The 135395-nt window shown below is 36.2% G+C and overlaps 2 protein-coding genes and 1 pseudogene across 2 annotated transcripts; 1 reads left to right on the top strand and 2 right to left on the bottom strand.

The window, feature by feature from the left end:
- The first annotated feature begins 3267 nt into the window (after positions 1–3267).
- On the top strand, positions 3268–10665 carry Ermn (ermin). The gene is made up of 3 exons (XM_004835924.4): positions 3268–3708; positions 4335–4427; positions 7366–10665. Exons 1-3 carry the CDS (start codon positions 3468–3470, stop codon positions 7872–7874), a joined length of 843 nt encoding a protein of 280 aa, XP_004835981.1. The 5' UTR covers positions 3268–3467; the 3' UTR covers positions 7875–10665.
- A 4847-nt stretch (positions 10666–15512) lies between these two features.
- On the bottom strand, positions 15513–56371 carry Galnt5 (polypeptide N-acetylgalactosaminyltransferase 5). Its single transcript, XM_004835925.3, has 10 exons — positions 54776–56371; positions 41269–41435; positions 39485–39604; positions 32671–32806; positions 31744–31863; positions 29137–29254; positions 27797–28120; positions 23132–23212; positions 20416–20577; positions 15513–16609 (listed from the first exon to the last, which is right to left on the bottom strand). The coding sequence occupies exons 1-10, from the start codon at positions 56224–56226 to the stop codon at positions 16469–16471; spliced, it is 2820 nt and encodes a 939-aa protein (XP_004835982.1). The 5' UTR covers positions 56227–56371; the 3' UTR covers positions 15513–16468.
- Positions 56372–129541: 73170 nt separating this feature from the next.
- Positions 129542–130123, bottom strand: LOC101717696 (coiled-coil domain-containing protein 126 pseudogene; annotated as a pseudogene).
- Between the last annotated feature and the right edge of the window lie 5272 nt (positions 130124–135395).

The raw sequence follows: 135395 nt of genomic DNA, 5'->3' as shown, positions 1-135395 counted from the left end.
GACAACCCACAATGTGGGAAAAAATCTTCACCTGCTTTTCCTCAGACAAAGGTCTACTATCTAGAATCTATAAAGAACTTAAAAAGATCAGACTTCCCAAATTTAAAGACCCAATCCAAAAATGGGCATCTGAAATGAACAGACATTTCTCAGACAAGGAAGTAGAAATAGCAAGTAAATGTATGAAAAAGTGTTCAACATCACTGGTCATTTGAGAGATGCAAATGAAAACAACGCTGAGATTCCACCTCATCCCAGAAAGAATGGCTGCTATCATGAAATCAACTAATAACAAATGCTGGCAGGGCTATGGGGAAAGAGGAGCCCTGCTTCACTGCTGTTGGGAGTGTAGACTGGTGCAAGCACTGTGGAAATCAGTATGGAGATACCTCAAAGAACTAGGACTGGAAGTCCCATTTGACCCCGCTATTCCACTGCTGGGGATCTTCCCCAAAGAATTAAAAGAATCATACCACAGTGATATATGTGCACCCATGTTCATAGCAGCACATTTTGTGATAACTAAAATTTGAAAACAGCCCAAATGCCCATCAGCTGGAGACTGGATAAAGAGAATGTGTTTTTTGTTATAAAGTGGAGTACTACTCAGCCATAAAAAACGAGAAATTAGAGACATTTATTGCTAAGTGGTTGCACATTGAGGCGATACTCTTAAGTGAAATAAATAGGACACACATGTATAAGAATCTCACAGTCTCATAAGTCTCTGTTTCTTCTAAACCGTGGTCCTAGTTCCTGCATTTCCCTATCAGCTCTCACTCAACACATCTCATCTGCAGACTTGCTAGTTAAATGTCTTGGAAGGACATCCTCTCGATACTGTCCTCAGCAACTGCCTGACTCTTGCGAAGGTCTTGATGCGGCTCAGGCCCTCTGCTGTTTTCTTATGGCTACAGTTGTCTCTGAAGCCAGCATGATAAAGTCTGCGTCCCTATGTGATTTGGTTCAAGGAAACTTGGGTGCCCAGCGGTGGGATGGCATTTGGTATGCTGCAAACTCTTTATCAGTAATCTCTCTAGCCATGTGTAATCCTTCATGCTTCATTTCTCTAGCCTGTATGTGAAATAGGGATAAAAATAGCACCTACCTCAAAGGGCTTTGAAGATTTTCCATTTTTGTGTTTCTATGTGTGGAGCTCAGTAGTGTCAAATGAGTTAAGAAATTAAAAACAATCAATCAAAAAATTCATGTGCTAGAGTGAGAAGAGCTTCGGACTAGAAAGTGAGCTCTAGGATCTATTAGACATGTTTTGGGGCCAGGATGACACCATTGTGCCACATGCTTGTCATTCCTGATAGAGACCTTAGTAAGCTAGCCCTAGACACAATTTTAAATGTGGTAGATTTACAATTACTCCTTAATCACTACTCTTCCCTTCCTATAGGTAAGTCCAAAATGTGGGCCGGGGATTTAGCTCAGTGGCACCTAGCCTGCCTTGCAAGCACAAGGTCCCTGAGTTCGATCCCTGGTAAAAAAAAAAAAAAAGTAAGAAAAGTCCAAAATCTATTCTCTTGGTGGTAAAATATATACATTTATTTAAATATACATATGCAAAAATTTTAAATTGAGAACCTAGTTTGTTCAAGGCAGATGCTGCATGCTGGGAAACAGATAAAGAAGCTAAGATGGCCACTGGCCAAATGAAGTTTGGATTCTGGTTGATAAAAGAGATATCACACAGATAATTGTGTATTTACTTGTTTAATTACAACTGTGAAGAATACTTTGAGGAAAAAATAATGTGTACCAGGACTCACATCCTAATCCTGTGGGTCAGGGATACTGAAGTGAAAGAAATGATATGCAAGCCAGAGAAATGAGGACTTGGAGGACCTGGTTTAGCCAAGGGCTTGGCCTCGAGGAAGGGAAAGGGCATCACAGACTGAGGCAGCAGCATGCACAAGGGCTTTGGGTTCATTTTGTACCTGTTGGATCCCAAAAAGAATAAGAATTAATATCTTCTTTTAAAACTAAAGGGTAATCATTAGCAGACACTTTAACTAATCAGCTGCTTGGTCGAGGGCAGACTGTATTGGTGTTGTGGCATTATCCCAACACCCTGTAATATCAGTATAAAACATGGAGAATATTTCTGATGGAGGCATCATAAAATTTCATGGAGAAAATTAAACTACAGTTTTATGGACTAGTTTGGGCTTTAGGAGACATAAATAAACTAGGGGAAAACATAGATGAAATAAACGTGACTAAATTTCATAAAGTGTGATAATGCCTTTTCTTATATTCAAGATTAATACTAACATCTTACATTTAGTGAGCATTTACCATATGTCAATCACTGATCTAAACACTTTACATGTTTTATTTCATTATCTTGACAACACATTTCTGAAGTGACTATCATCACTTTCCCTCTTTTGTGGATGGACTAGTTAAGATTCAGAAAATTTGAGAGCCATGTCCAAGGTCACATGGCAGCTAAGTGGTAGGACTCAGTCAAACTGAGATCCCATCTAATGCTACAGAGCTCCTAGCTAATTAGCTATATTGCTGCTTTACCATCCTCCCATAACAGTAGATAAAAGAACATATTTTATTGATGTTTCAAACTGCAATTTGTTGATTACTGTTAAAGTTGATCATTTTTATATGTTTGTTTAAAAACCTATATTTTCTTCGTACGTTATTTGTTCATAAGCAACTTTATAAAGTAGTGGGGGCAATTCTGAAAAAAATAAAGCTATAAATTTTTGGTACTCACAAATCAGTAGAATTAGTTTTTTTTTTTTAAGGTCCCTTCCCAGACCTCTGGAAAATACACCATGAAATCTGCTGCCAGAATCATTTAAAAATAAAGTTATCCTGTCTTTTATAAGCTGTTTTTATTCTTAAATAAAAAAATGATGCAATTGTCCCATACAAAATAAGTGAGGTTTTACTTGAACAAAAATCTGTTTGGAACTGTTAAGCTGGTTACATAGAACTAATATGCCTCAAGGTGGTCATTCTCTCTGGATTAAAGCTATCGAACAATTGTGGCTCCTGTTACAAGGAAAATTACAATGGACCATTATGAAAAGGAACAAAAATCTCTGTTCCCAGAGGGGGACTGACAAGCTGAAAGTCCCCCTCTACAAGCCAACACAAAAGCCTGATTGCCTCAGATTGTTTGTTTATGTAAATCAAAAGGGTAACTTTAATTCTGTAAGTGGGACTGCCCAGCACCAAGGGAGGAGGTGATTGGCTGAATTCTTGCTCATGAACTTGAGGCAAATCTGACAAATCCTGTTGCATTTATCCTCAACTCTGTCTGGACATGGTTAGGAAATAAATCTGGTTATTATGTACCAGAGTGAATAGTCTGCATTTTTAGAGTAATAGTTGGAACTACAGGACTCAAAGGCAAGAGAAGTCATCTTACCAAGGATCTTCTCACTCAGTTTTCCCAAAGTTCTCTCTCTCCAGATCGGACCCCAGTGTACATCATGACAGATATTCCCAAAACATTTAGTGGGGCTGAGTACAATGGGGATAGCCCACTGGAAAATGATCAACAAACTATCACAAAGATTAATGATGACACAACTGATGTGGATGAGACCCCACCATACCACAGGGCTGAGCCCAGTCGTGAAGGTTCACCCACCAAAGGAACCCAGGAAGAAAGTGGAAAATCACAAGGAAACATGCTCCTCACCTCGTCCATGGATGAGAAGTCCTTGAAAGGTAGTGTATTTCCTTTTCTCTGCGCTTTGCTTGTTTTGATTTATGAACACATTTGAAACTTTATCTTTTATCCTTTCTTCTTCTTGGATAAGCCGTTATGACAAGAATAAATGGGATGCCCAAGAAATGTAGCTCTTTATTCTGCTTGGGCTGCATCACATAAGGACTAAGCCTTTGCCTCTGGCAAATCCAGCCTTGTCTGTTTGATAGGTGTGTGATCCTAGAAAATTTTCCTTAAGCCCGAGGGGATTTTTTTATTAGAAAAAAGGAGAATAACAGTAACTACATTTGTGGGATGATGGGAAGAATTATTAAATGTTGATTAAATATTAAGTATAGTTGATTATTATTATAAACATCCCCATTAGTATTTGAAAAAAGAGAATTCAGAATCCCTTGCATATACCTGAAGATGTCTGTATCCACAGTTCTATACTCTATATAAATATTAAGGGAAGATAATCAATAAAGACATTATTCATTAAATAAACTGAATAAAGGAATCAAAATTCAAATAGTAATTTTAATCACAATTAAAATTAATCTCCCTAGAGTCTAAATTGACAAATTTTTAATCCTTGACCTATGTATATTTTAAATGTTGTGATACTTATATTTTTTCCCAGAAAACCCAGAAGAGAACCTCTTTATTGTTCATAAGGCTATCGCAGATCTTTCTCTTCCAGAAACAAGAGCTGATGAAATGACATTCAGAGAAGGTAACAGGAACTATAGCTTTCTACACAGAAATTGTTTGACTGTGTATGAAGACAGTCTGTATGAAATGTTGTGTGAGTGTGGTGTGTTGGGAAAGCAATCTAGGCAATAGCTTCAAAATCTCAAAGCTGTTATAGGCAGATAAGAGAATCTTGACTTATCTGCTGGTTCCCACCTCAGAAAACATTCCAGATGGCTCACAACTGAAATGGAATGAGTTGGTATAGCTGATTGGCATACCAATGTAATATCTGTCTTTTATTAAGTTAGCCCACTAAATCAACCTTTCTTTTTTGATTTGGTGTCTCTAAATCTGTGTCAGTCACCTTGTTAAATGTAAATGCTTTAAAACCAGATTTAGCCTGAAAGTCTACTATTAGCCCACAGTTTAGAATAATTCTATAAACAGATTTACTCTATAGGAAACTTCTAGGCTCCTGATATAAATACAAAATGGTTAACTATTTCTTGTCAAAGAAAGATCCCCCAATGATGAAGTAAATTTTAATTTTGTTCTTTAAGGAAATGGGAGAATAAAAAAAGACATTGAGATGGCTGTATTAAATTTCAAAAAAACTCAGTAAACAGACAAAAAAAATCCTGTAGACATTTCTTCTAAGAAGACACTATATCCAAGAAGTTTCCAAATAAAGAGCAGGATAAAAATCTATTAATTAATCATTCATTTCCTTTTCTGCAGCTGTAAACATTGTATCACAAAATTGAAGTCAGCTTGTTAGATCTAACCAATTTAGCTTACTTAGGACCTGAAGGCAAAGACATTAAAGCATTAACTGGTTGAAATATTAAAGCATAATATAAAATAGTAAATGTTAAGGAGGACAGTAAGGTGATTGGCAGTTTCCTAGATCTGCTTCTTTTGCCTGGCTAACTCTGTTCTCTGACCAACGCAGACAGAGTTACTTCAGGAAAAATTGAGCAAGCAAAAAACATTGTCAAGTTACTACATTCCCAGAGATAGTTTATAAACTGAAGGCCCCCTGAAATGAACTAAATAACTTCTTTGCCCTAATCTTTCTGCTTCCAAAGTAGTGAATCTTCCAAGGCAGAGATCGTAGTCTTTATTTAGAGCCTTTTTCAAATTTCTTATCTAGGGATAGGTTTCTATGTGCTCCCATTTTGATCAAATGGAGAATGAAAGCAGTCTCTATTTTAAAGCTAGCTGGTCTTACCAGCAAATTCGTCTCCGAATGAACCCTTTCATGTTTGATGGAGCATGTGGTCTTCCTCTATGATAGAGGCACAGATTTTGATGTCTCTTATTTTCATGGTGGTAAAACAGCTATAAAATCTGTGAGGAGAATGCTCCTGGACTGAAAAATATAAAGCTGCTAAAAATATGAAGAAAAGCTATAATTTAAATTCAAGAATTCAAGAAGTAATTTCATTCATGACAATCCCATGCCTGAGTTATGAATATGAGCAAAAAGATCAGTTTCTTTTGTTCTTCTGGAAAAACAAAACAAACAAAGCTTAATATTATAGCTAACATTCTAATGTGTATTTATGTGTAAAGAATATTGACTAGACACCAATGAGCTTATAGCAGCTATAGACAACTAGTGGGGCAATAATACATCTTCACTTCTATCTCTCTGTAAATTTAAAATCTGATTTCTAGCTGAGCCTGGTGGTACACACCTGTAATCCCAGCACTTGGGAGTCTGAGGCCGAAGGATCACAGAAAGTTTGAGGCCAACCTGAGCTATATTAGTGAGTTCAAGGCCAGCCTAAACTGCATAGCAAAACTGTGTCTCAAAAAGCCAAAAAAGGCCCGGGGACTTAGCCCAGTGGCACCACGCCTGCCTCAAAAGTGCAAGGTCCCGAGTTCGATCCCTCGTACACACACACACAAAAAAATTCTAGACCAAGAAAAGAAAAAGACAAACAAAAAATAGAACTAAAAACCTTGGATGAAAATGGAATTGTACTCACATCTTTTGGGAAGAATAGAAAATTGTGAAGCAGAAGGACAAAGGCTTGTGCTGTTGAAAGGAAATAGAGAAACCAAGTCTGGCAAGGGTCCACAACCGAGACATTCCTGGGCTATGCACACTATTGCCTGGGGCTTCTTACAGAAACTTTTTAGGGGGGAAAGCTCAAGAACTGCCTTTGCACCTTTACTTGCTCAGTAAACATTGGTGAAGGTGTGCTTGATAGGACCTGCATGGGTCGAGGGCAGTGCATTAAGCCTTTCTAAAAGTCCTTACATGGCACCAAATAACTGTGACAATTAGTTGTCATTCATAACATGACTAAAACAGTAGGCTAATCTAGTATTAAGGTGTGACCTCAATGTGATTTCTGAATCTGGGCTCTCTAGAGATGGGTGGGAGATCTTAAGCATGTTATGTTTGCCTCAGTGGGCTTGGGCCTCAGTTGGCAGCACATGAATCCTGATGATCTCTGGGTGCTGCTCTTTCTTTTTTGCCTGATTAGGACAATTTAGGGCAATTCTGAGAAGCAAGGAGTTAAACGCCCACTTTGCTCCTGAGTGTGACCAGATATGGGGTGTCACTCTTTCCTTGAGAGGTATGTCTGTAGGTATGAGCTAGGTCAATCATTTTGTTTCATTTATTCACATATCCAGTTTGTGATTGGTTAGATAAGATTTTTAAGTATGTCTCAGGGAAATATAATCTCACCTAATAAGGTTGCCCACAAGTTTAGGTTGCTAACTTCTCTGAGATTTACACTATTTGTTAGTACTTTAAAGGCTTGGATAAATTTTGAAGAAGCTGCAAACTAATTTGACTGTGAAGCATGTTTAATTGTGTAGAATATCTTAGTAGCTCAGAATCATATGCCATAAAACATGTTAGGAAATGATTGTCCAGAAAAACAATTTAGAGAATCACAATGGCAGCTAGGTATTTTGCAACTTCTACACATATCAACTACCAATTGATTTTGCTACAGGACATCAGTGGGAGAAGATTCCTTTGCACAGCACTGGTAACCAGGAGATAAGGAAACCCTCGGACAGGATTATGGAACAACTTCTAGAGGAGACAGATGAGGAGAGTAAGAGCAAAGCTCACCCAGCAACAGAAATTGAATGGTTGGGATTTCAGAGACCTAGCCAAGTTGTTGTATTGCATTCTAAACAGGAGGAGGAGCAAGAAGTTTGGGATGAAGAAACTAATGATGATGACATCTGTGATGATGAAGATGAAGTCCGGGTGATAGAATTTAAGAAAAAGCATGAAGAGGGCCCTCAGTTCAAAGAAGATGATGCGAGTGAGGACTCTCCACTAAGAGGCCCCAGTTCACAACCTGTGACACCCGATGAGCCGCCAGCATTAGGGAAGAAGGGTGATATCACTAGAAATGCTTTTTCAAGATATAATACAATATCCTATCGGAAAATCAGGAAGGGGAACACCAAGCAAAGAATTGATGAATTTGAGTCTATGATGCATTTATAAACTAATTGGAACTGAGAAATTCTCCTGCTTGCTAAAACAAAAGCTAATTTTATCCTGAAGCGAATCTTTCTATATCTTACTTGAATTAGCCCCTTGAAAGATATGCAACCTTGAAGTTCCCCCCTGCCCCACCACCCTACTGGAGAATCATGTGGAAATAACCTTAGACAGAGTTCAACCTGGTCACTTCAAATAAAAAAACTTTAGATTAATTCTTGGGCATTTGCTTTTAAAACTTCACTAATATTGTGTTAGTGTCATAAACACTAAAGAGACAGCCCCACTAGGATATCTTGCACAGTGTGGCTTAAAAAGCAGTACTCAAATGAAAGAGGTGACTGTGTGAAATGACTTGTTTTTTTGGTGTCTTTCTTACTGCATATTGAGGTGATGAAAAGCCTGGCATTAAGTCTCTCTTACTTTTAAACATGGGGGTATGTACTCTGCAAATAAACTTACAGAACTTTGTGCCTTTCATTTTATCCTCTGGAAACATTCTAAAGGATTTTCATTGGTGTCTAATAAGTGGAATTCTATAGGCCTCCTTCCCAGGTGTCACCATTCACTGAATTTTCTCACTAGTAGGGCTGTCAGTCAGGAGAACTCTGCTAAATGTTTGCTTTATGCTTTCAAACTGAATTAAGCCCATTGTGAGGCCAACACAGGGAGGGGCTAGAAGATTGGTGGGCAACAGACTAGAGGGTTATATTGGTTCATTTTATTTCTGTGGCTGAAGACAAAATCTTGTCTAGCACAATTAAATCATCAAAAATAAGAATGACAGTTTTAGGACAAGTTTAAGAAAATACTGCTTTCCATCACTGCACTTTTTCTTATTAACAGTATCTCAGAATAATTTTCTTTCCTTAGACATCTGAGACAATGCTAATCATCAGTGTGCTAGTTACTATGAAAATGAAAATAATTATCCTAGAATACTTTCAAAGTAGGGCGTGAGAGCATGTATTTTTAGTGAGAAAACTGATACTTGTTGGGAATATATAATTTACTGGACCTCGGCCCAAATCAAGAAGCTTAAAATTGTACTTGTGTAGCTTCACTCAAACCAACATGTCAAATAATGTATTGAATATTTATGAAAAGAAGCTATATTTATATTCTTAGATAGTTTGTTCCACAATTTTTCACTTCATGCTTCCATATATATCACTCTGAACTTTCTGTTACCACAGATAAAAATATCTTTTGGCTCTGCAAATAAAAAAGACAATTCCTTATTGTCTGAATGTAATACAGTCTTCATTGTACCATTCAATCCTTTGTTTACTTCTTTTTCATTTTGTGAAAAAGCCTACGTTAGTCCTTCTTAGGTTATTGCTTATTTATGTGTAACAAATCCCACACATTCTAATATGTGGTAAATTCTTTTGATTCTTCCTGGTCATATAATATATTTCCATAGTATCATGTACCATTATTCAGTGTTTATAAGCCTCCATTTTGAATTCAGGATTAACATACTCCTTTTATTCTTTTAAACAGATAGTTTACAACCTGATCATGTAAAAGGTGTTACCCTTAAACTATAGAAGGTTTCTCTGAAGATTTCTCTTGTTATAATGTGAGTTTTTAGAATAAAGTGAGGGACATCAGGTCTTTTTTGATAAAGTTAGGTAGGAGACTGATGCACTAAAATAATTTCCTGGCTAATTTAGTTCTTCTAAATCTTTCTATCTGGACAACCTATTTTCTTTTCTGAGTTACTGATGATGCCTATAATTTTCTACTTAACATCAAAGAGCAGTATTGTGTTATCCATCATATAACAGGACCATATTGTTAACTCACCTTAAGAGAGCTTGTGTTTTAATTTATTTCAACAGAGGGTGTGAATTCCTGTGGAATTTGAGTGAGATGAGTGGACTATGGCTCTGTGATTTGGCAAAGCAATTGGCTTTTATGGGGCTCCAATGTATAGTAATCCTGATTTTTAAATTTTTAAAAAACTGTGTGCTCTCACCAGACAATTAATCAATGATGAAATGTTTTACCAACAGCTGGGCATGGTGGCACACACCTGTAATCCCAGCACTCAGGAGGCTGAGGCAGGAGGATCACCACAAGTTTGAGGCCAGCCTGAAGCTATGTAGTTCAAACTGGCCTTGAACTCAAAGTGAGTTCAAGTCTCAAAAGAAAAAAAGAAAGCACACTGTTTTATCAACAAAAACTATTTTGGGGTATGGTCAATTGGTAAATACTTCATGTTTATGGATGAAGTGATGTAGTTGCACAAGAGCACCTACACTATTCTGTGACCTTGGTGAGCATTGGCCTAAATTGCATCATATACCAAGGTCACAGTGTTAAGGAACCTTGAATAATGTGATGGTGATGTGCGGATGTTTGAGTTTTTATATCTAGGAAGATGAAGGTCTCCATCGATTGCATGGGGGGTTATTTAACACATTTGAAACTCATGTAAGAAATGACTGAGAACAGAAATCAGTAACTGTATATGAAGATTTTCTGAGATTTTGTGATTCAAGCTTCAGAGTGGTCAGGACTCTGGTACCCGACAGGAAGGGAAATTGATTTATTGTATGAATGCTAATATTTATTGTATGATTTTCATTTTTTTTGTTGCCAGACGAGCTGGAATTAATAACTTTATTTCTCTGTAAATATGAAACTTACCTTTCATAAAATGCTGCATTTGAAGGCACAGAATTTGCTAGAAGCTGCCTATCTCTTTCATATATACAGATATTAACAATTTAAATAAAGAACTGTTGTGCCTGACTTGCTTTCAATAAAAGTTGGTGTCTTTGTTTCTGGTCTCTAGACTTTACTTTCTTTAGATTCCCTTCAAAATTTAGTAACAAATATTCCATGTCTGCAACTACTAAGATCATGAATAAATGCCTCTTCACAAAATCAAGAAAACAGCCTATTCCAATTAATTTGCATTATTTTTTTCAGAAGGGTCTTAAAATGATTATATATGAAATTGCAAAGAGTTTCTGGTGGGTGAACATTTAATGTATATGAAAAATTTTATTACTTTTAAAGAAACTAAGATATTGTTTTAGATGTATATAAATATCAACAACTTGAAAGGTATATATTTATCATAGTTTCAGTCATCAAAGACATGCATTTAAACAATGCTGACACTTTTATCATAATTGTTTCTGCATATTTCCATGGGACAGCACTTTTAACAAATTTACAAATGGAGAACAGATATTTAAATTTTTCACAGTGATAGAGAAAACATTTAAAATAAGTAATAATAGAGAATTATGGGAAAGGATGAAACACCAGAGTATAATAAAGAAGAAATATGTTTGGCCATATGAGAAAGGCAACCACTTCTCCTAAAGCCTGAACTTTCATTGCTCTATAAAAACAAGAGGGCTATAAAAAGTAATGTTAAAAGTTACACTTGCCAATATTAAAATATCAGACCATAACATAACACCATAAATATAAAGATCAAAAGTGTACAAGTTCATGAAGGACAGGAGAAGGCTGGACCATATAAGCAATGCAAACAGTGACACAGGCTGTAATAAGAGGGAGAAAACAACCAGAGACATGGTCAAGTACAAAATAAAACAGTTACATCTAGTCAATAACTGCTACCTCAGGACAATTTTAGAAATGAATCTGGAAAGTAATTTAGATTTGTCTAGAAATTTTAAATTATATGTTTGATTCCTTCCTTATGCTAGTTTCAGCAAAAAGCGGGTACTTAAAAATGTTCAGAGGAATTGGAAAAATTTTTTCTCCTCTATTGTTTTAACCTTGTTTTCCCACTAACAAGTGTTTTCAATTAAACAACAAAATTATTCATTGGATCTTTGCTGTCTCTTGTTTTTAAGACCTCTTCCCATAGCGGATATGTATACAATTAGTTAAGGTTGTTTGGAGAGGAATAAAACATATCCATAATCTTTACCTGGAAAATAAGCAGCCTGATAATTTAGAATCTGACCGTTCCTTTAAGTGTGTAAAACAGTATCCAGGGTGAAAGTTCACTTGAAATACTTTCGTGCCAAAAAAGGCCAAAGGCCAGGTATAGACAAAGCTATGCACTTACAAGAGAGCTAAAAACACTCAATGACACTTAAAGATTTTTCTTATTTTGCTAGTAGAAACTCTTGGTTTTACCTTCTCCCAGTTTTAAGCATCACAAACACACACACATAGTATGCATTTTTACAAAAATTGATATTTTCAAATGATCAAGTAAAGTTCAAAATTTTTATTCATGTTACCAAAAATTTTAGTTTCAACAGCTACGGTAAAAGCTTTATTCATATAGATATTTATAGTGAATATCTTTAGGCAAATATCTATTAATCAATAATAAAATAGAAATATATTTGACTATATAAAACCTCTGTTTTCAAAGAAATTATTTCTAATTTTATGGTAATTTTCCTTATTAGGAGCTCAGCATATTTGAAGTTGGCTTATGTGCTGGAAAATGAGAATTTTCATGTGTTTCTACAAAGCAAAGACTCAGATAAAATTGCAGAGGGATCCTAATTGAAATAGTGATGGTTATTTGATTCATTAGGTTGAAAACAAACACATTAAATCCTTTTTGTGTGATGTTTATTTTTTTCTCTTTGAGACACAGGTACCACCACCAAACCTCAAATGCCATTTGCCCTCATTGAGGAATAAAATACTTTGTAAGGCTCATTCAAACTTGTCTATGGAGTATTTGTCAATAAATAAATATTCTTATGCAATAGCTTTGGTTAGTGTTTCTTTTCTTATTTTAATGCAATTTGGCTTGCAACAATTTTTGAATAACCCATGCAACAGTTGTTGCAAAAGCACTATAGTAACAATTGACACAGTGAGTTTGAAAGTCATGGTTAGAATTTTAAATTGAAGGATTCTTCAATTTTTATATCTTTGTCTGTGTTCAAATGGAGCAATTTATCAGCTTTGCTTAAAGACTGAGTGAAGAAGGAGCTGGTATTATTCACAGAAAAGGAACTCTACATGTTTATTTCTGTTTCTTATATGTGGTAGAGAAGATGGAAAATAACTAGATGAGGGTATAGATCCATGCAAGACATGTGGAGCCATGACACTTATCCCTCCACTTAAGTTACTTAACAGAGAGAGAGAGAGAGCCATCTTCCATTTCCTGTCTGTTCAACAATGAAGAAGGGGAAAATGGTTTGAGCTCACCTCATTGCATTTATTTGAGACATCAACAGTCTACAGTCAAGGGGGATTTTAACTGGGCCTGCCTGCATTGATTGTCTATTTATTTAATTATGTGGTAGGGAAAGAAACTTTGTTTGGGGGAAGAAGATAGAATAGTAACTGAATTTTACCTCTTACTAGTGGGATGACCAATTCTTTCATCAGTGCAGTGGCTACTCATTCTTCTTATCTGTTTTAAGGGGAGAATGTGACTTACTGCATCAATGTGGACCACTCAGTGGGAGGGAGCACTGGAGGTACATATTACATAGTGAGTACTCAGTGATGAGTACTCTTTTTTTACCTTCACCTCTTGTCCTTTTCTTATCTTTGTAGAAGATATTGAGACCTTCAGCTGAGGTATTCTTTCTTGTGTTCTGAATATGAAACTTAAATTAAAAATGTTTGAAATAAAAGGAAGGTGCTATCTAGTGTGCTTCAGCCCTATTCTCTTTATAAGAGATCCTTAAAAATCATTTTTAGCTGTTTTAAAAATCAGGATCAAATGAACCAATAAACTTAATGAAAAAATCTGGATCAACTGAGAATATTGAATTCCAGGACACAGCAATTGGTATCCTTGCCTCTGTGCAGTCTCCTAGGCAGTGCTAGAAGGAAGATGGTTTCATGTCTAAGAGAATATTTCCAAATTAGTGTGGTGAAGCTAATGATACATTGTGATCATGGCATGTGGTTCCTTGCATCCCTGTGAGTGACAGCTTATTGAATGTCAGCAAGCAGAACTGGGCAAATTTGATGCTGGTGATAAAACATGGTTGTACCAACAACAGCTGTGTCATGCCATGGGCAAGTAGGGTGGAAGCACTGGGTAACTGTTGAAGAGAGAAAAGAATTGTGTACACTGAAAGGCACAGAAACATTTTGATGGTTTGGTAAGCTAGTTTTTTTGATCAAATAAGTCCTGTTAATATTATCCAGTGTTCAAGTTAAGATGTACAGGCATTTATTTTTTCTAATAAAGGTAATAATCTAAGCCAATTCAAGCCAATTCCAAGAACATAGCCTCCTTCTTTGAGAATTCAGGGCTGACTAGGACTCTCATGTGCCCCATTTGAGGGTTTATTATTATCCTTGAAGATCTATAGTAGCATTTGTATGCTTATTCCAGTCTTCTAAAAACAAAATTTAGAAGACAATTCTGTTTTCTTTTTTCAAAGTTGTAGGTAGTAGATTTGACAATTAATCAATACTGCCAAAGCAAGGCCCACACAGATTCCTAACTGGTGATTAGCTCTTTGCATCTTAGAGGAACTGAGCGAATATATGGTATATGAAAAACATATGAAATATTCTCCTCAAGCACAAATAATATGATGTTCCAAAACAATCCTTTGTGCTATTGACAATATAACTCAATTATAGTTTTATATAATAAGCATGTCAAGGTTAAATCAGTAGGAACATATGCTAAGCAGACTGGAGAAGTTTCTTTTGAGACAAATATTCAGCTTTCTTCAGCTGGTATACCTCACTGTAGGTGTATTCAAAGTATGAATCATCCTTTTCTGAACAAGGTTGACTTTTCTTTGTGGAAACTGTTTTTGGATAAAATAGAGGTTCTATAGGCTGGGGGAGAGGCTTTCAAAAATTTTCAGTTACATGAAGAATTATATGAGGCATCTAGTGTGGCCAGTAATTCAGTTAGTACTTTGGCAATGGACTTGTCCCTCCCCCACCCCCAAATGCCTGTTTTGAAAGAAATTACATCACTTTCTAGTTGTTCTTTTATCTCATCTGCAATTGTAAATTATCTGAATAAAACATTTTAAATATGTCACAAATGTTCAAAAATGTTCCTCCTTCCCACTCTTAGTTAATAGCTCTGCTTTTTTGTAATTAGTTGGAAATTAAAATCAAGTGTTAAATAGGAAGTAAGAACTAAAAATGCTCAGTTTTAGCATCATCTCAACTGAACAAAGATTTGAGAAAAAAATTAAAAATACTAGCACAAATCAGCATGGCCATTCTGCAGGCATTCAACCCCAGAAAACCTCAGGTTTATGTATCTCTTTCTAAGGACTGCTGTTCAACTGGTTTGTTGAGGCCAGTGGAGTGAAACTGTAGAAGATACTGATCCTACCACTAATTGGCTTGTGATTTTTAGACAAGTAATTTGTCTTTGAGTACCAATTTTCTTACCACAATGACTGTAAAGGATATTCTGATTTCTAAGATTTTTTCTGGCATGCTAAATATTGGTATAGGTATATTTAAGATGACAGCTCAATTTATAGCAAGGAAGTAGTTGACTTTCCCACAGATTTGTTATGTTAACATTGGGTTCATATTTAGGGCTTTGCTTTTTCTCCCAATTTGAAGGATCAAGTCCTCCTTCTTTGGCCAAGTCTAGGGAAATTTTCTCTTAGTGCTTCTCCTAAGAGTCGTTTATCTCCTTTTCTTTCTCTTTTATTATGTTTCTTTTATTTCTACTTTGCAAATTTTTAGAGTCCATTTTTAGCATACTTCATCACAGGGAAGTAATATTTTACTACTTTCATGTAAAAAAACCTAACATTTCTTAGTGCTCTGTTTCTATTTTTTTCCAACTCCTCTCATATGGTCCTACATTATAGTATGTTCGATAATTAAATGCATTTTTGGTGATAACAGTGTGTTGTGACCCAGCCTCTTCAAAAAGAAAAGAAATTAGAAGTTATGGGTGTGACCAATTTTTTAAGTACAGATTTAAAAATGAGCTAAAACATTGTCTATACCTATAATTAAATGAGTATTTAGAGGCCTCTTATTTCTCACTTAAAATTGTCTCCACTGACTCAGAATGAGAAAAAAAATTATATGGTAATCTACGTCAAAATTATTATTTGCTATTAGGTAAGGTTATCAATAATTGATCAATACTATTTCAAACTGTTCATTAAACATGCATTAGTCTGGAGAGGTCTCAACAGGGTGGTAGCTTCATGCATCTGTCTAAGATCTTGTAGCTATAAGAATTCTAGCACCTTCTGTTTGATGAAAAATTAGACAATGAAGGACAGGTTCTCATTGCTTATTCCTCTTCTTGTAGGCCAAAAGAGCTAGTTATTATGAAACACTACCATCGTATCACCGTGCTTCTCCACATGTCTTCATTTCCAGTTACCTGTGAGATTCTTGGAAGAAACTTGCAGGATGATTCCAGGACAGGGCAGGAAGCAGGGAATTCCAAAGGTCACTCAGGGCTGAAAATGACTCTAGCTCAATGGGGGACTGTTTCCCTGAGAAATCTTTTGGTATCTCAAATATTGTGACTTGTAAAGATTCTCCATTCAAATGCTATTAGAATTCAAAATGTAAATGACACAGAAATACAGCCACCAAGTTCACTGTTATTTTCATAGCATCCAATGAGTTTTCTAGATAAAAATATTGGCTCCTCTTCAGTCTTCATAGTACTTTTCAAATTTCCACTTCTGATGTGGCTTCATGGAGTTACAAGCAGCTACTTTCACTGTCTTCTGAGAAAAGTTTCCTTCCAAGCATAACAACTGATGCGAGTTTTCAGAAACAATGTGATTTACCTGGAAAGAAAGAGAATTTGGGCATGAACTTCCAACTGGACTTAACAATGGAGATTTAAAAAAAAATGGAACCCCTCCAAAAGATGAGTAATTATATTTTTTTATTCCCCAGGAATTCTCTTGAACTCAATTACAACAACATAAACTTTGGAAATTATTATTTGTCTTGTCTCAAACTAAGTTATCACACCTCTCTAAGGTATCAGGCTTAATTTTTCAGGAATCAAAAGATGAATTTTCTAATGGTATAGTTAGTAGCTATATTATTTAAAGAGAAAAACTCCAAATGATATCTAATATATTTGATGGATGATGACTAACTCATTGGCAGTGGTAAAGAAAAAACACATGTCATGACAGAAAGTATTATGTTCCTATTTTACAATGTACTTTTATATAAGAGTGATATATTTTGTTTATGGTCTCCTTATCATAATTTTTGATAGTACATAATCTGATGTCCCAAAGTCAGATTAATTTAGAAAAGAATAAATGTATTTCAAAGGGTGCTATTGTTGTTTAACATTTATTGAATATCCTAAAATGATAATCTACTTAGAATCTACTTACAGCTTTACATTTTTTAAAATCTATAAATCGTCTCAACCACTAACAACTATGACAAAGATAATCTTATAATTAAAATATTTTAAAATGCTTTGAAAATTTTATAAAAACAGGAATGATTTTCATAACAATTTATTTTAAAGATGTCCCTACAAAAATATCATCACCCTTGCTGGACTTCAAACATATGATGGTAGCATGTGTTCAAAGTTTTGTAACACTTTGGCTTTGACAAAAATCATTTTGTGGCTACAGTGTTCTCACAGTGAGTTGTAAATGGGTATCTAAATCACAAATTTCCCAACCTAAACACATGTGATGTAGGAACGAGTAGGTGGTGAGGCACTCTATATCCCAAATCAACTACCTGTGAGAATATTCTTCAGGGAGGTCAAAACTGAAAGCATTTGGGGAGAGCACAGCTGGGAAGCATCTCTGAAATGCAGATTTATGGGTGGATCATTTGAACAACTAATGTTATCGAGGGTCAAACACACTGCTATACTTTCTTCCTCTATGAAGCTTCTAACATTTAATTCTTTCTAAAAGAAGACAGCTTCCTGTTATTCATATTCTTTTTTCCTTTGAGATTTAGGTTCTTTTGAGGACTGCTATAGTTTGGGTTTTAGTGTTTAAGGTTTAGTCCTGGGTGGTGCTGTTGGGATGTGGTAGGAGCTTGGAGAGGCAGGGCCCAACAGAAGCCCGTAGGTCACTGGGGCACAAACTTTAAGAGGACTGTGGGAGCCCAATCTCTTCTTTCTTCTCTTTTTTGCTTCCTGGCCGTGAAGTGAGCAGTTTCGCTCTACCAAGTGCTCCTGTCACAATGGGCTGCCTCATCAAGGCCCAAAAGATCAAACTGGTCTTGAACTTTAACCTCCAACATTGTGAGCCAGCACAAATATTTTCTCTTTATAATCTGAGATGTTTTGCTATAGTGATGGAAAGCTGACTAGCACAAGGGTTAAGGAGATTTAATATGAAAAACTATTACAAAAGTGAAAAAGAAGAAAGCCAAACACTGAAATAATCTTTTCCATGACCGTATAGTAACATCAAAAGGGAAACACAAGGGAGAAAGCATGTAGGGAGTATGTCACAGAGTCACAGGCACAAACAAGGTAGGGGATCAGCTTCCAGTTTTTGCTGCCTTAACTAAATTACTCTCTTTGCCAAATCAATTTGTTTTTAGGAAGGCCTACCCTAAGTATTTTCTCATCAGAAGTCTTTTTCAAGATTTACTTCTAGAGATGAGGAATGTGTTTCAGTTATTGTCTCTCTTTCTTTCTCTTCTTCTTTCCTTACTTCCTCCCTCCCTTCCTCCTTCCCTCCCCTTTTTAGCAAAAGGATAAAGAACAAAGTAAAATGTAATTTATTCAATAGATGATTATGAATTCCCCAACAGTATGCAAAATAAAAATATCCACTTATATACCAGAAATTTTAATTTTTCTGATAATTTCATAGTAATTATTGCCATTAAAGAGAAAAATGTTTGTCCAGAAGGAATTAAAATATTACAGAGAAAAAACTAGGATTAGAGGTCCCATTTGACCTAGCTATTCCCCTGCTGGATATCTTCCCAAAAGAATTAAAAGAATTATACCACAGCAATATATATATATATATATATATATATATATATATATATATATATGCCCCCATGTTTATGTGGCACAGTTTGTAATAGCTAAAACTTGGAAACAGCCCAACTGTCCATCAATGGGAGACTGGATGAAGATGTGGTTTTTAAAAAATATAAAATGCAGTAGTACTCAGCCATAAATAATGAGAAACTAGAGCTATTTATATCTAAATGGGTGCACATTGAGGCCATACCCTTAAGTGTATTTACATGTGTAAATGCTGAATAGTTTCTCTGGTGTGAGAAACTGAAAGTGTAAATAAAGATCAAAATGTATAATAGATAATGTGAAATATGAAGAAAAGGTCCAAAGGGGAAGGGAAAGTGGGAGGCACAGGGAAAAGGAAAGAAGGGAAAGGAAAAAATTTGAAAAAATGAAAAAACAGAAACAAAGTCTGTAGCTAGGGAGGGGTGAAGAGATTGAAGGCAGGGCAGGGGAATGGGGAAAAAATAAGAACCAAGATATATCATGTAAAGGTACAGATTCCCAATGAGGAATGTCATCATATTGTATACCTAAGATGTACCAATAAACTTAATGAATAAAAAAATATATAACAATAAAGTCAAATGGATACAGGTTTGGAGAATGCATTATTCAGACCTTGATTTTGGCGCTGAGTAGGAGAAGAGTAGTTGCCAACTGTGATTTTGAAGGGAAGACACCCTAATCAGTGGAGGGAATCCGAGAAGGAAAGGGAGCAGGCAGCTCTGGACAGAATAACAGCTCCCATTATTCAATGCATTGAGTGGATTTGGTGACTAATTGCTTGTGAGATGACAGAAAATTTGAGAATACAATCTTGAAATTATTCCTGCTATCTTAAGATCCTTCACCAAAGCTTATGACTATATATATTCTGTTAAAATATAATTGGGGAAAACTGAGTGAAATTTGAGAATGAGAATAGAGTAGAACAGGTATATTCTGGTAAATATTAAGGACTGAGTTTTGGAAACATGATCCAGTAGCATCTGCTGGTTTCTGTAGTATAAAGATTCTCCTCATGGCAGATTTCAGGCTAACAATGTGACAACATGGAACACAAAGTTGGGAAGAAATCGTATAGTCACCTCTCCTAAGTTGGGGAGAGCTGGTTCCTGCACTCTTCAGAAAGGCCAGGTCTTTGGATCCAACGGGGGTGAGAAAAAGTTCTCTTGTATCGAAAGAAGGTAGGATGAAGAACTGGAAGCATCCTCAAATGCAGAGCTTATAGTAAGCGTGTAGCTTCTTCTTGCCTTTATTTTCTCTATAAGCTTTTAATGATTTCAGCCTATCGGCCTTAATTTTAGCATTGTTTATTGGAGGAAGCAAGTGACTTTTAGAAACAAAGGAAGTCGCTACTGACAAAATAGCCATAAGAACAGAATGACTTCTTTTAAAAATCATTCTTTTGAAACAAAATTTGAAAAGAAAAAATAGACCACAATTTATTTTAAAAAATCAATTTATCTTTCTGAGTGAACTTTTACACTGATTATGTTGTCACAAACATGTTTAAAGCTTCTGATTGAGGCAGCTGACAATGAGGATGTTATGTTCTGTTTGATTAAAAGGTGAATTTTTAGTAAAGAAGAAGTATATAATTTTGCTTACCAGGTCTGGGTGGAAAACTGATGTTGATTTATGCGACCATTTCAGCCCTTTGTTTCTGTTATCACAAGTACAGAGCTCCAGGGATCCTTTATCAGGGCTGGGGGCTAAACACCATTCTTCATGTTTAATAAGTCTTAACCAGGTATAATTAAATTGTTGAAGCTATAGAGGAAATGAATAAAGAAAAGGTCACTTCAGGCAGCAAACAAAGAAACTTTGCCAAACATTTTTGTTAGCAATACTTAAAAACATAGTTGCTTTCGTTTTATTTATTCATTTATTTACTTACTTACTTATAGGTACTGGAGATTGAACCCAGGGCAATTTCACTGAGCTACATCCCCAGTCCCCACTCCCTTAAATTTGTTTTAAAAATTGTTCTCAAGGTCATACTAAGTCAGTTGTCCAGGATGGGCTCAGACTTGCAATCCTCCTACCTCATCCACCCATCGGGTGAAATTACAGTTGTGTACCACCAAGCTGGGCTAATAATAATTTATATTCAAATTCCAGTGCAACCCCTTTCAACTGTGATATTATGGACATTTTTTTACTCAGTCTAATCTCATTTTTTTCATTTTTAAGTCACATAAAAAATTATCTCAGGGTTGGGGTAATGATGATCGAATATTTAGTACACAAGAAGTCCTCAATAAATGTCAACTTCAGTAACAAAAATGATCAGTGCATTACAATCAGTACATATCTGCATATGATGCTCTTTCTGGTGTTTTGAATTCCAGACAACTCTGATGCTTGAAGCATTGAAATTTGTAAAACATCCTTGATTCAGTGTCTGAGCCATGGGTGGTTTCAGGGAGATCAATCACAGTCTTAAATTTCTTTGGTGGAAATTATTATGCCTTCTTGTTTCTGACTATCTAGATAATTGGACCCATGGTTTTGTTCTCTTGTAGGAAACATTAAAACCTTTCTCTTCTGCTAGCACAAGGAATCACGAGGTTGCAGGCATGTTAGCATCCCTCAATATATAGGTGCTGCTCTCAGAGAAGTAAGAATTGACAGTATCTCAAATAAACACTGATTCAGGTAATGGAACCACATTTTCAATCCTTAAAAATATTCTTTACAGTTTTTACAAGCTAGTATTTTCTGTCCACTAAATTTATTGTAAAGTTACTAATATAAGCTAGATATTACCTTGAATATGAACATCTCAACTGACTTAAAAGTTAAAAACTAAAGAGGTTGTTTTTAAGTAGTATATGGTAGTGTTTGATGGTTAAATCTGAGGGCTTTATTCCTTTTCAACTTTTTTGGCTGAATATCATACTCATTGGCTTATTTGTGCCCAAACCAAGTTAACTTCCTTGATATTCCTGTCCCTTACTTATGTAATCCACAAGCGGCAGAAGCTAAAAGTGAGCAATTAGATAAAATGGGAGATGAGATTTCTGGAAGACAGTGGGTACATAATTCATACCTTGGTCTCTTTATACAGACACTCCATGGTTACCAAGAATAGAAGTGGAGTTTTCAGAAGAAACATTGTTGTATGAGACTCAATAAGTCCCTATAATGGTGAATCGTGAAAAAAATATTATTTAATACTTGCATATAATTTAGACTAATTGTGGTGTTGTTTTACAGTTTATGGCTTTATTTTCACTTTGAATTCTTAATAAACAAGTCATTTCTTTCAATTGATTGTTTTGATGTTTTTCCCTTCTCTGTCTCCACTCTTCCCTAATGAATGAAGAGTTCCCAAGGGTTCAAGTTTAGAATCTGCAGCTGAATTATAGCAACAGGGATATTCTTCTAGCAGCAGTTTTTTGAATTAAGGGGTGGAGAAGGAGTATGTTTGAAAATCGAAGAAATATTTCTAAGTCAAAGAAGTAAGACTTAGTAAGCCTTGGCTATCAGTGCAAAATAATTTTTTTCTACTAAAGAGTAATGTGTAATTTTGGGAGGCTGATTGCTACTCACCAACCAGTGTTCCCATGTGCTATATTTGGCACCCAAATGGATAGCTGTGCCCACAGAAGGCAGAGCTGCGGGGAACATATGTTGGAGAAGAAGGTGCGATCACTCAGCTCACCTGCACCACAGCAGGAGGGGTCCCTGCTCTGCTTTCCTGGATCCTACTCCCTCTCCTAGCAGTTCTGCTCTGAGTTTGTGGGAGTTTTTCTGTAGGGTTTTCCATTGTGGGTCAAGGATTATGTGACTCCCACTACTCCCAGAAGATGCGTGAGGGATGGAATCAGAAAATAAATTGCTTCCATAGGATGATTACTTAAAAATATGTTCTCTATTTTATTTGTCATTTTATCTTTGTACGTTATCCATTTTTAATATTATTTTCTTTGTTATTTTTATTTCAGTGACATTTACAGAGCACTGAGCATTAGGTATTGTTCTGCAAGTTTCTTATGTGTTACCTATTCCAGCCTCACTCCTAGAGGTGAGCACTATCATTACTACCACTTCCCTAAAGGTTCAAGATTTTCAAAATTAACACAATTTTGCAAATGATACATGCTGGGTCCAGTGGAAAACTTTGGTACCCACACTTTTACTCTTTCAGTTACTGTTATTGGATTTCATAATTACACTAATTACACTAGCCTTATACTTATACTAGAGTTCAGAGAATAATTCTGGCTTTCTACTTAGTGAAGATAAATTTCTTAAGTAATCAACAAATATGCCAAAGGCTGCAGCTATTGACCATGAGGTAGTCCCCAGCTAAGCATACCTTGCTGTGCCCCTCACAGTCTTCGAGAATGGCTGTGGTGTTTTCAATGGAAATGCATTTACCCAAGGCTACATTAATAAGCTAGGAAAGAATATAAAATATGAATTAAGAAAAACAAAACATTTTAAAGTAGAATAAAACATTCAAACACATTTAGGAAACAGACTATAAAGCTATAATAAGGTTAAAAGGTAGTTAATAACAACATTCCTTAGAACAATATGATTTTATTGGTTGCTAGCTCTAACAGAGACATAATGTAATCTTGCTAAAGTACAGCTTCAATCTGTCAATTTAGGCCTGTGATTCAGCCATAGAGCCAGAAAACAGAGCTTTTAATTAACCCTTGCCTGGGATGCTGAATGGCAAATGAGCAAAATGAGGCATGGATAGTAGTTATTTTCTTGTCTCAAGTGTATCTGATGCATGTATTAAAAGTCAATGCACATACTCGCAATTTAATCAAACCACTACGTTCCTTGGCTGACCCCTCCAAGCTATCTGCTTAGGCACTGAATCATAGATAAATTGAGTCCTTCAAAGAACAGCAGATTCCAGCCGATTCCCTGTCAGAATCTTTCTAATGACTCAAGAGAGCTACAATTCATTACAGGAAAGTCACGAAAGCTAATATTGAGCCAAGTGTAAAGGCACTTTCTGGCAGGCCCCCAGGTTTTTAATGGATTCACAGGGTCAAATATGGAGGTAGCTTTCTATCAGTCACCATTTAATGCAGAAAAATGTTGATTCCCTCATCCTCTTTGACATCCTGGGCAGAGTTAACAAGGTGGTAGGTTAATAATGCAATTTAGGCTTTCCAGGCTTTTAGACGAGGTATGTAGAGATGAATCTATACCCGATGAACCAGGAAGGCCTCCTGAGCTGGGAGGTTGTGAGGTCTTTGTTGGCAGGGACATTATATTTGCCCCTTTCTCTTCAATAGTTCCTAAAAGAGCTATCATTCTAAGATGTTGCATCAAATAAGCTGTGTAGCTCGTAGGGTTACCAAATTTCATAACAAGGTTCCCAGTGTGTGGGTCCTACTTTTATGTGCATAGTTTAGCTTGGAAGAAGCAAAGAGCAACGTCAGAAACCAGAAAATGTAGGAAGAAATGAAATGGAGAGGGAAAATTGCAAGCTTGGTAAAGCAAGGGGCATGTCTCTCTATTAGAATGGGTGAAAACCTTGGGCATAGATGAGCCGAGTTGGGATTGTTGCCTTTCAATAGAAAGGTGGACCCTCAGTGGGACAATGTACTAGGAAAAAGGATTTACCCATCACCCCGGGGAATGAGATTCTTCTTCTAAGTCAGAAACCTTACACCGACATTCATTTGGTTTTGAGAAGAAAATCTTACCACCTTCATTGGATAGGAACCCTCCCAAACTTTCAAGGTACAGAAACAAACATTAAAAATAGTAGCAGATCATTACTCTTTGAGGGGTCTGGCAAAGAAGAACACCAAGCAATTCCAGAGGAACAGAATCTCAGTCAAAAATCTTCAGAGAAACTTCTATTCACAATGTAAAATGACAAATATGGGAGCATTAGTAAATGTGAGCAGTAAAAACATGAAGAAGGATCCAGTCACCACTAACTTCACAGAGGGGAGTGAACAGAAATATGTGAAGGGAGAATACTCTGGGAGTTTAATGAAGGGAAATTATCTTAATTGTCCTCTGGATCTTAGCATACAGGTCCTATATTTTTGGATAAAGCAGAAAATATTCTATCTTTAAAGAAGGTTGGAAATTGGTTCCAACACAATCGAGCAGGTTGTCCTCCAGCGTTCTCGGTGTCTTCCGTGTATTAGTGTTCAGCTTGCTGCTAATGTGCAGAGTATTTCCCAAAGTTACTTTACCATAGAACTCTACACAAAACAACTAATGTTGTTCAGAACAGTGTTAGCGAATCCCTGGTTTAGTTGATTTCTTTGTGTTTGTTTTCTCCAGGCACTGAAAGGAATTGGGTGAAAAGGGACATCTGCTCTGTTCTTATATCCTTCTCCTTCACTTCATCTGAAAATTATTTTTCCTGTCAGGACTTTCACAGGAGAACTATTTCGCTTTTGACATATATGATCTATGAAGTGCAAGGAATTGTTATTCTTCCTTTCATTATGAATAGTTTTAAAATGTTTTCATTTTCATTTTTAAAGAATGGTATCCATAATTTTATTCTAAGTCATTTCAACTTCTCCACATCCTTTTCAATCAGGCAGTGTATAAATTTTCAATTTTATATATTAAATTATTACATTTCCAAACTCTGGATGTGGGCATTCCCTGCAGTTTATTACATAATTGTTAAATCTTAGGCTTACAGGCTGTTTGATAACAATTTAATCCAGTGAAAAACACTTCATTGGTGAAGTTCTTTTATTAGTTTCAAATAAGACATTGTTTTTATTTCTTAAAAAAAGAACTTTCATTGAATTTAAATTCCTAAGTACATAGGGTGAAAAATACATGAAGACATGGAGTATGAAACAGAAAGATGAGGAGTTTATTTTCTTAGGACTTTTAAAGATTGTTTATTAAAAAATACTCTAGTTATTCTTATTCTGAATTAAAAAATAGTAATATACCTCCCTGATGGTTGCTGCAAGAGGGAGAAAATGACATATTTACTAACATTTATCTAGAGAAAGTAAAAAACATACAAGACAATAGAAGGAAAGGATCTGTTAAAATCATTTTTAAAACAATTACAGCATTTTGATATATTATAGTCCAGGGATCAGTAAAGCCTATTTCATTATGACAGTTCTTCAAAAACTTCATGGGAACTCTTTTTCAAACTTATTTTATTATAATTTTAACATATTACTAATGCAACTTAATCTGTTTCGGTGTGATATTTCTGTACATGTATACTTTGCCTTTATGCTTCCAACTCTGTGGAACTGCTCAGTGGTGCAGCAGAGCTAAAAGGTAGTTTTATAGCTCCCCCTGGTGGTTACAGTTTGGTAATGTTCTAGCTGAGATTGTGTTAGGAAAGGGAAAAATTTACTATGGTGAGTTTTTTTTTCTTCCTCTTTCAGGGATGGGATTAAAAATATAAACTTATTTTATATATATATTTGACATATTATAATTGAACAGCATGTACAAATCCAAGGCATTCTTTCTAATTACTTACCTAAGGTAAAAAATACTAGGTTGAGTCAGCTGAAAGAACTGCTATTCTGTTTTGACCTATAAAAGTGGCAATTAAAAAATGCATTATGTTATATATAAACAAGCTACATAGTTTTATCAGTTGAATTTGGTAAATCAAAACTAATCTTCAGACTAGTTTCCTGTCTTTAATGCCCTTCCTGGATTTCCCTAACAAGGCCAAAGGAATGGCTTTGCTAAGTTTTTGTTGTCAGGACCTCTGATAGGCAGGGAGAGTGGTTAGTTTGTATAACTCACTTTCTAGAAAGAACTAGAAATGCTTGGCCTGAAAGAGCAGACTGACTGATGGTCATATTTGAGAACTTGAATGAAAAAAAAAAGAGGAAACTGAAAGAAAACAAATGAACACTTATACTACTCATAAATGAGCCTTAAATTAGAAATAAAATATAAGAGATTAAAAATAACCCTAAAAGAGGAAGAACTGATTAAGGGTTATTCACCCTTAAACCTGTTCCCTGGTACATTTCTTCATGTCTTCCCATTCTCTTTAAATGAAGCTCACTCCTGGAACAGATTTGAAATGGCTTTTCCCCAGACTACCTCTTCCTTGAGTTTCTCTTAGCTTTGTACTTATTCAGCACATCTAGTTTAGGACTTTCTCTTTTCATACCTCTTCTAGTGCTCTGGAATTTTATCTGCCATTCCCTGATAGTTTCTGTTATTTTCAACCCCATGCCTGGCTTTGAAATTTTAAATTAAAAAAATCCTGATTAAATTTTGTCCTGTCATTACTTAACCCTGCTTAATAAATTCCCACTCCATCTAGAGGAAGGAAAGAAGAAGGAAGGAAGGAAGGAAGGAAGGAAGGAAGGAAGGAAGGAAGGAAATAAAGAAAATTCCTTGCTCTACCTGCAACGACCTGCCTGACCTCTCTCCCTCTTCATCTGGTGTCGATTTTGCCCCCTTGACACCCTGAGGACCTTCATCTTTCCTTCTGATCTTGAATGCCCTCAATTTTCACCTGTCTTAGAAGTTTGCATGGATTACACCCTCTACCTAGCATTCTTCTTAGAGTTTGGCTGGTCCTGAGGGACCTAGGCCTAGGCTTCACAGTGTCCTTCTCAGGGAGGATTTCTTAGCTTAGAAGGATTCATCACTTGAGGTATGTTCCCTAAATGAGAACAATTACATTTTATATTTACCCCTGTTCACTTCTTTATTATCTTTCTTCCCTAAGTCGACTCTAAATTACAAAGGAAGGGATCAAGGGATCCAGTCTACTTTATCACCCTTCAATCTAGTTCTGAAATATTTATTGCCTAGTCTCCTAATAACACAGTCGGTGTCTGTTGAATGAATCAGTGAACATGACTGCCTTCCTCAGGTATACCTCCAATCAACTATGCTTTGCCCGATTGGCAATAAATACTTGGTATTTATTTATAATATAATAATTCCTTTTTCCACACATTTTGGAATGTGGTTTTATGTGTTGAATTGTTATTTTTATGGAGCAAGATTTTAAATTGCCATGTGAACTTACCACACCACTAGCTCTCACTATGGGAGCTTTTAAGTCAGGAAAGACATTCTCCAAGTACCACTGGAAACTTTTACACTTCAGTTTCTTCCGAAGCTCCTTTTGCTGGGTGAGGTTGCCGGCCTCCAGTCCCTGGTCTATGAGATGGGCCCCGTGGCCGTAGAACAACTCTTTGTACTCATCCAGCCAGACCTCAGCAACCCGCACCAGGTTCCGTTCCACTGTCTTCATGCGATCTTTGGGGAAGGAATATGGATTGTCACTCCTGAAGATGTGGCCCACTCGGGAGCAGGGGATGATCTCAATTTCACCACCACACATCCACACCTGGAGCAATGTAACAATAAGCATCAATTATCAAACAACAGTTCAGGATCATGGGCAATTAATAATGACTAGAGACCACCTGGGGACTGTTTTTTCTTGTCTAATGTAGTACTTTCAAGTTAGAAAATACTTCTTCGCTAAAAAATAAAACTCAACAAGTTCATTTAGTTATGTTTATTGTGATGGTGAGCTACATAAACTTTAATAAAATAAAGTTTTTTTCTTTATTAATTTATAATGTGGACCTTTTTTTGCCCTAAAGAAATCTTTCCAGAATCCCAATGTGTAAAACATATGAGTTCCTGTTGTGGTTGAAACAGGGAAAGGTGAATGAGTGTCAGTTTGCTCACCTTCCCCTTCTCTCATCCTGGGGAGATCCATAAGTCTTGTGGCCCACAATTTAAACACCACTGATCATTAGGAGTCTGGAGACACACCCCTTTTCATGGAGACCATCCATCCAACCCCACAGGGAAGTAGCTGCTTTGTAGATGCTTCTCCTCTTGCCATTGCTAAGGCTTTCTTAGATCCTGATCAATGATAGTGTAAGTGACTGAATCAAGTTCCCACAGGAGCCACACTGTGGGACACAGCTGGTCTGTTGTGGCCTGCTCCAGAGGTCCTCTTTGTCACTTCCATCATATACATTCTCCAAGATCACACATTAGGGTCTGATTCTAGGACTTCCAACATAGTAGAGAGATATCCCAGGGAAGTTATTTTGTATCAGGTATCAATCCTATTGCATTTACACTGAAAAGCAAGAAATCATTTCTCCTGTACTTGAATGTGCAAACAAAATTGTGAAATATTAAGAAACTCTAATAAATTTCACAAGGGTCATCAATTCTTCCAAATTTAATAAGGGCTATGAAAAAAATAACTCATAGACCCTAAAAGTTCTGTGAAATTTACTCTGTGTTAGTTACATATCTGATTATATTAGTAAAATTAAACCAATTAAAGTGATAAAATACAGTTGTAAAGAAAATTTGAAAATAAAAGCTTGGTGATACCTTGAATGAAAGCTCCATATTTTCTCCGCCCCAAACATCAAGGCCAGGATCATAGGTTCCAAGTTCAAAAAAGTAATTTTTATCAATAGAAAATAATCCACCGGCCATTACAGGGCACCTGCATAAAGAAAAGATTGTTTTTTAAACTTGCATTTCACAGGAGCTCAACTTGTAGCATGGGTCCTTGGTGCTTTTGCTCTTGAGTCAGAGGCAGTTTTGAGTGGCTGTGGGGTGCAGGGAGGTCTTGGGATGCAATCAGGAATAGACCTTCAGTGATGAGTTTGCCAGGTTCATGGTGGCAGAGCTTGATTATGGTCAGCAAACATCATGTGGTCTGAAAATAAGATTCTTTTCTGTCCCAACACTGATACTGACTTTCCAAAGATGCTCTTTTTTTTTTTTTTTTTTGCTTAAATTCTTTTATTGGTACATTTTAGGTATACAATACATTTAGATTTATCATTGGGTGCTTGTACCTGTACATGATGTAACTTGGTTCTTATTTTTTCCCTATTACCTGTGTGCACTTCACCCCCTCCACCCTTCCCTATTTACATAGAATTTGTTTCCATTTTTTTCTTTTCTCATAATTTTTCCTTTTCCTTCTTTCCTTTCCCCTTCCCCTTCCATTTCCCCTACCCCTTTGGACCAGCCATAAAGAATGAGAAACTGGAGACATTTATAGCTAAATGCATGCATATTGAGGCCATATTCGTAAGTGAAATAAATAGGACACACGTTTGTAAATACTGAATAATTTCTCTGGTGTGAGAAACTGAAAGTGTAAATAAGGATTAAACCGAATAATGGATAATTTGAAATAGGAAGACAAGGTTGTTCTTTTTAACAAGACTTACTCAGGGTTAAGCTAGTACCAGGCATTGTTGTATTATCTGTTTATTGGCTTAAATTTCACAAAAATCCTGGGAGTGTGCACCATTATTAAGAAACTTCACCACATGCAGAGAAGATGAGAAACTTTCCCAAGGACAATAGAGAGTAGATCTACATCTGACGTTACTCTTAGTTAATCTGTCTTGATTCTGTCCTCCATCATTCCACTCTACTGCACCCAACTATGGGCAAATTGAACTGACAGCCTGCTGTGTGGCAAGCCCTGTGGAAAGCAATTTATAAATAAATTCTGATTTAAGTATCAGAACAATTAATAGTAGCAACTTCTATTAGTCCTCCTATAAAAATCAAACAACAGAGTCAAGGTAGTTTGAGTTTATAGTACTAGTAAGTTGTACAGTTGAGATTCAAAGGGGCCTGACTCCAGAGCCTTCACAGCTATTATTGATCACATTTTAGGTAGAAGTTGGAAAAAGTATTGATCACTTCCCAAGGTAGTCACCACTCAGCCAGCTGAAAGTGGTTTCTGCGGAGAGCCTGCTTTGCCTTTAGGATGTACAGTACTCTCAAGGGTAAGATAATTTCTGACTCACACCCCTCTCCCCTTCCTGCCACTTATGTACCTAATTCTACTGTGTCCCAATCATCCCTACCAAATTATCCGGAATGCATTCTCTTCTTAACATTATGCTGAATATAATTTCAACTCAATCACTAAACTGACACTATAAATGGGTCTCTGAAAAAAGTAGAGGTTCTTTAGTCTTGGGATCAGAAAAACAGTATTAAATTTAGACAGGTCTCAGATGGACCCAAATTGTTCTTCTATTTTTTGTGTATCCCTGGGAAAAAGATTTAACTTCTTTATATCTGGATATCCTCATCTCCATAAATTGGAAACTACCCTTCTCATAAGGTTAGGAAAGTTGAATGCTTGGCCTTCAGTGAGCAATAGATGGCAGAACTTCTTCATTCCCTGGGGTATCAACTCTGGAAATATCAGACCAGGCACTGGAGAAGTGATTTACTGAAGGGTAAGTTTGGGAAAGTAGGCTGCAGTGCACAGCTTGGGCTGGGATTTCTCTGGGGACTTAACTTGTGTCTGCTCAAGTTCTCTCTCCAACGGGGAAGAAGAGCCTTCTTGCTTAGCTGGGGCTGGCCGGTGCCTGTCCTGAAGCTCTAGACTCTGGGAAAAGTGACAAGACTTGCCCACTTTGGCTTCAAGTCCAGCCAGTGCTCTTGAATTTTCCTTCTTCAGCAATAAAGTCAGTATTCTAATTTATATTGAGCTTCTGTTTCTATTGCTTAATTTATTCACAGAATTTGGCACCTGTCCCATGGAGAGTAGGATTTGACTGTGAAAGAAAATCTCACCATAGCTATTATTATAGTGATATTTCTATTACTATTATTTACTCTTTCAATTTTTACTCGTTTATTTAAGATTATGTGTATTTATGCAGCACATTCAACTAGTATTTGTTTCTTAGGTTACAAAGCCCAGGGAACAGGAAGTGTCAGTGTATTTCTCTAAGCTCATGGCTGAATAGTGTTCAGTTGGCTATTTAAAAATGAGTTTGGGTACTGGAAAACTAATTTCTCAAGAGAGCTTTGCTTTAGTAATCTATTGGCTAGACTTACAAGTCTTGATGTTTATAGAATGATAGGTTAGAGCCATTTGGTGAAATTGCTTTCTATGCTTTTACAAAAAGACATATGACTCCTTCCTAGTCTTAAATTTCGCACACTTACCTTATTATATCAGTTTCTTTAATTCTGTTTTTTGCAACAACATCTGGAGGAATTGTTCTCCAACCAAAGTTCATGGGCCACACAAAGACGCCTCTTTGAAAGTTGTCCACTGTCATGTAACTAATTCAGAAACAAACAAGCACAATGACAAAGAACAAAATGCCACTTGAGATTATATGCATTTTTATATGCGTCATCAATTGGCTCCATGACTTATTCATGTACAGAACACTTACTTATATAGGTGATTTTAGATCATCACCATTTAGCAGTCATTCAAGAAAATTTATGAGTGCTATTTGTATTTGTGGTTAATTGGCTGGATTGCTTGATTTTAACTTATACTTTAAAAGATAACATATTGCCATTTTTGTATGTGGTTCTAGGGACCTAACCAAAGGCCTTTGGACTGAGCCAGATCCAAAGCCTGTTTTAAAAAATGTTTAATTTTGAGACAAAGTGTCACTAAATCACTAAATTATCCAGGCTGGGCTGAATTTGCAATCCTCCTGCCTCAGCCTCCCAAAGGGCTGGGATTACAGGCATATGCCACCATGCTGGGCTGTATCCTGGTCATTTTTGAGAAAGAAATAAACAATTTAGAAGTACATATGTGTTTGTCACAGAAGGGAGAAATAAAATTGAGGAAAATAAGTATCTTGGAATTCAGTTGAATATAAAGGGGGATGGTTTGATAATCAATAGTGGTACTTACTGGAATTTAGTATTAAGAATTAGCAGTAACCAAACAGATTATTGGATTAACAAGCTCTAATCACAAGATATCTATTATATATTTTTATTTATTCATGAGGATAAACAATACATTTCTTACACTTTTCAAAAATGTTTCTATTAGGACCAACACTTCTTACTGCTTGTGGGTAAAGATGTACTTAGAAGAACAGATGGATATGGCAATCTTACCTCATATCCTTGTCATTGATGACTTCAATTACTGGACAGGCCACTTTCTTTCTGCTTAAATAAACTCTTTCCAGAAGAGGTTCTAACCAACCAATGTTACATTCCACGTGAGAATCTAGGAATGTCAACACATCACCTAGAGAGTACAAAAAACGTTTAAATATATGATCTACCGAGCCCACACTTTATGCACAGAGGCGTTGGGGACTACTCCAGAAATGTGGTAGTAAGAATAGAAATCTTTTATTCTTACTGAATTTCTGGTCCCTGCAATCTCATTCTATAATAATATGAGGAAATTCTGTACATAAGAGTTTTGATGGGTAAGTATCATCTGTGCTTAGAAAGAAAAGAAAAATAACCGAAAACTATTTAGACTGGGAAGCAAGTCTCTGAAGGGATGTTTAAGATTTGAGTTGTTGCTAAAGTTTCTTTTAAGGAAGGTGGGTACCATTAATCCTGAGTTTGGAAGGTGTGGGAATTTATTTTTTTGAAAACCAGAGGGACACTGAAATTATAATTTTAGCCACAGCAATGATAAAAAAAACCCACTTTATGTAATGGGGCCAAAATGAATTAAAGTAGAGGAACTGGGAAGAGCAAGAGGTGTTGTTAGAAGTGGTACTGGAGAGGGGAGAGGGGAATGGCGAGTTGTTGCTTGATGAGTAAACAGTAGTGTTATTTTGTGGGATGAAAAGAGTTCTGGAGACTGGTTGCATAATATTGTGAGTGTACATTACTGAACTTACACCTAAAATGACTAAGGTGATCAATTTTATATTGTGTGTATCTTGCCACAGTTTATAAAAAGTGTTACAAGACAAAAAGAAACTGAGAAGATAGAAATATTTATAAAAAGATTGTATTTTCTGTTGTGTGAAGTAATGCTCTCACCCTTCCAATGAAAACTCAGTAGCATGCATGATGCTTTAAATGACTTTATACAAGGGGAGTGTGTGTGTGTGTGTGTGTGTGTGTGTGTGTTTAATAATAACTTGTAATATCAGATATCAGGTCCTGGCCCAAATCTCCTGTGATCTCTCAAGGCCCATCCACAAAGAATTATGGAGTCTCTGCCTGGCAGACCTCAGAAGGGAAGGCTGCCCTTCCACCCAGACTTAGTGCCAGCCAGGGCACTTCAGGCTCTACAGGGTTTGCAGTCAAGGGCTTGGTCCTCCCTGTCTCCACTGGCCTTGCTCTTCCGCGTAGCTGCACTCCTAGTGCAGGTGCCCCCCTTCAGAGACCTTTCCCAGGCCACAGCCTCTGTCAAGGCCACTGTCGTTGGAGATGGAGTTGGTCTTGAGCATACTTTTCTCCACTCTGACTCAGAATTCAGTGCGCCATCAACAGGGAGATCATCCTGATCTCTGCTTTGCTCTGCTTCACCGCACAGTGGCATTCCATGGCAGAAGCCAGCCCTTTTTCCTGTTTAATTTCTTACTGACATTTTTGCTGTGGGCAATTAAGTCTTAATGGTCACCTTCATTTTGCCTCACTATTTTCATTTGGTTACTCCAATACCCAGCTGCTCAGCTAACATTGGTTATTATTTATTAAGTGTTTAGTCTATCCAAAACTCTGTTCCACGCATTCTACCTGGTTGTCCTTCTTATTCCTTACCACAAACCTACAGAATAAGTCTGATTTTTATTTCTCTTTAAAAGATAAGGAAACTGAAGAACAAAGAAATAGAGTAACTCTTCCAAGGCTTCCCAGCTAATTAGTGCTAGTGTATTATTAGAAAAAAAGTGGCTCATCTCATAGCTTATGTTCTTTAAAAAATGCAAGAAAGAGACAGAACTGTGAGTATGATATGTCATGTTTACAGAAATTTATAAACTGTCTCTCAAAGAGTGAAATTCAGTATTATATTAATTACCTGGTGATCAAGGGAATTTTTGCATGAGGATAAAGATCCAAATTTTAGGTGAAGAATTCCTGCAAAGTCTCTTTAGACAGAAATAACTGTGCTAGGTAGAAATTTCCCCTGTAGTTTCCTCTCTTGAATATATTGGTTATGTCTCCTGATCATGCAGAATGAGTCCTATTTTTAGGGCATTAGAGCTTGTATGATAATGAAAGACTATTGCCCTTGTTCTGTTACAGAACAGTGTGTGTGTATATATATATATATATATTCCCCAAATTCACATGAAATCTAACTCCCAAGGTGATGGTATTTAAGGGGTATTTAAGAGGCCTTTGAAGATGATTAGATTATGAAGGTGGGGCCCTCTTGAATAGGATCAGTGCCCTTATAAAAAGGTTCAAGGGAGCTTGTCAGCCCCTCTTTCCCTCCTGGCATGTGAAGATATAACAACAAGGTGCCATCTTTTTTTTTTTTCTTTTTTCTGTAATGGGGATTGAATCCTGGGCCTTTGGACTGAGCTATATACACAGCCCTTTTTTATTTTTTATTTTGACACAGGTTCTTGCTAAGCCATTAAGTCATCCAGGCTAGGTTCCAACTTGTGATCCTCTTTTCTCAGCCTCCCAGACTAAGCCCCACCATGCCCAGCTAAAGGTGCCATCTTTGAAGCAGAGAGTGTGTCCTTTCAGACACTGAATCAGCCTAGCCATTTGATCTTGAACTTCCTAGCTTCCAAAACTATCAGCAATAAATGTATACTGCTTAAAAAATTACCCAGTCTGAGGTACTTTGCTACTGCAGCCTGAACAGACTGACACACCCATTAGCATGTCCTCTTGAATAGCCCTCTCCCCAATGGTGGGAAATTTCACAAGAATGTCTAGATGCATGGGGCTTATATGTGTGGCTTGTGAAGGTCACTTGGCTAATGGCGTACAGTCTGCTAAATCCAGTCTTCTTTCTCTCACCACTCCTACTCGTGGTCCACTCAGACCCAAAATTTAAAGACCAGTCTCTACTGCACCACCTATCCCACACCCATAGAGGTCTTACTGAGTCAGAGGAGCTTGGATCAACTTACTTAGTCCTCAAGGACAGCTGGGATTGTCTACATTCACTTCTTGCCTGGCCCAGATGTTCACAAAGATTCTTATTCATTAGTTGCCAGGACCTGAGGGAATCCACATTTGCCCAAAACATAGTCTAGAATTTTAAACTGTTTTATTTGGGGGAGGAGCAGTGCACTGCTATGCTGAAATGCCAGTGCTCCACTCCCAGACATTTTACTTTCAAAGAAGATCTCAGGACTGTGATAGATAAAAAGGAATTCTTGCTATCACTGTCTTTTGCCAGGATTTCTCCTTGTGGTGGGTGCTGTTTGTGGATGTTGTATGCAGTGTTGCTGATACTGAGAGGTGGAGAGGAACAATGGAATTAGGATGATTGAAGTTATACACAACCACCTTCATCCCAGCTCTTCTTTTCCTAGCAAATTACTGAACTTTGTTGAGGTCTGTCTTATGGGGATATTTCTAAGTTCTCTCTAACACCTAATTTTCAATCAATGGGTAGTACTGTTTACTTTTTTTCAATGAATGTTTAAACTCAAGCTCAGAATAATTAATCCAATCTCGATTGGAAATTGGCAGGATTTTCTGTTTCCTAAAACTAGATTCCAGTAATGCTGGATTGTTTGCAGATGGGTTTCATTGTAACCCTTTTTTTTGCTAACCCAGTGCTAAACAGCTTTGGCTTCTTGTTGACCATGGACTCCCTACTTATATTTAGTTTATCAACATAGTATATTGCTGCCAGAACCAATTAGTACTGGACACCCTGTGAGTACCAAATCCTTGATGCTCAAGTCACATATAAAAATGCCATAATATTTGCATATACAAGTCCTCTCATACCCCTTAAAACATCTCTAGCTTACTTATAATATGCAATACAATATAAATGCTATGAAAATAGACCATATTGCTTAGAGAATTACAACAAGAAAAATAGTACATGCATGTTCAGTGCAGATGTAATTTTTGTTTTGAATTTTTTCAATCCGAGATTGGTTGAATCCATGGATACAGAACCCATAGATATGGAGCCTGGCTATGTACTAAATATAAATTTTTATGTAACTATTTGTTCATTTATTTAAAAAGTAATTATAATTTATGATAATTTACAAAGGAGTAGGGCTACAAAAAATTGTAGATTAAAAAAGTTCTTTTCAGATAGTCTGAGAAGCATCTCTCCACTAGGTAATGATAGTCAGTTAAGATATCTAGCTAGAGTTTTTCAGACTGGGATTTGTGATCCTTTATTAAATCATCAAAACAATTTGGTGAGCCCGTCCAGAATCCAAAATCACTAATGATATAGAAAAGAAGATAAAGTCCACTGAATGTGTGATTTAATGAACTGTCTTCTGGAGTTACATAGGCAAACATATACTGGAGTGTGATGTAAAATTTGTTTCTTAACATGAGTCATTGTCAAAACAATTTGAAAGTTACTGAACCAACCCAAAGCTGAGCTAATGTTCACAAGGGCATTAATGAACATCTAAGAAACAAATTTACATTATTCATTTTGATCTGTTGCTAATTTCAAATAAATTATTTTATGGATGCAACCATAACTAACTGCAAATGTTTTTAATGAAGTTTTTCTGAAGAGGGCCTCCCATATGGTCTCACAATTTGGACTGTTCTGGTGGTCACTGCTAACAGACTTAATGCTGTGTGCAGAGAGAAATCTTTCTCACAAATAGTTTTGGTTCTGTGTTTGTCAGCTATCTCTACATGAATATCTAGTTGTCATCTCAAATTTACATGGACAAAATCAGAACTCAACTATAATCCCAAACCCACTCTCCAGTGGTGGCCCACCACCACCAAGTTGCTCAGATTCCAATCCTAGAGTTTGTATTTGATCCCTGTCAGTCTTATTCTCTTCACATCTTATTTCATGACAAATCCTGTAGGCTCCAACTTCATTATATATTGTAAATTGGACAGCTTCCCCCGGCTTCCGGGGTACCTCCCCAATCCTGGACAACTGTAACAGTGTTCTAATTGATTTCTCTACCTCTTTTCTCATCTCCCTAATATCTGTTCTATATGTGGTTGCCAGAATGAGCTTTTAAAATGTAAATCAGACCACTTCACTCTCCTGCTTTATGTTCTTCATTGGTTTCATATTGTATTAAAAATAATGTCTATACTCCTTAAATGAGGCACACAACTGTACAAAAATCTGCTTTTGTTGGTCAAAATAATATCATAACACTCTCACTAGTCAGCACCCAATAGCCATGATGAACTCTTCTCTTTACCTTGAATATATTGAACCCATTTCTGCACTAGGATATTTGCATTTCTTGTATGATATGTCTGAGAACATTCTTCACCCATATCTCAGCTCAAAAGTTATCTAAACTATTTCTTGTGTACCCTATTTTTGCATCATTCATAGCTAATTACTTTTCAAAGGAAATTAAGCATGGAGTGTCATTTAATTTTTACAAATATAGGTTTTCATTAAGAATCTTAGCTATCACAGCATCATTTTCAATATGATGAATTTGTTGCTCACTTAAAATTTCTACTGCAAGAAGAAGAAAGTTGTTAGCAAATTAAGGGAAGAAGAAGAGCTCTAAAGTGAAGGTCAAGTTGCAACAAAGTGAATCTCCAGTGAGCAGACAATTTACCATCAGAACATGCTTGAGCCAAAGCAAGTGAAGGTCAGAAATGCCAGGGCTTCCAGGGTACAGAGTGAATGCTAAATGCCTGGAGGTAGCACAGTGTAGTCCATAAGAGCAGACTCTGGAACCATGGTACTTAGGGTACCAATGCTGGCTCTACCACTGACTAGCTGAGAAAGCTGGGTGAGTCCTACCCTCACTGTGCCTCTGTATCCTTATCTATAAAATGAGGAAATGATTGTACTTGTCTCCTAAGTTATGGTGAGGATCAAATCAAAGGGGTGGGAGGAGACACAGGGAAGGAGAGAGACAGGGACAGGAATATTGCTTTATTACAAATGAAGAAAAGCTTTTTTAAAAAAGTAGAAAGAATGGTAGAAAAACAATTTGTTAGCCCCCAATATGAAAATTGACTTGAGCAAAGATTATTAGTGGATGCTGAGCCACTGGGTAAAATGTAAGGAAATCGATATATTCTCATGGATTAAAGTATTAATCCACAAACCATTTTCTACTCCCAATGGAAAGATCCAACTGTCAAGATCTAAACCAAGTTTTTAGTATTACTAACAAAGAGATAGCCTGCCATTATGTAACCTGATATGAAGCAATAAGAAGTACAGAATTCTTATCATTTATGAGTAGGATTCTATACATTCCTCATATCAAAAACATTTATCCTCTGGATAATTCAAGGAAACAGGAGATTTCAGAATATGGTCAATTGTACCAAGCAAATGGCCTAGACTATTGAATAAGACAAAGACACAATAATACGCTAACGCAGTATATGGAGTTGACTACTCTAGATTGAAAGAATAAGGAGATTAGATAATTAAATGGAGCACATGAAATTTAATTATATACTGACTTTTAAAAATCATTTTGGGAAAAATTAGAAATTTGAAAAGGGTGTTTATAGGTGTTATTTAGATATTAAAATTATGTTTATTTAACAGAATGTTCCTATTCTTCAGTAATCCCTATTAAATACTTAGTAGTGCAGTACTATAGTATCTGTAAATTTATTTTCAAAGGTTCAGAAAAAAAAACTTACAAATATGTGTGTGTCTGTACATATGTGTGATGAAGCACATATTTTATACAGCTATACATTATAATTAACTGATGCATATGTGGGTGCTCATTGTGTTATTCTTTCAAATTTCCTTTCTGTTTGGAAAACATTTTAATTTAAAGCAAAATGTAGTGAGAACAAATGAGAAGTAGCTTCTTACCTGTTGCGTTCTGTGCTCCTGCCAGCCTTGCCCTTATTAAACCATGTCTCTCTTTAAGGCGCAGAATCCGAACTTTTGGAAACTGAGACATATATTTGTCCAAATTATCTTTTAAGTAGTCTATATCAGCATAAGGATAAACAAAGAAACACTTTAGTTAACTAGGTCTGTCCCAGAAGTGCTTCTGAAATGTGAAATTCCAAAAACTATGACATTGCTACAGTTCACTAAATTTTTTTCCTTTGGCTGTAATTTGGTTATGTGTTCATTTTCTTAGAAGTATTTTATCTGGATTCAATATTCTAAGTCCCCTGATTTCTCTAATCCTAGGGGAAAGGCTAAGCAGTGTGTGCAAATGGGAAAACTTGGGAAAGAAGCTGATACAACTGTAGTTGGTTAAGGCCACTGTCATTCCCTGCTCTGACATACCCTCAATCAGGCTTTTCTTCTCCTTTTACACAGAGCAATCCTGCTAAAGGAGCATTTTGTGTGGGGGGGTGGTTAAGGATATATTTATATGGCTTGTGGTCACTTCTGGGTATAACTAAGCTATTAACATTTCTTCCAAGTAGGAACGGCTTCCAGGAATATTTTGTGGCTCACTCGCCTACTAATTTTATGTATATTTCTTCTTTTTTTTTTTTTTTTGGTACTGGGGATCAAACTTGGGTCCTTGCGCTTGCGAGGCAGGCACTGGAAACACTGAGCTAAATCCCTGGCCCACTATGTTATATTTCCTAAAAAGGACCCTGAAAATTATATAAGTTTCAAATCCCACAAGATATGGATCTGCCCTCATAAAGAGATTTTCTTTCCTGGTTAGTAATGGTATAGTTAGTCTTTCTGTTTATGCTTTTAAAGCCACCTCTTAGAGTTTTCAGTTAGTTTTCCTCTGGCATTCTAAATGCTTCTCGAGCTCAGTATGATTATGGTAGGAATTGTGAGGCTAAGAAAACCACTCAGATTAGCATGCCACAGATACAGGCCAAGCTGCTCTAGTAATGTTGCTATTCCTTTGCTATTTTCTAAAATTAAATGCAATGGGTTACATTTTGGGACTATGTAAAGTGGTTGTCACTAGACCTGGGAGATCAGCTATATATACAAACTATTTGACAACCTAGTGAGATTCTTCATTGTGGTAAACAAAAATCAATCTAAAGATCATAGTGGACTCTGCTTTTGAACTCTTATGAAACCATACCTCTTTGGTTCCCTTGGAAATTTGTCTTCTCCTCACTTAATTAAATATACAATCTGCCTTGCTGTTGAGGAAGAAGCTATAGGACTTCCATTTTGTGGCTTTCCTAGGAGCTTAAATCTAGTTATTAAAAGTGGAGAATCATTCTATTAATTGTGGGATATTTACTTATTAGATTCCATGAAAGAGATTTATGAAATTGTAGGGAATATGTTTTGGACTTGGGCACTTCAAAACTCACATGTGCAAGGAACTATCATAAAAATCACTCCTACATTGCAAGAAAGTCACAGCTAAGTGGAAGCAGAAGACAGCTAGTTGGATAAAGCTTCAGATGATTTTTTTTTGGTACCACGGATCAAACTCAGGACCTTACGCCTGCAAGGCAGGCGCAGTGCCACTGAGCTAAATCCCCATCCCAAGATGACTTTTAATATCCCACAGATAGATAGGCCATGTTTCTAAGGCTCCATTTAAAAATGTTTATCCTTCATCAAATTAACATATGTTTTTGCTATCCAAACTACAATTGTCTTCTACCAAACTTTGACTTTTTAGGAGAAAGCCTGAGTGGGTTTCTTACCTTTGGTGCTGAAATCATCTACCAGCAGAATCTCCTTGATGAGGTGTAGGGGGGAGCGATTGAGAACACTGTGAACAGACCTCAGGAGAGTGGACCACACCTCATCTACAAAGCACATGATGATACTGGTGGTTGGGAGCTCATTGTGAACTAGCTGCTCTGCACACCTGGACCAAAATGTAAATAGAGCACAAGGGATGTGCCAGTGAGATCCACAACATGGTCTGAAAAGTCACAGTGTCATTGTACACACACACACACACACACACATACACACACACACACACACACTTTGTCATCTACTTGTTTGTCTTTTTTGCCTCTCTCTCTCTCTGTCTCTCTCTCTCATAATCGGAAGTGGTAAATGCTATAAAGGACTTGGCTAGACAAAAGTGCTTCTGCTGGAAACATGATACTGCAGCTTAGGGATAGGGGCTTTACAGGTGATCAGACTCCATTTCAATCCATCCAGATTTCCCAGATCTTTACATTCACACTTTGCTTAATTCCTCTATGCCTCAGTTCCTCATCTATAGTATGAAGTAATGATTCATTCAGAGTTTTGCAGTTGCTGAGAACCCACATAAAAGGTTCAGCATAGTCTCTGACACTGGAATTCACTAAATGGTAGCTATTGTTGTTGTTATTAAAGTAGCAGAAGAGAGCATTCTAGGTTATTTAATGTTACAAAGTAGTTGATGGTTGCCTTCATAACTGGCCACTGACATGTGGCAGAAGACACGTCCTTTCTTCTACTCTGCATGTGGATGCACTTATGGCACACTGTAGATGGGCCAAGTAATTAAATGCTGTGCAGCTTCCCTGCCCATGTGAAGGCTCCTTGTTGAGATGCACAGTGGCCATAGCTGAAGTCATTTTGCTGACAGAGAAATGAGAGCAAAGCTGGTGGGAGTCAGGATCCAGGTGGGTTGAAATTGATCTTGGGTTTTTCCTATGCTCTGAAGTTCATGCTACCTCACAGTGGGCATTCCTCTATGTCATGCCTGCATTACTGTTGCCAAGGCAGTGCCCAGTGGAACCTCACAGAGTATGCCTTATCCTGCTAACACAGGATAACAATAAAGAAATAGAATAAACGTTCTGCCTTATTTTGATTTAAGTGAAGAGACTAGTTCATGATTATACTTTTAGTAAATGGCAGAGCTGGGACTGAAACTATAGTCTACATTGACTGCAGAAGTAACCACTCAGGAACTCTTAATTCACAAGGATAAAAACAGCTGAAAGTGGATGCGGCATTTGTGAGATCTGAGCTTCTGTCAAATGACATGGCATATTTTGGGGCCAGAGATTTAGCTCAGTGTTTTTGCCATCTGCTGTGCAAGTGCCAGGACCCAAGTTCAATCCCCAGTACCAAAAAAAAAAAAGGCATATTTTGCTTTCTCAAAAATTAAGACATAGGCAAGAGTTAAAGCCATAGTAAAACAAATCACATATTCATGGCATTTTATGTACAGTTGGCAAAGTATTGTTGTGTAAATAAGTTAATTCAATATTCATAACAATTGCTTGAGGTACATATTATCATACACTTTCTCAAATAGAGCAAAAGAAAGTGTGAGAAGTTAAATGACTTACCCAACATCCTTTACCTAGAGAGAAGATATATGGGAATGTGAATCAGTACAGTTTGTATTCCACTGTTCTATGATTATTTTCTGATTATGAGTTTTGGAATCAGATAAATATTTAGACAAATTTCTGTTCTCTCTAATTACTGTCATGATCTTCAGAATTCTTCCAGTGTCTGTCTATTGTCTCATATTCAATTCTGTCTTTTGTCACATAAGATAACATTCACTCTTTTGCTATGTACGGTGAGAGTCATAGGTTCTAGAAATTAGAAAGTAAATATATCATTGGAGGAATATTTCTACCAGTTTTCCTCAAGTATTCAATAAGTTAAAGTGTGAAATATGCTTTTTTTTGAGAGAGGATATATGTATTATTTCTTTGAAATTGTGGGCACCCTCCGCTATTCTTCAGCCAAAGGTAGATTTACTTAGAATTTCTGGAACTGTTAAACTGTCACTTTTTTTCTTTTCTTTTTTTCTTTCTTTCTAATTTTTTTGTTATATTTTGGAGTTTCTTTGAAGTTTATCAATTTACACATTGAAATTTATGAAAATGTTTATTAGTAATATCAAGTTATGACACAATATTGACACTCAATTTTAGAAAAGAAAAATAAATAGAAAGATAAAGAGTATAAATGTAAAGATTGCTAAGTATTAAATGGAAAAATTGTATTTGGTTGCATGATTGTCAATATTTGAAGGACAATTTTGAAAATAAACTTTAACTCTTAAATTTCTTTTATCAGCCAAAATATCTCTAATGTTAGGGTCCAATTCTCTGGTTCTTTGTGATGAACATCAAAATACCGGTGTGATGAGACTAATGCTTCCTGAGGAGGGAGTGGATGGCACTAGAGCACAATGAAGAAAGAGCCAAAGGTAGGTGTAGAAATGGAGAGTGTTTTTGTACATCATTCTAGGAGAAAATCAAAAAAGGAAGGCATTGGTGGGAAGATAGGTGAAATTGAGGGCAAATTTGTCATCCTTGTCCCCTTTTTCTCTGGAATAGGAAGGGACAGAATCATATTTCTGAGCTTCAGGGAAAGAACAAATGGAGTTGAGAGACAAAAAGATAATGATAAGCTTATCAATGGAGCAAGATCTCTTTCCACTGATTCACATTACAGTGGCAGTTGACACAACTGAGTTCAGTCATTTTCCATTTTTTCCAGGTTGCATGAGAAGTTACACTTTCCTAGTTTTCATTCACCATTCACTGGCTTTCCCCCTTTCAATCTCTTAGTTTTTACCTATTCTTCTTTTTCTCTAAGCAAGATTCTCAGATGCGGATCCTGGATTTTATTTTCTTCTAGGTTATATTTCACTATAGGATCCCACCCATGCCTCCAGTTTTAAGTGTGATAATGTCTTTCAAATGTATAGCTAGGTGAGATTTTTCCTGGAATTAGTTTCATACATTCAACAAACTACTGACATTTCCCCTGCATATTTCATGGGCATCTTAAAGTAACTGAAGTAGCAATTTTTATTTTACCTTACCCACCTCAACCAATTCTTCAGCAATTCCCCACTTAATTAATGCAATTATCACCTATCTTGTTGCAGCAATATAGATGCCATTCTAGATTTCATCCTCTTTTTGATGCTAAGTAAAATCAACCTATCACTTTCTGTCCATTGTATTGCCAGCATACACCTCAACTCCAACTTTACACTGTCATGTTCCCACTCAAAGCTGAGATATTACCATCTTTGTCCAGGATTATTATCCCCCCCACCCCGCCCTGCCCCCAGGGATCAAACTCAGGACCTTGTACTTGCCAGGTAGGCGTGGCGCCACTGAGCTACATCACCAGTCCCTGTTGAGGATTATTGTTAAATTGTCCTGACAGGGCTGCATTTTCATTCTGCAGAATTTACCCCATTCTCCTGCTTAAAATCTTTCAGTCAACCTGTGACCATTAGTCAAGATCTGTTAACTTGACTGGATCAAGGAATGTCCAAGGGATTAGTAAAGCACAATTCTGAGTGTGTGTGGGCCTTAGACACATGACCTTCCTGGCCAATTTCCTGTCTGGCACTATTCCCCTGCTCTGCTTCCTGGTCACAAAGAACTAAGAGGCTTTGTTACACCACATCCTTCTGCCATGATGTTTCTATCTTTGAGCCAGCTTACTATGGATTTAATCCTCTGAAACCCTGAGCCAAGATAAACCTCTCCTCCTTTGAATTGTGACTATCAGGTCATAGCAATAGAAGAGCTGACTACAGTCCCTCCTGAGTGAAGTAAAAAAAAAAAGAGTCAAATTCTTCACTATAGCCTAAAATCCCCCTGCCCACCCATTTTTCAACTGGCTGTCACTTCACTCCCCATTTACTCCATCTTGCCTTCTTTTGTTGTTTTCTTAACTTTAAGCATTTTTGTACTTTCCACATACCTTAATGCTGGCTTCCTTTGTCTGTTTAGGTATTAGTTTAAATGCTGTCACAACAGAAAGGCTTTCTTTGGTTACTTTATAAAAATTACCTGTTCTTGTATTATTCTCCATGACAGTCACCCACATTTCTGACATAGCATTCATTTATGAGTTTTATTTTTTATATCTTCTGCATCCAGAATTTTGTAAATATAGGTTAAATCTACTTTTTATTCCCCTATAGTACCACAAGCTTCTAGCTCAGTTGCAAATAACAAATATTTGATAAATATATATTGATTGAGTAGATAGATGGATGATGGATGGACATAGAATGGAGATTAAATTTAAAACTTAAATAGTGAAAGAAGAGAGATTTCCCTTTGAGATAAGAAGAAAAAAGGTGATAATATAAACAGAAAAGTTTATGTTTATGGGATGAGATGCTGAAAAAGAACCTTTGTAGCTCATACCTGAGAAAGGTTCTTTGCTAATGTGATAGTATAGGGGTTGAGGAGGATGAAGACTATGGAGAAAGTCAATATGGTAATGGGAGAGTGCTAGCCAGTTACAAATAAAAGGATATTTGAGAGAACTGAGCAGTTTTCTGAAGTTGGAGATGCCTAGTTTTTAAAGAATACACGTTGTATGTGTTCCACTAGTACCTAGGAGCCTGGGAGTAGGAGGTGATAAAGCGTGTGTTGGATTAATCCAACAAGGGTCATCATAGCAATGAGGTACAAGGAAAAGGTTGGTAAAGATTTGGAAGATAAAGTGGTTAAATGTTCTGTCACAAGTCTGGGTTGGAAAAGGGGAAGTAAATTTAAATTTAAGGAGTTTAACAGCCTGAGTGAAGTAAGCAAAGGGAAGACAACAGTGACTTCCTGTGACTTCATGTCTCTAATTTTATAACACAAATTAATGAGAAATACACACTTCACACTTAAATGTTCTTTCAACATTTGGTGCTGAAAAAACCAAATTAGTTCTAAAAAGCAAAGGTCAGTTACACACATTCTGCATGAGCCAATAAGACTAGCTGTGAAATCCTGAGCATTACTTTATGGTGAAAATTGGGTTGGCTTTAGAAAATATCCAGGGAGGAAATCAAATACATTGGGTTGAGTTAATCAAATGGGTCCATATGGATGACTCTTCTTATATTGTGAATCAGTAGCATCTTGGTCTGTTTTAGAAGGAAGTGCTTGGAAGTATAATGCTAGCCATTCTGAAATTGGATATGGGAAAAGCTCTTACATATTTGAGAGATTCAGGGAAGGCACCTCCAATCACCAAATATCTGATCTTCTGTTCCCTGGAGGTTTCATGATTTCTTAATTTCACCAATAGAAACCCATGGGTAGATCATGAAGGATTCCACTAGACATTACTATCCTAACATGTAAGGAGTTTCTGTGCCACTTATTTTCATATATATATATGTATATTAGGTATGCTAAAAGAATCACGTTGAGGAAAGATCTTAGGGAAAATGATATGCTATAGATCATGCTAGTGCCTGGTAAAAAGCAGTCTTAATGGATGGCAAAGAGGGGCACTAACAAGATGCCAGAGGTGTCATACACAAAGTTTCAGAGAGTACCTTGATTTGGGTGACTGAGACGTCAGGCTGTACTAATACTTATAAGAGGCTGATTTCCTGCATTACCAAACAGGTTAAACATGTTTCTAGGTATCTAGAAAAACTAGCATGAGTGTTTTGTTCACAGGCACAATGGGCCAGATCAGAAAGGATTCTATCATTACTAACTTTTGCATCAACCATCTGTACTAACAGCCATCTTATTTCACCTAGTTTCCATAGTCAATCTACTTACTGGAAAGAAATGGGGATTCTGACCTGGGGAATTGGACCATCCTGTGCATATTGGTATACAACTGTGATATGACAGAAAACTCTGGAATTGAGTAAGATGATGAGGAACTCAGTTTTGAGTCTTTTCTGGCACTTATAGGCCTCTTGGGCATGGGCAAGGTTAAGGTCCCTTAACCTTCCAGAGCCTCAGTCTCTTCCTTTTTGGAATGAATACTCCAATCCCTGGATCACAGAATGGCTATGATGATTCACTGAGATAATGGATATAAAAAAACTTTGTATACTTCATGTTGAAAGCCCATGTGACAACCTATAGTCACCCACAATGCAAATGCACGCATTTCAACTGGGCACACTGCCCTTTTCCAAGGCATTTCTTTAATCTGAATCTAAGTGTTCAACCTTTTATTAAGAGACTCAGAAAAGGATGTGCTTCACCCTCCCAGCCACTAACCTGATTTGAATGTAGCCTATGCAATAAAGGTTTCAAATCAGTAGATTGAAGGAATGATAACATTCTCTCATATCTATGAATTTTTCATTTTATTCCAACACAGTCAAAATGTACTATGTGGGTCAAGTCTCAGTCTTCACAGGTTTGAACAGAAGGTCGAGAGAATATTTCTCAACTTTTATTTGCAATTCAACTACATCCTTGACGGGAGTCTTCAGGGGCCTTCACTCCCAAGCTCTGGTATCTTCCAGAGCATCAGGGGCATGGAGCATCTAGCTGAGGAGCTCTGCCTAGAATTACAGCCTTTCCCTGAAACCTTAGAATTATTAGGGTATTTTTGCCTCTCACTGATAAGCAGATATAGTAATAGAAAACATTTACTTTTGTGTTTTGAATTTTCTAGGGTAGGCTCTCCCTGACACACAAAGTTACCTCGCTACTAACTTTAGGTCAAACCCATCTCCTCCACTCCAAAGTCCTTAGCCAGCTGACCCTGTGGATATTGAAACGAGTGTGTGACCATCCAAATGACAGGACTTGAGCTAAAAATATAGACTACCAGCATCAATGTTCACTACTTAACAAGAGTCTATTTTGGAAAGGTGGAATTGTGAGAGGAGGCGGAAATGTAGGAGGAGGTTCAATGTGACAAAAATAGTTCCTCGAGGGGAGGTAGGGCTGTTTCCCTGCTGTATGACCTTGGGCAAATCACTGTCTTCCTCACCCCTTCTCTTGACATAAGGAACTAGGTTAATCACTTTGGAATCTTCATGTAAGATTAGCATTCTGACTTTCCGTGCAACATTAGCTGCCTTTACCCTTGCACACCTCTGATTTACGTGTAAGGAAGACAGTTGTTTTAATTTTCTCCAAAATCATGTGATTATAAGGAAACAAAGGAAGGAGGAGCTGTAGACTATGGAAGGAGCACTAGAATTAGAAGCTGGGAAATTTTCTTTCGAATCTGTTTTGCTGTTAGGTTGCTGTTCTTTCACAGCTCCACTTTTCTCATCTGTAAAATCTAAGGGAGAGAATCTCTTTCACAGCTTTGTTGGGTTAGAATAAACACACAAACAAAATCTACATACCCACTTAGACACATATCATTGCCTGAAACATAAATATTCTTCTCATGAGAGTGACCACAGAAGAAGGAGCTTCCTTTATGCAGAGAGCCCTGGTAAGTCAATACAAGGTAGACATGACACTGATCAATGTGAGGCACAAGTAACTTAGGATCAGGGAGAGAGCCAGTCAAGAAAAGAGAGATTATTACTGAACGAGGAAGAATCAGAAGACTAACAACTGGGAACCAACCCTGACACCTGTGAGCTGTGAATCCTCAGGCAAGTTACTCTGCTTTCTGTCTGTTTTTCCCCCTTCATTTGTTAATAAAGGGATGTGACATTTTATCAGTCTGGTTTGCCTGTTTTAAGGATCAAATGAGGGCCAGGGATTTAGCTCAGTGGCACCGTGCCTGCCTTGCAAGCACAAGGTCATGAGTTTGATCCCCAGTACCAAAAAAAAGAAAAGGATCAAATGAGATGCTATGCATGAAGAACGAACAACACATGCTATGCATGCCTGGATGCTGGGCATGGTGTGCCTGCTTGTGGTAAGCAGTGAGCAAATACTGCTTGCCATGAAATTAACTGCCACCATCTGAATTATCCCCAACCTGAAACAGATTTTTCTGTCTCCAGCTTCCCTCTAGGTAAATCCGGGATGATGACGTTATTATCTGGAGGAACTGTTTCCAGGATCAAGTGAGAATGCAAATAGGAAAGGCCCTTATAAATATGTACTTGGTTTCTTGGTATTCCTGTTTCTCACCCACGTGTGTCTAACTACCGACATTTTAGAAGCAGGACCAACTTAAAAGGTATTTTAGCTTGGCACACTATGGATGTTTGCAAGGTACTCTAGAAAGCTCCTTTCATTTTTGAAAGCAAACAACAAAACAGAGCCTCTAATCACTGCTATTTTCCTTGAATATTTGACCTTTGAGTAAAAAAAAAAAAATTGAATTGTTTTCTTCCTGAGTAGTTTTGTTCTGAATGGGTCAAGTAGAAGAGCCCAATACAAAGTTAATTTCCGGGACAAGAGGACCTAGGCCAATAGTGCAGCAAGAATCTGTTAAAATTAGGCTCATGGTTAAATTGGGCCCTGGGTAGATATGTGAAAAAGCTGTGTAAATAGGTTCAAAGTCCTGCATTTACTACTTTCTCCCAGGAATATTTCTAGATCTTTAGCTGTATTTAGGTAATCAAGCAACTTTTTTTTTCTTTTATATTTCTTAGTTTCACCTTAATTAGGGAGTGTTTAACCATTTTCTTTTCTCAAATTAGTAGCAAAATATTTTTACTTCACTTCTCTCATCTTTATTTTTTTGTTATTCATCCAGCTCTAAGGAGAATGTGACAAATAAAAGCATCCAAAGGCTCAGTAATCATCATTTAGCCGTATTTAACTTTTATTAAGTTATGGTCTAGCTTCCACTTTTAAAACAAATTTTTGCTTTTATTTCTTATATTTCTACATGTCATCAGTAAAACAGAGCAAGAACCATAATGTTCAAACACATATACTCACAAGTGCATGTGTATGCATACACATGTGCACACACACAAACACACTATCAAAGACACCATTGCACTGCAGGTGAAAGCAGGAAATAAACCCTTTAAATTCATTCTGTGGGATTTTTTCCTTGCCCCTGACTGTTTTCTCAGAAAGATTTATGGCTCCTTCAATCCATTTTATATAGTATTTCCTAATCACTATTAATTACAAAAGCACTCTCATTTCATTAATTAAAGGAGTCATCCCATGTAAAATAAAAACTTTGAATTTCACTTGACTTTAAATTTCTCTTTTCTCCCAACCCAAAAACTTTTAGAAGACTGATGTGTGGAGAGGGTACACATTTAGTTTATCTTTCCTCATCTAGTTTTCCAGCCTCTTCTTTTTGTCCTCCTTCAGGAACTCATTAGTTCTGGTTTTGACTATAGTAGGGTTAAAATTAAGGTTCCCAAGAGTTTTCCTTTCCCCTCAGTAATTTAGGCTGGCTTGTGGCAAGTGCCCAGGGTTATCTTGTGCTTTTCATACATACCAAAAGAAAACTCTCCTTAGCTATTTCGGAAAAAACCAAATTATTAGTTAATGCTTCCAACTCTATTAAGAGGGTAAGGACCCATTTTAATTGCCTCATTGCAGGGCTTACCAGAGTTCTGTAGGAGAACCAAGTCACTAAACCAGGCAATCAAGTAACACTATGTCCAACTAACATGTAATTCTTATGGTACTTTAAAAACTAGATGCTGGCAGCAAACATTTCTTTGAGTTATTTTTCTCTAAATCCAGAGTCAGAAAGTCCACTCTTAAGTTCATTTTTGGAGTTCCGTCTAATGATAGCTGCAGGCCAAAAATAGACTTTTCCAAGTAGAACTGCCCTATGTTTTTAGTAGATAATACTATATTTCAGCAAAAATGTGTGTGTGTGTGTGTGTGTGTGTGTGTGTAGTGGATGAAAATGAACTTCAATAACTAAGAATAAGAACAGCAAGGATTAGTTTTTTTTTTTTTCTTTTTTTTTGATACCGGGGATCGATCTCGGGTCTTTGCACTTGCGCAGCAGGCGGCGAAACCACTGAGCTAAATTCCCGGCCCAAGGATTAGCTTTTTATAACAAGATTAAATATGTGATTTAAAATGATTGTCAAGAAAGCATTTAAATTTAAGCATATTTTACAGGCAAAAATTCTAGGTAAAGATGAGATTACATTTTGCTTACTGACATAAAACATTCTTTTAAATAAAGAGATTTCCCTCCCTTGGATGGCAAATATTAAAATTAAAAGCCAGAAATAGAGATTTTCCTGCCTTAAAAGTCAAAACATTACAATTAAAGGTGAAAACAATAACAAAAATATGAATTAATGAATAAACATGAATCAGTTAATAGATCACAGTGTTACATAGGATATATTCACTTCAAAACAGATACCGATAGATTTCATACATTCAAAACAGAAAATCAGGAAGCAATTATTAATTTTAGACTTATTATGATGTCCATTTTAATTGATAACTCTCACTTACTCTTTTAAAGTAGGTCAATTTTCAAAAATCATTTCTGATAAACATACACTTTAAATCCTTACCTTATGCACCTGTATCTTTAGAGTAGACAGCACTATTTTCAGTGCTAAGTGAAAATGAAATAAAGTTAAAAATAGTTTCCTTAAAAAGCTTATAATTTCACTGAGAAGGAAAAACAGATGCTCAAAGCACTAGTTAGTGCAGCACACACAACAGCGTTTCAGTCTGAAGGAGGCTGCATACATTGAGAGTGTTGGAATTGAGAGGTCACAGCCACGTATGGGCCAGGTGGAGGTAAGGCTATGGCTGCATTTTGAACAGTGTTGGATTAGCGTGTGTGGGAGGAAATGGTAAGGGGGTGGGCACAGGCAGACTGGGGAAGAGACCAGATAATAAAGCTTCAGGGGCTAGCAGAAAAGGGTCAGGACTCTTTGTGTGTCTTGACCGAGTTCCACAGCAAGTGAGAGAAGTGTGGACAACACTAGAAAGAAGACTGAGCAATGCTGATGGCAAAAGGGAACACTTGTGCTTTTGGAAAAGGCCATGCAATTGCACCTCAATATTTTGGAAATGGTTCTTTGGGACTTGGTTTCTAAGAGTCTGATTCTAGAACTAATGTAGGGGAAGTTGTCCTAGTAACTCTGCTTGTCTAGTCTAATTAATGCTAATCTTGTCCTAGAATATCAGTTAATTCATCCATAAGAAATTATTAACTAGTAACTAGTTATTATCTTTACTGAAGGGAATGAAATTTAAATGAATATAGCAAATCTATGGTTTTTATCTTTTTTGTCATTCTACATTCAACAAACAGTTGTACTACTGTGTTAATTAATCTACAGTGATAGATATGGGAGGAATACAAAAGGCAGCAAGGGAGATATTCCTCACACTCTTAAAACCTTGAAAATTCAAGGTTTCAGTAGGCTGTCGCTGCAACTAATGTTAAGGCCAATCCACCCTCCTGAGTTTTTATCGATCTGTACCTTCATTGCTCTTTCTCCTACACACATACACACACACACACACACACACACACACACATTTTCTCATCATATTTCTCATCATAAAGTTTTCTCTTTATACTGACTTTTAAAATCTGTTATCTTTAAAAATCTTATTTTATGTATTCTTGTAAGGCATCTTAAGTACTTTTTGAGCAAGACTTCAGATAAAAACAAACTTCACTCCAAATCTTTCCTGATGAACAAAATATTCTCAGCTTGTATTTTCTTACAACCTTTATCCATATGAATACATAATTTAAATATATTTATCATCAGAATGTTTGAGTAAAGGCTCTTTTACCCTCCAAGGAAGAATGGCACAAAAGGGCTATCCATGCTTCGGGAGCCCCAAGTTTAGGCTCCTCCATGGCGAGCCTGCTCCCTTCATCCTGTTTGTGAAGCAAAGTGTCTTCAGGCAGCTGGTCCAAAGGGAATGCACCTTTATTTAGCCAAGGTGGGTTGTGTGATAAGAGGGACGGGTCCTGGCCATGTGCTCTCTGACTCACCACCATAAGCACACGTGTCAGTTCTGCTCACTTGGACAAACCCCTTCAGAGGACAGAGCCTGACTGTAACTTTTCTAGGCTGCCAGGCTTCACTGCCTCAGACCAAATTATAAAAACTAACAAGCATCAGGAGCCATTAAGCTGTCCATAAATCACATGGATGGTAACATCACTATCGCTTGCTTTGGGCCTCACACACTGGCCCTTTCTCCAGTTTGGAGCTGGCACTCCTGTTTCTGTGCCGGGTATGATTCCTTCCCAGACCCCGCAGCAGTCTGCTGGCCATTAATGACATTTTAAAACATAGCTGCTTAAATGACTATTGCATTCCCTTGCATTTTCTGTTTAAAAGAGTATATGTAATCCTGTGATATATAAATTTCAGATTAGCACTGGACCAATATAATTTCTAAGATCATTCTCGAGGGATAATCAGCAACAGGAGGGGGAGAATGCAGCATAATTTTGAGCATGGATTTTAAGCATTTCTCTTCAATTAGTAGTTCTATGATCACAGACACAGAGCCTCAGTTTCCTCATCTGTGAATATTTCGTGTTCTCATCAAGGCTGTGAGTATCACCAAGGTGAGGAACATGAAAGGCACAGGGCTAGGTCTAAACAAGCAGTGCATGGTCAATAGCTGTTTGCCAGTGCCAAAGAGATTGAAAATTGCTTTATTAGAGCTGACGTTATAATGAGGAGATTCCTTTTGCTAATAAATATCATTAATAGACATCAATCTGTGTCTTTTCCTAGTAACCGGGTTAAAATGTAACCCTGACTACAAAGAACAGTTTTTTACAGAAGCCACACTTTTTTATATGCTGCATGTGCTAAGTCTCAATCTTGACATCCCCTATTCCCAACTTCCAGGCAATCGTTGTTTGGCTCAGGGAAGTGAAAATCAGAGTACACTTGGAGCTGAATTATCAATTAATGAATACTGAACATATGGTTACAATGTACCCTCACTTAGGAATGGGATAAAAAAGCTAGAAACCAAACTGTATTTAAATCAGCTTAAGTATTTGTGATTTGGTTGACCTTCTGATGATGGAATTATAGTAATTTAATTGTTTTAAGGATTGTTTGGGGAGGCTCATTGGGAAGCTTTTGCATGGCACTACTTTGGGAACATAACATAACTTTTGAGCACTGTTGTTGGTTAATTTGAGGCATAATGTCTGCCACCTCAATTCCCAGGGTCTTACGGAGTTCATCTATGGGTGTACAGGCTCATTGTGAATGGCTAACTCTACAAATACAAGTGACTTTTTCTTTGGCAGTGTGGGGGATTGAACACAGAGCTTGTACATGCTAGGCAAGCATTCTTCCACAAAGAGAAGGAAATAGAACCTGAGCTAATAGGATTTAAAGACACAAAAAAGAAGTATAGAAACAGGGCTAGAGAGATAAACATAAAGAGAGAATTCAGTGCATATGTTGATGTCAGATTTTCCTTTCTTTCTGTGGATGGTGAAATATTTGGATAGGATACAATGATTAATATTACTTTAATTCTTTAGGTGGTCAGAATTCACACAAAATTATTTCAAAATAAATATTCTTTATATGAAAGCCAAGGTAGTTGAGACTGAGGAAAGAGAAGAGGGAACGAGTCTTACCCAGCAGGCCTTGTGTCTTCAATGGCTCTATCCACTGGAATCAAATCGCTAAGGTAGACATTGAAGTTTCCTTCTTTCCATCTTCTTTTTGCCTCCTTCTCCTTTCCAGGGGGAACAACCACAGGATGTCCAAACTGACCTGGAGCTTTGGGGTCCCTTGGAGAAAGGGTCACATCTATTCTTAACACCTGGTGCATTCCGTGGTCTTCAGGTAAAAGGACTTCTGTGTGACTTTGTTTGTGTCCTACAGGCTGGGCCTTGGCAGTTAAATTGATTCTTGCTGGCCTAAGGCCCCCATCTAGTTCATGTCTGGTTTGAGACACTATTGTTTTCTGTAAAGTGGGTGAGGGGAAAGATGCCTCACTTCTCATCCTGGAAATAGGTTTTTCTTGGCTTTTATCCAATATTTCAGGAAATATAGTTTTGATTTTAGAATTGAAAATCTCTTTGGTGTCTGTCTTTAGCTTCTCCTCCTTGGTTATAATCACAACATGGCTTTCAGAGAAATTGAGTTTCTTCTTAAGAGTTGCTTTGGCTCTGTCATCCTTTGGCAGGCCTTTCAACTGTGTCTTGTTCATAGACAGCTTCCTTAAGCCATCTGAGTCAGCAGTGAACTTGAAAAAAGGAGGAACCTTATGGACCTTGTGTTTATTTACATGCAGTTCTTTGCTCTGAGTAGCAGTTTTATTTAAGGCTATAGCTTCCCCTGAGTTTGGCACTGGTGGGCTGGCAGGGTGTGTCCTCTTATTTGCTACTGCTTGTAACTGCTGCTTTGCTTTGTCAGTTCTAAGATCGATGGTCACATTGAGATCCCTCTCAGCTGCTTGTTTTGATGTGTCACTGCTGAGATTATAAGTCTTCAGAGCCTCTTGCTTTGTACCACCCAGTCCTGTGTATCCTGATTTTTTGACCAGTGTAGTTCTTCTTGGTGCTATAAATGGGCTTTTCTGAGTCCCCTGGACTGTTGTTTGCTTTGGTGTCATCCGTAGAGAGAAGGCTTTCAGTCTGCTGTCTTTCACCTCTGTCTTGTGCTTGGTCAGAGTCCCAGGGGGAGTCTGCAGATGTGCAGGATGCCACAAAGGCAAAACTTTGTCCCTTACCAGGGTGTTCTGCATTTTTCTTTCCCTCTGGGCTTGATCCAAATCGTCCCCTATCCCAAGCACACCCTCCTCAATCCTAAAGTTCTCTTTACCCCACACCCTCTTCCTATGTCCCCAAGGGGAAGGCCTCATCTGTTTGATACTACTGGAAAGGATCTTCACTTTGTCTGCCTGAAGTCTGAATCCTATCTGCTCCCTCCGCACGATGTCTTCCTTGAGGATCTGAGTGTTGATCTCACTGAATGAGAGGCGGAGAGCTGCCATGTCAAAGAGCAGCCAGATGACAGAAGCCACAAATATAAATGCCAAGACTCGCCCACTTCCTCGGAAAAACTTTCGGATCTTGTTCATGGTACAAAGGCTTCCCTTGTAGCCTGCCCTCTCTTTGAGCTTGCTTACCTGGATGGAGACAGAGCTGAAGCAGCAGCAGCAGCAATAGCAGCAGCAGCAGCAGCAGAGTTGCCAGAAAGCACCCCTTCCCCTGAACACAGCGGGAAACAGCAGTCAGTCCAAGGGGGAAGCTCAGCTCCTGCCGCCTGTCAGTCTTTGCCTGCGTGGCATTGCACAGCAGAGCATCTGTGCCTGCTCGCCTGGCCCTGGCTAAACGCTGGTAAACACCAGACCCAAGTCACACTGGGAGCAGCACATGGGACAGCTCACCATGTCACTGGCCTTGTCTCTGGGAGCCCATGTCCACCTTCCTAAGAGCCCAAGAAAAGGTGGGGGCCGGGTTGAGGCTGCAGTTTCTCTCCTCCCAGTTCACGTCTGTATGCTGTAACTCAACACCATGTCTCATAAGGAAAACATTTCAAGTCATTACCCAGAAAACTTCACTCTGCCCTCACCTTCCGTGTTATATGAGAGTGTGTGTTTTAAGGGCAATTAAACAGTGTGGCAAGCTATCTCAGTTGGAGGGCTGTGTAACTAGTTTTTAACCCCACCTACCCTGCTCTTGCCTATTAACCCTCTGGTACCCAGCTGCTCAAGTGCTCTCCCTGAGCAATCCCTGACCTTCATGTGCCGGCTTTAAGCGGTTAATCACTTAAAGTGGACATTCAGCATAGCCTCATCACCAGAGGTGGATGTCTAGTTATTCAAAATATTCCTTTGTGAGTTTATTCTTTTTTTGTAGTCTATTTGATTGTTGAATTTAATGAACACAAATTAAACTTATCATATTACATAAAAGTTTCTAGACACTTTGCTATTATCTGAATGTTTGGGCCCCCACCAAATTTATATATTTAATGCCTAATCACCGAAGTAATGTTATTGGGATGTGGAGCTTTCAGGAGATAATTAGATTGTGAGGATGGAGCCCTCGGGAATGGGCCTGGTGCCCTTATAAATGAGACCCCAGAGAACTGCTTTACTTACCCCTTTCATCAGGTGACAACACAGCAAGAAGGCACCTTCTAAGAGTCAGGAAATGGACCCTCACTTCCTACCCTCCAGGATTGTGAGAGATTAATTTATAGTGGTTGTATTCAGTCGTATTCAGTATATGGTATTTTGTTATAGAAACTTGAATGGATTAGGACACAGTCTCGGTTTCAGCACTTACCTTATCATGGACCAGTAACAAACTAAGGTTACACCAGAACTTGGGCCAGACTCAAAGTGATCCTGATAAACTAATAGGAGAGTGGTTTGTGCATAGGATTTACATTAGAATCACTTGGAAGAAGACCTCTCACATTCTGATTAATTGATAAGTGGGAGGTAGAAAAGATAATAGATCTGGTATTATATTTTGTAAAAAACTTCCCAGGTCTTTCTAATATATAGCAAACATTGAGAAATACCTATTTAGAATAAAATGCCTCTCTTTCTGTCTCTCTCTCTCTATATATATACACACACACATATATACATGTATGTATATACATATATATGGAGCACATAGGATATATGTGTGTGTATATATATGCACACACACACATATATAAATATATTTTGGCTCAAAATGAATTTTTTTATATATAATGTTTTTTAAACATTGTTCATGTGATGATTAAGTTTTTTCAGAAATACTCAAACAGCAGGTAAATAATTCTTTGTTGTGCAGATATTTCCAGAAGAGTTTGGCATTTGAACCAGTAGACTAAATAAGGAAGATCTTTCTTCACCCAACGTGTCAAGCGAGGGCTCAGATAGAACAAAGAAGAGGCAAATTCACTCTCTGTGTTCTAGAAATGGGATGCACATTCTTTCCTGCACTTGGACTTCAGAACTCCAAGTTCTTTGGTCTTTGGGCCCTGGAACTTAAACAAGTAGCCCTGAAGCTCCTCAAGGCTTTGGCATCATTCTGAGAATTACACCACTGGCTGTTCTGATTCTGACTTTTGGATGTGGATTAAGCCACACTATCAATTTCCCTGATTTTGCATCTTTTAGGGAACATTTTGTGAATCTTTTCAGCCTCTATAATTGTGTGAGCCAATTCTAATACATTCCTTCATCTACCTATCATCTATCTATCTATTATCTATCTATCTATCTATCATCTATCATATTTGTTCTGTTACCCTGGAGGACCCTGATTAATATAGCCCATAATTTTAGTGAAATTCCTTCTCACTTGGAGTAGAACCTAATAGTAAAAACTCATCCTCATAACAACTGCACCAGAATGTACATTTTCATGTTGTTAGTTATAACAGTGGTGGATAAAGTCTGAGAAACACTGCTCAGGAGCACCATTTTCTGAGGAATCTTGAGAAGTTTTCAGACCATGCTACCATTTAATTGGGAGCATCTAGCATCCATGCTTTGAGGTAAACTTAGGAAATATTTGGGAGAGGCAGACAATGTGCTTATGCATTTCCCTCTACATTTGACATTTAGGATTGTAGTTTGGTCCAAGGGAGGGGATCCAGATAAATGCAGCTATGGTGACACGATTCTCTGACCCCTGATTTTCCTCTGTTCAGTACCTGTCCACAAGTACTTGGAATATCCAAGGGTGGAGCACTGAGAGCTTAACTCTTTCCTCCAAGCACAGCTGGCTCTATTTGTCTCAAGTTCTAATATCTGTTGAGAATGTTCTGTGGCTCAGGCCCAATATTGGGTATTGAGAAATATTGAGTTAGAAGATATAAGACTTAGCCCTTAATCTTGAAGACCACATACCCTATTAATGGACACAGACACATAGGCACCTACTGCATGTTACAATATGAAATACATCAGTTGAGAGAAATTATATTCTGTATTCTATGGGACATACTTTACCTTTGATAAGTGTGGATGATTTCTAAAGAAATCATCTATTGACTTGGAGGACAATTCAAAACATAATTATCTGTGCTTATATTGTGATCTAGAAAAGAAACATTACTTGAATGTGAAAAGCAGATGAGTTAGCATAGAGGTGAAGATAGAACATAGTAGCTTAGGGGAAGCACAAATTTTGAGAACCAACATGACTGGAAGCAAAGGTCTTGGTATTTTTGCAAGTGTGCATGTGTGTGTGTGCATGTATGTGTGTGTGCATGTGTGTGTATGTATACAGTATGTCTCAAGCACTTTGCTAAGTTCTTTTTATTGAGTGCCTCACTTAATATTTACTTCAATTTATTAGAATGATAAAATTGTAATTCTCATTTTGTAGTCAGGAAATTAAAACTTAAAAGGAAAAGAAATAATACATATTGGAAGAGTTGGATTTTAAAACCATAACTATTGTACAGTATTGTTGTATGAGTTTGCAAATTATTTAATTTTATATAGGAGCAATAAAAAGAAGAAAATAATTTCTGAAGATTAGAGAAAATGATTTAAAGTTTTAAAAATATTGTATATATCCTATAAATAATAGCCATTGCTCTTTATATCATCACTAATGCTTTGCTGTGATAGGATATGAGATGTATGTGGCACATACATAACAGCTCTTCCCAAAAACCAAACAGAAGTCTGGTGACTAATATGATTCTGGCATTGGGACAAAATGTATTTCCAAGTATTTTATTTTATTCTGGACATCTATATTTCCTTTTATTATCAAGTTAATCAATGACAACTGTTCACTGAGAATTCACTATATGCCCCAAACACGAAGTAAATGGCATTGTCTCTGCATTTAATGACATGAAATTTCCAGTCAGTGGAATACCATCAACATAGAAGAGCACTATTATTTGCAATCCACATTCCAAAATAAAGGGAGAAATTTTAGGATCATGGTTAGTTTGAATTATACAATTGCTTTAAACACAAAAATGCAATGCTTTGTAAATATTTCATGCTACAAGATTCAAGTCTTGTCCAACCACAACATTCCCATATCAAAGGGAATGGCAGTTGGAATTACTTGAACTCTTGTGAGAAGAATCAACACTTGTTATATCCTTAATATGCTTGACAGCTTTAAAACACTCTTTGAAATATATCCTTACTCTTCTATATACTTTTGATCTAAAAAAATTGCTTTCTCTCTCCCTCTGGCTTCTCCTTCCTTACTAACCAAAACACAAATTACTTGCAATTGGAAAGTAAAACATTAGAAAAATTAAAGGAGAATCTCTGTTTCTTTATCATGGGTTATCTGGCTTAGTCTTCACCCTATCTGACATATAACTCAGAGACAGACATAAAGAGTATATAAAAGAGAAAAAGCAACATTGGCCAAGTCCTCTGAAACAAGAGCAGTGGTTTGGTGTCCAGATCTGTTCTATAGTACTGACTTAGCCACCCCAATAGCCATATAGCCACAGATGTATCCCACTTGGAAGCATTCCTCTAAGGAGCTCTTCCGGTTCACCTGATGAGTTTATGGGACTCTGTGAAGATGGCAGAAGTTGGTTATAAATAATACTACAGACTCAAGTCTTCAGGAATAGCAACAGTTATATGGGTGGCCCTATCAGCATTTACATCCCTCTTCTTCATCTTTTTTCTGGATATATTTCATGTTTCATATCTCAGACCAATGGCCAAGTGTGGGTTGAAATGAATAGAAAACCAGGGAATGAATAGAAAACAAGGAAATTAAGAAATTCTACCTTTAATAGAAGTCGGTGTAGACATTGCCCAACAGATGATGTTTGTATAAGTTAAGGATTATGTTTTTAGTTCAGTTGGATTAATTTTCAAGTTATCAGCAGAAAAATAAATGTACAAGAAGCTCAGTTATTTGAGGCGCACCATAGTTGAGAGGCTGGCTTGTAATCTCAAATGGTTTATCTGGTCACATTTGTCAAGAATTGGTACATATAAAGTTGGAGTGTATTTCATATGTAAGTCTGGAGATATAAATGATATTGAAGAATTTTTTGGACAGTTTAATTTAATTAATAATCTGATTTTAGCTGTAGAGTAAAAATGTAAAGGTATATTTTAGTTTCTTTTTCTATAAAATTTACATAATAGAATGATCTGCCCTCTATTCTATGCCACTCTATGTGGTTTCTGTCCATATAATCATTTTAATAGGAGCCATTTACTGAGAATTTACTGAGCACCCGCTACTAGACTAGTCACATGGCATTAATTGTCTCATTTAACCATCAATATTTCATTTTCATCAACTAGATTATAAACTATTTATCAGTATATCTGTGTGTACATTTAGAGTTGCATTTATGTCCTTGCTCTACTCCCATCATAAATATCCCTGAATCAGCTTCATCGTTAATCAATAAACACAGCTTTATTTCTATTCTTACACCTCCTCAATGGGAATATAGAATTTAAAAAGCATTAGTAAGATTAATCTGGCTTTGCATTCAGAGTAGTATTTTGGGGTATGAGAATGTTTATGTAAGCATATTTTGAGTGGCTAATACCTGTTTTCTTTTATGATATTTATTGAACTGCTTACTTCTAACTATAAAGAAAGATATAAAAGAAAAAACATTTAAACATACATTTTACAGAATACAAGTATCATAAATGCCTTGCTGAATTTCTTTTTTTGAACTTTATTAATTTTGATTTATAATTAACAAATAAAAATATTTAAGGTGACGTTTTGATATACATTGAGAAAGGATTATCTAAATGAAGCTAATTCTACATTTCCATCATTTCAGATAGTACTTTTATGATATGATATTTTATGATCTGTCTGAGGAAGTTCTAATCATGAGACACAGCATTATTAAATATTGTCCCCATTCTATACATCAAGTCCTCAGAATTTATTGATCTTACATAACTGAAACTTTGCACCATTTGAGCATGACCCTGTTTTCTCCACTTTCAGCCTCTGGTATCCAACATTCCACTCTTTATCTCTGTGTTTGACTCTTAGATTCTACAGGTAAGTGGCACCGTGCACTATTTGTCTTCCTATGCCTGTCTTATTTCACTTAGGATAATACCCTTCAAATTCAATCAGATTTTTGGAAAAGACAGAATTTTCTTATTTTTAAGGTTATAATATTGTGAAGGGCCACAAACCACTGCAGTATTTAAGAATTTCTTGTTCACCAGAAAGAAATTGCTACATTTCTTTATCCATCATACAGTGAGGAACATTTAGTTGATTCCACATCTAGGTTGTTGTAAGTAATGCTACAATAAACATGAGAGTGCAGACATCTCTTTAGGGTACAGATTTTATTTTCTTTAGATATACATCCCAGAAGTATGATTGCTGGATCACATGACAAAACTGTTTTTTTTGTTTTGTTTTGTTTTTGAGAAGCTCCTGTACTGGTTTCAATAGTTGATATATTAGCTGACATTTCCATTAGCAGTGTTTAAGGATTCCATTTTCTCCACATCCTCACTAAAGCTTACCTTGTCTTTTTGTCAATAGCTATTCTAACAAGTGTGAGATAATATCTCATTGTGGTTTTGATTTGGGTTTTTATGGTGATTTGTAGTGTTGAACATTTTAAAAAAAGATATTTGTTGCCCCTTTGAATGTTTTCTTTGGGGAAATGTCTTTTTAACTCCTGTGCCCACTTTGAAATTGTTATTTCTTTACTTGCTATGGAGTTGAGTCCTTTGTTAATCAGAAAGAGTTCTACAAACTAGCTATGTGTTTTGGTTATATGCATGTATTTTCTCCAATTTCATAGGTTGTCTCTTAACTCTTAATTATTTCCTTTGCTGTGTAGAAATTTTTTTGCTACAATCTCATTTGTCCATTTTTGCATTTGTTGTCTGTGCTTCTTGGTGTCATAGCCAGTACGTCATTGTCTAGACCAATCTCAAAAAGCTTTTTTTCTAGTAGTTTTAAAGTTTCAGGTATTATGTTTACATTTTGATCCATTTTGAGATGATTTTATCCTCAAAATACATTAAACAAACTATTAACAATAACATCAAAATACTTAACTTAATCAAAGAGTGGAAAGATTTCTATGCTGAAACTGTAAAACATTGATGAAAGAAATTAAAGATACAAACAAGGGTATATTGTGTCCATGGCTTGGCAGAATTAATATTGTTAAATTTCTCATACTACCCAAAACTATAAATTAAAATCTCCTTAAAGAGAAATGAATTTAATATTAAGAAATATTACTTTTCGAGTGATGCTGAACTTTGGAGGGCCACAAACCACTGCAGTATTTAAAAAATTTTATCTACCAGGAACAAAATTTTGCTCCTTAAAGATGACATCACCTCACTGACAAAAACATCTGCATTACACTATAATGTCTTTCATAAATGTATAATTTTATAATAAATATTTATCTATAAATCTTGTAAATGCTTTTTCATATTAATAAATGTTTCTCATAAACAAAGACTTCTATTATAAATCTTTTTAATAGATAGGGAAATGAAATGGATAATCTCAGTCACTGAGGCAATTGCCTTTTACAGAGGATGGAGATGCTTTCAAAGAATAGATAATAAAAGTAGTAAGATTGAAAGAAAGGGTTAGATAAGTCCTTTTCAGATAAAAGTAAAGACCCAGCGGAGACAAGAAATAGGCTTCTGAGCACAGGTAAATTAAGTTATTTAAGAAAAAGAGTAGACAACTTTTATTTTGAAATTTCATCTGATTAAGGGCAGATAAGGGTGAGCAGAGGAGGAAGGGAAGAATGTTCAGGGTTTCTGCCTAATGGCTTCTGAGGTTTTCTGTTTTCTTTTTCTGTTGGTTTGTTTTTAGAGATCTCCAAGGTAGACCAATTGCAAACAGTGAGGAGAGAATGGGTTCTTTCAAAAGTCAGAATTATATTACAATAAAAATTTATTTGGCTTTTATTAGCAATTCATGAATTGGACAGTATCTCTGAAAATTTAGAAATGGTGTTCCAATGGGAATGACAGAATGTTTTATTCAATAATGTACCTTGACCAGGTGCAAAGAAATAGCACAATATTAAAAGCAATGAGGTAGCATCTAGTAACTTCATGTTGCTATTCTTCTAGGGTTAAAACATAGGAGACTTGTTTATTAAGCCTACTACATTTGGCTTGTTTGGGTATGTACTACTCATGTTTCCACTGCTAGGAGAAAATATCTTACACCCATAATTTAAGGAGGAGAGGCTTATTTCAGCTCATAGTTTCATAGTTTCAGAGGGTTTAGTCATTGGGTGTGTAGCTCCAAGGCTAAAATAGCATAGGAGGAGAGCATGGTGGAGGAAAACTGCTCAAGCCATTCAGCCAGGAAGCAGAGAGAGAGAGAGAGAGAGAGAGAGAGAGAGAGAGAGAGAGAGAGAGGAAGAGAGAGAGAGAGAGATATGTTGTGGACAAGGACAAGAAAAGAATATCCCCTTCCAGGTCAGGTCCCCAGTGACCCACCTCCAACCAGGCCCCATCTCCTAATAGAAAATTCAGCTATGAATTCATCAATTGATTAATCCACTGATGTAGATACCATCCCCGTGATCCATTTACCTTTCAGAAGCTCCACCTCTAAGACTTTGGGGCAACATTTGATATCTAAATTATACTAGGGTATATGACTCTCTCTCTCTCTCCTGATTTCTTGAAAGATCTGATAAACAATTTAGATTTCACTTGAAGACCTGGAATTTTAGCATGAATGACTGCATTTTGGTCTTGTCTGTTGGTGCCCAGCACAAGAGTTCAGTTCAAAGAAATGGAGTCATGAAAGTTTTATTCGACAATGAATAGGGTGTCAATGTATTTAGTAGAGTTTGAAATCAGCTGCAGTGAGGAAAGAAATGCTGCTAGCTCAGAATAGTTAAGGACTCTGGGAGAGCTCTGAGGGCCACACAGCTGAGTAACTAATCCAGGGGAAGGACACCTATAACAGAAGAATAAAGTAGATGTATGGACAGCCAGGGCATTTATGAGACAGTGAGGGAAGCTGATGGGAAAGCAGATATGGCCTGGGGCTCTGACAAGCCTGGAAATGGGGCAAGTCACAGAATTTCTTTATTTAAAAAATTCTTTTATTGGTACATTTTAGGTATACAACACAATTACATTTCTCATTGGGAACTTGTACCTTTACATGATGCATCTTGGTTCTTATTTTTTCCCCATTCCTTGCCCTCCGTTCACCCCATCCACCCTTCCCTATTTACAAAGACTTTTATTTTCATTTTTTCCATTTCTCAGTATTTTTCCTTTCCCTTCTTTCCTTTCCCCTGCCCCTCCCACTACCCCTACCCCTTTGGACATTTTCTTCCTATTTTGCATTATCAATTATTCATTCTAATCATTGGTACATTTTGGGTATACAATATAATGACATTCCACATTGGAAATTTACACCTTTACATAATCTCTCTTGGTTCTTATTTTTCACCCTTGCCTAGCCCTCGCTTCAACCCCTCCAGTCCTGCCTATTTAAAAAGATTTTGTTCCTATTTTTCCATTTTCTCATATTAATCCCATTCCCTTCTATCCTTTCCTCTAGCCCTCCCACTTCCTTCCCCTTTGCCTCTTTTCTTCCTATTTCCCATTACCTATTATACATTTTAGGCCTTATTTACGCTTTCAGTTTCTCACATCAGAGAAATGATTCTGTATTTATTCATGTGTATCCTATTTATTTCACTTAAGCATATAGCCTCAATGTGCGTCCATTTAGCTATAAATGGCTCTAATTTCTCATTTTTTATGGCTGAGTAGTACTCCATTTTATAAAAAAACCACATTTTCTTTATCCAGTATCCAGTTGATGGGCATTTGGGCTGTTTCCAAGTTTTAGCTATCACAAACTGTGCTGCTATGAACATGGGCGCCCATATATCACTGTGGTATGATTCTTTTAATTCTTTGGGGAAGATCCCCAGCAGTGGAATAATGGGGTCAAATGGGACTTCCAGTCCTAGTTCTTTGAGGTATCTCCATACTGATTTCCACAGTGCTTGCATCAGTCTCACTCCCACCAGGTGTGGAGCAGGGTTTCTTTTTCCCCACAGCCCCACCAGCATTTGTTATTGGTTAATTTCATGATAGCAGCCATTATTTCTGGAATGAGGTGGAATCTCAGCATTGTTTTCATTTTCACCTCTCGAATGACCACTGATGTTGAACACTTTTTCATGTACTTATTTGCTATTTCTACTTCTTTGAGAAATGTCTGTTCATTTCAGATGCCCATTTTCAGATTGGGTCTTTAAATTTGGGAGGTCTGATCTTTTTAAGTTCTTTATAGATTCAAGATAGTAGACCTTTGTCTGAGGAAAAGCAGGTGAAGATTTTTTCCCACATTGTGGGTGGTCTCTTCACACTGCTAGTTGTCTCTCTTGCTGTGCAGAAGCTTTTTATTAAGAAGAGATCCCACTTGCTGAATGTTTGTGCCAGTTCACGGGCAATTGAGGTTTTGTTCATAAAATCTATTCCTACACCGATGTCTTCAAGAGTTCTACCTAACCTCTGTTCCAACTGGTTCAACATTTCTATTTTAATATTTAGATCTCTAGTCCATTTCAATTTTAGTTTAGTGCATGGCGAGAGATATAGGTCTGGTTTTAATCTTTGACAAGTTGAAACTCAATTTTTCTAGCACCGTTTATTAAAGAGGCTATCTTTCCTCCAGTGAGGGTGTTTGGCTCCTTTATCGAAGTTGAGATGGCTCAGTGTGTCTGACATTGTTTCTGCATCTCTAATCTGTTCCACTGGTCCTCAGGTCTGTTTCTTTGCCAGTACCATGCCGTATTTATCACAGTAGCTTTGTGGTATAGTTGCAGGTTGAGGATTGTGATACCCCCTGCCATGTCTCTGTTGCCTAGAATTGCTTTTGCTATTCTGGGTCTCTTCTTGTTCCAAATGATTTTTTGGATTGTTTTCTCAAGGCCTATGAAGTATGCTGCTGGGATCTCAATTGGAATTGCATTGAATCTATATAGCAGTTTTGGAAGTATGGCCATTTTCACTATTTTAATCCTTCCTACCCAGGAGCAGAGGATGTCTGTCCAATTTCTGATATCATCTTAAATCTCTCTTTTCAGAGTGTCATAGTTTTCAGAGAAGAGGCCTTTATTTCTTTCGTTAGGTTGATTCCTAGGTATTTCAGTTTTTTGGATGCTTTTGTGAAAGGAATTGTTTGCCCTATTTCTCTCTCAGTGAGTCTGTCATTGGTGTAGAGGAAAGCTATTGATTTTTGTGTGTTGACCTTGTAACCAGCTACTTGACTGAATTTGGTTATTAAGTCTAGAAGACTTTTGGTGGAGTTCTAGGGGTCTTCTATATAGAGTATCATGTCATCTGCAAATAATGACAATTTGACTTCTTCATTTCCTATCTTTATTCCTTTTATTTCTTTCTCTTGTCTAATTGCCATGGTTGATGTTTCCAAAACTATATTGAACAAGAGTGGTAACAGTGGACATCCTTGTCTTGCTCCTGATTTTAGTGTGAAGGATTTCAGTTTTTGACCATTTACTATGATATTGGCTGTTGGTTTTTCATAGATGGGTTTTATCAGACTGAGGTAAAAATCATCTACTCTAATTTTTTTGGGGGGGGTATCATTAATGTGTGTTGGATTTTGTCAAATGCATTTTCTTCATCCAGTGAGATAATCATATATTTTTTGTCTTTGGCTCTATTGATATAGTGTATTACATTTATTCATTTGTGTATGTTGAACCATCCCTGCATTCTTGGGATGAATCCCACTTGGTCAGGGTGTATAATCTTATTGATGATCTTCTGCATTCTATTTGCCATTATCTTATTCAGGATTTTTGCATCTATGTTCATTAGTAAGATTGGCCTCTAGTTCTCTTTTTCAGTTGGGTCTTTCTCTGCTTTGGGGATCAAGGTGATGCTTGCTTCCAGGAATGAATTTGGGAGTATTGCTTCCCTTTCAATTTCATTGAAGAGTTTAAACAATAGTGGCAGTAGCTCCTCTCTAAATGTCTCATAGAATTCAGCAGTGAAGCCATCAGGGCCCAGGCTTTTCTTAGTTGGTAAGTTTTTAACTATGTTTTCAATTTCATTGTTTGATGTTGGATTGTTTAGAATTTTTAGGTCTTCTTCATTCAACTTTGGTAATTCATATGTATCTAGGAATCTGTCCGTTTCTTCTGTGTTTTCTATCTTATTGGCATATAGGTTCTGGAAGTAGGTATTGATGATCATCTAGATTTCTGCTGGGTCTGTTGTAATTTCACCCTTTTCATTCCTAATTGCATGGATTTGGGCCTTTTCTTTCCTTTTTCTGACAAGGTTGGCTAAAGGTTTGTCAATTTTGTTGATTCTTTCAAAGAACCAACTCTTGGCTTCATTGATTTTTTGTATTGTTCTCTTAGTCTCCATTGCATTGATTTCTCCTCTGATCTTTATAATTTCCTCCCTGTATGAGCTTTGGGGTTGTCCTGCTCTTCTTTTTCTAGAAGCTTGAGGTTCAGCATCAGGTTGTTTAATTGGGCTCACTCTGTTTTCCTAATATGAGTATTCACTGCTATGAATTTCCCTTGTAAGACTGCTCTCATTGTGTCCCATAGATAAGTTGTATTGTCATTGTTGTTTAATTGAAGGAACTGTCTGATTTCTTCTTTAATTTCTTCTGTGACCCACTGGTTATTCAGAAGTGTGTTGTTCAATTTCAACGTGTTTATGAAATTTTTTGAGTTTCTTTTGCTATGGATCTCCAATTTCATCACACTCTGGTCTGATAATATACAGGGGATAACTTCAGTTCCTTTGCACTTACTTAAACATGTTCTCTGTGTGAGTATGTGGTCTATTTTGGAGAATGACCCATGTGCAGCTGAGAAGAATGTGTATTCTGATTTTGTGGGGTGGCAGACTCTATAAACATCTGTTAAGTTCATTTGTTCAAGAGTTCAATAGAGTTCTAGTGTTTCATTACTTATTTTTTGTCTAGTTGATGTATCTATTTGTGACAGTGGGGTGTTGAGTTCCCCCACTACAATTGTATTAGTGCATATATGACTTTTCATGTCTGTTAGTATTTGTTTTATATAGTTGGGCATACTAGTGTTTGGTGCATAACTATTTATGATTGTCACCTCTTCCTCTTGGATTGTTCCCTCTACAAGGATGTAGTGTTCTTCTTCATCTCTCTTAAACAGTGTTGGTTTGAAATCTACTTGATCTGCAAAGAGAATAGCTATTCTTGCTTTTTTTTGGATTCCTGTCACATGGAGTATTGTTTTCCACCCTCTGACTTTCAGTCTATGAGTTTCCTTTTGAATTAAGTGTGTTTCTTGTATGCAGCATATTGTTGGATTTTGCTTCTTGACCCATTCTGCCAGTCTGTTTCTTTTGATTGGTGAATTGAGACCATTAATGTTGATGGTTATGACTGAAACTTATTGACTTGTCATTGCCATGACTTTTTCTTTTTGTTGGGTTCTCCTCCTTTACATTTAATATCTTGTCATGCCAAATGGGTTCATTCTGCTTAGCTTCCTGGGATTGTGATCCTCAATGTCTGTTTCTAGGATATTGTGTAAAATTCTTTGGAGTGCTGGTTTGGCATTCACGAAGTTCCTAAGGTGCTGTTTGTCATGAAAGTATCTTATTTCTCCATCCATGTTAGAAGATAGTTTTGCAGGGTCCATCAATCTGGGTTGGAGGCTGTTTTCTTTTAGGGCTTGGAATATGTCACTCCAAGCTCTTCTTGCCTTGATAGTTTGGGTTGAGAAGTCTGCTGTGATTCTGATGGGCTTTCCTTTGTATGTGATTTGTTTCTTTTCTGTAACTGCTTGTAGAACTTTGTTCTTCTATTGAGTTTCTGGAATCTTAACAATTATATGCCTATGTGTAGATTTTTTTGATCAAGGCTATTTGGAGACCTATATGCCTCTCTTATCTGTATGTCATGTTCTTTTCCCCTGCTTTGGAAATTTTCTGCCATTACTTCTTTGAAGAGTTTTTATGTCATCTGTACTCTCTCCTGTTTCTTCATTGACTCCAATCAGTCTTATATTATTCTTCTTTGCATCTTCTAGCAGCTACTGAATTGATTTCTCATATTCCCTTATAATTTTGAAGCAATTTTTCTGTTCCTGGTCATTAATTGCAATCTTGTCTTCTATATCTGAAATTCTGTCCTCACATTGGCTCATTCTGCTGTGTAGACTTTCAATGGGGTTTTTCATGTCCTGGAAATCTATTTGCATCTGTTTTATGGATTTCATTTGTTTCCTATGTTGGGATTCCATCATGTTCCTGAGCTCTTCTCTAGATTTATTAATCATGTCTTGCACTAGGGGCACAATTTCTCCTGTTATCTAAGAAATTGTTTCTGATTTTATTTTTTCCATATCCCCTTTTTTTGCCAGTTCAGTCGGTCCAGTTGTTTGAGTATCAGAGTGTTCCATCTCATTTCCCTTTGGGGTTGCTGTAGGTGATCTGGATATCCAGTTTTGAGACTTATTTACATGTTTTCTCATTTCGACTGGGGGGGCATTGGGGTTGCTGTTGATGTCCACGCGGCTTACCTCCTCTGAGCTGGGAGTTAGGCCACAGGTCAGGAGCTGCGGTAGGAATGGTGGCCCAAAATCCCCTTCCTCTGGGCTGGGAGGGGTGGGACATTTGACTGCCAGAAGCCCCTTCCTCTGGACCAGGAGCAGTGGGATGGCAGCTCAGAAGCCCCTACCTCTGGGCTGGAATTCTTTAAATGCTGAGAACTTGATTAGCTCCAGTACAGTGGTCTGGTGGTCCAGTGTCCTCTGTGTCTTTGTAGTGGGGAACCAGGTGGCTGTACCGAGAAGAGGCCAAAGGAGCAGGGTGGGGTGTCCAGTGGATTGCTGCTGGGGCATGGCCTGATTCAGTGTTTTCTGCATGACTGGCGACCTCGGGACTGGGTCTGCAGACCTGCCTGTCTGCAGCAGGCTGATTCGGTGTTTTCCATGTGACTGGTGACCTCGGGACTGGGTCTGCAGACCTGCCTGTCTGCAGCAGGCTGATTTCAATCACAGAATTTCTTAGTAGAAATTCTACAAGTTAGAGTAAGAATTAGATATTAGAGTTTTTATTTTTTGTTTTATTGGTAGAGAGAGATATATTTTAATTATTTTACACATGTTAGCAATTTGCCTTCTGAAAGTCTGTTATTAATAATAAATTAATTTTTATACGTGATATAAAAATTCTCCCTTTGTTTCTTTTGGCAGAAATTGTGTAAATCTTTAGCAGCTTTCTGATGTCACTCATTTAAAAGTTTCAATAATTCAGTCAAAAGTTGAAAGCTGAGAGAACAAAGACTTGGGAGTGTCTCCTGAGGGCTTGGGCCAGAGCAACACCATCATGTAGAGTGAGCAGTCAGCCCTGACCTAAGGAGCTGGCCCTGCCCAACTTGCTGATGGCCGCATGGCCTCCCAGGTGCTACCCCAGGGTTGCCTTCAGGACAGGGCATGTTTCCTAGTCCTGACTCTTATTCTTTTTCTCTGTCATATCCCGAAAGCCTACTATTTTCTTATGCTCTACACTTTAGCAAAGAAAAGAGAGGGAAGAAGAGAGAAAGGGATAAAAAGGATTGAGGGTGGAGCAGCCAGCAGGCACTATGGAGAGCATTTGAGGGTACTTTCCCTATGCTGGCTGATGTGAAGTGAAATGAAAGTCTTTCAGTAGAACTGCATTCTGTGTTGCTGGTTCATTTCTCCCTTCTTCCCTGTCCTCCACTAACTCTATTCCTGCCCACAGGAGAAAGTTCAAAATAAGCTTCAGTGGGATGAGAAGATGATAATGACTTAGGAACAGATTATATGACCATAACCTAGAAACCATTTGAGGCTTGCCAAAACTTTGAACTGTGAAACTCAGATTACAAGGAGACATATAAAACTTGAACTCAGGGCCCTTTGGACATCTCCCTCAATAACAGAGAAAACAATTCTTTTCTTCTCTCTGAAAATACGGTAGGAAATTGGCAAGGGATAAGCTAAGTGTGAGAAGGTGGAAGTAATAACTTATAGAAATGAAACTAAGGGAAAAGAAAAATGAGTTCAAGTTAATGTCAAGCTTATGGTTATCACAGGCTTGGAGCTTTGTACATTATCATATTTTTACTGTTATTGAGGTCTTCTGCTGTGGAGTGCCTGAGTATTTTTCCTACACTTGCAGGCTGAATATTAACTACTCAGAGCTTGCACACAGAAGATAGGAGTATGCAAGTGTCCACTCCAGTTGAGTTAAGAAGCACCTACCTTATTTCTAGAGGGATGAAATCAGCTTAGAGATAGGTGAATTTTTATCATGTGGATAGGAGCCATGTGGGGAAGGAACTCCTGGGAGTGAAGGAGCATAAGCAACATGTATCATGCACACATGTGCACACATATGTAACTATATGCTTATGTGCTAACACAGACTCCACATGTGGTTTATGTTTACATGTATGTACTCATATTTATACATGTATATATTTGAAGAGTCCACAGAGTACTTCCACACAAATACACCAGAAATGCCTACTTTGAGTTTTGTGAGAAAAAAAAATTTTTCTGCTGAGGAAGAAATGCACTAGGGCTTTTGAGGACATTGGCCATAGTACCAGACATACTGCTTTTTGGAGGGCAGATCATATGTTTTGCATATGTTTATTTTGAGTAAGAGAGGACGCAGGGGCAACATAACTGCCTGAAAATTTTGGAGGGATATTATGTGGGAGGATTTAACTCATTCCATATGGCTCCAGAGCTTAAAACTGAGACTGAAGCATAGCAGATTTCTGTTCTAAATGAGAACATCTTTCTAACAATTAGTACAAAACAAAAGAGACATGGATTTTTTCTAAATGTAGTTAATAATTTATCTGCTCTTGGGAATGACGCGTAGTAGAGAATGAATGGCCGTCTGTCACAAAAATGTTAGGGAGTATTCTGAAATTTGGTGGGGGTTTGAAGTAGTCCACTAAATGGAAAAATGTACCTCTCTCCATTCTGAACTTTAATGATTCTCTAAAATACATAAACAAATCTTGAGGCAAGGCATATTAGGTGATAGCTTTGACTTTCTGAATTTTTTAAATATTCAGAGACTGATAAACAGCTACCTCTTATCTCAATAGGTCCTATAGATAACTGGCTTTTCTGTCTTCTGTTTGATTTCTCTTCTCCCTATTTCTTTTCCTCACCTCTAATTTTGGTGGGTTTTGTTTTCTTTCTCTTTTATTTTCTTCATTCTGCCTGTGCTTTCCAGACATAAAGAATGAAGTGAAGGCAATGTCTGTCCAGAAAAAAAATGAAGGAAAAAATAATCAAAATGAAGATGATTAAATCTTGCCGTGTATGAGTACATGAATATGTAGTGTTTATATGTGATTTGGACTGTATGTGACTCTATGTGTGCACTCATGTATATGTAGGTCCTCAGTGAGCTATGATGTTGCCTGTAGAATAGAAGTTGCACTATTTCTACCTTGGACAATTTCACTCCCAAGCAGATGTTCAAAAATGCTGAGGGTTGGTAGCCACTTTTGGTAGCCACAATGCCTTGGGGCTACTACCTACATTAAATGAAAGAAAGAAAGGAATGCTAATGTCCTACAATGTGTTGAGTAGTTTCACTCAATCAAATACTTTGCCACACCAAATGACAATAGAATCCCATTTAAGAACACCAGGTGAGGACTATGGAGATATATTATCTGGGTTTGATTTCTGATCCTGCCATTTTGACTATTGTAATTCTGAAAAAATACCTTAATCTTTTTCTAGTTTTTCTTTTCTTGTCAGCAATATGAAGGACAATAAGACAACAACCTCATAGTGTTGTTAAGATAAATAACTTCATACCAATCAAGTACTGGAAAAGTACAGACACATATACATTGAACAAATGTCAACTACCATTTTTATTTTTCTGAAATGTCTGGGAAATGGGCCACTTTGATTCATCTACTTGGTGTTTAGAGAACTAGGGTTTAATGAACTGTACTATAAAAGTGTGGCCTAGGGAACCTTGAAACTGTGAAGCTGCAATAATGCAACCATGGGCACAAATCTGCATTAAGCACTGGTAAGATTAATCTATCTTTCTTTCACTTCCATTCACATACAAATACACACCCAGCCATTATCCCAATCCTTCTGCTCCTCGTACAGACACACATATGCACACAGATGAGATGCAGTTGTAATTAGTAAATTGTAAGTTCTAGCCACAACGTGTTTGTCAAACAAGTGCATACAACAAATACATGTACATTTTCTGGAGGGTATGGAATTTCATAAAGTTAGTTCTTTAATTCTTTATGCTTGAAAAGGTTGGATTCATACAACAGACCATGCTTGGTCCTACACTGATAAAAATATTATTATTTTTCTACAGATCGATTCAGAAGGCATTTCAAGATTTTGCCACTTCCCAAAGTCATAATCACATACCTTAATGATCATTCTATCATAAGTCAGTTCAGGAAGCACATTTGGTTAAGTGGAATCTATTAAAATATTATAATACTATAGAAATTACTTTTAATAAAAATCATTGACATTAGCTTGTTTACTTTTCATTTTTATTTTATGAAAACAAAATCAAGATTCTTTAAAATAATACATGTGATGGTACAGTGAACAATATTTCCACTTCATTTTGTCTCATTTGTTTAAATAATTTCCCCTTCTCATTTGACCAGCTCATTTAGAAGGAAATCCTGGTACATATGAAATACGTCAACTGAACCATATGATTCCCTCAGGATGTGATTATTTTATTTGTCTGCAAATATACGTCAAGGAGTGTCAAACTCTTCCCTAACTTTTATAGCTGCATTTTTTTGTCAGCCCCTGGCACTTATAACTTGCTTGAGCTGAATGTAATTCCATAAAGAGCATAGACACATCTTATAGTTCATTAAAATATGCTTACTCTTTTTTTCTAAGGACTAAATAACTTCATACAAGTCAAGTACTTAGAAAAGCACAGTCACATAAAACACATCCAGGAAGTGTCAATTATGATTTTGATTTCTCTGAAATGGCTAGAAATGGGCTATTTGGGTTCATCCTACATGTTGAGTATAGAAGACTTTATACTTTGACTAGATTTTAGGAAAATGGAATCAGTACTTGTATGCCCATGAGAAGAATGGAAGCATCTTATAATTTACTAAAATATGAGTACTCAATGTATCATTCTGGTATAGCAAGGATAGTAAGGGAGGCTGTGTGTGTTTGGGCAGAATGTATATGGAAACTTTATAATTTTCCCTCACTTTTGCCATGAATCTAAACTCTAAAAGTAAAAGTCTGTTAAGTACTCAAAAATTATCATTGAAATTAAGATTATCATTGTAAAATAACTATAATATTTGAGAAATTCAGGGTCTATAAAATAAAACCTTTAAATTACTTATTTTTTCTTATGTATGCACCCACCCTTAGCTCCAATAATGATGAGTCTAAGAGGAATTTAATTTACTGATTTGTTTTGGCCTTTGTGGTAGCTAACCAAGAAAGAAAAGCAAACAAATAGTCATTCCCATTGCTGTCTAATTGGCCTATCCATGTACTATTGGTTTACCTGAAGTGCTGCTGATTTGTTAGCTTATATAGTAATTATCTTGGTATCATTTACATCATTTTCTTTGGTCTTCATTATTCTACTTTGTGTGTGTGTTTTGTCATTCAAGGATTTCATGGCACAAAAAATTTGAACGCTAATCCATTTCTCATTTTATTTAATGAAGAAACAAAAACAGCAACCAGATAACCACAAGTACAAAAAGAACTTCTGTTATTATGTACTGCAAGCATATACTAATAAGAAGGAAATTAATAAAAATGAAAACAGAGCTTTTCTACTGGAAGAAAATCTCGTGTAACAGCTCACTAAATTTGAAACTCTAATCTTAACCTCACCATTTCCCTGCGATATAATTCAGGAACCCCAGTATCTGCACAGTTTCAAGTTTCTCGTGTGTGAGCTTTGAAATTTAATGCTCATATGTTAGAGTTGTTGTAGGATTGAGAGATTACAAGGGCACAATCACCTAACTTTATATGTAGCACATAGTAGATGCTTATGAAATGCTAGTTAGCAATTAACGGTAGTGCCTATTATTATCTTTAAGTTGAAATTGTTGACAAGTGAGCTTTGGTAAAGTATTGTCATTTGTTACTACAGTAGTCACTATAATGACTACTGTAGTAACAAAAGAAGATTGAGGATTAATCCTAATAATTTGCTATATTGTAAATAGACAAATGCCTCCTATCTAAAGACAACCTTGGCCACAGACTCAAGGGGCAAAACACAGAAATATTACCCACATGGCTGAAATGTATACAAAGCTTAGTGTAAATGTCAGCACTTTCCACTAGTAATTCCTATTGGTTTGTAATTTGGCTGTAGGTAACCAATGAAGTTTAAGTAAGAGTGTGAATCCATCTTAATATATAATTAGAAGCATCTAGATTAAAATTTAATAAACTATAAAGCTTATTTATTTATATTTATATAACAACTGTCAATTTTTCATTATTTATATCACAACTGTTAATTCTTCAAATGTTATTTGACAGGTACTGTGTTATGTGATAGGTGTGGGAGTGTAGCAATTTATAAAATATAGCCTATGAAGTCAACATTCTTAGTCCAATAAACCAGCACATGTAAATGATAAGTGCTGTGGAGACTTTTATACCTTATGTGTACACAGATAGTTATCTGCTTAGCCTTGAAAGGTCAAGGGAAATGACTTCAGGGGTGAGTATTAAAGACTGAATAGTAGCTATCCATGAAGACAAAGGTATTGGTTAATTCCCAGCCAGAGGAAACTGTGCATATGCACAGAGAAAATGTGGCACATGTAATGTGGTCAGAGTAATTCAAAAAGTAAGTCTGGAAGGGTAAACAGGGACCAAATCATAGATTGTTTATATAGGATACTAAGAAGCAAAAGAAGAGGCTCAACAGTCAATAGTAGTTGGAAGAAAGTTATCTGTTACCTCTGTAGGTTCAGCTTAATGAATCCTTGAGCTAAATGCTCCAGGATGCCACTTGGTTTTCTTTTATAGGATCCCCTGGTTCTTCGTTTCTTTTCCTACCTCTGCTCAGGGGAACTCCACACACATGGCCATTGACCCTGTAGAACATTTTCATACTCTACATAACACCCAAATTCCTTACAAGTAGAGATTTTCATATAAGGATGAAGGAGCCTGTTGTGCAATTGTATAATGTGCTAAAAAAATTTGTTGGTGAGCTGACAGGAACTAGTGCTAATTCTATGAAACAATGCTGGAGCCTCCTCACCCTTCTAACTGTGTTACTGCTTTTATTATCCAGCTTATTTCTCCCATTTGTTATATCCATTTCAGGAATTGAGAGGGCTTATAATGTTCCCCTGTGTCTCAAGTCTCTAACCTGGTGACTTCTCATTTGAGATGCCTGTCTTTGTGGGACTGCATGCCACAAGCTGAGATTTTCCCTTCTCCTTCAATGTTGCATGACAACTTCCAGCCAAAATTTTCTGGTATACCTCGATGACTTGTTACATTATCTGATCAATTAATTTATTTTCTAATATTAATGGTTTATCATAGCTCAATAGCTTGACCTCCCCTAAGAAGAGGACTATCACACTTAATATCTTCAGCATTAATTTCCAAAGGTGATGGTCTCACCTTTCTTACCTATACCCAACTTATGTTATTTTGCATTATTTCAAGTATATTTGTAAATAACTTTCAATGTTTTCCTTTTCATTGAAAAAACGGCCATGGAAGTAAGGGAGGAAAAACAATACCTTCACCATCAAAAGATTTTTTAATGTGGAAACTAACAAAAGTCCTGCCTGGGTGCATAAGCATCAAAATAGATATGGTTGACATTTTGAACAGAAGAGTCTTTGACTTTCCTTAATCACATAGCCTAAGAATGTCATTGATTTTGCTACACTGAGGACTTCTTTGCTAAAACTCAATTACTATTGTTTATAATTTCAGAGTTTGCTAGATTACTACTTTAAAAAGTTCTGAGTTATAATAACACTGGACTAATCAGCAATCCCTAGTATAGTCCAACAATGATCTAATGTGTACAAGAGCAACTACAATTATTGAATTGTTGACTTTGTCACACCAAAGTTTTATTTTTGTTTGTTTGAAATGTAATTTTTACTGTTTTAACCTGATTTCATTTATCCTCACCAGGCAAAGTTCCTAGAGGAAATGCATTGCATGATTCCAATAGGCACAATAATGCCTTTGGATTTGGTCTATACATTTGTAAACACACAGTGTGTGTCTACCTTGTCATGAATGTTACTCTGTGCCTCCTTAACCTGTGGTTTTTGACATGTCTTCCTGGTGATGACCATTATGACATTCTGTCCATATGAAAACTTTGTTATATTAACTAGCATAAAATAAAATCTAATTTTTCTGGTCCATCCCGCCACTCCTGGCCTAGAGGAATGGGCCCCCAGGCCGCCATTCCTCACTCTGCTCCTGGCACAGAGGAAGGGGCTTCTGAGCCACCTTCCCACCACTCCCAGCTCAGAGGGAGGGGCTTCTGGGCTGCCATCCCACTGCTCCCAGCTCAGAGGAGGTGAGCCCCAGGGGCGCCAACAGCACCCCCTCTCCCGCTGTGTCAAAATGAGAAGACACATAAACAAGTCTCAAAACCAGACTTCCAGATCACCTACAGCAACCCCAAAGGGAAATGAGATGGAACACTCTGATGCTCAACCACCTGGACTCCCTGAACTGGTAACAAAAAAGGATCTGGAAAAAGAGAAATCAGAAATAATTTCTCAGATAACAGCAGAGATTGTGGCCATAGTATAAGACATAATTAATAAATCTAGAGAGGAGCTGAGGAACAGGATGGAATATCAACATATGAAACAAATGGAATCCATAAAACAGATGTAAACAGATTTCTAGGAGATCAAAAACTCAATTGAAAGTCTACACAGCACAATGAGCCAATGTGAGGGCAGAATTTCAGATATAGAAGATAGGATTGCAATTAGTGAACAGGAAAAGAAAAATTGCTTCAAAATTATAAGGGAACACGAGAAATCAATCAAGCAGCTGCTAGAAGATGCAAAGAAGAATAACATAAGACTGATTGGAGTCAAAAAAGAAACAGTGAAGAGTGCAGATGATATAAAAAAAACTGTTCACAGAAGTGATGGCAGAAAATTTCCAAAGCAGGGGAAAAGAACTTGACATACAGATGAGCGAGGCATGTAGGACTCCAACTAGGCTTGATTAAAAAAAAATCTACACATAGGCATATAATTGTTAAGATTCCAGAAACTCAACAGAAGAACAAAGTTCTACAAGCAGTTAGAGAAAACAAACAGATCACATACAAAGGAAAGCCCAGCAGAATCACAGCAGACTTTTCAACACAAACCCTCAAGGCAAGAAGACCTTGGAGTGACTTATTCCAAGCCCTAAAGGAAAACAACCTCCAATCCAGATTGATGTACCCTGCAAAACTGTCTTTCAAAATGGATGGAGAAATAAGATACTTTCATGACAGAGAGCACCTAAGGAACTTCTTGAATACCAAACCAGGACTCCAGAAAATTTTAGACAAAATCCTAGGAAAAGACAATGAGGATCACAACCCCAGGAAGCAAAGCAGAATGAACCCATCTGGCATGACAAGAAATGAAATGTAAAGGGGTAGAATCCAACAAAAAGAAAAAGTCATGACAATGATAAGTCAACACGTATCAATTATAACCATTAATGTTAATGGTCCCAATTCTCCAATCAAAAGAAATAGACTGGCAGAATGGGTCAAGAAACAAAATCCAACAATATGCTGCATACAAGAAAAACACTTAATTCAAAATGAAACTCATAGACTGAAAGTCAAAGGGTGGAAAACAATACTCCATGCAACAGAACCCCCCAAAAAGCAGGAGTAGCTGTCCTCTTTGCAGATCAAGTAGATTTCAAAACAACACTGATTAAAGAAAGACAAAGAAGGACACTACATCCTTGTAAAGGGAACAATCCAAAAGGAAGAGATGATAATCATAAATATCTGTGCACCAAACACTAGTCCAACCAACTATATAAACAAATACTAATGGACATGAAAAATCATATAAGCAGTAATACAATTGTATTGGGGGACCTCAATACTGCACTGTCACAAATAGATCAAATAATGCCCTACTGAGGTCCTGAGTTGCACAGAACACACGGAATCAGCCTGCTGCAGACAGGCAGGTCTGCCCACGACCTACCGAGGTCCCCAGTCATGCAGCAGACACCGAATCACCCTGCTGCAGACAGGCAGCCACCTGGCTCCACACTACAAAGACACAAACTACACCAGACCACCAGACCAAGGTACTGAGTCCTGCTGTTCCCGGCCCAGAGGTAGGGACTTCTGAGCCACCATCCCACTGCTCCTGGTCCAGAGGAAGGGGCTTCCCGGCCACCATCCCTCCCACTGCTCCCAGCCCACAGGAAAGGGCTTTTGGGTCACCATCCCTGTCCCTGCTCCCAGCCCCTGTCCCACCTCACCCAGCTCAGAGGAGGTAATCCGTGCAGGTGCTAACAGCCCCCCACCCGAGTCGAAACGAGAAAACACGTAAATAAGTCTCAAAACCAGACTTCCAGATCACCTACAGAAACCCCAAAGGGAAATGAGATGGAACACTCTGATACTTAACAACCTTAACACTGAACTGGCAACAAAAGGGGATCTGGAAAAAATGAAATCAGAAATAATTTCTCAGATAACAGGAGAAATTGTGCCCCTAGTGCAAGACATGATTAATAAATCTAGAGAGGAGCTCAGGAACATGATGGAATCCCAACAGAAGAAACAAATGGAATTCATAAAACAGTTGCAAATAGATTTCCAGGACAGGAAAAACTCCATTGAAAGTCTACACAGCAGAATGAGCCAATGTGAGGACAGAATTTCAGATATAGAAGATAAGATTGCAATTAGTGACCAGGAAAAGAAAAATTGCTTCAAAATTATAAGGGAACATGAGAAATCAATCCAGCAGCTGCTAGATGATGCAAAGAAGAATAACATAAGACTGATTGGGCTCAATGAAGAAACAGGAGAGAGTGGAAATGACATAAAAAATCTCTTCCCAGAAATAATGGCAGAAAACTTCCCAAGCAGGGGAAAAGAACTTGACATGCAGATAAGTGAGGCATATAGGTCTCCAAATAGCCTTGATCAAAAAAAATCTACACATAGGCATATAATTGTTAAGATTCCAGAAACTCAACAGAAGAACAAAGATCTCCAAGCAGTCAGAGAAAAGAAACAAATCACATACAAAGGAAAGCCCATCAGAATCACAGCAGACTTCTCAACACAAACCATCAAGGCAAGAAGAGCTTGGAGTGACATATTCCAAGCCCTAAAAGAAAACAGCCTCCAACCCAGATTGATGGACCCTGCAAAACTATCTTTCAAAATGGATGAAGAAATAAGATACTTTCATGACAAAGAGCACCTTAGGAACTTCGTGAATACCAAACCAGCACTCCAAAGAATTTGACACAATAGCCTAGGAACACACATTGAGGATCACAACCCCAGGAAGCAAAGCAGAATGAACCCATCTGGCATGACAAGAAATTAAATGTGAAGGGGGAGAACCCAACAAAAAGAAAAAGTCATGGCAATGACAAGTCAATAAGTTTCAGTCATAACCATCAACATTAATGGTCTCAATTCACCAATCAAAAGAAATAGACTGACAGAATGGGTCAAAAAGCAAAATCCAGCAATATGCTGCATACAAGAAACACACTTAATTCAAAAGGAAACTCATAGACTGAAAGTTAAAGGGTGGAAAACAATACTCGATGCGATGGGAACCCCCCCAAAAACCAGGACTAGCTATCCTCTTTGCAGATCAAGTAGATTTCAAACCAACACTGATTAAGAGAGACGAAGAAGGATGCTACATAATTGCAAAGGGAAGAATCCAAGAGGAAGAGATGACAATCATAAATATCTATGCACCAAACCCTAGTGTACCCAACTATATAAAACAAATACTAACAGACATGAAAAGTCATATGTGCATTTATACTATTGTAGTGGGGGACCTCAACATCCCACTGTCACAAATAGATAGATCAACTAGACTAAAAGTCAGTAATGAAATACTAGAACTCAATCATACTCTTGAACAAATGAACTTAACAGAAGTTTACAGAGTCTTCCACCCCACAAAATCAGAATACACATTCTTCTCAGCTGCACATGGGTCATTCTCCAAAAGAGACCACATACTCACACATAGAACATGTTTAAGGAAGTGCAAAGTAATTGAAGTTATCCCTTGTATATTATCAGACCATAGTGCGATGAAATTGGAGATCCATAGCAAAACAAACTCAAAAAATTTCATAAACACGTGGAAATTGAACAACACACTTCTAAATAACCAGTGGGTCACAGAAGAAATTAAAGAAGAAATCAGACAGTTCCTTCAATTAAATGAGAATGACAATACAACATATCAGAATCTATGGGACACAAAGCAGTCTTAAGAGGGAAATTCATAGCAGTGAATACTCATATTCGGAAAACAGAGTGAGCCCAATTAAACAACCTGATGCTGAACCTCAAGCTACTAGAAAAAGAAGAGCAGGACAACCCCAAAGCTCATACAAGGGAGGAAATTATAAAGATCAGAGGAGAAATCAATGCAATGGAGACTAAGAGAGTGATACAAAAAATCAATGAAGCCAAGAGTTGGTTCTTTGAAAGAATCAACAAAATTGATAAACCCTTAGCCAACCTTTTCAGAAAAAGGAAAGAAAAGGCCCAAATCCATGCAATTAGGAATGAAAAGGGTGAAATTACAACAGGCCCAGCAGAGGATCATCAATACCTACTTCCAGAACCTATATGCCAATAAGATAGAAAACACAGAAGGAATGGACAGATTCCTAGATACATATGAATTACCAAAGTTGAATGAAGAAGACCTAAAAATTCTAAACAATCCAACATCAAACAATGAAATTGAAAACATAGTTAAAAACTTACCAACTAAGAAAAGCCTGGGCCCTGATGACTTTACTGCTGAATTCTACAAGACATTTAGAGATGAACAACTGCCACTACTGTTTAAAATTTTCAATGAAATTGAAAGGGAAGCAATACTCCCAAATTCTTTCCTGGAAACAAGCTTCACCTTGATCCCCAAAGCAGAGAAAGACCCAACCGAAAAAGAGAACTAGAGGCCAATCTCACTAATGAACATAGATGCAAAAATCCTTAATAAGATACTGGCAAATAGAATGCAGAAGATCATCAATAAGATTATACACCCTGACCTAGTGGGATTCATCCCAGGGATGCAGGGATGGTTCAAAATATGCAAAGCAATCAATGTAATACATTATATCAATAGAGCTAAGGACAAAAACTATATGATTATCTCCATAGACGCAGGAAAAGCATTTGACAAAAATCTAACATACTTTTATGATAAAAACCCTACAAAAAATGGAATAGACCATCTCTACCTCAATCTGATAAAAGCCATCTATGAAAAACTAACAGCCAATATCATACTACATAGTCAAAAACTGAAATCCTTCACACCAAAAATCAGGAACAAGACAAGGATGTCACTATTACCACTCTTGTTCAATATAGTTTTGGAAACATTAGCCATGACAATTAGACAAGAGAAAGAAATAAAAGGAATAAAGATAGGAAATGAAGAATTCAAATTGTTATTATTTGCAGATGACATGATACTCTATATTGAAGACCCCAAGAATGCCACCAAATGTCTTCTAGACTTAATAAACAAATTCAGTAGAGTATCTGGATACAAGGCCAACACACAAAAATCAAGAGCTTTCTCTACACGAATGACAGACTCACTGAGAGAGAAATAGGGCAAATAATTCCTTTCACAATAGCATCCAAAATACTGAAATACCTAGGAATTAACCTAATGAAGGAAATCACATACCTTTTCCTTGAAAACTATAGCACTGAGAAAAGAGAGATTGAAGATGATATCAGAAAATGGAAGACATCCCTTGCTCCAGGCTAGGAAGGATCAACATAATGAAAATGGCCATACTTCCAAAACTGCTATATAAATTCAGTGCAATTCCAATTGAGATCCCAGCAGCATACTTCATGGACCTTGAGAAAACAATCCAAAAATTCATTTGGAGCAAGAAGAGACCCAGAATAGCAAAAGCAATTCTAGGTAACAGAGACATGGCAGGGGATATCACAATCCCCAACTTGAAACTATGCTACATTGCTACTGTGATAAAAACAGCATGGTACTGGTAAAGAAACAGATCTGAGGACCAGTGGAACAGATTAGAAGATGCAGAAACAATGCCAGACACACTCAGCCATCTCATCTTCGATGAAGGAGCCAAACACCCTCAATGGAGGAAAGATAGCCTCTTTAATAAATGGTGCTGGAAAAATTGGGCTTCAACTTGCCAAAGATTAAAACTAGACCTGTATCTCTCACCATGAACTAAACTAAAATCAAAATGGATTAAAGATCTAAATATTAAAATAGAAACTCTGAACCAGTTGGAACAGAGGTTAGGTAGAACCCTTGAAGACATCGGTGTAGGAAAAGATTTTATGAACAAAACCTCAGGTGCCCATGAACTAGCACAAACAATCAACAAATGGGATCTCTTCTTATTAAAAAGCTTCTGCATAGCAAGAGAAACCAGCAGCAGTGTGAAGAGACAATCCACAATGTGGGAAAAAATCCTCACCTGCTCTTCCTCAAACAAAGGTCTACTATCTCAAATCTATAAAGAACTTAAAAAGATCAGGCCTACCAAATTTAAAGACCCAATCCAAAAATGGGCATCTGAAATGAACAGATATTTCTCAGACAAAGAAGTAGAAATAGCAAATAAATACATGAAAAAATGTTCAACATCACTGGTCATTCAAGAGATGCAAATGAAAGCAACACTGAGATTCCTCCTCACTCCAGAAAGAATGGCTGCTATCATGAAATCAACCAATAACAAATGCTGGCAGGGCTGTGGGGAAAGAGGAACCCTGCTCCACTGCTGGTGGGAGTGTAGACTGGTGCAACCACTATGGAAATCAGTATGGAGATACCTCAAAGAACTAGGACTGGAAGTTCCATTACACCCAGCTATTCCCGTGCTGGGTATCTTCCCCAAAGAATTAAAAGAATCACACCACTGTGATATATGTGCACCCATGTTCATAACAGCAGAGTTTGTAATAGTTAATAGTTGGAAACAGCCCAAATGCCCATCAACTGGAGACTGGATAAAGAAAATGTTTTTTTTTTTATAAAATGGAGTACTACTCAGCCATAAAAAATGAGAAATTAGAGACATGTGTAGCTAAATGGATGCACACTGAGGTGACACTGTTAAGTGAAATAAAAAGGACACACATGTAAATACCAAATAATTTCTCTAGTGTGAGAAACTGAAAGTATAAATAAGGACTAATAGGTATAATAGATAATGTGAAATAGGAAGAAAAGGGGCAAAGGGGAAGGGGAAGTTGGAGCGGTAGGTAAAAGGAAAGAAAGGAACGGAATTCATGTGAGCAAATAGAAAAATGGAAACAAAGTCTCTGTAAATAAGGAGGGATGGAGGGGTTGAAGGGAGGGCAGAGAAAGGGAGAAGAATAAAAACCAAGAGAGATTATGTAAAGGTGCAAATTTCCAATGATGAATGTCATTATGTTGTATATCTAAAATGTGCCAAGGATTAAAATGAATAATTGATAATGCAAAATAGGAAGAAAGGGTCCAAATGTGTATGGGAAGTGGGAGGGGTAGGGGAAAAGAAAGAAGGGAATGGAAAAATTATGAGAAATGGAAAAAAAAGAAACAAAGTCTTTATAAATAGGGAAGGGTTGAGAGGGTGAAGGGAGGGCTGGTAATGGGGAAAAAATAAGAACCAAGATACATCATGTAAAGATACAAGTTCCCAATGATAAATGTAAATGTATTATATACATAAAATGTACCAATAAAAGAATTTAAGGAAAAAAAATCTCATTTTCCTGACTGAAGGCTAGTCACAACTATGGGCTTTACATGGTAGAGTTAGGAGGATGGGGACTATTTTGACTGTGTGCTTGGTAATTTTGTCCTGACTACATGTTCTCGTAAAAGCAAACTTTACATGTAGATTAACAGCTACTTATGATAGTTTTTCCACACAGAGACCCTCCTTGCAGTCAGACAATTTATACTCTAGGGCATTGGCCTAATAATGAAGTTTATAAACACCTTAAAATGAGAAACTTAGTTTCTTTTTCCTTGTTTCCTTTGTGTTAAATGAATACTAAGTCAACATTTTTATTTTCTCACAATTATTAACTATAGCCACTTCTGGCAACACAGAGTAACATATCTTCTAACTATTTCAAAGATTATTCTAACACTTATATCAGAAATTCTTATTTTTAAATTTTTGAATATATGCCTTTTGTGCTGTTTTAGCGGTATGAACTTAACAAATAAACATTTTCTTACTAAAGTGGCACTCTTCTCAAAAGAATACCCTTCCAAATATCTTTAAACAATATAAACAAAAGCAAAAACAGCCCAAGAGAATGATGACTAATGGATTCAGATTGAAGAACATTTTTCAGAGATAAGAGAAAAAAATCATGCCAAATCATGCCAAACTTTTGAGATCCAGAAAAAAAACAAAGAGCAATAAAAATAGTAAAACTGTAAGGTGGACATAAGTATAAATTGGAATTTGGCTACATAGTAAACTAGTAATAATAATGATGTCTTATGCAATTTAAAATGCAAAGAAAATCAAAATATAAACAACAATGGCATATAATATGTAGGATTGGGAGTTGAATTAAAATATTTCAAGTTTCTTGCATTGCTCAAGTGATAAAATTATGAATTCGATTTTGATATGTCAGATGCACATTGTAATTTCTAGGGTAAGCACAAAAATAAAGTAAAAGTCAAAATAGGTTATATTTTCAAGCTAATAGGTGAGAAAATAGAAAAATAAAGAATCATCAACACTTATGGGGTAATCAAAACATTTGTGCACTATTATTGGGAATGTGAAATTTTGTAATTTCTGTGGCAAATATTATAATATTTTTCTTCAAAATTAAAAATAAAACTACTATATGATTCAGCCATTCTAGTTCTGGCTATATACTTTCAAAGTAATTGGAAGGAAGGCCTCAAAGTGATATTTTTCACACTTACTTATATCAGCTATTCAAAACAACTAAAATGTGAGAGCTGTCCATGAAGGTGTATACTTATAATCTCAAATATTAGGGAGGTTGAGATAGGAAGATCAAAATTCAAAATCAACCTAGACAACATAGTGATACTCTGTCTGAAAAGAAAAAAATAACCAAAATAGATAAAAATATGGAAGCACCCTAAATATTCATCAATATATGAATGATAAGGATCATGTGATATATACATGCAATAAAATATTATTCAACTTTAAAGAAAGAAAGGTCTGGCATATGTTGTAACACAGATGAATCTTGAGGACATTTTGCTAAGTGAAATAAGCCAATCACAAAATAGACAAGTATGATATGATTTCATTTACATTAAACCCTAGAGCAGTCAAAATCAAAGTGCAGAAAGTATAATAATGTTTTCTATGGCTTGGTGAGAAGAGGGCACCCAGAGTTACCTAATGGGTGCAGAGTCAGAGTTTTGCAAGATGGAAAGAATTCTGCAGGTGGATGGTGATGCACAATGATAGGAATGCATTTAAAAATCACTGAACTGCACATGTGTCAATGGTTAAGAACACAGATTTTATGATATGTGTGTATTTTACCACAATAAAAAATTCAAGGACAAAAATCTCTCACTTTAAATGGACTTAAACTGTGAAAGAAAAAAAGAATAGATTAGAAAAACCAAATGGAGAAGATTAGTAGAATGATATCTTTAAATCATAAATATCAGTAATTGTATTATATGTAATGGGACTAATATATAATTAAAATATTTTCAGATGATTAAAAATTCAACAATATGATGCTTATAAGTGGCACATTATTTTATACTGTATTTTAAATCTCAAATATTTCAAGAGAATGAAAACATAGAGTATGTTATTGGAGTACAATATAGCTGAGTAAGAAATTAGTCATTGAAAGAAAATCAGAAAGTCTCTATGCATTTCAAAATTAAGAGGCACATTTTGAAATAACTCACCCATGAGAAAAAGATCACAATGAAAATTAGAAACTGTATAAATAAATGATGAAAATGCTACATATCAAAACATGTGAGGTACAGCAAAAGCCATAGAGAGAAGCTTAGAATTTGAAATAAATATATCAAGAAATAATTGTTGAAAATTAATGAAGTTAGTATCAATCTCAAAAAAGATAGCAAACGAATAACAGTAAAAGTGGAACATAATAAATAAGAATATAAAAGTAAATAATATAACAAAGAATACTCATAAAATTGAGATAGGTAAGTTTGAAAAGGCTAATAAAACAGATAAAAATTTAATAAGAATGATCAAGGAAAAAATAAGAAGACACAGATAACCAACATAATAAATGGACAAAAGTGCCGCTACTGCATATCCTTCAGAAATAAAATGTATTCCAAGAACGTCATGAAAAGCTATACAGCAGTAAGTTTGAAAATTTAGGTCAGGTTGATAAATGCCCAAAAACATCACAACTTACCAAAACTGATGCAAGAAGAAATAAGAAATGTGAATGAAAATAAGAACTAGAATATGGATATGAAGTGCAAAATAAGAAATAATATGAATTGTCAGTATTTTGACTATTAATACTGAATACCAATTTTAAAAGTTAAATAAACCTAAACCAAGTCAAATCAAACTATGTTAACCAATCAATGAAAATCCAATCTTTCCACAAAGAATACTGCAACCCAGTTGCTATTCTAAATGAATTCTATCAAGCATTTTAAGAACAAATATACTAATTTAGATTGACTTTGCCAGAATATAAATAAGACCCTCAACTAGTTTCGTGAAGCAAATGTAACCCTGAGTCTGAAATCTTATAAGGACATTAAGAGTAAGATTTATAGGCTAGTGTTATTCATGAATACAAATACAAAAACCCTAAAAGGAAGTACAGTTATGGTCTCTTAATGTTAATAGTGGGGATGTATTCTGAAAAATGCGTTGGTTAGGCTTTTACTTTTGGTTAGGCAATTTTTATCCTTTTGTGAACACCATAGAGTATGATGACTATGACATCATTAGGTTTGATACAATCTTAAAGAACCATTATCACAGATTCAGTCTGCTGTTGACCAAAATGACATTATGGGTCTTGTGTCTGTACTAGCAAACAGCATTTAACAATATGTAAAGAAGATGCTGCATTTAACAATATGTAAAGAAGATGACAGTTTTTTCAGGAACGTAAAATTGGCTTATCATTTTTAAAAACATCTGTGGATTTCACAAACTAACACAGCAGAACAATCATATGGTCATCTCAAGAGATAGGTGCATAAAGGCTTATACTAGAATTTAATTGATACTACTGATCAAGAGTCTCATCAAACTCTGAATAGGAGAGAACTCCTATTTGATAAGGGAATCCCCCAAAGGACTCAAAAATATCATTTAATGGGGAAGGCCGAGAACTTTTCTTTTGTTTTTGGGAAAGGAAAGCTTTTCTTTCACTATGGTTGAAAGTTTACTGCTTGTCAACAACTTGAGCAGTCAACTAATACAGTGAATGAGAGAAAAGGAGCTGTAAGAATCGAATAGAAGACCTATAACTGTCATTACATCTCTTTCTCTCCCTCTCTGCCTTCCTCCTTCACTGTCTCCCTCTCTCCCTCTCTTCTTCCTTCCCTCCCTTCCTTCCCTCACTTCCTGTCTTAGTTACTTTATCATCTGCTGAAGCACAATACCTGACACCCACAACTTAAGGAAGGAGAGTTTATTAATTTTGGCTCACAGCTTATAGAGATTTCAGTCCTCAGTTGGCTGGTTCCAAGGCAGGGCGACCTGGAAGAGGGGCATCACAGAAGAAAATTGCTTCCTGTGTGAAGGAGAGAGATCAAGGGAGGGGGAAGGAGATAGATTTTCAGGCCACACTCTCAGTGACGCACCTCCTCAGCCCCGGCTTTACCCGGTAACATAGCATTTAGCCATAAACTCATCAGGTGACTAGTCCACTGATGAGTGTCACACCTCCCACAGGCACCACCTATGAGCACATAGATATAAACCATAAGGCTCCTTCCCTCTGTCCTCTCCTTCTCCCTCTCTTTATCTTTTTCTTTTTTCTCTCTCTTCCTTTTTTTTCTCTTTCTTTGTTTCTTTCTTTATTTCTTGTACTGGAGATTGAAACCAGAGCCTTCACCCTGAGCTACCTCCCCAGCCCTTTTAAATTTGTTTTTATTTTGCTGAAGCTGAGCTGGAACTTAGGATACTCTTGTCTCACCATTGCAGAATGCTGGGTTACAAACATTTGCTACCACACCAAGCTTGTCATTGCATTTCAGAAGATGTGACTGCATACATAATAAATCCTGAGATATTTATAGATAAACAATAAGAATTATGATTTGATTTAGCAAGATTGCTGTATAAGTTCAATTAAAAAGACATATACTGTATGGTTTTCATATGTGTTATATGATATAGAGGCTGAAATAAGCTTTAAATTAGGTAGTAGCTAACACAGCAAGTGAAATTCAGTATTTTAGACAGACTCAGAAGTAGAATTAGTCTTAGTTTTAGCCTATCTGTGGAAGAATTTTATCTAAAATTCTCTAAAGTTTGTTTTTACTGTCTTTTAGTTTCCTAGCCAAATCCTACAAGTACAGTGATTGTTATTTAAAGAAATGAACATTTTTGGTGGGAGGCTGGCATAGCCATATCAATATCTTTGTAACTTCTTCCAAGATAGCAATGCCCAGAAAAACCTCCTATTGGAAATGTCATCATCAGTAGTTAAGTGAGATTTTGTTCTGCATTCTCTCAAAGCTTTCTTCCCCGATGTTTTCTTCCCCAGTGTCAGTGTCTCTTCATGGGCAGCCTCTCTCTTTCCAAGTCCTCCCTGTGGTGAACCCAAATGTTGTTTATCAAGCAAGCATAATTCAACCCACTAAAATATATGACTGCCAAGGGGATTCATGCTATGAGCCCCTGCCCCCTCTGCCTAGCAACATATGCACTTTGTTCTCAATCTGCGTCATGAAGATATGTAGGCAGATGTAGGTGGTACCTCACAGATGCAAACTTTTTATATTTATTTTTGACTTTTTCCTTTGTCACTTCAACTTCTTGGTAGGAAAACAACCATCAATCAGTTACAGAGGGTTTGGGCTGGGAATTGTCCTGCCTACCTCCAGTTCTGCCACGGTATCCTGCCAGATCTTGGGAGAGAAAATGAGCTCCATAAAGTTCCCATTCTGCAGCTCAGCATAGTCCACTCCTGCCTCATGTTTCTGCAGCAGGACCATGTTAATCTACTGTATATTCCCGATTTACCTAAAGGGGCAGGAAGGCAAGATATGCCTGAATATTATCTGGACCTCTGAGCATCGTATTTGCTTCCATTCTTATACTAACTAAAGATGTGGTTGATATTATTTTCCTCTACCATTGAAATGTTTTAAAATTGATTTCTGGGACTCAAAATGTTAGCATGTTTTACTTGCATAGTAATCTTCTGTAGGATTAGTAGACATAAGGAATATGATAACAGGAAATGAGAATATGATCATAATACATTATTTCTTTTTTTAAAATAATCTCCTACCAGGATTGAAAGCAAGAAACTTCCTGCACTGGAGGTCTTAACAGATCCTTAGCTAAGTTACATTCTGAGTAAACAAAAGCAAAACACTCACAGATGTCACATTTTATTTTTTTTCCAAATTGTTGGGCCTATGGTGAATTTCAAGGTTATTAGGACTTTTTTTAGTTGGATATTTGAGGTGGGTTTTTTGTTTGTTTTGAAGTACTAGACTGAATGGGTGCTAGACAAGAGCTCTACCACTGAGCTACATCTCCAAACCTTTGTAAAAATGTTTACTTTGAGATAGGATCTTGTTAAGTTGCTCAATATGGCCCTGAACTTAGGATCTTCCTGTCTCATCCTCCTAAATAGCTGGGGTTATAGGCACATGCCTCTATGCCAAGCCAGGTGTGTTGTTTTGAGAAAGTAACTCACAGTAGTTCAAATAAAACACTTGAAAACAGGAAGATATCACTTGTTATATGCAAGCAAGATCATTTGATAAATCAAAATTGTGATAGCTGAAGAGTATCTAAACTTGGCAGATTGCATTTAGAAAAGAAACAGTGGATTTTTCAAGTATTGAAAGGCATGTGATTTGTAAAGAAAGATTTCATGATGTGATTAAACCATGGTTGATACTTTTCCTCTCTTCATCTCCCCTCCCTCCATCTCTTGGTCCCCTTCACTTTTTCAGAAGTTCTATTTCCCTGTTTCCTATTAGCTATCTTTTTATTTTTCTGGTACTGGGAATTGAACTCAGAACCTTGTACTTGCCCTGCAGGTGCGGCACCATTGAGCTAAATCCCCATCCCTCCTATTATCTACCTTATTTTGCTCTTCTAATTTATTTACAATTTGAATTTCTTCTATAAGAGAAATCACATGATATTTAAGCTTGTGTGTCTGACTTGTTTCATTTAATATTATGGTCTCAAGGTGCATCATTTTCCTACAAATGACTCGAATTCATCCTTCTTTATGGCGGAATAGTACATTTTGATCTCATTTGCTTTCAGACTAAATATTGTTTTAGCTCCAGGAGTACTGCTTTCAGTTTTTTATTAAAAATGTCAAGTTTAGATTGTGTTTTCATTTACTCAGCAGATTCACTATATTAAGTCAGGAGGATTATTTTTGGAAAAGAGCAAAAATTCACTTTTAGCAATCAACTGTAGTGCTTCCATTGACCCTGGCCCAAGTGTCAAGCTTTGTGCTTTATGTGAGTAAGGAGACTCCTTCTGGGCCCCTGCCTTTTAGTTGTGCCATTTTACCAATGTGGAAATGTTGCCAAGATTACCAAATTACTCTCCAGGAGCCCCCTTCAAAGTTTGTTTTCAGAAAGACAAGTTATTACTTGCAGTATGTCTACTTACCATTAAATCAAGTTCCTCTTTCATTATGAAAAATGACTGAAGGATTTCTTACATTTTCTTCTTTCTTTTCACTGCTCAGTATTTAGAGTCATATTAAGCATAGAATATTGATAGTTCGAAATGTGCCAGAATCCTCCAACACTTGATTTTGGGTTCTATTTTAAGCATAAACCTGTTTATGCAGCACAGTATATACTGGATTTTTGTAAGACTTAAATTTTAGAATCATTCCTGGTCTACTGCTAATTCATGCTAAATGTCTGGAAGTTTTAAAGCCCTTTGGCAAATAGTCACCTGCCCCTAGCCCAGCACATAGGATTTTGTCAGGAGGCTAAGGTCACACCAGTTGGTTTCCAGGATTCCCATATTCCCCAACACAGCAAGGAGCTCTCTTGATTTGTTTGACTCTCAGACTTGGGGTGGGGACCCACTTAGCTACTGGTACAGAACCCCTGAACCCAAGGAAAGTCATCTGAGGCAGAATCCCCCTGACCTGCCTGAGCCCAGCTGCTGCAAAGGACCATCACTCGGCCCAAGGGAACTTAGGCTTTGTAACCACAGAAACTGCTGGCCAAGGCAGGTTGCCCTCACAGATGCACGGTCTCCTCATGGTCTGCCTCTGACACTCCACCCACCTCACTGCCCTCCACATTTCCCAAGCAGGGGACAAATGTCACTCTCTTCTTTGACATAGATTCCCAATCTCCCTGGAACATGTTACAAACTCTCCTAACATCTCATCATCTCACCTACTTCTGGTTCTCCAACCTCACAATAGCTTAACAAGTATTTAGCTGGAAAGTTAAGTGACAGATTCTTTGCTTGTGGGTGGGGAGCAGTTCGTTTCTCCTTTTTACAGATTGATGAAAATAAATGAAGTGCACCGCAATTTCTATCTTGATGATCCATATTGAAGTGTCCTTTAATTAATTTTCTACTTTCCAGGTGGGAAGTGGGTCATGTGACAAGTGAAAAAAGAATCACAAGATAAGCTGGCTACAATGGAACACTCTTATAATCCCAGTTACTCAGAGGTTGAGGTAGGAGGATCTCAAGTTAGAGTCTAGCTTGGGCAATTTAATGAGCCCCTGTCTAAAAATTAAAGGCTAGGGATGTAGCTTAGAGGTAGAGTCCTTGCCTAGCAGGTGAGAGGGCCTGGTTCAATCTCACTACATCAAAAACAAAAACAGAACAAAGAAAAGAAAAATCATTTTATAATGCTTGTTACATTTTAGGTAAGTCTAACATACATGCATCTAATATTTTTTTCCCAGAAGGTGAATGAACATAGTGCCCACTATTTTCACTGTTGGAACTTCTGTAGAATTTCCAACACAACAGAGTGACATTCTGTCAGCATCTTCCTGCAGTATCTCATGATGCAGTCAACAGGTTGTTGAAAATTGTGGGGGGATATTTTCATGATTTTGAGAAAGTTAAATGTTCTTCTTAAACAATCAGTACCTTTCTGTTCACATGTTTCTGATTACATTTCTACACCTTTAATCTTGTGAAGTGGTTAAATGCATGTGAAAAAAGTTATGAAATAATATTTTCCATTTCTTCATTCTACACGTCCTTCACTTTGCTAGGAGATATAAGATAAATTGTCTCTGACAGATGAAAACTATCAATTTGGATTGAATTTATGCTGATTCACAATGACCTTGAGATTGAGTGTCTAAGTACTCTGTCTTAAATGAGTGAAATGTGTTGCTGTGTGCACTCCTGTGATTAGGTCTGCATTTGATTTTTTAAAATCATCTTTAGAATTAGAATTTCTATCTATGGATAAAAAAAAAACAACAAGAAGAGCAGCCAAGCCACATTCTCTTGCAAAGCTGAAACTCAACTACCAGGAGCAGAAATAAAATCGGGAGTTACAGATTCAGAAGACTAGGGTTCAGCAGATATGAAAAGAGGGAAAAGATTGGGAATAAATAAGAAGAGATCCATGATAGATGCCATAAACGTTGGTGGATATCTAAGATTTGTTTTAAAGATTTGTGGTATATGCATGCATTTGAGTTGGCCTGACCTAAAAAAACAGAGATAACCATGATGGAAATACATATATTTTTCGTATTAAATGTCATTTTTTGGTAGAAACCAGATGTTACGAGAATGAAATTTCAAAGCTACTTGCATTTCTCCAAAGCTATTAGACTATATATTAAACTCTTGGCAAGTTTTTATTTCTTATTTATGGTAACACAAGCCAATCTATTTTAAACATAAGATGCTCTCTGGGAAAACAACCGTAACATATGCAATATGGTGAACCTCAGTGGGTCCAGAAGGCAGATTTTAGTCCATGGGCTCAAACCAAATTGTGAGCCAGGGAGTAAATGAAAAAGCCCTCTGAATGATAAATGATAGTCCTGAGCTCACTCCAGAGGAGACACTGGCACATTTTCAAAACCTTACCTAGATAATTGCATATAGAATAAGGGAACAGAGGAGGAGCAGTACCACATCAACAATAGTGAGAATAACAGCTGATTTAGAGGAAGGTCAGAGGATTTGTTATGCAAAAAAGAAGCATAATAGGAAAAATTTATTCAAGGGAAGGGCTTGAGAGTTCCTAGGGAATTATTTCATTACAAACAGTTCATAATTAATAATCAAGATGAGAGCACTGAAATTGTCATTACAGAAGTTGAAATAATTTTCTTAAGATAGTTTTCAGAAAGTGACATTTTTAGGAGAGTTTACTTCTATCACATGGAAAAAGATCCATGGTAAAAGAGTAGATGTTCTTGACAATGTTAAAATTAGATTTTGCTATTTGTATTCAGGGTAAAAGACTTGAATCCTTGAAGGCTTGGTTTGAAAATAATTCATGTCCTACTAGTAAGCAAAGTCATTGACTGGGACTCTTTTGGCCATCCTTACAGAGCCACAGGTCTGCAAAGTGGCTGAGTTTGGAGTGGTTGTCAGGGAAAAGGCAGGGTCTGGGATATTTTTTCACTGGTTGTCTACAGTTTGATGCCTTATCTAGGAAATCTTTAGGACTGGATTTCCCATTCTGAGTCAAAGAGTAGTACTTGCTGAATTTTTATCTGTCTTCATCTTTATCTACTGCCAAGGTTATGGAAGTCAAGGTGAAAGGTTATTTTAGGAAAGGCCATTGGAGCCAGAAGAGGTTACCTCAGGCAGGAGTCCATTCATTCTAGAGGAGTGGCTGTCTTTTGGGCTAAGAGGACTGCGGTCACTGCTTGGATTCTGCTTCTCAGTTCAGGAGGCACGAGTCAGAATTCTGAAGATTGAGAGGACAGCAGAAACCAGTATGCATCTTCTTTTTACCTTAACAAGGGAATTCACAGCTAAATCTGGTGCTCAAGTGTAGCGGCCAGCTTTGTCACATTCATTTTAATGTATTCAACTATTTCAGCTTTTGCCAAATACTTAATTTTTCCATTTATTGTGTTCTTAATGAGTTAATTCTATTTTAGTCCTTTAATGTATATCTTTTAGAGTAAAATTTGATGAAAAACTAATCCAAAGCAGTCTATAGCCTCCTTAACAGAGAAATAGAAAGAAAGAAGAGAGAGAGAGAGAGAGAGAGAGAGAGAGAGAGAGAGAGAGAGAGAGAAAGAAAGAAAGGAAGAAAGAAAGGAAGGCAAAGATAGAAAAACAAAAAATAGGGAAAGGGTGAACTATTTGTCAATGGAAGAATTGTGATTGTGAATAACAATGTTAGAAAACGGAAAAGAAAATATAAAACTTCTAGTGTTTTAGTAAATGTCAAAAAACACTGAAGCTGTATACATTTAAATACAATAAGGTTGCCTATGTCATAATATTCACTGCCACAGCATAAATTCAATTCAAATTGATAGTTTTCATCAGCGAGGTAGCACTGGCAGGTGTTCACAGTGATGTCGCCCCGACCTGGCACCCTTGTTTTCTCTCTCATTCGTGGCTGACACAGTCTTCAGTGAATTGAAAATTGACCAAATTTTTTAATGTTGGGTGTGATTCATATATAATGTACAATTATAACATACTTTTTTTCCTACATAAAGAAGAGAATTTGCCTTGGAATATGTACAGTTTCTTTCACTGGAGGGCGCTATATATAATTTTGGTTCTTGCATTCAGTTACTGAGAATTACAGGATTGTGATTAGTGTGCCTCCCTTTTAGTATTGTAGGGAATAGGTTTAAGAGTGAATGTTGTGTGGAATGAAATACAAGGTACAAAATTGGATGGTTGCAAAAATAATTGAAAAAATAAGTAAGGACACAACTGCTGAAGTAATTTACTGAAGAACGCCTTCCAGTGAATTCTGGGCTGGAGTCAAATCATATATGGTTATCTTTTCCCCTTTGGTTTAGGGGATTTTCAACCTGATTATTCATTTAAGAGGGAGAATGTTCATTGTGAAATAAAAGATGTTTATATAATAAAGCTGAGATGTTATTGAAGGAGATCAGGATATTGTATCAGGTGCATAAGCTTTTTGGTATGGTTCTCCAATTCTTTCTCAACACTCTTCCAGGAATCTAGTTCTTATTTTTTAAGCTATTATTATTATCATCATCATCATCATCATCATCATCATTATTGTTGTTGTTGTTGTCTGGGTTATCTCAGTACTCTTTAAATACCAATGGTAAAATAGAATAATTTCAGTAGAAATTGCTAAATTATATATATATAAGTACATAATACACAAGGGAACTAAGACTTTAGCATCATATAATACTCCCTCAGCTCCTGTTCTTAGCTCAACTGTACCATTACGTACTTTTTTCTCTAATGAATATATCAAGTAATCTAAGAAGTAATTTTTCATGCTGTGTCTATCTAGATACTTTCAGTGATTTGACTTTAAATTTTGGGAGCAGAAAAAGGCCATTGCAATCTGTAAATTAGGTGAGAGTAGGGATGGATTGATGGACATTTGTTGAATTGGACATGCATAGTACTAGCCATTTCTCTACAAAAGGAATGTACAACTCAATGATCCACGTTGATGTTTGCCAAACTTTCTTTAACTTCAATCCTCTTATAGCCTAAATGAGATAAAACATATTTTCATGGAAATAGGCTCGAGTCAGCACTTCAAGGAGAGGATTCCTCACTGTTCTTGACCTCATCAGTGTTGAGCTTCTGCACTTGGACAAAACTGGTGTTCTTTCTTTCCTCTCCTTTAGGCTCAGTTGCTTCTCATTATGATCTATGTCTTTCTTATAAAGTATTAAAATTAGAGTTTAATCAATCTTTTAGTCGTGTCCAGTTTTTAATTTTTTTAATTTTTTCTTTTATTGGTACATTTTAGGTATACAATACATTTACATTTATCATTGGGTGTTTGTACCTGTACATGATGTATCTTAGTTCTTATTTTTTTCCCCATTACTTGTGCACCTTTCACCCCCTCCACCCTTCCCTATTTACATAGATTTCATTTCCATTTTTTTCTTTTCTCATAATTTTTCCTTTCCCTTCTTCCTTTAGTCATGTCCAGTCTTAATGCACCTGAGTCATAGGATGTGCATGGCTTAGTGAAGGATGAAAAAAAACCTATAAATATATATCTTTTATGATTTATCAGACTGAGTTGCCTTTTTGCTGAGCTCCTTCAGAAATTTTGTATATGTTTTTATTGTTAATATTTCTGGTATATTTTCTTATATGTATCATTCACTACAAGTCTTTAAAAACATTTTGAAATTTCTGGCTTATATCTATGTTATCAACAGCACATTTTGGAAGAAGGATGTATATGATCATATACATCTTGTAGTTTTGTAAAGATGTCCTGAATGTATGATGATATCTAGGATTTTTACCCCTATAAAAATATTTTAATTGTGAGTATGAAAGCAAAGAGTGGTGGTCCCAAGAAAGAAGACTGTGATATTGGACATGTGTGAGTGGATGTGCACTGACATCAATACTACTTTGTAATGATGAGGTAAGATTATAGCACTTACTGCATGTTTATTAAAATATATTTTGAAGAATTGTACGTGTAGTTTTCATTATTGTTTCTTTGAATTTCAGGGAAAAATAAAACCTAAATCATTGACAAAGATAAATGATATTTTATATTTTTTATTTGTATGGGAGCTCCTAAATCCATAGTCCTATTATAGAAGATTAAATTACCCCTGCTTTTTTCTGGGATCCTGTCGCATGGAGAACTGTTTTCCATCCTTTTACTTTCAGTCTATGAATTTTGTTTTGAGTTAGGTGTGTTTCTTGTATACAGCATATTGCTGAGTTTTGAAACTAGAGTCATTTACAGCTAAATGGATGTATATTGAGGCCATACTCTTAAGTGAAATAAATAGGACACACGTGTGTAAATGCCAAATAGTTTCTCTAGTGTGAGAAACTGAAAGTGTAAATAAGGATGAAAATGATTAAAACAAATAATTGATAATTTGAAATAGGAAAAGGTCCAGGGGGGTAGGGGTGGAGGGAGGGGAAGGGGAAAGGGAAGAAGGGAAAGGAAAAATTATGAGAAAGAAAAAAAAAGGAAACAAATTCTATGTACATAGGCAAGGGTGAAGGGGATGAAGGGTGCATAGGTAATGGGGGAAAAAATAAAAACCAAGATACATCATGTACAGGTACAAACACCCAATGATAAATGTAAATGTATTGTATATCTAAAAAGTACTAATTAATATATAAATTTAAAAAGAGGATTAAATTAGATAGAACTTTGTAAAGATTTTATTTGTTTTTTGCCAAGGCACTGTTTTGGTCAAGATACTTATAAATTAACTTTATTTAAATTAAAATTGTGTGTGTGTGTGTGTGTGTGTGTGTGTATCATTCTTCTAATACAACAAAATCTGGACAGTAGTAGAGTTTGCCTTTCCATGTATTTCTTATAATTGAAAAAAAGGTTTTTTTTTAATGGAAAAACACAGTAAATCTCAGAATGTGAATGAAAATAAAATCCAGGCTCAGAAATTTACAGTGTGTGTTGCATTAATATGTGTCTCTTATAAGCAATCAATATGTAAAAATAGATGGCAAACTCTGACCAAGAGTTTAAAATTATAAATTACACATAAAATGTGAACTAAATTAATTAGAGAATTAATAGAAACACATACATTTGAAAAAATAACTAGTTGATGTTGCATAACATTGGATAATCAGATTCATTTTTTCTACAATTGTTAAACACAATTTGTTTCATAATGGTACCCTTTAATAAATTGTTCCAACATTATATGATATATGTAGCTTATTAAGAGTTTCATTAATTGCTATTAGAGGAAATAAGCTATGAAAGCTGGTACACATAGGAACAAATGTTGAGGCAGATGGTTGAAATTAGTAAAACATGATTAGTTGTTGAACCAGTTTAGTTAATTAGCTTTCTACATCAGAATAGTTAAAATAAATGTGTCATATTATCTTTAGGAAACTGATATTCAGAGGATGATTGTCACATATATTTTTAAAAATTATAAGACAAGGACCCAAGAACTGTGGGCTCTGACCCATGACCACTAGTTCATTCTGCTAAAGTGTTTGGAATGAGCGGGAAATTTCAGTGTCAGAAAATAGCCAACAGCACTGACATTTTTCTAGTGGCTCAACAGATGAAACAGAAGAAGAAGTGAAAATTGGCTACTGTTCAAAAAATTTTGTCAATGCTGTTACATCTTACTGAATAATTTTCAGTGGAGCTGAAAATGGAGCTTTGCAATAACAATTTTATAAAAGTTTCCTTTTCAGTGATATTCCAGAAAAACCTGAAGTGCCAAGAATGTAGCAATTTTCATGCTTTTTCATTCTGAACTCTATTATTAGGGATAGAGAGAACTCATTTTTAACCTATTTATCCTTGGATATTTCTTATAGATTTGAGGTTGACATCTATACTCATCGCATGCAAAACCAAAAGGTATGGTGCAGGTTTTGACAGAAAGATGGTTCATATATTGGAAGCAATCTGATGATATTTGGAAATATTTAATGGGATTCTTTAAACTTTGGGTGTCATGCAGTTTAAATTTGCTGAGTTTTCCTAGGTTTAGAAGAATTCATTATTTCTTCCCACAGGAACTTTTTTTGGTCTTTTCTTTTCCTCCAATAAGTTTATTGGTACATTTTAGGTATATAATACAGTTACATTCATCATTGGGAACTTGTACCTTTACATGATGTATCTGGATTCTAATTTTTTCCCCATTCCCCTGCCCTCCCTTCACCCCCTCCTCCCTTCCCTATTTACAAAGACTTTGTTTTCAATTTTTCCTTTTCTCATATTTTGCTTTTCCCTTCTTTCCTTTCCCCTAACCCTCCCACTTCGTCTACTCCTTTAGACCTTTTCTTCGTATTTCACATTATCAATTATACATTTTGATCCTTATTTACACTTTTAGTTTTTCACACCAGAGAATCTATTCAGTATTTACACATGTGTGTCCTATTTATTTCACCTAAGAATATGGCCTCAATGTGCATCCATTTAGCTATAAATGTCTCTAGTTTCTCATTCTTTATGGCTGAGTAGTACTCCACTTTATAAAAATACCATACCTTCTCCATTGTTGGTGGGAGTGCAGACTGGTGCAGTAACTGTGGAAATCAATATGGAGATACCTGAAAAAAACTAGGATTAGAGGTCCCATTTGACCCAGCTATTCCTCTGCTGGGTATCTTCCCAAAAGAATTAAAAGAATCATACCATAGTGATATATGCTCACCCATGTTTATAGCTGCACAGTTTGTAATAGCTAAAACTTGGAAACAGTCCAATTGCTCATCAACTGGAGACTGGATAAAGAAGATATGGTACTTTTCTTTTTTTTGCCTTTTAAGACAAATTTATAAACTACATCAGAAATAGAGAACTAGATTTTCAACATATAAACTTTTCGAATGATAGAATCTTCACCAATTTTTTCAAGTATATTATCAGTGAGCTTTGGATAATCGTATACTCACCCAAACCAATCTAAATAAATATAAGCATGGATGGTCTATTATTGACCGAGTTGCTCTTTCCTGTTTAAAGATGTCCTGTTCTTTACTGTATACATTGTTTCATCTGGGTAGTATGAAACTGTTGCCAACTAGCAGTTTAGCTTTGTCACTTTTCCTGCCTTCATCATCACTCTTGAGTTGTGAAAATAGAATGCAGTGAGATCATTTTATTCACAATACATTTATAGACCATGTGCCAAGAACACTTGAAGAGCTCATAGAAATGTTCTAAACATTTAAAAAAAAGTTTTTCAGTGATATAAAACTAAAAATAAAAATTTTAAATTACTAAACATTTACATGTACACAACATAATTTGAAAAATAATCAGTTGCTATTTTACTAAACTCTTACACAGCAATATGTTGCTATGGTTTGTGTAAGTGGCCCCCAAGGGCTATGTGTTAAAGAAGGGCTTGGTCCCCAGCCCATGGTGTTATTGGGAATTGGTGGGGTACAATTTAAGGTCTTTAGATCATTGGAGGCATCCCTTCAATGGGAATTGTGAGACTTGTTTTTCTCCTTTGCTTCCTGGCTTGAGGTGAATAGCTTTGCTCTACCACATACTTCTGCCATTATGTGCACCAGAGCCCCAAAGCAATAAGAACAGCCAATCATGGACAGAAACCTCTAAAACTGTGAAACAAAATAAAACTTTTCTCTTTGTAAGTTGATTATTGTGGATGGTTGTTATAGTAGAGAGCTGATGGACATATATATATATATATATATATATAGTGGGAAGAAGTAGGTCCATTTTGGATATGATGGAAACTATGATACATAAAAATGTAGACTATTCTTATCAAGCTACCTTTCTATTTTTCATACTGTTATTCAGCCAGGAAAACAATGTACAACTTTAATCCTATTTAGGGTTATGACATTTTACCTCTCAACTCTAATACCTTTTATGAGAGAAAAAAAGATGTTAAGCCAAGTGTTAAATTATTCAAATTTAGTAATTTAATCCAGATGAGCTAAGAATAAGCACTCAAACATTGAATCTTAATTTAATTTTTAAAATAACAGTATAAGATGGAAAAATGTTTCCATAGATATTGTATGAAAAATATAGAGATAAAAGTATATCATAAACTGAGTATTCAGACCAGATAATGGTACTATTTTTTTTCCCATTGGGAATTGTACCTTTATATAATGCATCTTGGTTCTTATTTTTTCCCCATTCCTAGCCCTCCCTTCACCCCCTCCACCCTTCCCTATTTACAAAGACTTTATTTCCATTTTTTCCATTTCTCAGCATTTTTCCTTTCCCTTCTTTCCTTTCCCCTGCCCCTCCCACTACCCCTACCCCTTTGGACCTTTTCTTCCTATTTTACATTTTCAATTATTCATTCTAATCATTGGTACATTTTAGGTATACAATATAATGACATTCATCATTGGAAATTTGCACCTTTACATAGTCTCTCTTGGTTCTTATTTTTCACCTTTGCCCAGCCCTCCCTTCAACACTTCCATTCCTCCCTATTTACAAAGATTTTGTTCCTATTTTTCCATTTTCTCATATTAATCCTATTCCCTTCTATCCTTTCCCCTAGCCCTCCCATTTCCTTACCTTTTGCCCCTTGTCTTCCTATTTCACATTACCTATTATACATTTAGTCCTTATTTACACTTTCAGTTTCTCACACCAGAGAAACTATTCGGAATTTATTCATGTGTGTCCTATTTATTTCACTTAAGAGTATTGCCTCAATGTGCATCCACTTAGCTATAAATGTCTCTAATTTCTCATTTTTTATGGCTGAGTAGTACTCCATTTTATAAAAAAACCATATTTTCTTTATCCAGGATCCAGTTGATGGGAATTTGGGCTGTTTCCAAGCTTTAGCTATTAAAAACTGTGCTGCTATGAACATGGGTGCACATATATCACTGTGGCATGATTCTTTTAATTCTTTGGGGAAGATCCCCAGCACAGGAATAGCAGGGTCAAATGGAACTTCCAGTCCTACTTCTTTGAGGTATCTCCATACTGATTTCCACAGTGCTTGCACCAGTCTACACTCCCATCAGCAGTGGAGCAGGGTTCCTCTTTCCCAACAGCCTCGCCAGCATTTGTTATTGGTTGATTTCATGATAGCAGCCATTCTTTCTGGAGTGAAGTGGAATCTCATCATTGTTTTCACTTGTATCTCTTGAATGACCAGTGATGTTGAACATTTTTTCATGTATTTAATTGCTATTTCTACTTCTTTGTCTGAGAAATGTCTGTTCATTTCAGATGCCCATTTTTTGATTGGGTCTTTAAATTTGGGAGGTCTGATCTTTTAAAGTTCTTTATAAATTTGAGATAGTAGACCTTTGTTTGAGGAAAAGCAGGTGAAGATTTTTTCCCACATTGTGGATTGTCTCTTCACACTGCTGGTGGTTTCTCTTGCTGTGCAGAAGCCTTTTAATAAGAAGAGATCCCACTTGTTGATTGTGCTAGTTCATGTGCAACTGAGGTTTTGTTCATAAAATCTTTTCCTGCACCAATGTCTTCAAGGGTTCTACCTAATCTCTGTTCCAACTGGTTCAGAGTTTCTATTTTAATATTTAGATCTTTAATCCATTTTGATTTTAGTTTAGTGCATGGTGAGAGATACAGATCTAGTTTTAATCTTTGGCAAGTTGAAGCCCAATTTTTCCAGCACCATTTATTAAAGAGGCTATCTTTCCTCCAGTGAGGGAGTTTGGCTCCTTTGTCAAAGATGAGATGGCTGAATGTGTCTGGCATTCTTTCTGAATCTTCTAATCTGTTCCACTGGTCCTCAAGTCTGTTTCTTTGCCAGTGCCATGCTGTTTTTATCACAGTAGCTTTGTAGTATAGTTTCAGGTTGGTGATTGTGATACCCCCTGCCATGTCTCTGTTACCTAGAATTGTTTTTGCTATTCTGGGTCTCTTCTTGCTCCAAATGAATTTTTGGATTGTTTTCTCAAGGTCTATGAAGTATGCTGCTGGGATCTCAATTGGAATTGCATTAAATCTATATAGCAGATTTGGAAGTATGGCCATTTTCACTATATTAATCCTTCCTACCCAGGAGCAGGGGATGTCTGTCCATTTTCTGATATCATCTTCAATCTCTCTTTTCAGAGTGCCATAGTTTTCAGAGAAGAGGTCTTTGATTACTTTCCTTAGAATGATTCCTCTGTATTTCAGTATTTTGGATGCTATTGTGAAAGGAATTCTTTGCCCTATTTCTCTCTCAGTGAGTCTGTCATTGGTGTAGAGGAAAGCTATTGATTTTTGTGTGTTGACCTTGTATCCAGCTATTTGACTGAATTTGGTTATTAAGCCTAGAAGACTTTTGGTGGAGTTCTTGGGGTCTTCTATGTAGAGTATCATGTCATCTGCAAATAATGACAATTTGACTTCTTCATTTCCTATCTTTATTCCTTTTATTTCTTTCTGTTGTCTAATTGCCATGGCTAATGTTTCCAGAACTATATTGAAGAAGAGTGGTGATAGTGGACATCCTTGTCTTGTTCCTGATTTGAGTGTGAAGGATTTCAGCTTTTGACCATTTAGTATGATATTGGCTGTTGGTTTTTCATAGATGGCTTCTATCAGTTTGAGGTAGAGACCATCTATTCCAATTTTTTGTAGGGTTTTTATCATAAATGCTTGTTGGATTTTGTCAAATACTTTTTCTGCATCTATGGAGATAATCACATGGTTTTTGTCCTTGCCTCTATTGATATAGTGTATTACATTAATTGATTTTCGTATATTGAACCATCCCTGCATCCCTGGCATGAATCCCACTTGATTAGGGTGTATGATCTTCTTCATTCTGTTTGCCAGTATCTTATTAAGGATTTTTGCATCTATGTTCATTAGTGAGATTGGCCTATAGTTCTCCTTTTCAGTTGGGTCTTTCTCTGCTTTGGGGATCAAGGTGATGCTTGCTTCCAGGAATGAATTTGGGAGTATTTCTTCCCTTTCAATTTCATTGAAGAGTTTAAACAGTAGTGGCAGCAGTTCCTCTCTAAATGTCTTGTAGAATTCAGCAGTGAAGCCATCAGGCCCCGGGCTTTTCTTAGTTGATAAGTTTTTAATTCCATTTTCAATTTCATTGGTTGATATTGGGTTGTTCAGAATTTTTAGGTCTTCTTCATTCAACTTTGGTAATTCATATGTATCTAGGAATCTGTCCATTTCCTCTGTGTTGTCCCTCTTATTGGCATATAGGTTCTGGAAGCAGGTATTGATGATCATCTGGATTTCTGCTGGGTCTGTTGTAATTTCACCCTTTTCATTCCTAGTTGCATGGATTTGGGCCTTTTCTTTCCTTTTTCTGAAAAGGTTGGCTAAGGGTTTGTCAATTTTGTTGATTCTTTCAAAGAACCAACTCTTGGCTTCATTGATTTTTTGTATCGTTCTCTTAGTCTCCATTGCATTGATTTCTCCTCTGATCTTTATAATTTCCTCTCTTGTATGAGCTTTGGGGTTGTCCTGCTCTTCTTTTTCTAGTAGCTTGAGGTTCAGCATCAGGTTGTTTAATTGGGCTCATTCTGTTTTCCTAATATGCGTATTCACTGCTATGAATTTCCCTCGTAAGACTGCTTTCATTGTGTCCCATAGATTCTGATATGTTGTACTGTCATTTAATTGAAGGAACTGTCTGATTTCTTCTTTAATTTCCTCTGTGACCCATTGGTTATTCAGAAGTGTGTTGCTCAATTTCCACATGTTTATGAAATTTTTTGAGTTTCTTTTGCTATGGATCTCCAATTTCATCTCACTATGGTCTGATAATATACAGGGGATAACTTCCATTTCTTTGCACTTGCTTAAACATGTTCTATGTGTGAGTATGTGGTCTATTTTGGAGAATGACCCATGTGCAGCTGAGAAGAATGTCTATTCTGATTTTGTGGGGTGGAAGACTCTAAACATCTGTTAAGTTCATTTGTTCAAGAGTTCGATTGAGTTCTAGTATTTCATTACTTATTTTTAGTCTAGTTGATCTATCTATTTGTGACAGTGGGGTGTTGAGGTCCCCCACTACAATTGTATTAGTGCATATATGACTTTTCATGTCCTTTAGTATTTGTTTTATATAGTTGAGTGCACTAGGGTTTGGTGCATAGATATTTATGATTGTCATCTCTTCCTCTTGGATTCTTCCCTTTACAAGGATGTAGTGTCCTTCTTCATCTCTCTTAATCAGTGTTGGTTTGAAATCTACTTGATCTCCAAAGAGGATAGCTAGTCCTGGTTTTTGGGGGGGTTCCCATCGCATCGAGTATTGTTTTCCACCCTTTAACTTTCAGTCTATGAGTTTCCTTTTGAATGAAGTGTGTTTCTTGTATGCAGCATATTGTTGGATTTTGCTTCTTGACCCATTCTGCCAGTCTATTTCTTTTGATTGGTGAATTGAGACCATTAACATTGATGGTTATAACTGAAACATGTTGACTTGTCATTGCCATGACCTTTTCTTTTTGTTGGGTTCTCCCCCTTTACATTTAATTTCTTGTCATGCCAGATGGGTTCATTCTGCTTTGTTTCCTGGGGTTGTGATCCTCAATGTCTGTTCCTAGGATATTGTGTCAAATTCTTTGGAGTGCTGGTTTGGTATTCATGAAGTTCCTAAGGTGCTCTTTTTCATGAAAGTATCTTATTTCTCCATCCATTTTGAAAGATAGTTTTGCAGGGTTCATCAATCTGGGTTGGAGGCTGTTTTCTTTTAGGGCTTGGAATATGTCACTCCAAGCTCTTCTTGCCTTGATGGTTTGTGTTGAGAAGTCTGCTATGATTCTGATGGGCTTTCCTTTATATGTAATTTGTTTCTTTTCTCGGACTGCTTGGAGAACTTTGTTCTTCTGTTGCTTTTCTGGAATCTTAACAATTATATGTCTATGTGTAGATTTTTTTTTGATCAAGGCTATTTGGAGTCCTATATGCCTCACTTATCTGCATGTCAAGTTCTTTTCCCCTGCTTGGGAAGTTTTCTGCCATTATTTCTGGGAAGAGATTTTTTATGTCATTTCCACTCTCTCCTGTTTCTTCATTGAGTCCAATCAGTCTTATGTTATTCTTCTTTGCATCATCTAGCAGCTGCTGGATTGATTTCTCATGTTCTCTTATAATTTTGAAGCAATTTTTCTTTTCCTGGTCATTAATTGCAGTCTTATCTTCTATATCTGAAATTCTGTCCTCACATTGCCTCATTCTGCTGTGTAGACTTTCAGTGGAGTTTTTCCTGTCCTGGAAATCTATTTGCATCTGTTTTATGGATTCCATTTGTTTTTTATGTTGGGATTCCATCATGTTCCTCAGGTCCTCTCTAGATTTATTAATCATGTCTTGCACTAGGGGCACAATTTCTCCTGTTATCTGAGAAATTATTTCTGATTTCATTTTTTCCAGATCCCCTTTTGTTGCCAGTTCAGTGGGCCCTGGTGGTTGAGTATCAGAGTGTTCCATCTCATTTCCCTTTGGGCTTTCTGTAGGTGATCTGGAAGTCTAGTTCTGAGACTTATTTACATGTTTTCTCATTTCGACTGGGGTGGGAGGCTGTTAGCACCTGCACGGATTACCTCCTCTGAGCTGGGTGAGATGGGACAGGGGCCGGGAGCAGTGGCAGGGATGGTGACCCAAAAGCCCTTTCCTGTGGGTTGGGAGCAGCCGGAGGGATGGTGGCCGGAAAACCCCTTCCTCTGGACCAGAAGCAGTAAGATGGTGGCTCAGAAGCCCCTCCCTCTGCGCCAGGAGCAGCAGGACAGAAGGTGGCCCAAAACCCTTTCTGCTGGGCTGGGAGCAGCAGGAGGGATGGTGACCGGGAAGCCCCTTCCTCTGGACCAAGAGCAGTGGAATAGTGGCTCAGAAGCCCCTACCTCTGGGCCGGGAACAGTGGGACTCAGTACCTTGGTCTGGTGGTCTGGTATCCTCTGTGTCTTTGTAGTGTGGAATCAGGTGGCTGCCTGTCTGTAGCGGGGTGATTCATTGTCTGCCATGTGACTCAGGACCTCGGTAGGGTGTGGGCAGACCTGCCTGTCTGCAGCCGGGTGATCAGGCATCTTCCGCGTGACCAATGGTACTATTTTTAATATTGAGCAACATAGGGCTGACTCAAAGCAAAATTTGAAGTCAATGTAGTTTTTTTCTTGCATTATAATGTGCCTTGGTGACTTAGATTTTTAGCCTAAGGAAGTTTATTATTAACTCAACCCCCCTGTTAGTTACATTCATTGCATACACATCCCATTCCACGCTTTAGAATTGTTATGACTAAAGTAATATGTTGCAACATTACTTATCTTTCCAGTCATTAAAAAAATGAACTAACAAGCATTCTTTGAACATTCTTGCTGCAAATGCTTTAGCCTTGAATATGATCAATATTTGGAAAAGTTTTTATAGATCCTACTTTAAATAAGAAAAAGTTAATGAAATCATTGTTTATACTCATCAGATAGGTTAATTTTCAATACTAGTTAGTATCAGTAAATTCTAAAAAAATTGACAAGCCTTTTCAAGAGAAGCCATATTAAATTAACCACTGACAGAGCCCGTAAAAGAAGTGGTAGGCCTCTTTCAATCTTGAATACAAAGCTTGAACTGAATTAAACATTGAATAAAAATAATTCTTTCTCTGTGACTATTGTCTTTGAGGTGAGATATTGTTCTCCTGCATTCGGATTTACACTTGAACTAGGCTTGACATCTTATCCTCCACAATCATGAGCCAATTCCTTATGATAAATCTATCTATCTATCTATGTTTATATATCTCACTGGTTTCTTTTTTTGGATAACCTTAACAGCTACAAACTGAAAAGCTAACAAATACTTTAAGGTTAAAATGTGTGCTAGCATAATAGTTTAGAACCATTGGAAATCCTATACAAGAGAAATCTGCAAGCCTTTTGCAATCCTTGTCCTTGAGTCCTAAATAAGCAATCATGAGTAGGATTGGCTGCCCCATCATGTCTTTTTCTCACATGGAATAAAAAGGTTTTTGCCATGGAGAAGGAGGCAGGCAAACCAACCAGATGCTTTCCCTGTGACACTAATTTGGCTGTCATTGGAGTAGAAGTAGAAGGTAAAAAGCTTTATGCCACTGGGGATGGAATATAAGACTTATCAAGCCCAGGATCTTTCAGTGGTTAAAAGAAGAAAAATGACAAACTACAAACAAATAAACAAAACCAAGGCAGATTTTTGGCTGCCATGGTGAGAGAGTAAGGGGGAAGGAATATTGAGAAAGCTAGCACAAGAGATTGAACCCCCTCAGCACTAACAAAAGAATTGAACTTAGAAACAAGTTGAACCAAGCAGTCTATTTATAGGGAAGGGGAAAGATACTGGAGTGAGACCCCTTTGGGGACAGAAACAAGTAGGATCTCCTGAAAATGAGAGAGAGCATAAATATTGACAAAATTTCTCTGACTCTGTAGGCCTCAAACTAAACAAAGGCAGTAATTCTCTACCACTGGAGGAATTTGAAATTTATGGTACTAAAGATAATTGGTACAACAACCACATCCAACTGAGTTCAACTACTGCCTAGACTTACCAAACCAGCACAGCAATGGACTGACTGAACAACTGTCACCATTCCCTGTTGTAAACTCACCTCACTCTTTTTCTTTTGTTCACATTGTCTGCATTCAATCTAATATTCAATATAACACACACAGAAAGTGACAGTAACAAAAAAGATACACTACCAAGCAATAAAACAGTCAACAGAGTCAAACCAAGATGTGATATAGATCATGGAACATCAGGTAGAGTATTTTGTAATAACTATATTAAATAAGTTAAAGGGTTTATTGGAAAAGGTAAACACATGTATGAACAGATGGGAAATTTCAGCAAAAAAGTGGAGATTTTAAAAAACACATTAGAATTCTAGAAATAAAAATTGTAAGATCAATGCTAACAGAATTCACTTGAATTCTCTGCAGAATGTTTATCATCAATCTGGATGTAACAGTGGAAAGAACTGGTGAACTTTATGTTAGGCAAATTATAAATGATTTAAACTGAAAAAGAAGAAAGACAAAAAGTGAAGGAATGACAACAACAATAATAATAAGATAATAATAATAAGATAGTGCTTAATACTCATATGACATTATCACATAATTTAATATATATGTAATAGAAGTTTTATGAGGATGAGAAAAAAACTATGGTACAAAATAAATATTAAAAAAAAATTTAAAAATTTGGAGAAAAATAATTGTATAAAATGAATGAAAGATAACAAATAAATCAAAAAAGTCACAGATTTCAAGAAGAATCAATTAAAAGATAAAATCTGCTTAGGTACATTGTTACTTAAATTTTGAAAACCAATTTTGAAGAGAAAATTTTGAAAGTTTGCAGTAGAAAAAGAAACATGTAGAAGGCCAAAATAAGTATGACAACATATTTATCATCAGAATCTAACTAAGTCAGAAGGTAATGGATCTGTATCTTTAAAGTACCAAAAGAAATCTGTTAACATCATTTACATGAAGCAAAAACATCTTTCAATAATGAACATAAAATAGAAAATTTGTTTAGCAACCAAAAGATGCCATAATTCTTCAGTAGTAAATTTGCAATGGAAATATTAAAGGAAGCTTTGAAGTAGATGGGACACAATGCATAATGAGTTTAGATTTTTACAAAAGACTGAAGAATACTGTAGATGGCAAATGTGAGAATATAGACAGATTTCTCACTTAATAATTTTAAAAGAAAATTGGGTGTCTAGAGCAAAAACTGGACTGTGAAGACTGTAACATAAGCAGGAGTAAAATGTATTAAGACAGTACCACAAGAGAATTAATAGAAAAAATTGTGTTGTATAATATTTATAACATATGGGGTCATATATTTTTGAAGGTAGGTTGGGATAAGTTTAAGTTATACATTTTAAACCCTAAAGAAAAAAGAAAAAACCCCCACATCTAATAAGCCCACAATGGAGATAAAATTAAATAATAAAAATGCTCATTTAAGCCAAAAGGATGACAGAAGAAACTGGGAAATGAATAACAACAATAAAAATGATACATTTTGAAAACAAATGGTTAAAAGGTAGATTTAAAGCAAATCATATTAGTAACAACATTAAATATAAATTGTGTAAATATGTGATGCAATGCTAAATATTGTCAAATTAGATTATCGAGAGACTCAGCTATATTCTAAGTGACTCACTTGAACTGTAAAGATATTTGTGTTCACTTCAATAGTATATATACTAAGAAAGATATGAGTACATTCATAGTAAATGGATGGAGAAATTTGTGACATGTAAACACTAGTAAAAGAAAGCTGAAGTATGGACATTAGCATTAGACAAAGTAGACTTCAAGACAGGCAAGTTTATAAGAGACATAAAGGAATATTACATAATGATAAAGGTTTATTTAATGTAGTAAACAGTAATCCTTAATATGTGTTCTTCTAATATTACAGCTTCAAAATATATGGGGGAAATACCTGAGTCAAACTGAAAGGAGAGAGACAAATCCATAATTACAGTTGGCAAATTTAGTATTCCTCTCTTCAAAAATGATATGTGGAAACCTCCCCAAACCAGAAGACTTAGAAAGTGTCACCAGCCATTTTTATCTCACTAATAGTTACAGAATATTCCAAATACAATAATAAAAACACATACCTTTAAGTCCACACAGAACAAATAAAAGTAGTTATCATTAACTAAGATAAAATATTTTCTGCCATTAAACATGCTGCAAATGTTAAACCAAAATAATACAAAACACATTTTGAGAGGAAAATAAAACTAAAATAAAATTTAGTATGTGTAAGATATCTGAAAAATCCCTAAATATTTGGAAATTAAACAATACAGTTCTAAATACAGCATAGGTCAAAAAAGAAATCACAGGGAAATTAGAAAATACTTTGAATTCGATGAAATGAAAATATAGTAGAATAAATTTTGGAGGTGAAAACAAATGGTTACTTAATTGCAAAAAAAATGGTTACTTATAGCATCAAATAGAAATATAGTAGACTTTAAAGGAGAAAAAAATCAGTGATCTAAAGATTAAGTACAATATCTATAAAACACAAATAAATAGAAGGAAAGACAAAAGGACAGAATAATCAGTAATATATTAAAAAAGGAAAGTTAATATAAAAACTAAATCAAAACATCATTCTTTGAAATGATTAATAAAACTGATCAGCTTTTAGCCAGACTAAGGCAAAAAAACAGAGAAGACAGAAATTGCTTACATTATGATAATCCTTACAGACATTAAAAATATTTTAAACAGCTCTATGGCCATAAATTTGATAACTTAGATAAAAGTGAAAAAAATTTCTTAAGAGCTTGAAGCTGTCAACCCTTATTTAAGAAAGAATAAGTAAACTTAATAGTCCTAAACCTATTAAAAAAAGACTTTGACTTTATAATTAAAAACTTTTCAGCAAAGAATTTTCTTGGTCCATCTGACTTCACTGGTAAATTCTACTAAATACCTGAGAAAGTAATCATACCACCTTCACACACTCTTTCAGAAAAATAGGCGCATACTGTTTCATTAAGTCAACCATTTTAAGTTAACATTACCTGATATACCAACATAAAGTTTATATAAAGATATTACAATTTAAGAAAATTACAAACTAATATCTTTTATAAATATAAAAATTTTCAACAAAATGTCAGCAAATCAAATCTGGCAATACAGAAAAGTATGGTAAAACTACCAACTTGTAATTCAGAAATGCAAGGTGACTTGCACATTTAAAGAGAAATTGATGTATTTTACCATAGGAAAAGATTAAAAAAGGAAATAGGGGAGACATTCTATTAATGGCTGTAGAAAAAGATACAAAGTCAAAGTACAAAATGACTTCCATATACAGTAATGCATTATTTAACTATGGGGATACATCTTAAGAATTATGTCCTTAGATGATTTCATTGTGGTGCAAAAATCACAGAATGTATTTAGACAAACTGCTATGACAAATCTGCACAATATAATATTAAAGGATCACCATCGTGTATGTGGTCCATCTTTGACAGGAATGTCATTGTGTGACACATGACTGTGCTAGGAAATAAAAAATACCATTTCTAAACCCTTCAAATATATATGGATACATTTTATTATACTAAAATCTACAAAAGAACTAGAAAAATATAAATACTTGGAGAGAAATATTATGTCTATGAACCAGAAGGGTCAATATTGATAAAATGCTAATCCTTTCCTAATCAAACTATCACACTTTGTAGGCATCACTTTTTTATTTGAAATTTTCAAGCTAATTCCAAAATGCATATGGAAGTTAATCTAGATTACCCCAATTTGAAAAGTACAAAAATGTGGAAGTTTGCACTACCTGATTTCAAAACTTATTACATCGTTACCCTCAATTAAATAGGGTAGCACTGATTTTAAGAATTGGGATATTGAGGAATGGGATAGAATTGAGCCCAGAAGTAAAAGCACATTTACAGGGTCAACTAGTTTTTGATAAAGGTGCCAAAGTAAGTTAAGGGAGAATACTCTTTTTACAGGATTGAAATGACATCTAAATAACAAATAATGAAATTAGATAACACGTCACATTAAGGAAATAAACTTGCAGTAGATTATAAGCCTAAACAAAATATCTAAAGTAACAGCAACTGAACTCCCTAAGAAAATTAAAAAGGAAATTGTTTCTTTCTTAAATTTATTAGAAAGTTCTTAGATAAGATACACATATCCACAAAAAATGAATAATTTGATAAATTGAACTTCTCAAAATGAAAACTTTTGTTCTTTGAAGCTATAGCTTGGGAAAATATTTTTTAAACATTTCATTAGAAGGATTTATATCTTGCATATACAATAAAATCTTACAACCTGATGATGAAATAACCTGTAAAAAATAAAGACTTGTCTTTTCATTTAAAAATATAATCAACAAATAAGCATATGAAAAGGAACTAAATGCAGATCGAAACCACAGTAATATAAAACTATATACTTATTGTCTAAAATGAAAATAAGTACTAGCAAGATATGGAACTAATGGAAGTCCATAACTAATACAAAATTGTAAGATCATTTTGGAAAATAGTTTACTAGTTTCTTGTAAAGTTAAATACCTACTTTCATAGAGCTTGGAGTTCTTGTGTCTAGAAAAAACACAATGAAGATGTAAGGGAAGAGAAATCATACATCTCTGAAAAGATCTGCATATGAAGACAGTAGTTTTGTTCATAACAACCAGATTTGGAGATAAACCAATTTCCATCAGCTGGCAAACAGAATAACAAATTTTGTGTTCCATAATGACTATAAATACTGGAGTGCTATAAGTACTGGAGTATCTTGAGAGTAGAAGGAGTGTATGATTGAGATGCAACACACAGAAGAGCTTTCGGGTGGTGGAAAAATTCTATTATTTGTTCTTGGTGGTAGTTACAAGTGAATTCACCTCTTTTGTTTAAGTTTCTATATCTGTTTTTTTCTACAATAAGATGGTTGAAAATACTATGGAAAAGAAGGGCCCTTTTCATTTGTCCAAATGAAACATTATTTTGTGTCCACTAAGCAACTGGAAGACAGGTGCTTCAGCTCTTGTAGAAATTATAGTCAGAAGTTGTGATAGTTATTTTTATCAGTTGGGGGTGTACTGAGATAAACCAAATTGCACACAATCTTTCCTCATACAAGATTTAACCCAGAAAATTGGTTCAGCAGGTGCTGTGCAGGCCAGGAAGCTAGAGGGGCAGCCCCTAGCATTAAAAACATTAAGAAGCCACTACCGGCTGGAGAAACAAATGGAGGGGCTGTGGTGTCGAGAACCTGGAATCTGGGATGGAGAGTGGTGGCATTTTCTACCTGGGGCTGGAGCCGAGAAGGAGGTATAGCCACTGGTGCATGTTCCCCATGAGTTAGAGTAAGAAGAAGGCTCTTCCTGTTCTCACTGCTTTCCCTTCAGTCTTCAGAAAATTTACATCAGGATTTAGTACTAAATTTTCTCTTCCTTTTTAATTATAGTTATGGGGGGATGTGGCACTTTGTTATGATAAAGAGTTGAATAAAAGCTTAGAGATTTCTCTTTGGCCTGGATATTACAAATGTATAACCAAATACAAAAGCATAATATTAGAAATTGGCTTTTAGAGAAGATTTATGAGCATATGAAAAAAAAAAAACAGTAAATACTTTGCCAGATCAATGATCCACTCTTTTCTTACTGATTAAAGAACCTAATGGACTAACAGCATTTCTTTCTTTTGGCGCTTTGTTGATCACGATTTAACGAGTGAACAGAAGGACTTATTTGTTAGAAATTCTGCTGAACAGCTTGCTGTAAGCTTAATTGAACAAGTTTTATTCAGTCCATGCTTGTCACTTTGGGACATGAGGTGAAGATAGAAAATGACCTTTATGAAGTTTTAGAGGTAGCCTGACCAAAAGAGGAAAGATTTATTCTGAGGATTCCTAAAATGTTCTGGTGTGAAGACTGTATGTGTTACAAAACTAATGTGGAGCTGATTGATATTTGTGATCTTAAAACTCTTCCTTGAAAATGTGCCATAATTTAACACCAAAATTGAATAATTTGCTATTTAAAAAGATCATTTTGAAGATATCTGTATCATATTCTAATTTTGATGATCATATCCAAAGTTTGGTGAAAGAATCAGAATATATTGATTCACCAATTGTCAATAATATAACAAAGAAAACATAGACATGAGTAGAAAGGATCAGAAGAACTTAAACCTAGCTTTTTGCCACTCACACATCCAGATAATTGAAAATTAGAAGATTCAGAGAAAGACTGCAAAGATAGTTATGGTCAAAAAAAACTATCAGAAGCTTCTGCACTGCAAGAGAAACCACCAACAAAGCTAAGAGACTACCTACAATGTGGGAAAAAATGTTTACCAGCTGTTCCTCAGACAAAGATCTACTATCTACAATATATAAAGAACTTAAAAAAAAATCAGACTTGCCAAATTTAAAGACCCAGTCCAAAAATGGGCATCTGAAATGAACAGACATTTCTTAGACAAAGAAGTAGAAATAGCAAATAAACATATGAAAAAAATGCTCAACATCACTGGTCATTCAAAAGATGCAAATGAAAACAATGCTGAGATTCCACCTCACCTCAGAAAGAATGGCTGCTATCAAGAAATCAACCAATAACAAATGCTGGGGTGGGGGTGGGGGACAAAGGAACCCTTCTCCATTGTTGGTAGTAGTGCAGACTGGTACAACCACTGTGGAAATCAATATGGAAATACCTCAAAGAACTAGGAATGGAAGTCCCATTTGACTCAGCTATTCCCGTGCTGGGTATCTTTCCCAAAGAATTAAAAGCATCATATCACAGTGATATATGTGCACCCATGTTCATAGCAGCACAATTCAAGATGGTTAAAACTTGGAAACAGCCCAATTGCCCATCAACTGGAGACTGGATAAAGAAGATGTGTTTTTTAAATAAAATGGAGTACTACTCAGCCATAAGGAATGAGAAACCAGAGACATTTATAGCCAAGTGGATGCACATTGAGGCCACACTCTTAAGTAAAATAAACAGGACACACATGTGTAAATACCAAATAGTTTCTCTAGTGCGAAAAACTAAAAGCGTAAATAAGAATCAAAATGTATAATTGATATTGTGAAATAGGAAGAAAATGTTTAAAGGAATAGGGGAAGTGGGAAGGGAAGGGGAAAGGAAAGAAGGGAAAAGAAAAAATACGAGAAAAGGAAAAACATGGAAACAAAGTCTTTGTAAATAGGAAGGGTGGAGGGGGTAAAGGGAGGGCAGGAGAATGGGAAAAAAATAAGAACCCAGATACGTCATGTAAAGGTACAAGATCCCAGTGATGAATGTAACTGTATCGTTTACCTAAAATGTACCAATAAACTAAATGAAAAAAAAAAAACTGTCAGAAATGTCAAAAATATTGATAATTATTCTAAAAAAGGAAACAAGATTATTTCACAGTTTATTTTTGAAGTTTCTGATTTCTCTATAGCTGGGAATAATTTTGCAATCCTCTCCCTACTCCCAGAACATTTGACAATGTCTGGAGGACATTTTTGGTTTTTTTAACTGTGTGAGGTAGGGATGTAATACTGGCTTTTAGAGTGTAGAGAGGATTGATGCTGTTAAATCCCTGAGGTGCAAGACTCTCACCCTGAAAATATTCAGCCCCAAATATCAATAATGCCAGGGTGAAAGTACCCTTATCTATGGTCTCTAATTATTTCTTGTCTATAAAGCACAATAAAATATTTCCTAGGTAGATAAAGCTATCTAATTTGAACAATTGCTAGTAATCTTTCTTAAAAATTCTTCACTATCTAAATATTTGGTAGATTGTTCGCACTTTAGATTGTTCTAAAATTATACTTACAAAGGAAGAGAAAATGAAGTAGATTTTTCATCATAAGTGATAGTCTTCTTTGACAATATAATTTTTGTCAACTATCAAATATTTTAGATATATTGTTTCTACAAATCATAAAAGTGGTATTATTGACTCATTTCATAGAGAGAGGGAAGTTAGGAGAGGTTATAATTCAACTGAAAGTTACCTGACTTGCTAGTGCCACTAGCATTTTGAATAAAAGTGTTATGATTATGTTTTGTTCCCATCACATCCTTTCATCAACTGCTTTGCATACACAGACAAACTGTTCTAAAAACATAATAATAAAATAAAAGTTTGAGTTTTTATAAAGTTTTATGTACCTGGTTGCAAAGAAAGGATCTTACTTCTATAGTATAATATTTAAAGTAGATCACTGAATCTTTGGAAGATACAAGAGAATATCTCATTATTCTGACAGCTAGTAAAACTAGGAAAGAAAATATATTCATTTTAGCTTCATTGTATGAACGTTATCTCAAAGTAACCAAATAATTGATGTAAGGTGTGGGTTTTGTTAGCATGTATCCTTTTAAATTAGTATTTTTTAAATTTAGAGCAGTTTTAGGTTCACAGCAAAAGGGAGTGGAAAGGGGTCTCATGTACTCCAGACCCCAGCCATGCAGTCTCCTCACCATCGTCATTTTCATCACAATGGAGCATTTGTTACAATTCTTGAATCTATTCAGACACCTCATTATTCACAGTTTATATAAGGTTTCTTCTTGGAGGGGTACACTCTGTGGGTTTTAACAACCTTGTAGTGACTTGTATCCACCGCTGTAGTTTCACACAGAATAGTTCTACTGTCCCCCAAATCCTCTATCTCTTTATCCCTCTCTTCTTCCAAACCTCTGCAACCACTCATCTTTTCGCTGTTCCCATAGTTTCCATAAAGTCATTTAGATGATGTAGTTCAGTGGTGGTATTGTTTTTCTTTAAGACAAAAGATGTTAATGTATAAGTTGCTTTTTCTAAACTAAAACCTCAGTATTCAGGTTTAATTGCATTGTTACCACCTTGTAATAAGTTAGTAGGTTTTGGGTTTTAGTTTGGACACACATCTCTAAAATATTCACCATCACTGGTATAGTTGGTATCATTTATTATGTGTCTTTTTTTTCTTCCTTAAATTCTTTTATTGGTACATTTTAGGTATACAATACATTTACATTTATCACTGGGTGCTTGTACCTGTACATGATGTATCTTGGTTCTTATTTTTTCCCCATTACCTGTGCCCCTTTCACCCCCTCCACCCTTCCCTATTATGTGTCGTTTAAAGTTCAGCTTCTTTCATTTACTAACATGCATTACAGTTTTCTCCATTTTTTTTTTTTGTATGGGGGATCAAACTGAGGACTTCACACTTCCCAACCAGGCACCCTGCCACTGAGCTACATCCCTGCTCTTTCTCCAAGTTTTTTTTTTTTTATAACTTGATGGCCCATTTCTCTTTAGTGCTGCATAGTACTACATTATCAGATGAGCCTTAGTTTGTCCATTCACCTCCTGGGGGAACTTCTGTATGCTCCCAGGGTTTGACTATGATGAATCAGGTTTCTATAAATATTGTGCAGGTTTCATGTAGAAATGAGTTTCAATTAATTTAGGTCAATACCAAGGAGTGTGATGGCTTCATTGTATGATAAATATATGTTTAATTTCACAAGATACTTTCAAATTGTCTTTCAAAATTGCCATACCATTTTATATTCTTGCCAGTAATGAAAGAGGGTTCCTTTTTCTCCACATCCTCACCAGCATGTGATGCTGCCAGTATTTTTTATTTTGGCCATTTTAACAGATGTGTGAGGTTATTTCACTATTGTTTTAATTTGCAGTTCCCTAAGGACATATGCGATGTTTTGAGGGTATCCCCTCCAAAGTTTGGTTGTTGACTTTTGGAAAGTATTAAGAGATAGGATTTTTAGAGTCATTAGGCCACGTGGGCTTCTTCCTCAGTCATGGAACTAAAGCCTTAAAAAGGAGGCTTCTGTAGCATTGCACTAGGCTGTTAGCTTGCTGGTTTGCCTTCTGCCAGGTGAGGACACAGGACGAAGGCCCCTACCAAAGAGTGACAGTGCCTCCACCTTGGATGTCCAACTTTTCGAATAGTGAGTAAATGCATCATAGATATTTTAAAAATAGTCATGAATGTTACTTGACTGCTTTTTAATGTGCCAGGTATTATGCTAAGTGTTTCATATGCATTCTCTTCTATAATGATCCAAATAGCTATATAGCAGGTTGTGGTGAGGCTACATTATATGAGAAACTGTGGGTTAGAGAATAGTAATAATGTGCTCAAGGTCACACAGCCAGGAAAGGATGAAGGCCAAGTTAAAATTCAAGTCATCTTGGGCCCAGAATCTTTATATTTCAAGCTATGCCTACCCCATTGTGATTTCAGGTAACTTTATGAACTTAAAAAAAAAACTATGCAAGATTATTCCTATTTATGAAGTATCATGTGATACTTTAATTCAAATATACATTGTGTAATTATCAAAGCAGAGTAAACATGCCTCCTTACACAATTACTTCTTTATGGTGAAAACATTTAAAATCCTTTCTTCCTGCTTCTTTGTAAAATGCAGTATATTATCATCATCTAAAGTTACCCTATTACACAATAGAATACTAGAAATTCTTTCTCCCATCCATATATAACATAGTATCCATGAGTCAACTTTCTTCAACCCTCCCCAATTATTCTCTCCAGCCTCTGGTGGCCACCATTATACTGTCAACTTCTATGAGATCAACTTTTTAGAATTCATAATTAAGTGCAATGATTCTTGTCTTTCTATGCCTGACCTATTTCACTTCACATAATGATCTCCAGTTCCATCCATGTTGTCACACAAAATAGAATTTTACTTCCACTTTTTACAGGCTGGAATAGTATTCTATTGTGTGTATATACTACATTTTCTTCATTGATCAGTTGATGGACACTTAGGTTTTTTCCATTTCTTGGGTATCATAAGTAGTCTTGCGATAGATAAGAAACTGAAAAATGTATCTTTGATAGACTGATTTCATTTCCTTTTGGTTTTATATCTAATAATGCATTTCCTGTAATTTGTGATAGTTCTGGTGTTTTATTTTTGAGGAACTATCATACTGTTTTCCACAATGCTTTTTACTAGTTAATCTACCAACAATATGCAAGGATTTTCTTTTCTCTATGTTCTCACAAGCAATTATTATCTTTTCTCTGTTTTTATAATTGCTATTCTATCAGGACCAAGATGATATCTCATTTAGGTTTTGATTTGCATTTTCTGGTGATTAATAATGTTGAACATTTTTTCATGTACTTGGTCACAATTGTAGTTCTTTATAAATTACTGACTCTCAGATATTGTTGTAGCAACAAAAACATTAAGAAAACATGTGATAGTATCTTCTCACATGGTTACTTTTCATCTTGTTTCTTCTTTGGGTAAGTGTCTGTTCATATCTTTTCTTCATTTATTAGAGTGTTTCTTTTATCATTGCTGAATTTAACAGTTTGCATATTTTAGTCTTTTATCAGAACTGTCTTAAGCTAATATTTTCTCCTGGTCTGTGTCTTTTGGTCCCATACTCTTAACATTATCTTCCACAGAGCAGAAGCATTTAATGATAAAGAAATCAAGCTTATCCACTGTTTTTTTCATGGATTGTGTTTTTGACAGCTACTTAAAATATTGTCACCATACCCAAGTTCATGTCATCTAAGTTTTCTTCTGTGTAACTTTCTATGAGTTTCATAGTTTTATGTTTTACATTTAGGCCTATGATCTATTTTTGAGTTAATTTTTGTGAAGAGTATAAGGTCCATGTTTAGATTTTTCATTTGTATGTCTGTTTGCTCAGCACCTTTTATTGAAGACATTGTCTTCACATTTTATTGTCCTTTCTCCACTGTCAGTTGTCAGTTTATTATATTAAGAAAGGTGTATTTTGGGCTCTTTGTTTTTTTTTCATTTATCAACTTGTCTCCAATCAATACCATGCTGCCTTGATTATTGTACCTTTACAGTATGTCCTTAAGTCAGATAGTTTAACTCCTTCAACATTATTTTCCTCCTTCAATATGAAATTAGCTATTCTGGTTCCTTTGTCTTTCTGTAGAAACTGTAGGATCAGGCCATCAATAGTCACAAAATAACTTTCTCGTATTTTGGTTGGGGTTGTGTTGAACCTCTAGATCAAGTTGGAAGAACTGACATATGACAATATTGAGTCTTCCTTTTAGGAACATGGAATACCTCTACATTTATTTGTTTCTTTGATTTCTTTTTTTAAATTAAATTTAGTGGTACATTTTAGGTATACAATATGGTGATATTCATCATTGAAGATTTGTACCTTTACATAATATATCTTGTTTCTTATTTGTTCCCTATTTCCCTTCAACCCCTCTACCACTCCTTATTTACAAAGACTTTGTTTCCATGTTTTAATTTTGTCATGTTAATTCCATTCCCTTCTTTCCTTTCCCCAATCCCTCCCACTTCCCCTTCCTCTTTGCACATTTTCTTCCTATTTCACATTATCTATTATACATTTTGATCTTTATTTGGAATTTCATTTTTCTCACACCAGAGAAACTATTTGGTATTTAAACATGTGTGTCCTTTTTATTTCACTTAAGAGTATCACCTCAATGTGCATCCATTTAGCTATAAATATCTCTAATTTCTCATTGTTTATGGTTGGGTAGTGCTCCATTTTATATTTTAAAAATCCCCACATTTTCTTTATTCAGTCTCCAGTTGATGGGCAACTGGGCTGTTTCCATATTTTAGCTATTACAAACTGTGCCACTATAGACATGGGTGCACATATATCACTATGGTATGATTGTTTTAATTCTTTGGGGAAGATACCCAGCAGGGGAATAGCTGGGTCAAATGGGACTTTCAGTCCTAGTTCTTTGAGGTATCTCCATACTGATTTCCACAGTGGTTGCACCAGTCTACACTCCCACCAACAGTGGAGAAAGGATCCTTCTTTCCCATGGCACAGCCAGCATTTGTTATTGGTTGATTTCATGATAGCAGCCATTCTTTCTGGGGTGAGGTGGAATCTCAGCATTGTTTTCATCTGCATCTCTTGAATGACCAGTGATGGTGAACATTTTTTCATATGTTTATTTACTATTTCTACTTCTCTGTCTAAGGAATGTCTGTTCATTTCAGATGCTCATTTTTGGATTGGGTCTTTAAATTTTGCAAGTCTGATTTTTTTTTTTTTTTAGTTCTTCATATATTCTAGATAGTAGACCTTTGGGGAACAGCTGGTGAAATTTTTTTCCCACTTTGTGGGTTGTCTCTTCCCACTGTTGGTGGTTTATCTTGATGTGCAGAAACTTTTATTTATTTATTTTCTGTTTTAGTACTGGGATCAAACTCTGGACTTTGTGCTTGCGAGGCAGGTGGTGGCACCACTGAGCTAAATCCCGGGCCATAGCAGAAGCTTTTTAATAAGAAGAGATCACATTTGTTGATTCTTTGTGCTAGTTCAGGTGCAACTGAGGCTTTGTTCATGAAAACTTTTTCTACGCCAATATCTTCAAGAGTTCTATCTAACCTCTCTCCCAGCTGATTTAGTGTTTCCATTTTAATATTTAGATCTTTAATCCATTTTTATTTTAGTGCATGGTGAAAGTATGGGTCTAGTTTTAATCTTTGGCAGGTTGAAAGCCAGTTTTTCCAATACCATTTATTAAGGAGGCCATCTTTCCTCCAGTGAGACTGCTTGGCTCCTTCGTTGAAGATGAGGTGGCTGAGTGTATCTGGAGATGTTTCTGCCTCTTCTAATCGATTCCACTGATCTTCAGGTCTGTGTCTTTGCCAGTACTATGATGTTTTTATCACAGTAGCTTTGTAGTATAGTTTCAGGTTGGGGATCATGATACCTCCTACCTTGTCTTTGTTGCCTAGAATTGCTTTTGGTATTCTAGGTCTCTTCTTGTTCCAAAGGAAGTTTTGGATTGTTTTCTCAAGGTCTGTGAAATATGCTGTTGGAATTTCAATTGAGATTGCATTGAAACTATATAGGAGTTTTGGAAGTATGGCCATTTTCACTATGTTGATCCTTCCTACCCAGGAGCAAGGGATGTCTTTCCATTTTCTGATATGCTCTTTAATCTCTTTTTTCAGAGTGCTATGGTTTTCAGAGTAGAGGTCTTTGATATTTTTCATTAGGTTGATTCCTAGGTATTTCATTTTTTTTTTTTTTGATGCTATTGTGAAGGAAGTTGTTTCTCCAGTTCCTCTTTCAGTAATCTGTTGTTTGTTACAGGAAAGCTATTGAGTTTTGTGTGTTGACCTTGTATCCAGCTACTCTACTGAATTTCGACATTAAGTCTAGAAGACTTTTGATGGAGTTTTTGGGGTCTTCTATATAGAGTATAATGTCATCTGCAAATAATGACAATTTAACTTCTTTGTTTCCTATCTTTATTCCTTTTATTTCTTTCTCTTATCTAATTGCTGTGGTTAATGTTTCCAAAACTATATCGAACAAGATTGGTGATAGTGGACATCCTTGTCTTGTTCCTGATTTTAGTGTGAAGGATTTCAGTTTGTGACCATTTAGTATGATATTTGCTGTTGGTTTTTCAAAGATGGCTTTTATGAGGTTGAGGTAGAGACTGTCTATTCCAATTTTTTGTAGGGTTTTTATCATAAATGTGTGTGAGATTTTGTCAAATGCTTTTTCTGCATTGATTGAGATGATCATATGTTTTTTGTCAGTGGCTCTTTTAATATGGTGTATTACATTTACTGATTTGCATATGTTGAACCATCCATGAATCCCTGGGATGAATCCTACTTGGTCAGAGTGTATGATCTTCTTGATGACATTCTGCATTCTATTTCCTAGTATCTTACTGAGGATTTTTGCAGCTATGTTCATTAAGGAGATTGGCCTGTAGTTCTCTTTTTGAGTTGGGTTTTTCCCAGGTTTTTGGGATCGAGGTGATGCTTGCTCCCTGAAATGAATTCATTAGTATTGCTTCCCTTTCAATTTCATTGAAGAGTTTAAACAGTAGTGGCAATAGTTCTCTAAATGTCTTATGGAATTCAGCAATGAAGCCAGCAGAGCCTGAGCTTTTCTTAGTTGGTAAATTCTTAATTATGGTTTCAATTTTGTTCATTGATATTAGGGTGTTTAGAATTTCTAGATCTTATTCATTCAACTTTGATAATTCATATGTATTTAGGAATCTGTCCATTACTTCTGTATTTTCCATCTTATTGGCATATAAGTTCTTGAAGTAGGTATTGATGATCCTTTGGATTTCTGCTGGGTCTGTTGTAATTTCATCCTTTTCATTCCTAATTCCATGGATTTGGGTCTTTTCTTTCTTGTTTTTGATAAGAATGGCTAAGGGTTTGTCAATTTTGTTTATTCTTTCAAAGAATCAACTCTTGGCTTCACTGATTTTTGTATTATTGTCTTAGTCTCCATTGCATTGATTTCTGTTTTGATCTTTATAATTTCCTCCCTTGTATGAGCTTTAGTTTGTCCTGCTCCTCTTTTTTCTAGAAGCTTGAGGTTCAGCATCAGGTTGTTTAATTGGGCTCACTCTGTTTTCCTAATATGAGTATTCACTGCTATGAATTTCACTCATAAGACTGCTTTCATTGTGTTCCATAGATTTCAATATGTTGAATTGTCATTGTCTTTGCCATTTAGTTGTAGGAACTGTCTGATTTCTTCTTTAATTTCCTCTGAGACCCATTGATTACTCAGAAATATGTTGTTCAATTTCCATGTATTTATGAAATTGTTGCAGTTTCTTTTGCTCCTGATCACCAATTTCATCACACTCTGGTCTGATAATATACAGGGGATAACTTCAATCCCTTTGCATTAAACATATTTTATGAGCAAGTGTGTGGTCTATTTGGAGGAATGACCCATGTGCAGCTGAAAAGTATGTGTATTCTGATTTTGTGGGGTGGAACACTCTGTAAACATTTGTTCTCTGTAAGTTCATTTTTTCAGGAGTTGAATTGAGTTCTAGTATTTTGTTGTTTATTTTCTGTCTAGTTGATCCATCTATTTGTGACAGTGGGGTACTGAGGTCCCCACTACTATTGTATTAGTGCTTATTTGACTTTTCATGTCTGTTAGTATTTGTTTTATATAGTTGGGCACACTAGTGTTTGGTGCATATATATTAATGATTGTCATCTCTTCCTCTTGGATTGTTCCCTTTACAAGGATGTAATATCCTCCTTTGTCTATCTTAATCAGTGTTGGTTTCAAATCCATTTGATCTGCAAAGAGGGTAACTACTCCCACTTTTGGGGGTTCCTCTTGCATAGAGTATTGTTTTCCACCCTTTAACTTTCAGTCTATGAGTTTCTTTTTGAATTAAGTGTGTTCCTTGTATGCAGCATATTGTTGGATCTTGCTTCTTGACCTATAATGCCAATCTATTTCTTTTGCTTGGTAAATTGAGACCATTCATATTGATGGTTATAATTGATATGTATTGACTTATTATTGTCATGACCTTTTCCTGTTCTTAGATTCTCCACCTTTGATTTAATTTCTTGTTGTGCTTGATGAATTCATTCTACTGTGCTTCCTGGGGTTGTGATCCTCATTGTCTTTTCCTAGGATATTGTTTAAAAATTTTTGGAGTGCTGGTTTGGTATTCATGAAGTTCCTAAAGTGCTCTTTGTCATGAAAGTATCTTATTTCTCCATCAATTTTGAAAGATAGTTTTGCAACGCACATCAACCTGGGTTGGAGATTGTTTTCCTTTAGTGATTGAAATATATCACTCCAAGCTCTTCTTGCCTTGAGCATTTGTGTTGAGAAGTTTGCTGTGATTCTGATGGGCTTTTCTTTGTATGTGATTTGTTTCTTTTCTGTCACTGCTTGTAGAATTTTGTTTTTCTGTTGTTCTTCTTCTGGAATCTTAACTTTTACATGTCTAGGTCCAGATTTTTTTTTTTTTTATCATGGCTAATTGAAGTCCTATATGTCTCACACTTCTTTGTATGTCAAGTTCTTTTTCTCTGCTTGGGAAGTTTTCTGCCATTACTTCTATGAACAGTTTTTTTTTAATGTCATTTGTACTCTGTCCTGTTTCTTCATTGACTCTAATCAATCTTTTATTAGTCTTCTTTGCATCATCAAGCAGCTGCTGGATTGATTTCTCATGGTTCCTTAATTTTTTTTAAGTACAAATAATATATTTTATTTCATCCCTGAAAACAAACACCCCCCCCCGCCAAAAAAAGTCTACATCTAATCAAGAGAGAACAATTATTCCAAAACTTCACCTGGTAATGGTATATAATTAATTTCTTCATTTAAAAGTACAGAGAAGACAAGTTTGGAAAGCTATCTTCATGAAATATTTTCTCATACTTATTTTTAACAAAATATTATAATTAATGCTACTACTTAATGGTAGCATATTGTAATAATGAACAATATCTAAAACTGAATTCAATATAGTCTAAATCTAGAAGCTAGCTGTACTTGAGCAGTTATTATAGAGAATAAATACTATGAAGGGCACCATATAGCAATCACATATGCTACATGGAAAATTTAAATAAAGTGTATTTTATTCCATACTAGAATTATCAAAGATTAAGTTTTCTTGTGTTGTATACAGTAACTGTTTTCCTGAAAAGATAGTCAATCTTCATAATTTAAATGTTCTTAATTATTTTAAGTGATCATTATGTAAGATGAATATCTAATCCAAATTTCCATAAAGAAGAATACTCTTACGTAAGAAAGTAGTATGTTCTAAGCAATTTATGCATCATGAATACCTGTATTATATACATCTGACTAATGTCCTTGAGTCCCTGACTCTCCCATCAACATAACAAAAGCAAAAATTACCCAAACATGGAAATCATGTGCTTTTCCTGATAGCATAAACACAGAATTAAATTTGGTTTTGTTTTTTAAAGACAGTCTCACTAAGTCACCTAGGTTGACCTTGAACTATCAATTCTCCTGCCTTATCCTCCTGAGTAGCTGAGATTACAGGCATGTAACACTGCACCCAGCTAAGGGGTTAAACTTTTAAATTAACATTCATGCATGTGAAAAATCATGAATATAGTTATATTTCATTTCATCATAAAAATATTTTTATTTTTCAGAATATATGTAAGAAATTTTAAAGTATGAGATTAGAGATATAATTTTAATGTTATTAAATTGGCCCCAATGTTCAGACTAAGTTATGGACACTGGTTACTACCATTTCAAGATTATACTCTTACAAATGTAATTTTTAAAAATATACAACAACCTTAGTTATTTTGAAGGATAGTGGAAATGAAGACATTCTTTGGGTCATGATTTCAAACCAGTATTTTCAACATTATACTTCTTTTCTCTTTTCATAATCTGAATAACAGAATATAGTACTGGAAGGAAGCACATATTCTAATAGCCTTAGTTGAACAGTTATATCTACTGAGAACAAATGGCAGAAGAATGATTCAGTAACAATATTCTCCACTTGTCTGAAAACATTATATATGAAAACATGTTATATACTTAAATAAATATTTTATGTAAACAAATCCATGTCTTTTAGTGTTGTTTCAGCTTGATCTCAAACACAAAACATTTACACAAAGATCACCTACCTGCTCACTATATCAGCCATGTTGCCTTAAGGATAAGGTACAGCATGGAAGAGACTTGCCTGGAAGCAAACTAATAACACTTAAAATTTTATATACAGAATTAAGAGTTCCATAAATCCAGCAAATTCCTTGAAAATATGTTGGACTTTTATTGTAAAGTATTACTCTCTCCTAGCCAGCAATTAAAAAGATTTTCTGTGTTAGGATATACTCCACAGTGGATATAGCAGCAAAAGGTGATCTTCAACTGCTATCCAATGCTGCCCAAGTCATGTATCCTTTTATTTGCGGTTACTGGCATCAAATTTCCATTAGTGCCATTGGTAGTGTTGGTGGCTGAGCCATTCACAACAATATAGTCGACATTGTTCTCCAGCTTCACCAAGCATTGCAAAATGTCATCCAAAAGGACAGAAATTGTTCTTTTCAGATCAGCATATCCTGCCATAGAAGCACCATTCTCAACATTCACTGTGTTCTTATTTTCCTCTGCAAGAGCTTTCACATATCTTTTGCTTAAATTTAGTGTTTGTTCAAGTAACTTGACACTGCTTTGATGTCTTGGTTGCTGGAAAGTATAGTGCAGTAACATCACTCCCCAAATGAGTCCAAACACAAGAGATAATGAACTCAATTTCTGGGACATATTTTTTTCTTGAGATTGTAAAAAACATTTCTGATGAAATAAACAAGCTTGATTGTAAAGCAGTAACTGGAGACAAGCTCCCAAACAAAACTTTTGAAGGAAAAAAGAAAAAATTTTTCTAATATATATTCTTCATCTTTGGCAAGGTTGCTCCACTCTTACATTAACTCTGTGGGCTTCTAGTCATGGTGGACACTGCCACAGGACTCCCGAGCCCGAGAGGTGCAACCAAAGCAGAGAAGCGGGCATCAGTGGCATCTCACCCTCGAGAAGCAGCCTGCTGGTCAGGGTAAAGAAAGGCTGGGGCTTGGGAGTCAGGACGAGGTTGTCTCCTGGTGAGTGGAGATTGTACTCTCGGTCCCTTAATATTTTAAAGAAATTTTTCATTTTTTATGGCTGAATAGTACTCCATTTTATTAAAAAACCACATTTTCTTTATCCAGTCTCCAGTTGATGGGCATTTGGGCTGTTTCCAAATTTTAGTTATCACAAACTGTGTTGCTATGAACATGGGTGCACATATATCACTGTGGTATGATTCTTTTAATTCTTTGGGGAAGATACCCAGCATGGGAATAGCAGGGTCAAATGGGACTTCCAGTCCTAGTTCTTTGAGGTATCTCCATACTGATTTCCATAGTGGTTGCACCAGTCTACACTCCCATCAGAAGTGGAGCAGGGTTCCTCTTTCCCCACAGCCCCACCAGCATTTGTTATTGGTTGATTTCATGATAGCAGCCATTCTTTCTGAGGTGAATTGGAATCTCAGTGTTGTTTTCATTTGTATCTCTTGAATGACCAGTGATATTGAACATTTTTTCATGTATTTATTTGCTATTTCTACTTCCTTGTCTGAGAAATGTCTATTCATTTCAGACGCCCATTTTTGGATTGGGTCTTTAAATTTGGGAGGTCTGATATTTTTAAGTTCTTTGTAGATTTGAGATAGTAGACCTTTGTCTGAGGAAAAGCAGGTGAAGGTTTTTTCCCACATTGTGGGTTGTCTCTTCACAATGCTGATGGTTTCTCTTGCTGCACAGAAGCTTTTTAATAAGAAGAGATCCCATTTGTTGATTGTTTGTGCTAGTTCATGGGCAACTGAGGTTTTGTTCATAAAATCTTTTCCTACACCGATGTCTTCAAGAGTTCTACCTAAACTCCGTTTCAACTGGTTCAGAGTTTCTACTTTAATATTTAGCTCTTCAATCCATTTTGATTTTAGTTTAGTGCATGGTGAGAGATATAGGTCTAGTTTTAATCTTTGACAAGTTGAAACCCAATTTTTCCAGCACCACTTATTAAAGAGGATATCTTTCCTCCAGTAATGGATGCACATTGAGGCAATACTCTTAAGTGAAGTAAATAGGACACACATGTATAAATACTGAATAGTTTCTCTGGTGTGAGAAACTGAAAGTGTTAATAAGGACTAAATGTATAATAGGTAATGTGAAATAGGAAGAAAAGGGGCAAAGGGGAAGGAAGTGGGTGGGCTAGGGGAAAGGAAAGAAGGGTATGGAATTAATATGAGAAAATGGAAAAATAGGAACAAAATCTTTGTAAATAGGGAGGAATGGAGGGGTTGAAGGGAGGGCTGGGCAAGGGTGAAAAATAAGAACCAAGAGAGATTATGTAAAGGTTCAAATTTCCAACAATGAATGTCATTATATTGTATACCTAAAATGTACCAATGATTAGAATGAATAATCAATAATGCAAAATGGGAAGAAAATGTCCAAAGGGATAGGAGTAGTGGGAGGGGCAGGAGAAAGGAAAGAAGGGAAATGAAAAATGATGAGAAATGGAAAAAATGGAAACAAAGTCTTTGTAAATAGGGAAGGGTGGAGGGGGTGAAGGGAGGGCTAGGAATGGGGGAAATATAAGAACCAAGATGCATCATGTAAAGGTACAAGTTCCCAATGTGAGATGTATTTGCGCTGTATACCTAAAATATACCAATAAAGGAATTAAAAAAAAATTTTTTTTTCTTTTCCTGGTCACTAATTCCTATCCTGTTTTCTATATCTGAAATTCTGTCCTCACATTCACTCATTCTGATACATAAACTTTCAGTGGAGCTTTTAATCTCCTGGAAATCTGTTTGAGTCTGTTTTATGTATTCCATTTGTTTCCTGTGTTGGGATTCCATCATATTCCTCAGCGCCTCTATATTTTTTTTCTGTTTCTACTCTAAATTTATTAATCATGTCTTGCACTATGGGAACAATCTCTGTTGTTATCTGAAAAATTATTTCTGATTTCATTTTTTCCAGATGCTCTTTTGTTGCCAGTTCAGGGAGGCCAGGTTTTTGAGTACCAGATTTTTCCTTCTCATTTCGCTTTGGGGTAGCTTTAGGTGGTCTGAAGTCTGGTATTGAGACTTCCTATGTGTCTTCTCATTTCAACAGATGCAGCCTATTGCAACTTTGTTGAGGCAAGTTTTTGCTCCCTCAGTGTTCTTCAATTCTCAGCAAGCTACTGAGCGGCATTTTCTCTGCTGCTCACCACTACAACAATTCCTGGGTTCAGAGTTGTGGCCTTCTGGATCCCTGTGCTGTCCTGATGTCCAGGTGGCTTTCTGGCTGGGGCTTGCACACACTTGGGATCATATCTAGGTGTACCTCTGGCTAGGGCCTATCCTCCTACATTGCTGTTTCATTTTTAAAGTGGGTCTTTATATATGGGGGATCTGATTTTTTTGAGTTCTTTATATATTCTGGATAGTAGACCTTTGTCTGAGGAACAGATGGTAAAATTTTTTTCTAATATTGTAGGTTATCTCTTAGCTCTGTTGGTGATTTCTCTTGCAGTGCAGAAGCTTTTTAATAAGATGAGATCCCAGCTGTTGGTTCTTTGTACTAGTTCCTGTGCTAATGAGGTTTTGTTCATAAAGTCTTTTCCTATGCCAATGACTTCAAGAGTTCTACCTAACATATCTTCCAGCAAGTTTAGTGTTTCTGTTTTAATATTTAGATCTTTAATCCACTTTGATCTTACTTTAGTGAATGATGATAAGTATGGGTCTAGTTTTAATATTTGGCAGGTTGAAATCCCGTTTTTCCAACACCATTTATTAAATAGGCTATCTTTGCTCCACTGAGGGTGATTGGCTCCTTTGTCAAAGATGGGTTGGCTGAGTTTGTCTGGAGTTGTTTCTGCATCTTCTAATCTATTCCATTGATCCTTGGGTCTCTTTCTTTGCTTCTACCATGCTGTTTTTGTCACAGTAGCTTCATAATATAGCTTCAAGTTGGGGATTGTGATACCCTCAGCCATGTCTCTGTTGCTTAGAATTGCTTTAGCTATTCTAGGTCTCTTCTGGTTCCAAATGAATTTTTGGATTGTTTTCTCTAGTTCTGTGAAGTATATTGTTGGAATTTCAATCAGCATTGCATTAAATCTATATAGTAGTTTTGGAAGTATGGCCATTTTCACTATATTGGTTCTTCATACTGAGGACCAAGAGATGTCTTTCCATTTTATTATATTCTCCTTGATCTCCTTTTTTAGAGTGTGGTAGTTTTCAGTGTAGAGATCTTTTGTTTCCTTTTTTAGACTGATTCCTGGATACTTCATTTTTTTGGATGCTATTGTAAAAGGAATTGTTTCCCTAATTTCTCTGTCAGTGAGTCTGCTATTTGTGTATAAGAAAGCTATTGTTTTTTGAGTGTTGACCTTATATACAGCTACTCTACTGAATCTGTCAATTAAGTCTAGAAGTCTTTTGGCCAAGTTTTTTGGGTCTTCTATGTAAAGTATCATATCATCAGCAAATAATGACAGTTTAGCTTCTTCTTTTCCTGTTTTTATTCCTTTTATTTCTTTCTCTTTTCTAATTGCTGTGGCTAATGTTTCCAGAACTATATTGAACGGGAGTGGTGATAGTAGTCATACTTGTCTTTTTCCTGATTTTAGTGTGAAAGTTTTCAGTTTTTGACCATTTAGTATGAGGTTGGCTGTTGCTTTTTCAAAAATAGTCTTAATCAGATTGAGATAAAGACCTTCTATTCCAATTTTCTGTAGGGTTTTTATCATAAATGGGTGTTGGATTTTGTCAAATGCCTTTTCTGCATCTATTGAGATGATCATATGGTTTTTGTCCTTGACTCCGTTAATATGGTGTATTACATTTATTGATTCATGAATGTTGAACCATCCTTGCATACCTGGGATAAATCCAACTTGGTCAGGGTGTATGATCTTCTTGATGACCCTCTGTACTGTTTGCCAGTATCTTGTTGAGGATTTTTGCATCTATGTTCATTAAGGAGATTGGCCTGTAGTTCTTTTTCGGTTGTGTCTTTCCCTGGTTTTGGAATCAAAGTAACACTTGCTTCCAGGAAAGAATTTGGAAGTATTGCTTCCCTTTCAATTTCCTTGACGAGTTTGAAGAGTAATGGTAAAGGTTCTTCTCTAAATGTCTTGTAGAATTCAGCAGTGAAGCCATAGGACCTGGGCTTTTCTTTGTTGGTAAATTTTTTATTACTTTTTCAATTACACTCACTGTAATTGGAGTATTTAGAATTTCTGTATCTTCTTCATTTAACTTTGGCAATTCATATGTATCTAGGAATCTGTCCATTTCTTCCGTGTTTTCCATTGTATTAGAGTACAGGTTCTCAAAATAGGTATTGATGATACTCTGGATTTCTGCTGGGTCTGTTGTGACTTCACCTTTTTCATTCTTAATTGCATGGATTTCAGGCTTTTCTTTCCTTTTTGATAAAGTTGGATAAAGGTTTATTGATTTTATTTATTCTTTCAAAAAACCAACTCTTTGATTCACTAATTTTCTGTATCATTGTCTTACTCTACATTGCATTGTTTTCTGCTCTGATCCTTATACTTTCCTCTCTTGTGTGAGCTTTGAGTTTGTTGTGCTCTTCTTTTTCTAGGAGTTTGATGTTCTGCCTTAGGTTATTTGAGTTCTCTCTGTTTTCCTAATATGGGCATTCACTGCTATGAATTTCTCAAGTAGAACTGCTTTCATTGTGTCCCATAGATTCGTGTATGTTGTACTGGCATTATCATTTACTTGTAGAAACTGTCTAATTTCTTCTTTAATTTCCTCTGATACCCATTGGTTGTTCAGGAGGGTGTTATTCAATTTCCATATGTTTGTGGGAGCTTTGTGGTTTCTTATGATATTGATCTCTAATTTTATTGCATTATGGTCTTGTAGTATACAGGGGGTAACTTCACTTCTTTTACATATACTTAGACATGTCCTATGAGCTAGCATGTGATCTATTTTGGAGAATGACAAGTATGCAGCTGTAAAGAATGTGTATTCTGATTTTGTGGGGTTGAACACTCTGTAAACATCTATTAAGTCCATTTGTTCAATAGCTTGGTTCAGTTTTAGAATTTCTTTGTTAACTTTTTGTCTAAATGATCTATCTATTTGTGATAGTGGGGTATTTCGGTGCCCCACTACAGTTGTGTTAGTGTTTATTTG

This window comes from Heterocephalus glaber, unplaced genomic scaffold (genome assembly GCF_053883595.1).
Source record: "Heterocephalus glaber isolate CG9 unplaced genomic scaffold, H.glaber_assembly_v1.0 deba00000347, whole genome shotgun sequence".
In the NCBI taxonomy this organism is placed as follows: Eukaryota; Metazoa; Chordata; class Mammalia; order Rodentia; family Bathyergidae; genus Heterocephalus; species Heterocephalus glaber.
This window is presented reverse-complemented; position numbering and strand designations above follow the sequence as displayed.

Coding starts and splice junctions, on each gene's coding strand:
- Ermn (XM_004835924.4), top strand. CDS start 3,468: ATGACAGATATTCCCAAAACATTTAGTGGGGCTGAGTACAATGGGGAT. Junction 3,709..4,334: donor GGATGAGAAGTCCTTGAAAG/GTAGTGTATTTC, acceptor ATTTTTTCCCAG/AAAACCCAGAAGAGAACCTC. Junction 4,428..7,365: donor TGAAATGACATTCAGAGAAG/GTAACAGGAACT, acceptor ATTTTGCTACAG/GACATCAGTGGGAGAAGATT.
- Galnt5 (XM_004835925.3), bottom strand. CDS start 56,226: ATGAACAAGATCCGAAAGTTTTTCCGAGGAAGTGGGCGAGTCTTGGCA. Junction 29,255..31,743: donor AAAGAAACTGATATAATAAG/GTAAGTGTGCGA, acceptor TTCTTTATGCAG/GTGCCCTGTAATGGCCGGTG. Junction 20,578..23,131: donor ACTGTGAGGGGCACAGCAAG/GTATGCTTAGCT, acceptor TTTCCTCTATAG/CTTCAACAATTTAATTATAC.